The following is a 144179-nucleotide window of genomic DNA, read 5'->3' as shown; positions in this document are numbered from 1 at the left end:
TGGTTAGCCTCCAGGGTTTGCTGTCTGTGTGGGTTTGTGTTTCTCCCTCTTTCTTTCTTCCTCTGCGTGTGTTTTTTTCTGAATGAGGTCTTGGTATTTATAATAGTTTTTGTGACCTAATGGGCTCAGAATGAAGCCCAAAATTTCTGGTATTCGCAAGCTTCGCTAGGCGAGTGGTGTAGCGAAGAGTTCGCTAGGCGAAGGGTTTTGCTCGCCTAGCGAGCAAGCCAGTTTAAGTCATTTTCTGGATTTGGCCACCTGTGTGCTGGGTCTTTGTTCCTTTAAGATCAATGTCTTGAAAAACGAGTTGGAGTGCCTTGAAAAATGTCTTGCAAGATTAACGGGCAAATTTTGGGGTATGACACCCATAAACGCCAAGAATCTGAAGAGCACGGGGATTCTAGAGAAGGTCAACGTTAGACCTACTCTGGACACTTCGTGGGATGCTTTAAAAGATCAGAGGAAAATTCCCAATGGTCTATATCTGTTCTCAAAGGAAGAGCCCCGAGAGGCAATTCTCCATTACCTACAAGGTCTGAAGGATGAAGGAATAGATATCTCTGATTTCCACTTAAAGGATCTACCAAATACAACTCCCAACTTCATGAGGCATAAAAGAGGTCCCTCTAAGAAGACATCACAGGCGAAGAAAGCAAAGCTAGGAGAATCCTCTGGATCAAGACCTCCAGCACCTCTGCATGAGTCTTCTGGTAAGTCTGCCTCTCCTGCTCCATCTGCACAAACACAACAACTTGCTTCTTCTATCCCTTTGCCAACACCTCTATACACCCCATCTGAAACCCCTCCCTCAACGACCAGAACATCTCAACCACTCCCAAAATTTAACTTTACCACTACCTCCTTACCCCTATCTGAAGTTGAACAAATGAATGAAACCACCTCCTTATCTTCAGCCCCAGAATCACCTCCTTACTTTGTCATCTCATCTGACACAGAACTCTCTGACCCCTCTTCTCCCACTCTAGCCCAACTTCAGACTCAAAACCGTGCCTCACAATAACCACAACAACCTCCACCTGAACCTGAAGTAACCTCACCACCCACAGAACAACCAAACATCACTCCATCTGACGTTCAACCCTCTGACCCCAACACCTCTGACATTACCCCTCCAAACACTTCCGCTGAACCTCAAATTCTCAACCTAAGCCCTCCCACTTCTTCACCTCTACCATCTGAACCTGAACACTCCCTACCAACCCTAGAAGAAGCAATTATGTTGTTTGCAGGAGCATCAGTTGAAAAGGTCAAGTCTCTGACCATCACCTCTGGCATCAGTGATGATCCTTCCTCTGTTAGGACACACTAGAATAGAGTCATTGGCTGGATGACATCTGAGGCCTTCAAGCTGAAGAACCTCTCTAAGCAAGTCAGAAACGACTTTATCAGAGACGCTGAGGCAAGACTACAGGAGCGCTTAGCCAGAGAAGCTGAGGAACAGGCCAGAAGGGAAGCAGAAGAAAGAGAAAGACAAGAAGAACTTCAAAGGGTAAAGGAAACTGAAGCCAAAGCTCTAGCTGATGCTGCTGCGGCTGAAGCTGAAGCAAGAGCTGCTTCTGAAGCTGAAGCTAAAGTCGCTGCTGAAGCTGAAGCTCTCCGCGCTGAAGAACAGAATGCTCTAACTTAGGGGGAGTCCTCTATATTTGCCCCTCTGGTTCTCAAGACCCTTGAGGAGCTTCAGAAAGAGCAGAAGGAAGTCCGAGCCAGATTGGATTAACAAGACACAGTCAACGCCAACATCCAGAATCTGCTGACTCAACTGCTTCAGAGAATGCCTCCTCCTCCCAACCCTTAGGCACCTAGGCTTATTTCTTGCTGATTGCCTGTTGTCTCTGCTTGTTTCTTTTGTTTGTCTCTAATGTTTATGCTCTTATCTGGATATATATATATATATATATATATATATATATATATATATATATATATATATATAATTTCTTCCAACTTTTTTTTGGTTACTAAGTCTTTTTGATTCTGACAAAAAGGGGGAGAAATCAAACAGCTCTGATGAAAAATTATCTAATTCCTTCAATACTCTGCAGACATATTATTCAATAAAAATCTATCTAACCCTCGTTGACTCAGACATTTGCAGAAGAATATCTAGAAACATCATTGCAAGGAAGCTCTGGTAAGAATTTCTGAACTCCCAAGCTTATCTCAGGGGGAGCTCACTTCTATCTGATCTGATAAACTCTTATATCTGAATGTTTCATCTATTATTTAAGTTTGTTTTGTCATCATCAAAAAGGGGGAGATTGTAAGAACAAAAATTGTTCTACAACAGATTCCAGGATTTTGATGATAACAAAGGATGAAACCAAAAATGGCACTCTAACGAAATCTCTCTAAGTGTGCAGGACTCTGAACAAGAACAAAGGAATCTGATCGTTTTATCAGATACAGAATCGAATCAGATACAAAGCACCAGAAGATCAGAAGCATCTGAAGAAGAAGCGCGCTCTAGAAGTTCTGACTCTGAGCAAAACAGCATAGCAGAATACCAGAAGCTCTAAACTTCCTTTGGAATCAACGCTGATGATCTAAAAAGACCAGGACTATCAGAAGCTCTGATGTAACGTCAACTCAATCTCAGAGTAACAAAGTCAACACAGATTCAGACGAAGAATATCTTAATCCAGAAAGAGTAACGGAAACTACAACTTCAAATGGAAAGAAAGTATATTTGGAAGGAAGTTACTCAAGGAGACAAATCTGTTATGGCAAGAAACACAGAAGTAATGGCATTAAACTCTCATCAAAGTCATATATTCTGCCATCATTACAACGGTCCTTTCACCACTATATAAAGGACGACGAACCTCATTGAGAGATACACCTGAACGCACAGAAATACTCTACTCTCTCTCTTAGTCTTTCACGAGCTGTTGCTTATACGTGAAATCTCTTGTTTGCTCAAATTGCTGTAATATTTGCTTTATCTTAGAAGCACTTTAGATTACAAATTCTTTTTTGCTTAAATTGATTTTTGTTCCTCAAGTGACTCTGCGTAGTCCGTATACTTGGGAGGACTAAGAGATCTTTCTCTTAGACGTTGGTTGTAATAATCTTTTCAAGATTAGTGGATTAAGTCCTTTTTGAAGGCGAAATCACCTTGGCCGGGTGGACTGGAGTAGCTTTGTGTTATAAGCGAACCAGTATAAAATCCTGTGTGTTCTTATTTTTCAAAAGCGCTTATTTTTCAAAACAATTCAAACCCCCCTTTCTTGTTTTTCTCACCTTCACCGAGGACCCCGGGTAAAGCCGTCAACAACTGGTCTTCTGAGGAGATTGTCCAAGTCACTTTTCTGGAGGAGTAATTTTCTTTGTTTATTCATGCATATCCAAGTCTTACGTTCCGCCCAGGGCGTAATGAGTCATTGTAGGGCTCATCTATGTGGATACTTGCATTTTTTATCATAAATAAAGGACGTCTTTTTGCATTCAAATATTTTGTTCACTGTCTTTCTATTTTTGCAGTTTTCAAAAAATCAAAAATGTTTTGGCAATGTTTTGTTTAGTTGTCACTCCTTTTTTTTTCCACACTCATAAGCACATACCATCACTCATGCAGATACACGTCAACGAATCCTATTGATAACGGTTCTGCTATGGCTCGCTTCGACTTTGAAAATCCAATCTTTCAAGCTGAAGAAGAGGGTGATGAAGACTGTGAACTCCCTGAAGAACTTGCCAGGTTATTAGAACAGGAGGAAAGGGTCATTCAACCGCATCAAGAGTCTACTGAAGTGATTAATCTTGGCACCGAGGACGCCAGGAGAGAAATCAAGATAGGGGCTACTTTGGAAGACCATGTGAAGAAGGGGTTGATTGAATTGCTGCAAGAGTATGTTGACATCTTCGCCTGGTCTTATCAGGACATGCCAGGGCTTGACACAGACATTGTGGTACACCGTTTGCCTCTCAAAGAGGGTTGTCCCCCGGTCAAGCAGAAGCTCAGAAGAATAAGACCAGAGATGGCTGTCAAGATAAAGGAAGAAGTGCAAAAATAGTTGGATGCAGGGTTTCTAGCAGTTACAAATTATCCGCCATGGGTTGCAAATATCGTTCCAGTACCTAAGAAGGATGGAAAGGTATGGATGTGTGTTGACTACCGGGATCTGAACAGTGTTATCCCTAAAGATGATTTCCCATTACCTCACATTGACGTTTTGGTGGACAATACGGCTCAATTCTCGGTATTCTCCTTCATGGATGGCTTTTCTGGCTATAATCAAATTAAGATGGCACCAGAAGACATGGATAAGACAACATTCATAACCCCATGGGGCACCTTCCGCTACAAGGTGATGCCGTTTGGTCTGAAAAATGCCGGAGCAACATATCAACGAGCGATGGTGACTCTTTTCCATGATATGATTCATCATGAAATCGAGGTTTATGTTGATGATATGATTGCCAAATCTCAGACGGAAGAAGAACATTTGGTGAATTTACAGAAATTGTTTGAGCGTTTGAGAAAATTCAAGCTGAGGCTTAATCCGAACAAGTGTACTTTTGGGGTGAGATCTGGAAAACTGTTGGGTTTTATTGTTAGTGAAAAAGGGATCGAGGTGGATCCGACCAAAGTGAAAGCGATACAAGAAATGCCTGAGCCAAGAACAGAGAAACAAGTTCGTGGTTTCTTAGGGAGGTTGAACTACATCGCAAGGTTCATCTCCCACCTAACAGCCACGTGTGAGCCAATATTCAAATTGTTGAGAAAAGATCAGGCCATCAAGTGGAATGACGATTGTCAAAGGGCTTTTGAAAAGATAAAAGAGTATTTGCAGAATCCTCCTATCCTCATGCCTCCAGTCCCAGGGAGACCGCTGATTATGTACTTAACAGTACTAGACAATTCCATGGGTTGTGTTCTCGGTCAACACGACGAGACAGGTAGGAAAGAGCATGCCATCTACTACCTGAGTAAGAAATTCACAGATTGCGAGTCGAGATACTCGATGCTTGAAAAGACATGTTGTGCACTTGCATGGGCTGCTAAGCGTTTGAGACAATACATGCTGACTCACACAACCTTACTGATCTCCAAGATGGATCCAGTCAAATACATATTCGAGAAGCCAGCTCTCACCGGAAGGGTTGCTCGTTGGCAAATGGTACTGACAGAGTATGATATCCAGTATACATCCCAGAAAGCCATCAAAGGGAGTATTCTGTCAGACTATCTTGCTCAACAGCCGATTGATGATTATGAGCCGATGAAGTATGATTTTCCAGATGAAGACATCATGTTCCTCAAGATGAAAGCTTGTGAAGAGCCAGTTGTTGAGGAGGGACCTGATCCATATGAAAAGTGGACTTTAATGTTTGATGGGGCCGTCAATGCCAAAGGAAGTGGAATTGGTGCTGTCATTACTACTCCGAAAGGTGCCTAATGCCTTTCACCGCTCGTCTGACTTTTGAGTGCACCAATAATGAAGCTGAGTATGAAGCCTGTATCTTGGGTATTGAGCAAGCCATTGATTTGAGAATCAAGACTCTGGACATCTTCGGAGATTCATCTCTAGTGATCAATCAAGTGAATGGTGATTGGAACACCCTCCAGTCCAATCTGGTCCCTTACAGAGATTACACGAGAAGACTGTTGACTTTCTTCACAACAGTAAAGCTATATCATATACCTCGTGATGAGAATCAGATGGCATATGCTCTTGCCACTCTATCCTCCATGATCAAGGTGATTCGCTGGAATCATGTTCCCAGGATCGATGTTATGCGCCTCGATAGCGCCGCATATGTGTTTGCTGCTGAAGTGGTAGTTGATGACAAGCCCTGGTATCACGACATCAAGTGCTTTATGAAGAATCAAGAGTACCCTGTGTAGCACCTCAAATTTGCACCTATCATTATGCATACATTTTCATATTAGGTCATAGCATATCATGGTCCATTGCATAGCATTGCATTGCCTCTTTTGCCTCAAGTGCAAGCCAATTAAAAAATTAGGTCAAACTGATCAGGAAATCAGTCAACCAAGCAAGCAAGCACAATTCTCAAGGAGCCAAGGCCCTAGGGTTTGTCCAAAAAGTTCACATGACTTGAAGGTCCATTTGAAGTGTTCAAGTCAAGGGTTGAAGGCTTGGAGATCATCAGTTCATACACAGACAGTCAAAAGTCAAAGAAAGTCAACTGTCAGTCAAAGCAGTGGATGGTGGCCATTCTTGTGGAATTTGGGCACCATGATCAATAATCAAGAGTTCATACAACTTGGGACATCATTTGAAGTCAAGTTCTCAAGGAATTAGGGTTTGGAAGTCATCAGTCAATGAGCAGACAGTCAGAAACCCTAAAAGTCAACTGTTGGTCAACTGTCCATTTAATCAGTGATTTGATGATTGAAATGGTTTGTGAGATCTTACTCATGTCCAAATAGTCATCATATACCATGCCAAACACCATCATGGAAGAATTTGAAGCCAGATCAAAAATTTCCAAAAATGGAAACTGGGCCTGTAACTGAAACTTACCAAAAATGGAAAGTTTTGATCCTCAAACTTACATCATGATAAAAGCTTCAAATGAATTTTTGCCCAACATGAAAGTTGAAGATCTTGTTCTCCCATTTCCAAAAAGTCCAAGAACTCTTAATTCCCATGTGTGGTTGGCAAGTTATGATCGAATCAATTTCAGAAAATCTTGAACTTCAAAGGGCCATATCTCTCAAACCGTTTGGCCAAATTTGGTGGGGTTTTTTCCTACAAGTCACATTTGATCCCCTCTTTCCAAAAATATAAATTTCATAAGCCAAAACTTCACCAATCAAAATGGCATTTTTTGACTTGTCTCATTTAAATTCAAGTTTGACCAAGAGTTGACTTTTTGATTTAATCATCTTTTAACCATTTGGCAATTGGAACAGCTCAGAAATATCATTTAAAACATGTTTGCCAAGTCAAATTATGAAGTACATACAGCCCATGCTAGTTTGCTTGATTTTTGGAAAGAAAGTACAAGTTTCACCAAACCACATCCCATAAGCCATGCTTTTACCACAAGACAGCAGACTTTGACCATGATTTTCTGTCAAACCAATCCTAATAGCAGGCACATAAACCACCTTTGACAGCCAAGAAAACAAAAAAAAACTGCACTCATTCATACTCATCCTTGGCACTTGACCAAAAGCTGTCAAAAACACAAAACCTACTAGCAGCAAAACCAACAGAAATTCATTGATGCTAGAGATCACTTTGGCCATGGCAAACAATACCAAACAGCAGATGATATAATCACTTTGCTGTCATGGAAAAAAACCTGCTAGCAGCAGACCAACCAAAAGCCTAACTCACCTTGCTATTTGCATTTCAAGATTTTCTGTCCAAGCTCAAGAAGAACAAAAGCTGCCTTGCTTAACACAATGTTTCCTCACCATTTTCCATCCTTTTTCTGTCATGAACAAACACCACTTGCAGCCATCACACAACCAATTTCACTCATTCATTCATGCTCACTCTTGGCCATTTTCTAAAAAGGCTTCCAACTTCCTCAAGTAACCTAACCTGGCCCTGCTTGAGACAACAATCAAACAGAATATTTTCATCATTTGGAAAGTAGCAGTAACAGCCATTTGACAGCAAGAACCAACTTCATTCATGCTCAAAAACACATTTGATGCATTTTCCATTTTCTGTCAAGAGTTTCCAAAAGAATGAAACCTGGCCCTGCTTGAGACCACATGTTCCTCACCATTTTGCTGTCAAAAAAAAAGCTCAGAATAGCAGCCATCATAATACAAAGAGAACATCATTCTCCTTCTCATTTTGGCCATTTTCTAAAAAAGCTATCCAAAACTCTCAAAGGACCAAACTTGGCCTTGCCTAAAGCAACATCAAACAGCATATCAAAGATGATTTCCTGCCATTATAAACACAAGTAGCAGCCTATCATACAGAAAAACACTCTCACACTTTCATTTTGGAATTGGCACGATTTGGGATTTTTAACCAACCCTTCAAAGAACCCGAGTATCTCTTCATTACTTCATCATCTAGACATCATTTGGAGACTATTGGAAGCAGCAAATACCAACTGTAACATCTCCATCATATTCTGTTTTCCTCAAGTGTCCTTCCATGGCAGCATGTGTGTATCTTCATATCAAGCATCCATGAGCTGGAATCCTTCACCATCCAACTCAAGGAAGCATAAACTTCATCTGTCTCAAGCACTTACAAGCAAAAAGGTGCTGAATCTTCACTGCTCATCATTTTGGTCAGTTTTTCGATTTACTCTTTTGCTAAACTATGCCATGTTTAATGAAGATCTTGTTATGCTGAAGCCAATGCAACTTGAACCATTGAAAATGATTAATTATGCTAAGAGAAATCTGAGAGTGAAGTTTTGTGTCCATGTGTTTGTTTTGATCGATTCTCTCTCCACAGCCTGTTTCCATGAAAATTGATGATAGACTTGTCTTCACCATGCTTTAATGCTTCCATTGATGTGCTATTTATTCATTTCTGAGAATATGTGTTCATGAGCAAAGTTGGTATTCAGATTTTCTTGTGCTTGATTCGTGTTGTGTATGTTGTTTCAATAAGAATCATTGATGGATCCTTGTTGGCCTTGCCATGATGATTGTGTCTGGGTGCTCAATTTGTATTTCTGGAATTTTTTGTGAAAAATTCGATTGGAAGAGGATGAATGCTCATGATGTTCATAGTTTGAAACCCTAGATTCATAAGGCCATGCCCAGAATCTGTTTGCTACGTTGTGTGCTACTGTTCCATAGGCCAGCCAATAGAAACATTCTATTTTGTAGCCCAAAACGACCGTGTTTCGTTTAATGAGTCTCCAAATTACCAGACTGCCACTCGGACCAAATTAAATCCATGTTATTTCATTTAAATTCAATAATTATTTCATTTGTTCATCAAACTTCCAAAAATCATAAATTGCCCAATTTTGATCCAATTTGAATGGGATTTTTTGTGTTGTGTTCATCATGATCTCTACTTTTTTATCATTATTTTTCCAGAATTTTTGGATGAGTGGTTTTTAAATGGCCTTAGGGTTTGTGACATGTGACCAAATTTTGTACACTTTGCCAAATCAATTGTGAAATGATGAGAATGTATCCAATGACTCCCAAATTTTTTGTGCTTAAAATAGACACACTCATGGTGATTTTGGTGTAGAGTTTGTGCATTTATCATTTGTGGTTTGTGAGTTATGATTTTTTTGAATTAGGGTGTGACAATTTGTGTCACACCATTGATGACCAACTTCATGATTTTCATTACCATGCTTCCTTACATCCAAGTGACCCCAAATTTTGCATGAACCTACTCTTGTATGTCTAGTTGACTTGTGAATTTTCTTGGATTTAATTGAACTATTTTCCATTTGTTTGAGATTTTTCTTCCCTGCCTAGTCAAATGTTGACTTTGTGTGACACATGTTCCCATTTCATTTGTGAAATTCTCATACTTTATTAGATGGACATGAAATTTTGCATGAGATAACTAGACATCCTCATCTTTGCCATGGTTTTGATCCCATTCATTTATCATACACCATCTTTGACTTATGATTTTTCTAAGTTGACACATGTTTGGTTGACTTCATTGAGCATGTTCAAAATTGCTTTGACTTTCTGATTTTCATTGACTGCCTTCCACTTGTCCAAATGGGATGAAATTTGACATGCTTACCATGCTATGTGATAGGTTTGATCATGATTTATTTGGGGATTTTTGGAAAATATTTAGATTGCTTTTGAGTTAAATCTTGCTGTTGACTCCTATGAGCTTCTGTTTGCCATGTTTTGACCTAAATGATTCATGTAATGATGATAGTGATTGATATGAATGTGAACCCAATGGGTTTTGTTTCCTGATTGTTTGAACATGATTTTGGATACTTACCCCTTGCTGTTTGGACTTTCTCATTCACTTTTGACCCTAGGCTTGCCCTAGTGGTCCTGCTACTCACCTTTGAGTTTGTGATTTCAGGTTAACCATCAAATGGCCATTGAGACCAATTCTTTCGACTGAGCTTGATTAAATATCATTGTCTAACCTCTTTGTTTTGTAGGTTGCTTGGCTCACATGCCTTAAGCTTTGTGCCTTGCACATTCACTTGCTTGTGTTGACTGGTTGATGTCTGTTTCATTTTGATTTAATCCTGACTTGTATACTAACATCTGCTTGACTGTTTCAGGTGCTTTAGTTGCTTAGTTCCTTGTGAACTTTTTGCTTTGCTTTGCTTGTATAAGCAATTTGCATTGAGGTATGTCTCTTCATCTTCATGTAGTCTGGAAGACCTGGCCTGTTACTTGGCCAGGCAACTGTCTGAAGTCCTCCTTAAGGGGCAATGTTTGTGACTGTTTACATTTGTCCTTGTATAGAGTCAAAGACCTCCTAAGTGAAGAGGCAATTGGCAGAACCCAAGGGATATGCAATCTATCCCCTGCTATTCTGTGTGTCATCTGCTTTGCTCACACCACTGTGTTGATGCATTGCAGATACAAACCCAAGATCTTGTACAATTGTACAGTTGAGTCAGTTTTAAATGTGTAGAAGGGTTCCCACTTTCTGAACCCACACATTCTTGTCTTAAGCTCTCCCAGGCCAGGGATAAGAGCTGTGAAGTCTTATCTTCATTCACCTTTCATCTGCTTCACCTTAGTCTCTCAATGGCAAGGTTAAGAGCACATTCACCCATTCCAGAGGTTTGTTTGTTGAGGTTGATATGACCCCTCGACTAAAACCTAGCTTTGTTTGAGCCACTTGCTTGTGTATAGAGTGTGCTATCTGTGCTTGTAGGATTGTTTGACTTGCTTCCTGTGCAAGTTAAGATTGTTTGACTTGCTTCCTGTGCAAGTTAGGATTGTTTGACTTGCTTCCTGTGCAAGTTAGGATTGTTTGACTTGCTTCCTGTGCAAGTTAGGATTGTTTGACTTGCTTCCTGTGCAAGTTAGGATTAGTTTAGACTTGCTTCCTGTGCAAGTTAGGTTTCGCTTGGCTTGCTTCCTGTGCAAGTTAAGTGTGTGTGGCTTGCTTCCTGTGTGAGCCATGCTTAGGATAGGTTGGCCCTTGTGCCATTTAGCTAGAAACCTTAACTTAGGGATGATTTGCATGATAACATCTAGGCTCGAGTCGTAGTCTCCCTAGTTGTGTCTCCCTCCGTTATCTGGTTAGGCTAGAACCTTTATCCCTGCGTAGGGGAACTACATCGCCCTGATCTTCATACCAGATGAAGTATGTAGGCAGGAGATTGAGCTGATCTCTCCGGGCGCCTTTTCTTTCTTTTGTGTGTGTTGTCTGACCTTTGCTAGGCTCGAGTCTGTGACTCCTTAGCGTTTGTTGTCTGTTTGTTTGAGTGTGTGCTTGACAGTTATAGGCTCGAGTCCTCGACTCCCTATTAATCTGTTGTGTTGTTGTGTGCTTGGAAGCCGATGTAAGTCCATCGAGTGGTATTTGGGTTCCAGTGTGGGTTTGTAGGTTCGGATGCTGACATAAGTCCAGTGATTGGCAGTCGGGCTCCACGTTTGCCTATTTGTGTTTGTTTGTGCGCGTGTCAGCCGAGCTACGAGTGCTCTGATTCTTCTCTCGTCCGAGAAGATACGTATGCATAGGATGCGATATCCTAGCGAGCATGTGTCGTTTCCCCAGTCCGAACTACTTCGACTCTGATGTCTATGCCTGATAGACTAAGTAGGCCCAGGATGTGACATCCTGCCGAGTCAGTCTCAGTCAGTTTCTTTTGTCTCTTTTCAGCCAGTGTGTGTGAGTGTGAGCAGTGTTTAGCAACCAATTTATCCTTCCTTTTGTGCGTGGATCCCGTAGAATACTACGGATGCGTAGGGGTGCTAATACCTTCCCTTCGCATAACCGACTCCCGAACCCATTCTCTTTGGTCGCGAGACCATGTTCTTTCCTAGGTTTACTCTGAGCGTTTCCTTTCCCTCTTTTGGGATAAATAACGCACGGTGGCGGCTCTGTTGTTCTTCTTTTCCCGCCGGTTTTTCGCGCGAGGCGACAGCTGGCGACTCTGCTAGGGACATAGAGAAGTTGACCTGTGCTGGTCCATCTTCCCTAAGCGAGTCTCTCCTAGCGCTCTCTAGGATTAGGGTTTTGGTTGCTTTCTGCTTGTTGTATTTTATTGCATTCATTGTATATATGCACATTTATTGTTTGCATTGATTGTATGCATTGGTGTTTGCATTCATATTCATTATTCATTACTGGCTGGCTGTCTGTTTTTCTCTGTGTGGGGGGGGAGTCAGTTGAGGTAAAAGGTCCAATACCCAGACCATGAGTGAAAATCTAGGATGATTAGGAATAGAGTGATTCATGGGAAGCGGGTGGTATGGCGCCACTTAGCGGAACATTGATATCACGAGCAGTTCAGACCCTGGTGGGATACTGTCGTTACATACTTCGGGTGTGTATATGATAGTATTTCTGCGAAAGGTTATTTATGCTGCGTTTCTCTCAGCTTTACCCTGGCCTAGACTACACCCGTGAGTGGGGAATGGTTATTTCATTACAGGTACCGTTGGTGACTCGGTTCTGTTGGTGACTTGGTTCTGATGGTGACTTTGTGTTCAGACAGTGTTCAGTTAACCTTAAGTGGGATTTATGTTCTGATCTTGACTGAAGCTTCGACCTAGTATCAGAGTTCGCACAACCAGCCAGTCCAGTCTGCATCATGTGCATTATAGCATATTTATTTTTCAAAAGAAACGCATTAAAAAAAAAATCAAAAAAAAAATCATCAAAAAAAAAAGAGAAAAAAGAAAAAACTAATCTCTGCATGCATATCATTTCTCAGGTACATTCCAGAGTCTGTCTACTGATAGAGATGACAACGGTCCCCGAGCCGAAGCGGAAAACCTGTTCCTACAGTTTCCACCGTGAGCCGTTGACTCCGCTAGTTGAGTTGGGTAGCCTCGTGATAGATGACCGACTGAAGAGTTTTGTTGGGCGGTACGGAGATATCTTGACAGTATTGAAGACAGTAGTTGACCCGGTGCCTCTGCAGACACTACTTCAGTTTTATGACCCAGAGCTCAGGTGCTTCACTTTCCAGGATTATCAGCTTGCACCCACTCTCGAAGAGTATTCTATCCTATTGAGTATCCCTATTCAGCATCAGACTCCCTTCTTGGACGTCCCAAAGGAGGTCGACTTCAGATTGATTGCCAGAGCTCTCCGGTTGAGTGTTGAGGAAGTTGGTGAGAATTGGAAGCCCTGTGGAGAGGTTGTAGGTCTGCCATTGAAGTTCCTGTTGAGAGTAGCCAGAGTTGAAGCAGAAAAGGGGAATTGGGAAGTTTTTCACGCACAACTAGCTGCCATGATCTATGGGGTCATCCTATTTCCCAGTATGCCAAATTTCATTGACTTCACTGCTATCAGCATTTTCATCAGAGGGAATCCAATCCCTACTCTTCTAGCAGATACTTACTATGCCATTCACAGCAGGCATGGTAAGGGAGGAGCCATCAGGTGCTGCCTGCCTCTTCTGTTCAAATGGTTCATGTCTCTTCTGCCAGCCAGTGGACCATTTGTGGATACCCAGAGCACTCTGAAGTGGACTCAGAGGGTCATGTCGCTCACTTCCTATGACATCAGGTGGCAGTCGTACCGGATGGATGTGAAGGATGTCATCATAAGTTGTGGTGAATTCCGGAGCGTGCCACTCATAGGGACCAAAGGTTGCATCAACTACAATCCAGTTCTTTCTCTTCGCCAGCTAGGGTTTGTTATGAGTGAAAGACCGCTCGAAGCTGAGATGGCCGAAAGTTTTTGTTTTGAGAAGAAGGATGACCCTGCTAAGTTGGAGCAGATAGGGAAAGCCTGGAGAGATGTGGGAGTGAAGGATGGATCCGTCTTAGGGAAGAAGTTTGCCATTGCAATGCCCGATTACACCGATTGGGTAAAGAAGAGAGTGGAAACTTTGCTGCTACCCTATGATAGGATGGAGCCGTTGCAAGAGCAACCACCTTTGGTCCTTGCTGATAGTGTGCCTGCAGAGCACTACAAGCAAGCCTTGATGGAGAATCGCCGTTTGAGAGAGAAGGAGCAAGATACCCAGATGGAGCTGTACAAAGCTAAAGCTGATAAGCTGCACTTGGCCCATCAACTCAGGGAAGTGCAAGGAGAGGATGCTAGCAGAGCAAGGAACAAGAAGAGATCCTACGAGGAGATGGAGAGCATGTTAGACGCAGAACATCGGGAGCGCTTGAGGCTGCAGAGGGTTGAGGCCAGCTATCAGAAGAAGATCAGAGACTTGGAGAAGCAACTCAGAGATAAAGACATCCAGTTGAAGAAGGAAGTAGACTTGAGACAGGCATCAGAGAACCACCTTGGAGGAGAAGTGGTAGAGCTTAGACGGCAGTTGAAGGAGAAGATTACCCCTCTACCAGAATGTTCAGAATGCACACTGTTGATAGACCAGTGCCATTACCTGAAGACCCTCATTCCGGAAGACCGTCTGTCTTAGTTTGTGTCTCTGATTGTATTTTGTTGAGAATCACCTCCAGGCTTGTTGGATGGGATTCATTTGCATGTAAGACATCTCTTAGATCTTTTGTTAAGAATCACCTCCAGGCTTGTTGGATGGGATTCTTTTTCTTTGTACGTTGTTTATTCAGATATTCTGTTGGCATTGGTTGTATGCCTTTTTACCCTTATGTATATATAAGGATGTCAGCATTTCCTTGTATCTGTTTGTTCTCTTGTTGCTGCAGGTTGCCATCTTTTCAGGATGGGCCAGGCTCTTTGAATGCCTGAGAAATGAGCATATCATGTGCATCATACGCATCATTAGCATCATACTCATATCATTTTGCATAACAGGTGTTCTTGGTCGTGACTTCTCACTCTGGTTCCTGTTTTAGGCAGGATAGCTGATCAACGTCCGCACCGCTACTCAACAAGACTGAATCAACAGAGAAGTATGGATCAATTTCAAGCAGAGTTGGCTGAGATGAAGGCTAGCATGGCCCAGTTTATGAATATGATGCAAGGGGTTGCGCAAGGTCAAGAAGAACTTCGAGCCATGGTTCAGAGACAAGAGGCTGCAAATCCACCGATCAACCACGCTCCGCCAGAGGGAGGTCCGGTCAATGATAACAATGTTGCTGCTGCTGTACCCGTCAACAACTATGCTGTAGGTGATGAGTTGGGGGGTATTCGAATCAACGGTCAACCTATTGTTCCAGATGCCGCTAATGCCAGAGTAGTCCGTGCTCCGGCCCGTAATCCCGTTCCGATTGTTGACAGACAAGAGGATATGTTCTCTCTGCTCAGTGAAGACGAAGACGCTCTGGGAAGGGTTAATGAGAGAGACCGTAAAGTTGAGGCTCTTGCTGAGAAGATCCGTGCTATGGAAAGTCAAAATTCTCTCGGTTTTGATGTTACTAATATGGGATTGGTTGAAGGTTTGAGAATCCCTCACAAGTTCAAAGCACCGTCCTTCGACAAATACAACGGTACTTCTTGCCCTCGCACCCATGTGCAGGCTTATTATCGAAAGATCTCCGCGTATACCGATGATGAAAAGATGTGGATGTATTTTTTCCAAGATAGTCTATCTGGGGCTTCTTTGGACTGGTACATGGAATTGAAGAGAGATTCGATCCGCTGCTGGAGAGATCTGGGTGAAGCTTTCTTGAGGCAATATAAGCATAACATGGACATGGCGCCTAGCCGGACTCAGCTGCAGAGTCTATGTCAGAAATCCGGAGAGAGCTTCAAGGAGTATGCTCAGAGGTGGCGTGAACTGGCTGCTAGAGTTCAACCCCCTATGCTGGAGAGGGAGTTGACAGACATGTTTATCGGTACTCTTCAAGGTGTGTTTATGGACCGGATGGGGAGCTGCCCATTCGGTAGTTTTTCTGATGTTGTCATTTGTGGAGAGAGGACTGAGAGTTTGATTAAAACTGGGAAGATTCAGGATGCTGGTTCCTCTTCTTCTAAGAAGCCGTTTGTTGGGGCACCTCGTCGAAGAGAGGGTGAAACTAATGCCGTTCAACACCGCAGAGATCAGAACAGAAGTGAATACCGTCAAGCTGCTGCAGTAACCATTCCGACACCTCAACCTCGTCAGCAACAACAACAAAGAGTTCAACAACCGCAACAACAACAACAACAACAGCAACGTCCTTTCCAGCCTAGGCAGAGATTACAGGCTGATAGAAGATTTGATCCTCTGCCCATGTCCTACGCAGAGTTACTACCCGAACTACTCCGGTTAGGGTTTGTAGAGCTGCGTACGATGGCTACTCCGACAGTGCTGCCGCCCGACTATGATGCTAATGTTAGATGTGACTTTCATTCTGGGGCACCAGGCCACCATACTGAGAAGTGTCGAGCTCTCCAGCACAAGGTTCAAGATTTGATCGATGCCAAGGCAATCAACTTCGCTCCAGTGCCTAATGTCGTAAACAACCCTATGCCTCAGCATGGTGGGCATAGAGTGAACAATATTGAAGGGAAAGAAGCTGAAGATCTGGTTGTTAATGTTGATGATGTTCAGACTTCTCTGCTAGTCGTGAAGGGTCGTCTGCTGAATGGGGGTGTCTACCCGGGCTGTGATGAAGATTGTTTGGGCTGTGCAGAATCTGAGAATGGCTGCGACCGGTTAAGGGCCGGTATCCAGGGTATGATGGATGAGGGTTGTTTGCAATTCAGTAGGGCTGTAAAAGATCGTGGAACAGTGTCAACTATCACCATTTACTTTAAACCGTCTGAAGAACGTGGACAAAGGGTCGTTAGTGCACCTGCAACGAATGGTACCCCAGTTACCATTCCCGTTCCAGTAACCATCAGTGCTCCGACTACTATCGTTGCGTCTGGAAGAAGGGTTGTTGAGAATAGTAGGGCCGTGCCGTGGAAGTATGATAATGCTCACCGCAGTTACAGAAGGGCTGAGAGTCAGACAAGACCAGTGAATCAAACTCCAGTGACAATTGGTTTGCCGACTAGAGTTCCTGCAACTGTTGGTCCGGCTGTGGATAATGTAGGGGGTCCAGGAGGTTTTACCAGAAGCGGTCGTCTGTTCGCACCGCAGCCTTTGAGGGACAATAATGCTGAGGCTCTCGCCAGAGCAAAGGGTAAGCAAGCTGTGGTTGAGGAAGAGCCTGTCCAGAAGGAAGCACCCGAGGGGTCATTTGAGAAGGACGTGGAGGAGTTTATGAAAATAATCAAGAAGAGTGACTACAAGATGTTAGATCAGTTGAATCAAACTCCGTCCAAGATTTCTATACTTTCACTGTTGATGTGCTCTGAGGCACACCGTAATGCCTTGCTGAAGATGTTGAATCTGGCTTACGTGCCTCAGGAGATTTCTGTCAATCAACTGGAGGGTGTGATGGCCAATGTGAGCACCAGACATGGTGTAGGTTTCACCAACCTGGACTTACCGCCTGAAGGACGAAACCATAACAAAGCCTTGCACATCACCATGGAGTGCAAGGGGGCAGTGTTGTCTCACGTATTGGTAGACACCGGGTCGTCGCTGAACGTGTTGCCTAAGCAGATTCTGAGGAAGATTGATGCGGAGGGGTTTGTGCTTAATCCCAGTGACCTGATTGTTCGTGCTTTCGACGGCTCCAAACGTTCTGTGTGTGGAGAAGTTACTTTGCCTGTGAAGATAGGTCCTGAGGTATTCGATATCATCTTCTATGTTATGGACATCCAGCCCGCCTATAGCTGTCTATTGGGGCGTCCATGGATTCATGCAGCAGGGGCAGTCTCGTCGACTCTCCATCAAAAGCTCAAGTATGTCTGGAACGGTCAGATTGTGACTGTGTGCGGTGAAGAAGAGATTCTGGTGAGTCATCTATCCTCGTTCAAATATGTTGAGGTGGATGGCGAGATCCACGAAACCTTATGCCAGGCGTTTGAGACTGTGGCTCTTGAGAAAGTGGCGTACGCTGAGCAGAGGAAGCCAGGTGCTTCAATCACTTCTTATAAGCAGGCCAAAGAGGTTGTTGATTCTGGCAAAACTGAAGGCTGGGGCAAGGTGGTGGATTTGCCTGTCAAAGAAGACAAATTTGGTGTTGGTTATGAGCCTCTCCGAGCAGAGCAGAATGGTCAAGCGGGTCCGAGTACTTTTACCAGCGCTGGGCTGATGAATCATGGCGACGTCTCCGCAACCGGTATTGAAGACTGTGACAGCGATTGTGATTTGGACAACTGGGTTCGCCCGTGTGCACCAGGGGGGTCTATCAACAACTGGACGGCTGAAGAAGTGGTTCAAGTTACTCTTCTGACAGAGTAATTTTCTGTTGTTTTGTCATTTTGCATGAAAATCCTACGTTCTGCCCAAGGCGTAGTGATTCATTTTGTAGGGCCTCATCATGTTTTAATGATTATCATTAATGAAGGACATTTTTTGAAATCAAACTTTGTGATCCCTGTCTTTCTATTTTTGTTTTCATTTTTCTTTTTCAAAAACAATAAAAATGGCAATGTTTTTTGTTTTTGTGACTTCTTGAACTCTTTTTCTAAAAACAAAGCATTAAACATGCAGAAGCGATCTTATGGCATTCACTATGAACAGTTCTGTTATGGCTCAGTATGATTTCGACAATCCCATCTACCAGGCTGAAGAGGAAAGTGAGGAAGACTGTGAACTCCCTGCAGAATTGGCCAGGTTGCTGAAGCAGGAGGAAAGGGTCATCCAACCTCATCAGGAGGAGTTGGAAACTATTAATTTGGGTACTGAGGACGCCAAAAGAGAAATCAAGATTAGGGCTGCTTTAGAGGACTCTGTCAAGAGGAGGCTGATTGAGATGCTGAGAGAATATGTGGAGATATTCGCCTGGTCATATCAAGATATGCCTGGTTTGGATACAAACATTGTGGTGCATCGATTACCTCTTAGAGAAGGATGTCCTTCGGTCAAGCAGAAGCTTCGTAGAACGAGTCCTGATATGGCAACTAAGATCAAGGAAGAGGTTCAGAAGCAGTGGGATGCAGGTTTTTTGGCTGTTACAAGCTATCCCCCATGGGTGGCCAACATCGTTCCTGTGCCGAAGAAGGATGGTAAAGTCAGAATGTGTGTCGATTACCGGGATTTGAATAGAGCGAGTCCGAAAGATGATTTCCCATTACCTCACATTGATGTATTGGTTGATAATACGGCTCAATCCTTGGTATTCTCTTTCATGGATGGTTTCTCCGGATATAATCAGATCAAGATGGCACCGGAAGACATGGAAAAGACAACATTCATTACACCCTGGGGCACGTTCTGCTATAAAGTGATGCCATTTGGGCTAAAGAATGCTGGTGCTACCTATCAGAGGGCAATGACGACTCTCTTTCATGACATGATGCACAAAGAAATTGAAGTGTACGTAGATGATATGATTGCGAAGTCGCAGACAGAAGAGGAGCACCTGGTTAATTTGCAGAAGCTGTTTGACCGGTTGAGAAAGTTCAAGCTGAGGTTGAATCCGAACAAGTGTACGTTTGGGGTGAGATCAGGGAAGCTTTTAGGCTTCATTGTCAGTGAGAAAGGGATTGAGGTTGATCCAGCAAAAGTCAAAGCTATTCAAGAGATGCCTGAACCGAAAACAGAGAAGCAAGTCCGTGGGTTTTTAGGGAGATTGAACTACATTGCAAGGTTCATATCTCATCTAACTGCTACATGTGAACCAATCTTCAAACTGCTTAGAAAGAATCAAGCGATCAAGTGGAATGATGATTGTCAGAAAGCTTTTGATAAGATAAAGGAGTATTTACAGAAACCTCCAATCCTGATACCTCCAGTTCCAGGGAGACCTCTGATAATGTACCTGTCAGTGACTGAGAACTCGATGGGGTGTGTATTGGGACAGCATGACGAGTCTGGTCGAAAAGAGCATGCCATATACTACCTTAGCAAAAAGTTTACCGACTGTGAAACAAGATATTCACTGCTCGAGAAAACTTGCTGTGCTTTGGCCTGGGCTGCTCGCCGACTAAGGCAGTATATGTTGAACCATACTACCTTATTGATTTCTAAGATGGATCCAGTAAAGTACATCTTTGAGAAGCCGGCTCTTACCGGACGCGTCGCCCGTTGGCAGATGATTCTAACAGAATATGACATTCAGTACACGTCACAGAAGGCCATCAAAGGTAGTATTCTGTCAGACTACCTCGCTGAGCAACCGATTGAAGATTATCAGCCTATGATGTTTGAATTCCCTGATGAAGACATCATGTATCTTAAGATGAAGGATTGCGAAGAGCCTCTTGTTGAGGAGGGACCGGATCCAGATGACAAATGGACACTGATGTTTGATGGGGCTGTGAATATGAACGGTAACGGTGTTGGGGCAGTATTGATCAATCCTAAAGGTGCTCATATACCTTTTTCTGCCAGATTGACGTTTGACGTCACCAACAATGAAGCTGAGTATGAGGCTTGTATCATGGGGATAGAAGAAGCCATTGATCTGAGGATCAAAACTCTTGATATATTTGGAGATTCAGCTCTAGTGGTCAATCAAGTCAATGGAGATTGGAATACGAATCAGCCGCATTTGATTCCGTATAGAGATTACACCAGAAGAATACTGACGTTCTTCAAGAAGGTGAAGTTGTATCATGTCCCTCGGGATGAGAATCAAATGGCTGATGCCTTGGCTACTTTGTCATCTATGATCAAAGTTCATTGGTGGAATCATGTGCCACATGTTGCGGTGAATCGACTCGAGAGGCCTGCGTATGTGTTTGCAGCCGAGTCTGTTGTGATTGATGAGAAGCCGTGGTATTACGACATCAAGAACTTCCTCAAGACTCAGGAGTATCCTGAAGGTGCGTCGAAGAATGACAAGAAAACCCTGAGGAGGCTAGCTGGAAGCTTCTATTTGAATCAGGATGATGTGTTGTATAAGAGAAACTTTGACATGGTCTTGCTCAGATGCGTGGACAGACCCGAGGCAGACATGTTAATGCAGGAAGTTCATGAAGGTTCCTTCGGTACTCATGCCGGCGGACATGCAATGGCTAAGAAACTGTTGAGAGCGGGTTATTACTGGATGACCATGGAATCCGATTGTTTCAAGTATGCTCGGAAGTGCCATAAGTGTCAAATTTATGCTGATAAGGTGCATGTACCACCAAGCCCTCTGAATATCATGAATTCGCCTTGGCCGTTTGCCATGTGGGGCATTGATATGATTGGGAAGATTGAGCCTACTGCTTCTAATGGACATCGCTTCATCTTGGTTGCGATCGACTATTTCACCAAGTGGGTAGAAGCAGCTTCCTATGCTAACGTTACCAAACAAGTGGTTACCCGGTTCATCAAAAAGGAAATCATCTGTCGTTATGGAGTTCCTGAGAGAATCATCACTGACAATGGTTCGAATCTCAACAACAAGATGATGAAAGAGCTTTGTAAAGATTTCAAGATTGAACATCACAATTCTTCTCCTTACAGACCGAAGATGAATGGTGCCGTAGAAGCGGCAAACAAGAATATCAAGAAGATTGTGCAGAAGATGGTCGTTACGTACAAGGATTGGCATGAGATGCTGCCTTTCGCTTTGCACGGGTACCGTACCTCAGTACGTACGTCGACCGGGGCAACCCCTTACTCCCTTGTGTATGGTATGGAGGCTGTCCTACCTGTTGAAGTGGAGATTCCTTCTCTAAGAGTTTTATTGGATGTCAAGCTGGACGAAGCCGAGTGGATTCGAACAAGGTTTAATAAGTTGAGCCTTATCGAGGAGAGACGACTAGCAGCTGTATGTCATGGACAGTTGTATCAGCGAAGGATGAAGAGAGCCTTTGATCAGAAAGTGCGTCCTCGAAGCTATCAGATCGGTGATCTAGTTTTGAAGAGGATCCTCCCTCCCGGTGCAGATAACAGGGGCAAGTGGACTCCTAATTATGAAGGTCCATATGTTGTGAAGAAGGTCTTCTCCGGTGGAGCCTTGATGCTTACAACTATGGATGGTGAAGATTTTCCGTCTCCTGTCAACTCAGATGTAGTCAAAAAATACTTCGCATAAATTGACCCGCTGGACAAAAAGAAGAAGAGTCCAGGCAAAAAATGGGCATCCCGACGAACCAAAAAACAGAAAGAAAAGGTTCGGGCAAAAATTAGGGATAAAATGAAAAGAATTTGTACACCCGGTAAGTCGAAAACCCGCAAGGGCGGCTTAGGCAAAAATGGGTATCCCGGTGGATTGAAAACCCGAAAGGGCGATCCAGGCAAAAGTTAGGGATTAAAGCGAAGACTACAGTCTGAGTTATCTGTACTTCATCAAGCTTTGTCGTCTACCATCTCGAAAGATGTGATCCGTCCAGTCATTCTTCTCAGAAAGCAAAGAGTTGGGAGGAAAACTGATGATCTGTGAGTTATAACAGAATTGGGAAATAGTGGATGCCGTGTTCACGTTGCCATTAGGATAGATTTTTCCTTTTGTGCGCAATTACCTCTTTCTAGGAATTGCTTCCCGATGTATTTGCCTCTTCAGGCACATTTCCAATCAATAAAAGTCGTTATTCAGATAAATGGCTCGTCTGTTTTTATTTTTACTGTTTTGTTTGCAAAAATGTCCGAATTTTTGATAAGTATTGCATATAAGAACATGAAGGCTACACAATAACTTGCAGAAAGATGAAACATTTGAAAATCATTTTGAATGTCGAGGACACTTGAGCGTATCTTGTCCATGTATCCCCTGGGGGCATTTTGTTGTGCTGTTTTTTCAGATTGGCATCTGTGAGGACGTTTCCTCAGCAGATATTTTCCCCAAGCAAGTTTGGAAGCTATCAAAGCTATGTTCCCCTGCGAAGACGTCTGTGGATAGTGCTTTCCATTCCCCAACAGATCTAAGGATTGCCTATTCCCAGCAGGCCTGTATTTGTCGATTTCCTCCCCGAGTGAGGCAGGTTCATTGAATCTATCTCCAACATTTATCCCATCTGTGGACTGAAGGATATCCCCAGCGGAGTTTACCTTTTCCCAGCAGCAGTGCTATGCTTCAACATGAGTGCGAAGTCTCTTTACCATTCCCCCAAGAGGAGTCTCCCCACAGAGTTGGAGTACCTGATCATTTCGGCTCCCTAGCCGGGGTTCATTTGCATTTTGCATGTAGTAATCATTGCATCCTCAAAATAGCGTAGCATTTCCATTCATAAATGGAGCATTACGCCGTGGAAAAATCAAACATATGCATTCATGTGTTAACTTCACCAGACCGTATCCCCGGCAGAGGCGGATCATTTCATTCAACATCAGCACAGCAAGTCTGCTACAGTTGCTCTTGACAGCATTCAGGATTGATATCCCCACAAAGGTTTATTACCTCACCCGTTGGTGACAGAAAGTTTGTTTCTCTCCAGAGAGACCCCCAGCAAGTGGTCAACCTTGCCTTGACATATCGGAGAGGTCGTTCTTGTGATACCAGTAAGTGTCATGTCAGCACCCGCGTGTGTTTCTTTGTTTGGTGTCGGTAAACACCATTGTTTCGGTGTCTGTAAACATCGGGTATTCTCCCCAGTCATCAGTAAATGTCTGGTCATCATTGTTTGGTGTCGGTAAACACCATTGTTTCGGTGTCGGTAAACATCGAATATTCACCCCAGTCATCAGTAAATGTCTGGTCATTTTTGGTGTCGGTAAACACCATTGTTTCGGTGTCTGTAAACATCGGGTTTTCTCTCCAGTCATCGGTAAATGTCTGGTCATTTTTTGATGTCGGTAAACATCATCTTTCGATGTCGGTAAACCTCATTTTTTGATGTCGGTAAACATCATCTTTCGATGTCGGTAAACCTCATCTTTCGATGTCGGTAAACATCGAGTCTTTTCTGCAGTCGTCGGTAAACGTTTGATAATCCTCAGCTAGAAATCCCCAGTAGAGTCATCTGTAAATGTCCTATCTGGTTTCCAGTTGCAAATATCTGTATCTCCCCAATAAAATTCTCATTCCCAGTCATCGGTAAATGTCTGGTCATTTCTTTGGATGTCGGTAAACATCATCTTTCGATGTCGGTAAACATCGAGTCTCATCCCAGTCATCGGTAAATGTCTGGTCATGTTTGTTGATAAAATTAAAATCCCTAGAAGTCGTCGGTAAACGTCTTGTCTGGTTCCGCCACAGAGATTTTGTTCCTCTCCAAGCAGAGATGCCATCGGTAAATGGCCCGGTTTTCTTCGATATCGGTAAATATCGAATTCCCAGTTGCAGCAGCCGTCGGTAAATGGTCTTGCTAAGCTGACATCGGTAAATGTCAGAATTCTTTGAAGCCACCATCGAAGTTTGTTTTCCCCAGCAGCCATCGGTAAATGGTCTGGCTGAAGTTGATATCGGTAAATATCAAGTTCTAACCATCGGTAAATGGTTTTGCTTTTTCAGAAGTTTGTTTTCCCCAGCAGCCATCGGTAAATGGTCTGGCTGAAGTTGATATCGGTAAATATCAAGTTCTAACCATCGGTAAATGGTTTTGCTTTTTCAGAAGTTTGTTTTCCCCAACCGCCATCGGTAAATGGTCGTGCTGAAGTTGATATCGGTAAATATCAAGGTTCCAATTCTTCAACCATCGGTAAATGGTTTCGCCTTCCTGAAGCTGTTATGCAGTTGTCATCGGTAAATGACGTGGTTCTTCTTGTATCATATCCAGCAAAGTGCAAATTCTACGGTTCTTGGTATTCAATCCCTGTTTACCCTGAAAGTCTGACAGCCGTTGCTCTCATCCATTCGGGTTCCCAGTTGATTGAATAGGGGCAGCTGTAGCACCTCAAATTTGCACCTATCATTATGCATACATTTTCATATTAGGTCATAGCATATCATGGTCCATTGCATAGCATTGCATTGCCTCTTTTGCCTCAAGTGCAAGCCAATTAAAAAATTAGGTCAAACTGATCAGGAAATCAGTCAACCAAGCAAGCAAGCACAATTCTCAAGGAGCCAAGGCCCTAGGGTTTGTCCAAAAAGTTCACATGACTTGAAGGTCCATTTGAAGTGTTCAAGTCAAGGGTTGAAGGCTTGGAGATCATCAGTTCATACACAGACAGTCAAAAGTCAAAGAAAGTCAACTGTCAGTCAAAGCAGTGGATGGTGGCCATTCTTGTGGAATTTGGGCACCATGATCAATAATCAAGAGTTCATACAACTTGGGACATCATTTGAAGTCAAGTTCTCAAGGAATTAGGGTTTGGAAGTCATCAGTCAATGAGCAGACAGTCAGAAACCCTAAAAGTCAACTGTTGGTCAACTGTCCATTTAATCAGTGATTTGATGATTGAAATGGTTTGTGAGATCTTACTCATGTCCAAATAGTCATCATATACCATGCCAAACACCATCATGGAAGAATTTGAAGCCAGATCAAAAATTTCCAAAAATGGAAACTGGGCCTGTAACTGAAACTTACCAAAAATGGAAAGTTTTGATCCTCAAACTTACATCATGATACAAGCTTCAAATGAATTTTTGCCCAACATGAAAGTTGAAGATCTTGTTCTCCCATTTCCAAAAAGTCCAAGAACTCTTAATTCCCATGTGTGGTTGGCAAGTTATGATCGAATCGATTTCAGAAAATCTTGAACTTCAAAGGGCCATATCTCTCAAACCGTTTGGCCAAATTTGGTGGGGTTTTTTCCTACAAGTCACATTTGATCCCCTCTTTCCAAAAATATAAATTTCATAAGCCAAAACTTCACCAATCAAAATGGCATTTTTTGACTTGTCTCATTTAAATTCAAGTTTGACCAAGAGTTGACTTTTTGATTTAATCATCTTTTAACCATTTGGCAATTGGAACAGCTCAGAAATATCATTTAAAACATGTTTGCCAAGTCAAATTATGAAGTACATACAGCCCATGCTAGTTTGCTTGATTTTTGGAAAGAAAGTACAAGTTTCACCAAACCACATCCCATAAGCCATGCTTTTACCACAAGACAGTAGACTTTGACCATGATTTTCTGTCAAACCAATCCTAATAGCAGGCACATAAACCACCTTTGACAGCCAAGAAAACAAAAAAAAACTGCACTCATTCATACTCATCCTTGGCACTTGACCAAAAGCTGTCAAAAACACAAAACCTACTAGCAGCAAAACCAACAGAAATTCATTGATGCTAGAGATCACTTTGGCCATGGCAAACAATACCAAACAGCAGATGATATAATCACTTTGCTGTCATGGAAAAAAACCTGCTAGCAGCAGACCAACCAAAAGCCTAACTCACCTTGCTATTTGCATTTCAAGATTTTCTGTCCAAGCTCAAGAAGAACAAAAGCTGCCTTGCTTAACACAATGTTTCCTCACCATTTTCCATCCTTTTTCTGTCATGAACAAACACCACTTGCAGCCATCACACAACCAATTTCACTTCATTCATTCATGCTCACTCTTGGCCATTTTCTAAAAAGGCTTCCAACTTCCTCAAGTAACCTAACCTGGCCCTGCTTGAGACAACAATCAAACAGAATATTTTCATCATTTGGAAAGTAGCAGTAACAGCCATTTGACAGCAAGAACCAACTTCATTCATGCTCAAAAACACATTTGATGCATTTTCCATTTTCTGTCAAGAGTTTCCAAAAGAATGAAACCTGGCCCTGCTTGAGACCACATGTTCCTCACCATTTTGCTGTCAAAAAAAAAAGCTCAGAATAGCAGCCATCATAATACAAAGAGAACATCATTCTCCTTCTCATTTTGGCCATTTTCTAAAAAAGCTATCCAAAACTCTCAAAGGACCAAACTTGGCCTTGCCTAAAGCAACATCAAACAGCATATCAAAGATGATTTCCTGCCATTATAAACACAAGTAGCAGCCTATCATACAGAAAAACACTCTCACACTTTCATTTTGGAATTGGCACGATTTGGGATTTTTGACCAACCCTTCAAAGAACCCGAGTATCTCTTCATTACTTCATCATCTAGACATCATTTGGAGACTATTGGAAGCAGCAAATACCAACTGTAACATCTCCATCATATTCTGTTTTCCTCAAGTGTCCTTCCATGGCAGCATGTGTGTATCTTCATATCAAGCATCCATGAGCTGGAATCCTTCACCATCCAACTCAAGGAAGCATAAACTTCATCTGTCTCAAGCACTTACAAGCAAAAAGGTGCTGAATCTTCACTGCTCATCATTTTGGTCAGTTTTTCGATTTACTCTTTTGCTAAACTATGCCATGTTTAATGAAGATCTTGTTATGCTGAAGCCAATGCAACTTGAACCATTGAAAATGATTAATTATGCTAAGAGAAATCTGAGAGTGAAGTTTTGTGTCCATGTGTTTGTTTTGATCGATTCTCTCTCCACAGCCTGTTTCCATGAAAATTGATGATAGACTTGTCTTCACCATGCTTTAATGCTTCCATTGATGTGCTATTTATTCATTTCTGAGAATATGTGTTCATGAGCAAAGTTGGTATTCAGATTTTCTTGTGCTTGATTCGTGTTGTGTATGTTGTTTCAATAAGAATCATTGATGGATCCTTGTTGGCCTTGCCATGATGATTGTGTCTGGGTGCTCAATTTGTATTTCTGGAATTTTTTGTGAAAAATTCGATTGGAAGAGGATGAATGCTCATGATGTTCATAGTTTGAAACCCTAGATTCATAAGGCCATGCCCAGAATCTGTTTGCTACGTTGTGTGCTACTGTTCCATAGGCCAGCCAATAGAAACATTCTATTTTGTAGCCCAAAACGACCGTGTTTCGTTTAATGAGTCTCCAAATTACCAGACTGCCACTCGGACCAAATTAAATCCATGTCATTTCATTTAAATTCAATAATTATTTCATTTGTTCATCAAACTTCCAAAAATCATAAATTGCCCAATTTTGATCCAATTTGAATGGGATTTTTTGTGTTGTGTTCATCATGATCTCTACTTTTTTATCATTATTTTTCCAGAATTTTTGGATGAGTGGTTTTTAAATGGCCTTAGGGTTTGTGACATGTGACCAAATTTTGTACACTTTGCCAAATCAATTGTGAAATGATGAGAATGTATCCAATGACTCCCAAATTTTTTGTGCTTAAAATAGACACACTCATGGTGATTTTGGTGTAGAGTTTGTGCATTTATCATTTGTGGTTTGTGAGTTATGATTTTTTTGAATTAGGGTGTGACAATTTGTGTCACACCATTGATGACCAACTTCATGATTTTCATTACCATGCTTCCTTACATCCAAGTGACCCCAAATTTTGCATGAACCTACTCTTGTATGTCTAGTTGACTTGTGAATTTTCTTGGATTTAATTGAACTATTTTCCATTTGTTTGAGATTTTTCTTCCCTGCCTAGTCAAATGTTGACTTTGTGTGACACATGTTCCCATTTCATTTGTGAAATTCTCATACTTTATTAGATGGACATGAAATTTTGCATGAGATAACTAGACATCCTCATCTTTGCCATGGTTTTGATCCCATTCATTTATCATACACCATCTTTGACTTATGATTTTTCTAAGTTGACACATGTTTGGTTGACTTCATTGAGCATGTTCAAAATTGCTTTGACTTTCTGATTTTCATTGACTGCCTTCCACTTGTCCAAATGGGATGAAATTTGACATGCTTACCATGCTATGTGATAGGTTTGATCATGATTTATTTGGGGATTTTTGGAAAATATTTAGATTGCTTTTGAGTTAAATCTTGCTGTTGACTCCTATGAGCTTCTGTTTGCCATGTTTTGACCTAAATGATTCATGTAATGATGATAGTGATTGATATGAATGTGAACCCAATGGGTTTTGTTTCCTGATTGTTTGAACATGATTTTGGATACTTACCCCTTGCTGTTTGGACTTTCTCATTCACTTTTGACCCTAGGCTTGCCCTAGTGGTCCTGCTACTCACCTTTGAGTTTGTGATTTCAGGTTAACCATCAAATGGCCATTGAGACCAATTCTTTCGACTGAGCTTGATTAAATATCATTGTCTAACCTCTTTGTTTTGTAGGTTGCTTGGCTCACATGCCTTAAGCTTTGTGCCTTGCACATTCACTTGCTTGTGTTGACTGGTTGATGTCTGTTTCATTTTGATTTAATCCTGACTTGTATACTAACATCTGCTTGACTGTTTCAGGTGCTTTAGTTGCTTAGTTCCTTGTGAACTTTTTGCTTTGCTTTGCTTGTATAAGCAATTTGCATTGAGGTATGTCTCTTCATCTTCATGTAGTCTGGAAGACCTGGCCTGTTACTTGGCCAGGCAACTGTCTGAAGTCCTCCTTAAGGGGCAATGTTTGTGACTGTTTACATTTGTCCTTGTATAGAGTCAAAGACCTCCTAAGTGAAGAGGCAATTGGCAGAACCCAAGGGATATGCAATCTATCCCCTGCTATTCTGTGTGTCATCTGCTTTGCTCACACCACTGTGTTGATGCATTGCAGATACAAACCCAAGATCTTGTACAATTGTACAGTTGAGTCAGTTTTAAATGTGTAGAAGGGTTCCCACTTTCTGAACCCACACATTCTTGTCTTAAGCTCTCCCAGGCCAGGGATAAGAGCTGTGAAGTCTTATCTTCATTCACCTTTCATCTGCTTCACCTTAGTCTCTCAATGGCAAGGTTAAGAGCACATTCACCCATTCCAGAGGTTTGTTTGTTGAGGTTGATATGACCCCTCGACTAAAACCTAGCTTTGTTTGAGCCACTTGCTTGTGTATAGAGTGTGCTATCTGTGCTTGTAGGATTGTTTGACTTGCTTCCTGTGCAAGTTAAGATTGTTTGACTTGCTTCCTGTGCAAGTTAGGATTGTTTGACTTGCTTCCTGTGCAAGTTAGGATTGTTTGACTTGCTTCCTGTGCAAGTTAGGATTGTTTGACTTGCTTCCTGTGCAAGTTAGGATTAGTTTAGACTTGCTTCCTGTGCAAGTTAGGTTTCGCTTGGCTTGCTTCCTGTGCAAGTTAAGTGTGTGTGGCTTGCTTCCTGTGTGAGCCATGCTTAGGATAGGTTGGCCCTTGTGCCATTTAGCTAGAAACCTTAACTTAGGGATGATTTGCATGATAACATCTAGGCTCGAGTCGTAGTCTCCCTAGTTGTGTCTCCCTCCGTTATCTGGTTAGGCTAGAACCTTTATCCCTGCGTAGGGGAACTACATCGCCCTGATCTTCATACCAGATGAAGTATGTAGGCAGGAGATTGAGCTGATCTCTCCGGGCGCCTTTTCTTTCTTTTGTGTGTGTTGTCTGACCTTTGCTAGGCTCGAGTCTGTGACTCCTTAGCGTTTGTTGTCTGTTTGTTTGAGTGTGTGCTTGACAGTTATAGGCTCGAGTCCTCGACTCCCTATTAATCTGTTGTGTTGTTGTGTGCTTGGAAGCCGATGTAAGTCCATCGAGTGGTATTTGGGTTCCAGTGTGGGTTTGTAGGTTCGGATGCTGACATAAGTCCAGTGATTGGCAGTCGGGCTCCACGTTTGCCTATTTGTGTTTGTTTGTGCGCGTGTCAGCCGAGCTACGAGTGCTCTGATTCTTCTCTCGTCCGAGAAGATACGTATGCATAGGATGCGATATCCTAGCGAGCATGTGTCGTTTCCCCAGTCCGAACTACTTCGACTCTGATGTCTATGCCTGATAGACTAAGTAGGCCCAGGATGTGACATCCTGCCGAGTCAGTCTCAGTCAGTTTCTTTTGTCTCTTTTCAGCCAGTGTGTGTGAGTGTGAGCAGTGTTTAGCAACCAATTTATCCTTCCTTTTGTGCGTGGATCCCGTAGAATACTACGGATGCGTAGGGGTGCTAATACCTTCCCTTCGCATAACCGACTCCCGAACCCATTCTCTTTGGTCGCGAGACCATGTTCTTTCCTAGGTTTACTCTGAGCGTTTCCTTTCCCTCTTTTGGGATAAATAACGCACGGTGGCGGCTCTGTTGTTCTTCTTTTCCCGCCGGTTTTTCGCGCGAGGCGACACCCTGCAGGGGCATCCAACAATGATAGAAAGACTTTGAGAAGATTGGCAGGCAGTTTCTTCTTGAACAAAGACGATGTTCTGTATAAGAGGAACTTCGACATGGTTTTGCTCAGATGCGTGGATAGACACGAAGCAGACATGTTAATGCAGGAAGTTCATGAAGGCTCCTTCGGTACTCATGCCGGCGGACATGCAATGGCTAAGAAATTGTTGAGAGTAGGTTATTACTGGATGACCATGGAATCTGATTGTTTCAAATATGCTCGGAAGTGCCATAAATGCCAGATTTATGCTGATAAGGTGCATGTGCCGCCAAATCCTTTGAATGTGATGTCTTCGCCGTGGCCCTTTGCTATGTGGGGCATTGATATGATTGGAAAGATTGAGCCGACTGCCTCCAATGGGCATCGCTTCATCCTTGTGGCCATCGACTATTTCACCAAGTGGGTCGAAGCAGCATCATTTCTGAATGTCACCAGACATGTGGTTGCCCGATTCATTAAGAAAGAAATCATTTGTCGTTATGGGATTCCCGAAAGAATCATTACTGATAATGGTTCTAATCTCAATAACAAAATGATGAAGAAGTTGTGCCAGAACTTCAACATTTAGCATCACAACTCTTCCCCTTATCGCCCTAAGATGAACGGCGTTGTTGAGGCAACAAATAAGAATATAAAGAAGATTGTGTAGAAGATGGTCGTCACGTACAAAGATTGGCATGAGATGCTACCCTTCGCCTTGCATGGGTATCGTACTTCAGTGCATACATCGACCGGGGCAACCCCTTACTCCCTTGTGTATGGTATGGAAGCAGTCCTACCTGTTGAAGTGGAGACTCCTTCTCTAAGAGTCCTGTTGGATGTCAAGTTAGACGAAGCTGAATGGATTCGGACAAGGTTCAATGAGTTGAGTCTTATCGAAGAGAAGCGAATGGCAGCCATTTGTCATGGGCAGTTGTATCAGAGTCGGATGAAGAGAGCTTTTGATCAGAAAGTGCATCCTCGATGCTTCCAGGTCGGAGATTTGGTGTTGAAAAGGATCCTTCCTCCTCAGACAGATCACAGGGGCAAGTGGACTCCTAACTATGATGGACCGTATATTGTCACCAAGGTTTTTGATGGTGGGGCCTTAATGCTTGCAACTATGGATGGTGAAAACTTCACTTCCCCTGTGAACTCAGACGCAGTTAAAAAATACTTCGCATAAAATAGACCCGCTGGACAATAAAAAGGATAGTCCAGGCAAAAAATGGGCATCCCGGCAAACCAAGAAAATAAAAAGGTTCGGGCAAAAATTAGGGATTAAAAATGAAAAGGTCGTACACCCGGTAAGTTGAAAACCTGAAAAGGCAACTTAGGCAAAAATGGGTATCCCGGTGGATTGAAAACCCGAAAAGGGTGATCCAGGCAAAAGTTAGGGATTAAGCGAATGACTGCGTCCTGAGTGGTTCTGAATCTCATCTCGTGTCGATAACTGGAAACTTTCGAAAGGTAGGAAACATTCCAATCACTCTTTTCAGAAAGCTGATCATCTAGAGGATCTTGAAGACGAGCAAGTCATAGCAGAATTGGAACCCAATAGAAATCCATTTCACATTTCCATTAGATTAATTTCTGTTTTTATCTTTTGTGCGATTACCTCTTTCCAGGGATTGCTTCCTGATGTAAATGCCTATTCAGAGGCCACTCAATCAATAAAATCATGTTATTCAATACATCTCTATGTTCATTTTCGTTTTACTGTTTTGTGTGCAAAAAACGTCCGAATTTTTGATAAATATTGCATCATGAAACATAAGAGCTTTACAGGTACATGCTTAATAAACATTTAAAATTGCTGTAAATTTTAAGTGCTTTGGATCGTCTATTCAGAACAGGTACACTTAGGGCATTTCCTTAAGGTTCCCAGCCGATGATCGTGAATGTTTTCCCCCAACAGTCGAAGTTGGTATCTTATCCCTACAGAGCTGATAAGAGCATTGGATTCTTCGATCCCCAGCAGGCTCTCACTGCTGTACCTCCCCCAAGCGTTTGTTTCAGATTATACACTCCCCAGTAGAGTTGACAGTGCCAGACTGTATATCCCCAGTGGAGTTGACAATGCCAGACTGTATCTTCCCAGCAGAAGCGGCTGCTCCTTAGAGTTCGATGCCAGATCGATAATCCCAATGCCAGATCCATGGTCTCTTTCCTTGAAGCAGAATCTCGGTACCGTATCGGTGTTAGCTTCCCCTGCTGAGTCGTCTCTCTCACAGATTATGGTTGCCAGAACCACCGTCGCTTCCCCAACATCAGGTTTTCAGTGCCGTTCTCTCCCTAGTCAGAGTCTCGGTATTTCGTCATTGCTAGAACACCGTGTGGCGGGTCATTTCCCCACAGAGTTCTTTGCGCTGTGCATCTCCAACAGCCTTGCCAGGGTCCAGAAGATGGTGATCATTTCCCCAGCAGATTCCCTTGCCTCGGCTTGGCATTCTACCCAGCATTTCGCATCCCTGCATGTAGAATCATATTGCATTGCATCCTCCCAAATCGCGTAGCATTTCCATTTTCATGGAGCATTACGCCATTAAAAAAATTCAAACATACGCATGTAAGCATAAAACATTCTCGGTATCCCAAGTGATAAGCCAGAAGTTGTTTCCAGTACTCAGACTGAAGATTGTTCATGACTTACCTTTATTATCCCCAGCAAGTGTCATTGGCCCATGCGCCGCCTCTGTTATCTTTCCCTATTTCTGCCGATGCTGACAGGCATGAAGTTTTTTCGGTATTCACACCGAAGTGGCGTTTAGGCCAATTTTCCGATGTTCAGATCGAAGAAGTTTTCGACGTTCAGGTCGATGCAACTTGTGGCATTCAGGCCAATTTTCCGATGTTCAGATCGAAGTGGCATTCAGGCCAGTTTCTGGTATTCATACCGAAGTGGCGTCCAGGCTAGTTTTCCGATGTTCAGATCGAAGAAGTTTCCGACGTTCAGGTCGATGCAACTTGTGGCATTCAGGCCAATTTTTCGATATTCAGATCGAAGTGGCATTCATGCCAGTTTCCGGTATTTAGACCGAAGTGGCGTTCAGGCCAGTTTTCCGATGTTCAGATCGAAGAAGTTTCCGACGTTCAGGTCGATGCAACTTGTGGCATTCAGGCCAATTTTCCGATATTCAGACCGAAGTGGCATTCAGGCCAGTCTCCCGGTATTCAGACCGAAGTGGCATTCGGGCCAGTTTTCCGATGTTCAGATCGAAGAAGTTTCCGACATTCAGGTCGACGTAACTTGTGGCATTCAGGCCAACCTCTCGGTGTTCAGACCGATATTAATAATCTCATATCTTCCGATGTTCAGATCAAAGTCATTTCCAGTATTCAGACTGATGAGCGGCATTCAGGCCATGGTTATTTCTGTGTTACCATTTATTTTGGTATCCAGGTTAACATTCTTTTTCGGTATTCAGACTGACTCTCACCGTACCAGATAGATTCTTCTTTCAAGACCACCTCTTTGCCGATTCTGACAGACATTGTTACTTCACTTCACTTCAGTGAAAATTTTCGGGCTTTTATTGTATTCAATCCCTCGATACCCCGAAAGTGAGAAAGCTGCTGCTATCTTCTTTTCGGGTCTCCAGTTGATTGATTAGGGGCAGCTGTAATACCCCAAAATTTGCCCCCCTCATTCATGCATTCATTTTTAGGTCATTTAACATTTCATATTGCATTTCATCATGTCAATCAGGATCAAATCCAAGAAGCATGAATATCACCCAAAGCACTAATCTTGAAGGAGCAAAAAGCAGAGCCTGAACTGTCATGTTCGCTAGGCGAGCAGCAGGGTTCGCCTAGCGAAGAGACCTGTCATGCTCGCTAGGTGAAGCGCGCGCATTTTGAAAATAAAACAGAAAGTCATGGACTTGGGCCTCCCTCACTTGAGCCCACAAAGCCACGAAAATTAGGCTATAAATTTTGAGTTTTCATTAGAAACAAAACCCTGGAGACTAACCGAGAAAAAGAGAGCAGAGACAGAGAGTGAGAACTAATCCAGAGCAGCCGCCGGACACTGAAGGGAACCCATCTGCAAAGAACCAATCCCCTCTCACATAAACCCTAAGATTGTTCTGCAAACCCAAGGGTGCAATTCAATTTCATTCGATCTCTCCAATCAAGTTTGCCCTATTCCCATTACTTTACGCCTTCAATTTGAAATTTCTAAATGTATGAGGCATGTGGGTTTAGATGTGTATGAATGTATAAAACAATGCCTTGAATGTTTAATCCTGTCGTTTTCTGAGTTGGATACCACAGGGTTTGGGGTTTCCGAGATCGGACTATTATCAATGAAGAACCCAGAACCCGCAGGCGCTCGCTAGCACCTTCGCTAGGCGAGCCTGCAGCGAGGCTTCGCTAAGCCTTCGCTAAGCGATGCAGTAGCGATCGCGACAATAGCTGCTTTTTTTTGCTCTAATTTGTTTTGTCATGACATGCTTTCTCCTGCCCCCGTGCACTGCTTACCTGACGCTTTGTCGCCATGTTTCTTTTGTTTGATGCAACTCTTAATTGTACCCCGTCTTGTTACTCTAACCTGTTTGTTGAGTTTTTTCTAGCCTTCGTACATCCTCCCGTTCACATGTCAATTAAGGTAGCACTGTTCCTTCGTCAAGGACTTCCTTTTTGCATGAGCATTCCTAAAACACAAACCAACTCATTGATTTTTCTTCTCCTAAGAACACGTTAACTCCTTCTACTACAGGCGAGTAAGTCTCCAAAGGTAGAGCATCCGGTAGATTGCGTAGTAACGTCGTTCATCTAAAAACACAACCCTTAACCCGTAGGTAGCCGAACTACGTTTTGCTCTGATTCTCATTCCAGATGAGATACATAGGCATAAGACGCAATGTCTTACCGAGCACACATCCCTCTAGCCCATAGGTAGCCGAGCTACGAAGACTCTGATTCTCATATTCAGATGAGATACGTATGCAGTGGATGCGACATCCGTGCGAGTCATTTTCTTTTGACCCCTTTTAGGTAAATGACACATTAGATAAACCTACACCCTTTAGACTAGAACAACAAACGTGGATCCCGTAGAGTACTACGGATGCGTAGGGGTGCTAATACCTTCCCTTCGCATAATCGGCTCCGAACCCAAGATTTGGTTGCGAGACCTTGTCTTTTCCTTTCTTTCTCCAGGTTTACTTAGAGCGTTTCCTTTCCCTCCTTTGGGATAAATAACGCACGGTGGCGACTCTTCTGTCATTTTATTTTTCGCCGGTTGTTTTTTTCGCAGGTTGCGACACCAGGTGCCAACAAGCTTAATGTTCAGACAACATAAAACTAAACTTCATACAAATAATACTTGAGACATAACGAGAGCCCAAACTCCCTCAAAGTAGTACCCCTTCTTTAAACCAAAAATAATAAGATATTAACATCAGTTTTAACAAGACACCTAGCATATTCAAAACAATTTTTAGCATGATATATTCTTTACAGATCAACAAAATTAAGGAAGTAATCTCAAAATTATCAGTATCAAACTCAAATGGTTATCACTAATTGCTTACTTCAGAGAGAAAACATGATTCGGAATGCTATCGAAACTTCGTGTAGCCGACGCGAATCAAACACAACAACAACCGATTGACCAAACCGATACATCGCGCCATGTTACCCTTGTACACGAAGCTTCACAAACGGTTCTGATGAACTCCAAATGGTGCTCCTTCAACCCTCCTTACAAGATAATATCGAAACAAACACAGATAGAATGTGGTGCTTCTAACTTATATATATAAAAAATAGGAAGAATCAAGGCTTCGTTGCATTGTCATGGAGGCGACGATTACATGAGTTGAACTATTTAATGGTGGATGGGACAAATCGGAGAAGGGTGTATGAACGAAAATCGCGACGAAGTTCTTTTGTTGTTGATGGCGGTGATGTGTGAAGGGTAGCCGGAAGAGTTGGTGTTTATGTGTCTGTGTCTCGGTAAAACGTTGTTGCGGTTTTGGTTTTAAGATTTGGTGGTTTGTGTTTGTGGCTTGCAAATTGGAAGTTTGGAGGAAGAAATAACGGTTTTGGGTTATTGGTGGAGTGAACGGAGGTTTGTGATGAACGGTTTGTGGGGTTTTAACGGTGGTGTGAAGTTTGTGATGGCGATGGCGGAGGAAGGTGTTCGAAGGAAGACGGTGTGGGTCACCGAGTCGTGATGGAGAAGAAGACGAGTCTTCTCTTCTATTTTTTTCGTTTTCTTTTCTTTATTCAGAAAGATGTTAAGAGAGTTATGTTTTGGGTTGTTTGGAGGGATGGGGGTGAAGCCTTGGAGGAAGAAAAGAGAACATTGTTCTTCTTAGAAAAGTGAAGAGGATTCTTTTTCTTTTTTTCGACTGAACTGTCCCTCTTTTTCACGGTCTTCCATGGCATTTTTTTCTCTCCCCGAAAAAGAAGGATACGTTGGGATTTATTGGGTGAGTGGATTTTGGTGGATATTTAATGTGAGAATTTGAACGTGAAGATGAGCAAGAGAATTTGAACGTGACATATGCTAATTGGAGGAAGGAGATATTTTTTCCATTTTTTATGATTTTCTTAATTTATTTATTTAAATAACTATTTTTTTGATTGGATTAATAGGAAAAAATATGGATAATGCATGTGGGCCTTTGATTAAATTCGAATCGATGATCCAAATTAAATCAAAGAAGCACACTTAATTTAAAATGGCAAAGTTGCCTCTTCTAGATGATTTAATTGATTTAAATGGGATTAAATCAATTAACTCCAATAAAATTCACAACTTTCTAAATAAATATGATAGAAATAAAATGAAGACATGGAAATTCCTATTTAAATATCCTGATTATTTTGACAAAAGAACAAAATTAAAACGTCTAAAAATGAATAAAATTCAGGCGAAAATTTGCTCAAAAAATTAAACTGAATGCATTAAAATGATCAATGCGAAATAAACTTATTGGAAAGATACAACGTTTCTTTTAATTCTAAAATAATTTTTGACCGGTAAAAGGCTCAGACGGATCAAAATGCAACTGAAAAACATTTCGAAAATATAACGAGCACACCAGATTAAACTACATGAACCGTAGATTAATAATACTGACGTCTGCAAGCTTGATTTCGAAACGTTTTACCCGCTGATTTTGCACGTACTTGAGGAATGATTTAACCAATTTATCTGCATATTCGAGAATTTATTCCGACTGATATTTTAAGTATTATTCATAATGAAATGCATGTTATGTTATACAACTTATGCAAATTGAAAATAAAATCAAACTTATGAAAATTTTGAAATGGCCCGGACAATTCGAACCCAGGACATCCTTGAAACTGTACATGCCTTACCACTAGGCAAGAGAGGTTGTTGTTGAATGCTTATGCAATGAATAAATATTAATCTAAATCTTGATTAAGATAGATTAATGAATTAATTGAGTGGTATGTCTCCGTTTTGGATACGGACGGATGCGTTAGAAAGATAACGTAAAGGGCTATTATTATTGTTCCATGTTATAAAATATTATGTGATTTATAAATGCCATGGATTTTATTATGATGAAAATTAAATATTGTTATTATGTGGAAGGTGAAATAACATGATTAAAAACCTTACAAAGATGAGTGAGGAAACCTAGGAGAATAACTTGATTAATAACTTAGAAAGATAATCTAGGTTATGGAACATGTGAGATACATGTATGAGAATACGATATTCACTCGTACGACGCTTATGTGAGGTTGTGGACGAATTGTTGCCATGATTGAGAATGAGACGCATTGTATAGACCATGCCATGTTATTATTTGTGTATTATGGTGAATGAAGTCACCTGGGATTTATGAATTTGTTATGGTTCGTGGAACCAATGATTTGTGAAACCGATCATGTATTCAGAATGTGTTTTTTTCTGTGATGGTACACATCTCTATTGGTATGCTTAGATGAGTAAGCATTGGGATCTGGGACCAATGATTCGAGCCTCAATTAGGTTTGAGCCCCAACCATGGCGGACATGGGGGAAAGGTGGACACCTATGTGGGTTAGAGTCCCATACGGTGAAAGATACCCTAGGTGGGTTAGAGTCCCATACGGGTGACGGTCACTTGAACTGGGGATTAAGCCTCATAGAGGACCCGATATCCACCGCGAAAGTCAAATCATACGAGCATGCATGAACCGGGCATGGCTTAGACGTAAGTCCGTCCGAGAATTGATGCGTCGTGATCTGAATAATGATCGTGGTTGAGTTATGAGAACTCAGGTGCATGTTGCCATACAATTGCGAGATAGTTTCCCCATCGCTCAGGTCTTTGTTCCCTTGTTGACTTGAGTTGGATATGAGTTGAATATTGATTAGAAAACCATGTAGAGCCGAGTGGACCCATGGGATAAGAGAACTCACTAAGATTATTATCTCATCCCATTATTGTTGTTATTTTTCAGGTATCCTTACAGGTTGAATCTTGAGAAACCGTTATGGATGTTTCAAGGGTTGCTGTTCATTATGATCTTCCGCTGTGGAGTGGTGTGCAATGAAGATATTGCATATAGTTCTTAGATTTTATTGTTTAGGCATTATTGTATAACATGTTCCATTGATGTTTTTAGTTTGGACATGTATATATATTAATGCCATTAGGAACTTATGTTGTGACAGTACCAAAATTTAACACTTGTATGATATTATTCTAGATATATATTATACGGGTTGTTACAGTTGGTATCAGAGCAGGTCGATTCTCGACCTAGCCTTGAAACATCATAAGTAAATCTATTCCTGCCTCATATGTGTGTTTAACCAACATGATTCTTAATATCACTGTATATAGTATTGGGCCTGATCAACCTAATGCTATGTGCATGGTAGGTAGGATCATGGTTGAGCGACCACCAGGACTCCGAAGTGTGGGTTGAACTTGTGCTTTGAGAGTAGGCTCAAGCCAAGAGTTAGAAAGTAAGGAGAACTAGATGGCCCAGTTGAAGTTTCAGAGGCGTTGTGATTTGGGTATTATGGAATTGAAGAGTAGTGTATCGTTCAAGCGATTCTGCAGTGTTAATGGAGTTGAGAAATTGGGGAATTCTATCGGATGAGTTTGTCAGAATTTTGAGGGATGAGTGAATTTGCTAGTGGAATAAGATACACTGACTAATATGGAATAGTATGGTGAGTAATTCCGTATGGTAAAGGAGAAAGGATGGTTATGTTACACATAAGTCATAAGGTCTGGAAGTGAGGTAGTGTATTAGTGTTTCAGTTTCTAAGGCCACTAAAATATTTTGGAAGAATGAGAAAACTTCATGGAGTATATATATATTTGGAATTGTATTTTGCAAGTGGTTAAAGACTTGAGGGATAAGGACGTTCAGTTTTGTTGGGAGCCTAAGGTAGTGGTGAAGTCTAAGGAGAGAATCGAGGACATGGTTGCCTATTCCAAGTGAAACATGTATGAACCAATGGAGGATAGAAGATAAACCAAGTATGTTCAGTTTTAGAAGGGAGATTGGATTTGAGATAGCTCGTCAGCGGTTCAGTGTTAGTAAGAGACCATTATGGAATGATGAGTTACCTAAAGATCAATTATAAGAGTTTGTGTTGGAGACAGATAACGCACATTATATAGTAATGGAAGCTTCAGTGGGTTTTGGTTGTATGAGAACCGGTTGAGGACAAGAGCAATTAAGTTGGATTTAAGGACTTCTAGTAGAATGGTTTTGTACTTGGAACTAGGAGAATTACCATGGGAAGACAAGTGAACACCGAGTGTGGAAGTAGTGTGGATGTTGCAATACAACTGTTGTAATGGGGTACATTTTAGATAAAGGCACAATGGGACCATTAAGATTCATTAAGATGAAGTTATGGCCGTGTAGTTGATGATTGTTCACATCGAGGATTTCTAGAGTATGTAGTGGAGTAGAGGAAGTTAAACCTTGGTATCAAGAGAAGTATGTGATAGTGGCATTATGGTCACAAGTAAGTGTAATGGATTCCTTGACTTGAGATGGATGTAAAGTAACATACATTTTGTTGAGCAGTGAGTCTTGTATTCTAAGAAGTTGAGTTGATGATAGCCAACAAAAGATAAGCTAAGCTGGAGCATGTGGACTAAGTGTAGAATGTGGAATATTTTATGTTGTAAGAGCTTATTGGGAGACAATGAGGATTATTTGTGGAAAGTCATCTAGACAAGTAACCCCGGTATGATGAAGGATGCAGTAGGTATTGGTTTAGAAGAAAATTCCAGTCATAAGTGTGCGGCAATGATAAGGTTCATCTTAAGTGCATTTTATTTGGATTGCAAGAGTAATATTGGCTTATTGGAAGTCTGGTTGTTATTTATCTTCTTGAGAAGTATTTGGTTGGTTGGTTAGTCGCGGAGTATAAACATTCACACCGTGTTGGAGCTAAGGATGTCTTAAATGTCATAAGTGTACCGTTGTGGATGTACAAATCGAGGATGGGGTTAAAAGTTACCACAAGTCAGATTTGTAGTTTAGAAATTGGGATTTCTGAAGGTGTAGTGCGTAGTCGGTCATCTGTAGAGATATTATGGAAGTTAGACGTGTGGAAAACCAACCGAGTAGACCATGCTCAGTTTAAGTAAGTCTGGGAAGTACCACTATTATGATTATGAATAACTATACAGAATAGACTTGGAAGAGACCTACTAAGCGGTGATCTAGAAGCGATTAGCTAGGTATGTGGTATAGATTGATAAGGTGTGAAGTGGTTGGTCATGGTATGAAATTGATTGATTCATTTGGATTCATAGCCTTAGATGTGGACTCCCTGAGAGTGGTAATGGATGTGTACGATGATACTCTACCTTATTGGAAGGATTCATGAGTTATACTTCCCAGGAGGAATGAGAATCAGTTATTCCTGAAGTTAAACATGTAACTCGGACTGTATATGAGTAAAAGCATGAACTAGGATTATGGAAGATGGGACAGGATGATTGGGATGAATGATTTTGGGATACGAAGTGAGATGTTGTCGCTAGATGTGTGTGAACTATTGTGTGTGACTCCATGAGGTGTATGGACACTCATAGTTATGTTCTAGATTGCTTAAGTTCCTTAGAAGTGGTGTTTTGTTGATGATTTAAAGTTCCTTGATGGTGTTATGTCGTTTTGGTCGAGATCATGTGTCGGGAGAAATCTTGAATGAATTAAAACCCTATGAGAGGATTTGATATGGAATATAGTAACCAGGACTGGATATTGTCAAACTAATTTGGTTTAGCTACATCGAACACATGATGAATTTGGATGTTATATGTTTTATGGTTGTATCAATGTAACTTCTGGATACCTATCTCCTGAAGAGTGTTGGTTTTATTCTACACTTTTGTGAGTCATCAAGGAAGTTATTCTACTAATGGAAGTCGGTAAGGTTCTAGTACCATTTTGGACAGTAGGCACTCTGAGGGTAAGTGTGTTTCTTTGAAGATTGTTAGCTAAACAGTAGTGCCTAGGAACCCCAAGTGTTCCACTATTGGAATCAGAGTATCACAATCAGAGTATCCACTATGGGGATCAGGGAGATAGTTACATGTAAGAATGGAGGTAAGGATGAGAGTAAGACAATCTCGTGCTAATGGTTCTATCTTATTGGAGTAGTACGAGAGAAGGGAAGCAGTAGGAGTAAGGGCTTGTAGCATACCGTAATAGATCAAGTGAAGTTTATGAGATTATCAATAAATGGATTACAAAGTTGTTGCATTTGTTGAAGGAATAACAAGAGCAGAGTAGTCAATATTGTGTGTGGTTAAGGAATCAATAAATTTTCTTATGAAGGATTAATGAGTATTGATTAACCAAGTCAAGATAAGATGTCGTAATTATGTTTTGTGTAACTTAGTGCAAGGAAGGGAAGTCGTGGTTTCCAGGAAGAAAGTGACCCGCTGAGGTTGAGCGGTATATAAGAAGAATTAAGTGAGAGCAAGTTTAAATGTTAATCTAATATCAGAATGAGGTTATGATGGAAATCTAGAAGTTTCAAGAGTTCATGAAAGAAGGAAATTTGTCAGCAAAGACAAGTTAGAAGAATGAGTATGTCAGAGACTTGGAATTGAAGAGAAGTCAAGTGTTGGTCTAAAGATGTTGATTCAAGGTTTGTTTGTTTGTCGAGTGGAGGAAATTCGGGGGTGAATTTCAATTTAAGGGGGGGAGAATGTAATATCCCATATTACCTTAAATGCTCAATTAGTTGTCAGTTGAGATTAATTGAGTTCCTATGTAAATTATCTATTATCATTTGTAACAATTGGAGCTCCTATGTGCTCTAAATGTTGTCAATTGGGACCAATAGAGTAACCAGTGAACTCTAAAGAGATTAATTATTAACAAAAGAGACAGACCAATATTAATAAGTACAAGAGAGGACATTTTTGGTAACATTAATAATTGGTCAATTGGTACTGGAAGATAAAATATCAATTGAGATATTTTATTACTACTTGATATTATATATCATAAATATTATATATGTATTTTGTGTGGATACCTATCTCCTGAAGAGTGTTGGTTTTATTCTACACTTTTGTGAGTCATCAAGGAAGTTATTCTACTAATGGAAGTCGGTAAGGTTCTAGTACCATTTTGGACAGTAGGCACTCTGAGGGTAAGTGTGTTTCTTTGAAGATTGTTAGCTAAACAGTAGTGCCTAGGAACCCCAAGTGTTCCACTATTGGAATCAGAGTATCACAATGGAGGGTGATGGATGAAAGAGCTCAATCAAGTCTATGGGGATCAGGGAGATAGTTACTTGTAAGAATGGAGGTAAGGATGAGAGTAAGACAATCTCGTGCTAATGGTTCTATCTTATTGGAGTAGTACGAGAGAAGGGAAGCAGTAGGAGTAAGGGCTTGTAGCATACCGTAATAGATCAAGTGAAGTTTATGAGATTATCAATAAATGGATTACAAAGTTGTTGCATTTGTTGAAGGGATAACAAGAGCAGAGTAGTCAATATTGTGTGTGGTTAAGGAATCAATAAATTTTCTTATGAAGGATTAATGAGTATTGATTAACCAAGTCAAGATAAGATGTCGTAATTATGTTTTGTGTAACTTAGTGTAAGGAAGGGAAGTCGTGGTTTCCGGGAAGAAAGTGACCCGCTGAGGTTGAGCGGTATATAAGAAGAATTAAGTGAGAGCAAGTTTAAATGTTAATCTAATATCAGAATGAGGTTATGATGGAAATCTAGAAGTTTCAAGAGTTCATGAAAGAAGGAAATTTGTCAGCAAAGACAAGTTAGAAGAATGAGTATGTCAGAGACTTGGAATTGAAGAGAAGTCAAGTGTTGGTCTAAAGATGTTGATTCAAGGTTTGTTTGTTTGTCGAGTGGAGGAAATTCGGGGGTGAATTTCAATTTAAGGGGGGGAGAATGTAATATCCCATATTACCTTAAATGCTCAATTAGTTGTCAGTTGAGATTAATTGAGTTCCTATGTAAATTATCTATTATCATTTGTAACAATTGGAGCTCCTATGTGCTCTAAATGTTGTCAATTGGGACCAATAGAGTAACCAGTGAACTCTAAAGAGATTAATTATTAACAAAAGAGACAGACCAATATTAATAAGTACAAGAGAGGACATTTTTGGTAACATTAATAATTGGTCAATTGGTACTGGAAGATAAAATATCAATTGAGATATTTTATTACTACTTGATATTATATATCATAAATATTATATATGTATTTTGTGTGGTGTAGAAAGAAGAAGAAGAAAAGGATAAGAAGTAGTAAAAAGAGGATAAGAATAAAAGAAGAGAGAAAGAGTTATCAGAAAGAAAGAAAAGAAGAAAGGGAAGAGTAGAGAAGAGGAAAAGAGGAAGGAAACCACCACCACCATCATCTTCATCATCACCAACTTCATCTTCTTCTACTAGGTGAGTTCTTAGATAGTTTTAGCATTTCGGGGAAAATAATCTATATTTGTGGGGTTAGGGTTTGTGTAAATTGTGATGAACTTGTTGTGTTCATACTCCCTATCCATGCTATGTGCTGATATCATGTTGGTTGTTGTTGAAAAATCATGTTATGTGAAAATGGTAGGTAAAAGTGGTAGATGGAAAGGAAAATAAAAGAGGAGTTATTTAAGGAAAGAAGTTACTGAGAATTAATGGAAATTAACACGTAGCAAAATCCACTTTCTGGGCAGTTTCCCTTTTTTTTCAGTGTTAACCGGTTAACACGTAGCAAAATCCACTTCTGGGCAGTTTCGTGAGAAGTTAACGTTTTAGGTTAGGTTAACGTGGAAACAGAATTTAATTTTTGTACAGAATTTGTCACCAGGGGGGGTTCGAACCTAGGACCTCCTTGAAACTGTACATGCCTTACCACTAGGCTAGAGAGGTTGTTGTTGAATGCTTATGCAATGAATAAATATTAATCTAAATCTTGATTAAGATAGATTAATGAATTAATTGAGTGGTATGTCTCTGTTTTCGATACGAATAGATGCGTTAGAAAGATAACGTAAAGGGCTATTATTATTGTTCCATGTTATAAAATATTATGTGATTTATAAATGCCATGAATTTTATTATGATGAAAATTAAATATTGTTATTATGTGGAAGGTGAAATAACATGATTAAAAACCTTACAAAGATGAGTGAGGAAACCTAGGAGAATAACTTGATTAATAACTTAGAAAGATAATCTAGGTTATGGAACATGTGAGATACATGTATGAGAATACGGTATTCATTCGTACGACACTTATGTGAGGTCGTGGACGAATTGTTGCCATGATTGAGAATGAGACGCATTGTATGGAACATGCCATGTTATTATTTGTGTATTATGGTGAATGAAGTCACTTGTGATTTATGAATTTGTTATGGTTCGTGGAACCAATGATTTGTGAAACCGATCATGTATTCAGAATGTGTGTTTTTCTGTGATGGTACACATCTCTATTGGTATGCTTAGATGAGTAAGCATTGGGATGTGGGACCAATGATTCGAGCCTCAATTGGGTTTGAGCCCCAACCATGGCGGACATGGGGGAAAGGTGGACACCTATGTGGGTTAGAGTCCCATACGGTGAAAGATACCCTAGGTGGGTTAGAGTCCCATACGGGTGACGATCGCTTGAACTGGGGATTAAGCCTCATAGAGGACCCGATATCCACCGCGAAAGTCGAATCATACGAGCATGCATGAACCGGGCCTGGCTTAGACGTAAGTCCGTCCGGGAATTGATGCGTCGTGATCTGAATAATGATCGTGGTTGAGTTATGAGAACTCAGGTGCATGTTGCCATACAATTGCGAGATAGTTCCCCCATCGCTCAGGTCTTCGTTCCCTTGTTGACTTGAGTTGGATATGAGTTGAATATTGATTAGAAAACCATGTAGAGCTGAGTGGACCCATAGGATAGGAGAACTCACTGAGATTATTATCTCATCCCATTATTGTTGTTATTTTCTAGGTATCCTTACAGGTTGAATCTTGAGAAACCGTTATGGATGTTTCAAGGGTTGCTGTTCATTATGATCTTCCGCTGTGGAGTGGTGTGCAATGAAGATATTGCACATAGTTCTTAGATTTTATTGTTTAGGCATTATTGTATAACATGTTCCATTGATGTTTTTAGTTTGGACATGTATATATATTGATGCCATTAGGCACTTATGTTGTGACAGTACCAAAATTTAACACTTGTATGATATTATTCTAGATATATATTATACTGGTTTTTACATGCGATGCATGTGGGAATGCAACGGGGTAATTGGAATTTTTATAGGGTTTGATTCTTGATTTCTAATGAGGTTAGACTTTAAATGGGAACTTCCAGATGAGAATTGGTGAAGAAAATTGAATTGCCAGATGAGAACAGAACTTAAGGGATATGTTACCAGATGAGAACTGGTGAAAATAATTGTAATGTTAGACGGGACTGACTTTGTTTTTGTTTATCAGACGGGAACTGACTTTTAAAGTAGGCTACCAGACGATAACTAGTTACAAAAATTAGACTACCAGGCGGGAACTGGTATTGAAATAGGTGACCTACCAGACGAGAACTGGTATTAAGAGATAATTTACCAGACGAGAACTAGTGTTTGGTAAATGATTTGTTGTACAAGAACTGATTTTTGAAATAGTTCGCCAGACGGGAACTAGACTTTGAAATAAGTTGTCAGACGAGAACTAGACTTTGAAATAATTTTCCAGACGGGAACTGGACTTTGAAATAAATGTCCAGACAGGAACTGGGCTTTGAAATAAATTTCCAGACGGGAACTGGGCTTTGAAATAAATTGCCACACGAGAACTAGACTTTGGAATAAATTTCCATACGAGAACTGGGATTTGAAATGAATTGCCAGACGAGAACTGGATTTTGTCATAAATTTCCAGACGAGAACTGGACTTTGAAAAGGTTTGCCATACGGGAACTGAGCTTTGAAATAAAATTCCAAACGAGAATTGGAATTTGAAAAGGTTTGCCAGACGGGAATTGGGCTTTAAAATAAAATGCCAAACGAGAATTGGACATTGAAATAAATTGCCATACGAGAACTGGACTTTGAAATAAATTGCCAAACGAGAACTGGACTTTAAAATAAATTGCCAGACGAGAATTGGACTTTGAAATAAGTTTTTCAGACGAGAACTGGACTTCGAAATAAACTGCCAGACGAGAATTGAACTTTGAAAAGGTTTTCCAAACGGGAACTAGGCTTTGAAATAAAATGCCAAATGAGAATTGGACTTTGAATTGCCAAGCAATGTTGGGCTTTGGTGTCAAATTTTGTGTTTCAAGGCTTTTTGATGTCAAGTTCATGTTATGGGGTTAGACCCGATGAATGATATGATATACGTGACTTCATGATAGAGCAAAGCAACATGACTAATGCATGAGGATTATTTATGCAATGAAGGTTTCAAAAATGCCCCTGTATGGGTATTGGAAGAGAAGGTTCTTGGTAGAAAGGCTTCTTGTCTATCAAAAGGTTATTTTATGGGGTGATAGCATGATTCCCCGACACCTATCTTGAACTCTGTAGTTGATGACGTGTGAAAAAGCTTTTGCTTGAACAACTTGAAATCATGGAGAAGACTTTCTCCTATGTGTCCCATCTTGCTCCAGTTTGTTGGGTCTTTGCAGAATGTTTACCTCTAAAGGATTTTGAAAGCAATTGTACCATAATTTGGAGATGGCTTGCCCCATAATTTTAAGTCATGAAAGGATTTATCCTTGGTTAACCGACTCTTTGAATGGTTGACTTTACTGTGCTCTTGAGGTAGCTTGCCCCAGTATGAGCATTGAAACGACTTAACTCACATTGAATGGACATTGAAAGAGGGTTTCCCTTGGTCAAAGAACCTCAAGGTGATCTGCCCCTGGTTGATAAAGTCCCAAGATGCTCTGCTCTGGATCAACAAATTCTTTAAACAATTTTCCCTTTGATGAACAAATGTTTGGAGACGGTTTCAGAATGACTGATTTCTGGAGTAATCTTCCCCCGATCAACTGATGTTTTTGGGTAACATGCCCCTGATTCATGGGTTATGAGGTAGTCTTGTTTCTGGTAAATGACCAAGTTTCTTTGATTGCTCTTTGTTGAAATTTCCATGACGTCAAATGCTGAATTGCAATTAAAGTTGTTCGTTCAGAAATGGTAATTTTAATGCGATACTCATGCAGGTTTTGAAAAATCATTTATTTGAATGATGTGATAGTGTGTGGCGAATGGACCATGAGTCCAAGCGCAATGCTAATTTATCTATGCGAAGGATACAACAAGAAGATTATACCAAAGTAAAAGATTAGCAAATCTTTGGGAGTCAGTTTATGCAACTTTACTGTAATATGCTTTCAGAAATAACCCTGCTTCAATTAGGTCTTTTAAGGGTTGTAACGTGGCTTGGTTCATGATTTTTGAAACAAAGGATATAAGGCTTTAAATTGTTTTTGTACCCACCCTTCTTTTTGAGAAACTCCAATCCTGTGCTCAGTTAATTCAACATACACATTCTTCTTTTAAGAGAGTTTTGAAGGTGTAAGGATAAAGATGAAGATTCAAGACTTTCTTGAAATAGTAGCCACCTTATTTCATTTTTTGGATGTCGGTAACCCTTTGATTTTTGTATGGTGGTCACTGAATCTTGTTTTGTTTTGTTGAGGGTTTCCATGACCTCTTTGGATTTTTTGTCTTGATCCCTAACTTTTGCCTGGACCACTTTTTGAAGCTTTAGTCCATCGGGATTGCCCCAGTTTTTTTGCCTAAGTCGCCTTTTGGGGGTATCGACTTAGCGGGCTTTTTTATTGATTCTTTTTTTGAGAGGTTGTGACTGCCAAGTCATTGGTCATTGAAGAACAACCGACATAAATTTTGGATTTTGTATGGTTCCTTTGACACTTTAGGATGTGTGTGAAGAACATCATGTGGTTGATCTCCATATGGGATGTATTCTCTTGTAATTCAAATGTGGAGTTAGATTAACTGAACACTACTCTGCCCCAGGTTAAACATCAGCATTGGTCAACGACATCAACCGGTGTTGAGTAGGAATGTTCACTTGTGGAGGATCATAGGCAGGCAAAGGGGCATGCATTGGGTTGGTAGTTACAATAAAGCCTGATGAGGAACCAACATTCTCTCAGACGACATGTTGAAGATTATCCTTCATCTGAGCTAGTGTAGCTTCCAACATTCGTTCTATCTTGCCTTTCATGTTGTTCATATCCTTTCTCAGCTCAACTTTATTATGTTCCAAGTTCTCCCTTGTATTTTAGTAGCTCTCAAGGGTTCAATACAAGTGTCGGGAAATCAGCCTGCTGGTAATGGGAAAAAGGAGGGATGAGTTTTTTTGGTTTATGAAAATGATACGCAATCCATGATGATGATATGCGAATGCATGAAATTTTTCCATGTTTTTTTATATGCAAGGGAATACAATGCAATACTCATGAGCACATGTATGTTGTGTAAGTCAGGGTAATAGGAGGAAGTATATGTGTCTCTGATTACTGAAATTCCCAAGGGTAGGCTTTAAGGTTGCGTTTTCAAGGAAAAAACTTAGGGTCACAGATCATGTTCAAAACTTCCTCGCAATAGTGGGCTGGACACATCATGATGAAAGTTTTGAATCAATCTAATCTAAGTGGGATCTTCGCATTGTTCGAACAAGGTGTAGACCCCTCAGTTTAATACTACACAATTGCCAACCATGAAAACAAACTTTGGGTTAAGGTGAGGTTCCTAGAGTCACGGACCATGTTCAAAGTTTCCTCGCAATAGTGGGCTGGACACATCATGATGAAAGTTTTGAATCGATCTAATCTAAGTGGGATCTTCGCATTGTTCGAACAAGGTGTAGACCCCTCAGTTCAATACTACACAATTGCCAACCATGAAAACAGACTTTGGGTTAAGGTGAGGTTCCTAGAGTCACGGACCATGTTCAAAGTTTCCTCGCAATAGTGTGCTAGCCATATTGTGATGGAAATTCTGAACAGATCTACTCTAGGTGGAGTCTTCATATTTTTCCAACGAGGTGTATACCCCTTGGTTCAATACTATACAACTCCCGGTTCTAAGTTCTTCTCTAAGCTCGGGTACCGGGCTTATCTCACAACATGCATCAAGCACCATAGACCACCCATCACAGTATCAGACTAAATCACATATATCATAAATAATACAATAAGATACAGAGAAGAAACACGGAAGAAAGAAACAACATTTTAACATTCATTGCAAATTAAACTAAATTAGGCTTGACTCTGTTTTGCTTGGAGCCTATTTCCCCAACAGAGTCGCCATCTGTCGTATCTCGAAAAATACGATTCCTCGTGATGGTCGCGGAAAAAATTAGTTCGAACAGAGTCGCCACCGAACTTTATTTATCCCAATGAAGGAATAGGAAAATATAGATAAAACCTTTAAAAAATATAGAATAATGATCGTCGCAACCATATTCGGGTTCGGGAGTCGATTATGCAAGGGGAAGGTATTAGCACCCCTCATGTCCGTTGTACTCAACGGGAACCTTTTAGTCTAATTTGCGATTTAAATGTTAGCTGAATGTTATTTGTTTTCTTCAAGAGATAAAAAGATTTAAAAGAGAGATGATGGAAACCTGAGAAAGGGGGAAAAGGGAGGGTTTTTAGTAGTGTGCTCGCCAAGATCTCGCAATCTCGTGCCTATGTATCCTTATAGTGCAATAAGGAAATCAGAGCATTCGTAGTTCGAGGAACTACGGTTGGTTGGTGTCTTTTAGTGAACGACTGTTTAGATCATGTTCTAAAGGCTAAACACTGGCTTGTCTACTCTCGGCGGAGGCTTAAACACTAGTTTGTTCTGTGCGTTAGAAAGGATTGAACAATGTTCTTTTTGAAAAGAGCTTCGATCGCACGGGGGCGATGAAAGAGGTTTTATAAGTTGAGTGTGTTTTAATGAACAAATGCTTAGATCGCATTCTAGCGGTTAAACATTGGCTTGCATGCTCGAGGTGGAGACGTAAGCACTAGTTTGTGTATGCACTAAAAAGGGTTAAATAATGATCTTTCTAAAAAGAATTAAGTTGTTGGTCGCACGGGGGCGAGAAATTTATTTGGTATTTTGAAGAAGAACGACAAAAGATTGAGCAATATGGTGCACACCAATCGTTCAATTATTTGAGGAATAATAAGGCGACCGCCTCTTATTCCCTTTTCGTTCAAATTATTATTGAAAGCTGTTTGCGGAAATCGAATATGCGCGGTAGTGAGGCGAGGGCCTCCCACTTGCTTGTTCAAGGAATAGTGAGGCGTGCGCCAACTATTCCTTTATCCAAGTTTGCTTAGAGTGTTTTTAATCGGAGGATGAAAATTTGAGCAATATGGCGAGCGCCAATTATTCAAATAGTCAAGAGATAGTGAAGTGAATGCCTCATATACTCCTTTTCATCCAAAGTTTGTTTAAAGTGTTTTAATCGAACGACAAGAATTCGAGCAATATGGCGAGCGCCAATCATTCGAGTACTCGAGAGATAGTGAAGCGAACGCCTTCTATACTCTTTTTCAACCAAAGTTTAGAATTTAAAAGGAAATCTTTAAAAGTTATATTGATTTGAAAGATGATTTGAATTTGCACGGTTAATCGGATTTAGGTAGAAATACTTGGTGTATCAATCATCTAATCGATTTAATTATAATCGAGTAGGTATCATTGTAAGAACGTACAAGAGTAAGCTATGTGAGGTTGATGGCGATGCTAAAAGCAATCGTCTTACCAAGGTATACGAAACTGGACTCGACATTGAATCGAAAATTGTGTGATTTTTAAATGATTTTATCATGGTTTTGTATTGTTGATGAAATTGAGTGGAATCGAATTTGTATTTTGAAATGATAGTGGAGGAAAATAGATCAACCTTTAATCCTTAAAATTAATTTATTAACATATGGTTAAGTCGATTAATTGAACTAATTAAGATTAATTATCAAAATTATTGAATTAAATCAAATAACTAAGTTAATTAAAATTAATTAATCCAAATTAACTAACTAATCAAAATTTAATTAATTAATTATAATTGTAATTAAAAGATATATGTGATGATGTCGATTATTTAATGGAATTTGAATCGGTGTGCTCAAAACCGATTTGTACGAAATGACAACACAATTAATATCATTCGTAAGATCATAACACGGTGAAATATTATGTTAATGTATTGAAATTTGGACGGCATAACGGTATAAAATTGCCGAATCCATGAATTTAATCCAATTAAAATGGAATGAAATAGAAACCAACAACAAACTTATATTTACAACACAATGTTTATACCATTTATAATCTATAATGATCAAAATTAATGATCCAAACTAATCAACAAAATCCAATCATAATTGAAACTAATGGGTAGTAATAATCATTTAGAAATGACATATTATATAATCAATTCCAATACCTTATATTGTAAACACATGATTCACATAACTAAACAACCAGAAGAAAGTAAATGGTAATGCACGTATTTCATTTTTGCTAATTTCTGTTCAGTATGACCAATATACATCCAACCAAAAAGTCTAGAATATATTACGTTTCTACAATACCCAGGTGCCAACAAGCTTAATATTCAGACAACATAAAACTAAACTTCATCCAAATAATACTTGAGACATAACAAAAGCCAAAACTCCCTCAAAGTAGTACACCTTCTTTAAACCAAAAATAATAAGATATTAACATCAGTTTTAACAAGACACCTAGCATATTCAAAACAATTTTTAGCATGATATATTCTCTACAGATCAACAAAATTAAGGAAGTAATCTCAAAATTATTAGTATCAAATTCAAATGGTTATCACTAATTTCTTACTTCAGAGAGAAAACATGATCCGTAATACTATCGAAACTTCGTGTAGCCGACGCGAATCAAACACAACAACAATCGATTGACCAAACCAACACATCCCGCCATGTTACCCTTGTACACGAAGCTTAACAAACGATTATGATGAACTTCAAATGGTGTTCCTTCAACCCTCCTTACAAGATAATATCGAACCAAAAGCAGATGGAATGTGCTGCTTCTGACTTATATATATAAAAAACAGGAACAAACAAGGCTTCGTTGCATTGTCATGGAGGCGGCGATTACACGAGTTGAACAATTTGATGGTGTCTGGGACAGATCGGAGAAGGGTGTGTGAACGAAAATCGCGACGAAGGGGATTAAATATCCTGATTATTTTGACAAAAGAACAAAATTAAAACGACTAAAAATGAATAAAAGTCGGCCGAAAATTTTCTCAAAAAATTAAATTGAATGCATTAAAATGATCAGTGCGAAATAAACTTATTGGAAAAATACAGCGTTTCTTTTAATTCTAAAATAATTTTTGATCGGTAAAAGGCTCAAACGGATCAAAATGCAATCGAAAAAATTCGTCGAAAATATAACGAGCACACCAGATTAAACTACACGAACCGTAGATTAATAATACTGACGTCTGCAAGCTTGATTTCGAAGCTTTTTACCCGCTGATTTTGCACGTACTTGAGGAATGATTTAACCAATTTGTCTATATATTCGAGAATTTATTCCGACTGATATTTTAGGTATTATTCCCAATGAAATGCATGTTATGCTATACAACTTATGCAAATTGAAAATAAAATCAAACTTATGATAATTTTGAAATGGCCCAGACAAAATTGGGGTATGACAGCTGCCCCTATTTAATTACCTTGAACTAGAAGGTAAGAATGACAACAGTCTTCGTACATTCGTGATGGAAGATAATTAAATACGAAAAGACCCAAATTTTGTCCTTTGAAATTCAAGGAAGAAATTCATAAAAGAAAATGTAGTGAGAAATACAGTATGAGAAGTTATAAGAAGGTAAAATGAAACAAGCAAGACTCTCCGAGAATCATTAGAACAGTATCTTGGATGCTAGGATCGAGACATTCCAATAATGGAATGATACCTCGACTGAATCTAAGACTTTCTGAAAATTAGCAGAACATTGTCTTGAATCAAACATATGAGATTTCCTGAGGATCAACGAAGTAGTATCTTACATGATATAATCGAGATATTCAACAAAGGAATGATACCTCAATCGCATCTAAGATTCTCCGAGGATACTTAGAGCAATATCTAAAAACAAATGAGATTCTTCATATCAATGAAGCAACATCTTAAACAGGTAAATGAGATTCTTTAGATAAATGAAGCAGTATCCCAAACATAGAAATGAGATTCTCTGAATCAACGAAGCAGCTTCTTATATGATATAACCAACAAAGCATCATCTTATACGAAGCACCATCTCAAATATTTTTTTATATAATTACCTCTAAGACTCAGTTGAGAAGTGCTTTTGATTGGAAACTTTTAACATAAAAGGGGTTTCGACATATGCTCGGCCAACCGGATCCTAAACCTATAAATGTGTTCGAAAATAGTTTTAAAATCACTTTCTAATAATATTAAAATCACCTAATTAATTTAACAAAGCGCTTTTGCTATTTTTATCAATTAAAAACTAACCAAGTTTTATCTTAAATGTCGGACGACTTCCGATCTTGCCCGACTTAATCAAGGATCTACTTTCGTAGTAACTGATCAAATTAAACACAGAAAACATGTATTAAAATCAAAACGGCCCCTAATGTATTCCTACAGATACAACATGCGGAGTACCCGTCGAAACGAGGGTCCTCACATTCCAACACTAAGGATTTAGCTGGACATGGTTACGTTAAACAACATAGCATATAATTGATTCATGGAATACGTCATTTAGGTAAATAAAGTGTTAAGTGTACAAATGGTTTTAAAAGTGAACCACAAGAATGATACATTGAAAGTATGGTTTAAAAACGAATATTTTGTGATAATAAAATAAATCTGACAAGTAAACGTGCAAGGAAAATAAACAAATTAAAGGCAGTGCGAGAAATAAACAATTTAAAGGCGAAGCAAGAAATAAACAAATTAAAGGAGAAGTGAGTAATAAACAAATTAAAGGTGAAGCGAGAAATAAAATAATAGTAATGCGAATTGAATTAAAAACCTTCTCCAAATCGATACTTGAATCTAGTACAAACTTGAAATAAATTTGACTTGAAAGTAAAATGATGGCAAGATTAACTTCTACTCTATGGTGCTCCATACCTGATTACAACAATGGTACAATAATCCTCCGATGTGAAGAATTATTGCTTTAACAGTGTGATTCTATGGTCTATGCTGTAACTAGACTTGAATGCCTACAACTAAAGACCTAAGTCCTATTTATAGTGTAATAATGCCTCAGAGGCTACATAACACTTTCAAAATTCGTGTGAAGAAAAAATCTCTAGTCATGGCCTCTTCCTAACAACCGCTCTTGACTGGGCGTGGAATAGGAAGATGACGCCCGCCATCTAGGCATGGCGTCCACCATGTGTACCAAGTGTGGAAGACGTGGTCTTGTGACCGTTGAAACCTGGGTGGGAGCTTACACATCATGGCTTCCCACATGGCCAACGCCATGTGGAATGCCATGTGTTTATTTTCAGTGAAAATCTTTGATTCTTGCTCTTTTCGCTTCCTTTTTAAGCGAAAGGCTTTATTTAGGCAATGTACCTAAAAACAAGACAAAATACAAGCATAACGCAAGAAAGTAGCAATAAAACTATAATAATCATGTGCAATGCGAGCCAAATACGCAGTGTGTTTCAGTGTTATCAGATTGCGAAGGTGAAATTTTAATTAGTGGGGATGTAATATCCCCCATCCGAAACCATAATTAATAGAGATTAGAGAAAAATTATAGCAAAGCAATTAGGATTTTGTGAACCTAATTGAATGAATGGAATGGTTAGTGAATTTAAATATTATGCAACGGCCTTTGGTGTAGAAAACTCACCATTTATCATTAATTCTTTCATTTCCATTCAAAAGAAAGCCAGATTTTCAATTAGAGAGAGAGAGAGAGTGTGTGTGTGTGTGTGTGTGAGAGAGAGAGAGAGAGAGAGAGAGAGAGAGAGAGAGAGAGAGAGTATGAAAGAGCCTATTGATGGGCTCCTTTCAAGCTTGCATGTGGAGTTAATGTCTCGAATATTGGAAAGGAGAAGAAGAAGAGAAAAAAGCCATTCTCATTTCCATTTCACTCTCAAACTTTCCTTGACTCAAAGAATTTCATCAAGGATCATTCAACCATCATCTTCATCCTCCTCATTTCAGAAAGCTCCTACTCAAAGGTGGTTCCTTTAAGCTTTGAATTAGGTAGATCCAACTAAGCTCCTTGCATGTGATGTTAGGGTTGGTTTAATGAAATTTATGCTTGTTCTTACTTTATTATTGTGTTACATGTGAATTTATTGTTAATATATGTGTTCCATGTGTTTCTTCATGATTGTATATGTATTGTATTGGGTTATAGATGGAAATACATGACTAAAACAAGTGAAATTGAAATATTTAAGGGTGTCTAAGCCTTTTACGGTTGTAAGCCATGCTTACAGATTCCTTATGGTTGTAATAAAGCATACGGCTCAACTATAAAGCTGGCTGCCTCAAAATGGTGAAAAATATTGGGTCGCTTATGCCCGTAAGCCAAACTGTTGCTGACCCATAATCCCCATTGTTTGGAAATTAGAGTCAAATCGTAATAGACGTATCTTGAGTTCGATAACTTTGATTGAGACGCAATCATTTATGTTGGAAATCTAATTCAAAAGTATATCCTATAGTAAAGTATTATAGTGTTTCTATTTATGTTTGTTGTTTGTGAAAGTAACTAATTATGAGGTAACCTAAGGATCATAGGTAAACAAAGCCATAAATCAAAATAATTTAATAGGGAGTTTTTGATACTTAGGTGTATCTTGAGATTGGTTCCAAAAGGGATATATTGAAATACATGTGAGGAATGTCGAGAATTTATGCGTGTTCCTGAATTGTTTCATGTATCTAGGAGGGTAATTTGATCCGAAAGGTAGGTCACACTGTAAAATGATAGTAAGGATAAAAAATCCTGTCACAAAGATAGTAGAACTAGGCTTTAGAATTGTTAGTAGGTAGTTGACATTTTACGAGGCTGGCCGTCTCTTGATGGCATACATGGATGTGAGAGGGAGTATGTTAGCATTCCTACATTGCATGAGATTAATTATGCCTCGAACCCCTTGGTTTAATTTTATGTCGCACGAGTGTTGAAATCTAGTAGAAACTTGAGTAGTTCTAGATGACTTAATATCCTAGTGGAATGGTGATTTTAGAAGGACTCCACTGAGATGGTATTATCTCACCCCACATTGTTGAATATATTTTCATATGAGCAGGTTTTTGGTAAAGGAAATGGCAAGATGGCTTGAGGATCACGTGAAGACTTTCCTTATGTTTTTTTTGTTGCTATTTTTTGTTATTAGAATTTTATATTTAGACATGTTGTATATGCATTCACAATGTTGTAGGCTATGTGTTTCCATGTACTTATGCTAGTTATGTACTATTGGAAGTATCAATACCAATGTTTAATATTCTGAATTTGATGATTTTAGACACTATCGTATATGGGGTGTTACAATTACATTTATTTAATAAGCGATATTGAATTCTAAAATATAAGGAGAATAAAATTTAGGCTAAAATTAAGTAGTTTTACTAAAAATTTATTATGAACTTTTAAAATGTCTCTTTTTTTCATTAAAAGGTTTCAAATTTAAGTTTACCTTTGGCCTCATAATATATATGGCCAGACCTGACTATTACCTAATGCACATAATTAAATAAAAATATGGGAAGATGATAGAAATATAGAAGAGTGAGGGTTAGAAGGATAAAAAAATGGCTTAAGTAGTCTATTAATCCCTGTAAGTTGGGGTGTTTTTGGTTTTAATCCCTAAACTTTTTTTGGGAAATAATCCTTAAATGCTAAATCTTTTTGTTTTTAGACCTTAAAATTAAAATCCGCAGGAAAATTTGCAGGATTCTTGCGGATTTTTTACTTTAGGGACTAAAATCAAAAATATTTTAATATTCAGGGATTATTTTCAATAAAAAACAGTTTAGGGTCAAAAACCAAAAACACGCTAACTTATAGAGACGAAAAGACTATTTAAACATAAAAAAATGACTCAACATTTTCCCTTTTTTTTTCTCTCAATTGTGTTATGCATTGTCTGTGTGTGTTGTGTATAAGATGATGGATATGGGGATGATTGTTTGAATTTCACGCTTATAGTAGGTGAATTTTACGTGTAAATTTTTAAAAACAACTTATGAATATATTATAAACTATTTGCACAAATGTTTTTTTAAAAACAAATATAATATAGATAAATAGGAAGAAAAATAAAGGAACAAATTACAAAATGTATCCACCAAAATATGAAAAAACAAAAAGAAAGTAAAAAGGACTAGAGGTGCACTACAATCCTAAAAAACCACCAACCAAAAGGAACCTCCTAAACAATTGATAAAATTATTGGAGAAAAGACCCCGACCCCTAAGAAAAAGCATATGAAAAAGGAATATGGAAATACTAAAAGAATATCATAAGCATAAATCAACAAAAACTTACAAAACACCTCTTAAAGCAAAAATTGACCAACCATCTCGACTCTACTGATTTAGGAAGAGAATAGATTATGACATCTAGTTTTAAAAAGTGCAAGAATAAAATAAGGTCTTCCTTAAAAATCATTTTCCAAAAGATAAAATGATCAAACCCATAATTTCCTCCAAGGTCATTGTCGTGCATCAAGAAATAGAATCATTTTAGAATTTCCAATTAGAACACACCATAGAGTGCCAAATTAGAATCAAATCAACGTAGTCCTTACGAATGTACATGATCAATGATATAATGGTTACCTCTTGTGGAAATTAACCATTGATACAGAACCAGAGAATGGCTGCGACTTTTGAACAAAATAAAACACATATACTCAATCCACAAAACATAGTGCCTCCAATCTCAATGCTATTTGTTATTAATGAATAATTCGAGAGAGATAAGTACAAATAGGGTTTCCCAAACCAATTTTGGTTACGAAACTAATACTTTAGGACAAGGGTTCTATTCATATAATTGCTTGTATGGGCTACAAGTTGAACAAGCCCAATAAGAATATTATACCTTATAGTGTATTGTATTTCACTTAAGTGCATCATACATTACAGTGTTGTGAATTCCACTATCGTACCTTACAGTTTTCCATATTTTACTTAAGTATACCTTTCGCTGATCCTTAGTGGTTTCAGATCGAAGGACAATATACACCACTATCACAATGAGAATAACTTATGAAACTTGCATAACAATTTATGTAGTATTCTCATGGAGGACGAATCCAATATCAGTATTACTCATAGTATTTATACCTATATGAAGACTTGGTAACTCTCTATCCATGATTCGTTAGATGTAATCATTAGTTTATCCATATAATAGTCTCAATGCTTTAATGTTATCTATAACACCCATGATGTCTTTATACCTTACCTTGACTTAAGAAAATTTGGCTTTATCATTTAGACTTAAGATTTATCAACTTATATGAATGAATGATAAACATAAAGGAAATTAGGTCTTTTCACCAAGGGAGTATTTATTGAAATTCTGGTATCAGATATGAGATGTCGAAGGTAATGTCACAACACTAATATCTGAACAATAAACACAGGATAAAAGATAAAGAACAGTAATGCAAGAGACACAAGCAATTGTTAACCCAGTTCGGTGCAAACTCACCTACGTTTGGGGGCTACCAAGCCAGGAAGGAAATCCACTAAACAGAATCAGTTCAAAGACTCTCAGTAAACAACTTCAAGTTACAGTCTTTTCACCTAATTTCTACCCGTGTGACTTCTACCTAAGAACTCTTAGATATGAGATCCTACTCACTCCCCCTCAATCACAGCAGTGATATAAAACAAGAATTACAATGAAAAGAAAACACTCTTCAAAGACACATACTTGATCTTGCTTAAAAGCTTCAATCAAGTAAACATACACTCATGCTTCAAAGCTTAGAATGGACAAATTACAACTCAAAAATCAGTCCAATTCAATCATCTATGGATAAATGAATGGCTTACAATACACATGACCACACAAGACTAAAACCCTTATTCTCTCTCAATATTTCGTTTGTTATTTATTGTGTATAAAACCAGGTTTTCCATGTCTATTATATAGAAGCATTTGGCTGGGCTTGGACATCATAAAACCCTAAAACTATTTTCCATTCATATCTTCTCATGACAGCTGATTATGTCTTGTTGGAAAATAAGTCAATCCGGTTGTAATTACTGATTGAGGGAGCGTTCAATCATTACATCAATCACACATATATTAACATTAAAAACGCAATCACATAATACATAACATTCAGACTGAATGTTCTATATACAGATGTCATGACATCGGGTCTGACATCTCAGTAAAATCATGCAGATTCACATTTTAAACATCCTGCAGGTACATGTTATCTTATGTCAAGACAACACTTGTGACAACTTGTGAACACTCTAGGTTTTACCAAAATTGCTGCCAACACATAGAACCAACAAACTCCCCCTTTGGCAAATTTTGGCTAAAACATACATCAGACCATTTGTTTACAAGAGTAAAAAAAACATATTAGCAGTTTAGCAGCAGAAGTAGTAAAACACACATTTACTAGCTATAATAGCAACTAGTAAACACATTAAACACATATGTGCTTCTTCTCCCCCTAAGTCTGTTCAACACAGACATCTCCTTCAACAACACATGTAACACATCGATCACCCCATCTGACATCACCTTTAACATCACCTGTGCTACACAGATTATCTCCAACATGCATCATCTTCAATATCATCTGTCATCTGCTTATAACATAGCTACTTTAGCTGCAACTCCTTTAGCTACTTCTCCCCCTTTTTAGCCAAAAGAGACCAAAGAGACCAATGAGACAAAATAAATGTCTATTAGTCCAACAGAATGTCACATAGAATGTCATAACATATAGTTAGGTGTTACAGAACCACAAACAAACACAACTATATAAGTTGTGATAAAATCCAGAGAAATAAAAAAGAACCCAAAAATTACATGAAGGCATCAAAACAAGACTGCAAAAAAAACACCATAAGAATATCCAGACCATCCAGAACAACACATCATCATAAAAGGGGAACAATCTTCACCAAAACTCAGTTAGAGGAGCTTGCATCTTCATCAGCTTCAGACCCATAACTGCCACTTGATTTATCTTGAGATTCAGACCTCTCACTAGAGGTGTGGGCTTCTGTTTCCTTGGCTTGACCAACATTTTCTCTATCACCTTGCTCCAAGCTATTAATCAGAACCTCCAAAGCTTCTTTCCTGGCTTTAGCTACCCTTATCCCAATCTCCAATTCCTTACAAGTTTCTTTCAATTCAACAATCAGACCACCCTAAGAGGCTGGCTTCTTCACAACAGATGTCATGACAATGTCATTGACATGACTGCCTTCAAATAATTTTTAATGAACTGATAAGGGAGGTTTTCTTCTACTAGGGATATCACTTGTGCTCAGAATTCTAGGTTGCTGGCTCAGGATTATCCCACAAATTAATGAGGGAAAAGCTATTTGCAGCTTCACTGCATTTGTAGAAGCATGTTTGACAATTTGTTCAAACATGAATCTACCATAATCAAAATTAAGCTTGGTTCATATAGCAAATATGAGCCTTCCAAGAGCATTTGAGATTGTAGATATGTGATTTGTTGGTACCCAATTTGCTGGCCCTATCTTGTGCAAGATAGCATATTTCACAGTTAGTTTTCCAGCAGAGAGATGCTTCTTGCTTGACCACTCCTTGACCTGTCCAACAGTTATTTCCCTACAGACCTCATTGTCTGTGGCCTCTAGTTCACCAGCACCTTCTGTTCCTCTTCCTAGGAACTTATTAATCACAGTTGGAGAAAACTTCACACACTTTCCTCTAACTAACACCTTACAAAACTCTTTGTCGTTCTTATCAGCAATGTCCTCAGGGATGTTCACCATAAACTCTTTAACAAGACCTTCAAAACACTGAGATGACCCACTAACAGTTTTCATTAATCCAACACACTTAATTAGGTCCATGACCTCCTTAACCTCCACAACATCCTTTCCCAGTTCTCTTTCCACAGCCACTCTCCTTTGGATTACAAATTTCCACTTTGCTGAACCATCTTCAAGATGGAAGGAAATGTTATCCAAGTGTACAACAACAACCTTTGTAGGGGATTTTCTGACAGTTGACCTTTTGACAGGAGAGATGTCAGGGACATCGTCTTCAACATCTTCCTCTGAATCAAAACTTTCTCTTACTTTTCTCTTCTTTACCTCCACTTTACTCCAAGACTTTGAAGGGCCTACAGCAGTAGCCTTCTTACCAGTTTTGGCTGTCATCATCTCAGCCACAGACCTACCCTTTCTGGTCTTCATCCTCTTTGCAACACTTGGCTTCAAGTGACGAAGCAAGCTGTCATCTTCATCATCTGAGCTCTCTTTTTCCAAGTCAATCACCTTCTTAGTAGAGTCATGCTTCTTAGACTGAGAAGCATCTACAGATTTCTTACAAGGTAAGTTTTTCCCTAGAGAGCATAGTCCCTCATCAGCTATATCTTTTTCAGACTTAGATGACTCATCATTTTTCTCATTGAGAGGTCCAACCTCAGGAGAGGGGTCCCTTCTCGATAGAGGAGTAGAAACTCCCTTTACTAAGTGTCCTTCATTAAGGATCCTCGTGACAAGATTTCTAATGACACGATCAGTATGATGCATGTCATCCTTAGAGCTAGGGTTATCAGAACTGTTACCTTGAGTATGTCCTACAGTGGAGGATGGACCAGGAGCGTCACCTGGGATGACTGGTAGGGGAATCACTTCTAAAATGTCTTCATTAAGAAAATCCATAGAGGGCGTTCTAGCTTTGTGCGTAGATTTGGTGTTTTTAGAACCAGGAGGTGAAGGATGTTGTGACATATTGTTGAGCTTGTGAAAGGATTTCTATTGCCCTAGCAGAGAAGGTTGATGAAGTTTGAGGAAGTTGGAAATGTTTGAGTTGTGGTTGCGTGTGAAAATGCTATAGATGGAAGTTCCAATACTAGGTAATGATTTACCATAAATGGGGCACTTTCTTTTAAGTGGGCAGACAATATTTTTATTACCTTTTCCACTCCAAATTAATTGCTATAAATTCTCATGGATACAAATCCCTAATTTCCCTCTTAGACATTCAAATTGATTAGCATCCAAAGCCTTTGTAAATATATCCGCTAATTGAATTTCAGTAGTAACATGCTCCAGGGCTATGATTTTCTCTTCCACTAGTTCTCTAATAAAATGATGACGTATATCAATATGTTTTGTCCTACTGTGCTGAATAGGATTCTTAGAAATATTTATAGCACTCAGGTTGTCACAGTACAATGTCATGACATCTTGCGTGACATTGTATTCAATCAGCATCTGTTTCATCTAAACCAGTTGAGAACAACTACTTCCAGCTGCTATGTATTCAGCTTCAGCAGTGGACAGGGACACACAATTTTGTTTCTTACTAAACCATGATATTAATTTATTCCCCAAGAAGAAACATCCTCCTGATGCGCTTTTCTTATCATCAGCACTTCCAGCCCAGTCAACATCACAGTATCCAATCAGCATAGATCCTGATCCATGAGTATACAACATCCCATAGTCATTGGTGCCATTGACATATTTCAGTATCCTTTTCACTTGGTTTATGTGACTGACTTTTGGTTCAGCTTGATATCTAGCACAAACACCTACAACAAAAGCAATGTCAGGTCTGCTTGCTGTGAGATATAACAGACTTCCTATCATGCTTCTGTAGAGACTTTGATCTACACTAAACCATTTTCATCTTTGGAGACTTTCAGATGTGTAGGAGCAGGTGTCCTTTTATGACTTGCATTCTCCATGTCAAACTTCTTAACAATGTTTTTGGCATATTTGCTTTGAGATAGAAAGATAGAATCTTCCATCTGCTGGACTTGTAGCCCAAGAAAATAGGTCAGCTCTCCAACAAGGCTCATTTCAAATTCAGACTGCATTTGTTTAACAAAATGTTCGACCATCTGATCTGACATCCCACCAAACACAATATCATCCACATATATTTGAGCCACCATGAGTTTTCCTCCTTTATTCTTAACAAATAAGGTCTTGTCAATGCCTTCCTTCCTGTATCCATTGTTAGTGAGGAACACTGTGAGTCTATCATACCAAGCCCTAGGAGCTTGCTTCAAACCATAGAGGGCTTTCCTCAACTTGTACACATGCTTTGGAAGATTTGGATCTGTAAATCCTTTAGGTTGTTCAACATAAACTTCCTCATTTAAGTAGCCATTCAAGAAGGCACTTTTTACATCCATTTGGAATAGTTTAAACTTCAGAATACATGCCACTCCAAGCAACAGTCTAATGGACTCAAGGCGAGCTACAGGGGCAAATGTTTCATCAAAATCAACTCCTTCAACTTGAGTGTATCCTTGTGCTACTAATCTTGCTTTATTTTTAGTAACTGTCATACCCCGATTTTGGTCCTGATTGTTTTTCATTTTTTATTTTTATTTTGGCACTTGGCCTAAAGTTCATTTGCATACATTCATGACCAAAGGCAACCATCCATTTCCAAATCCTTAATCATGTATCCATAATCATTTCATCATTTTCGAATTAATTCTAGGAGTAGCAAACTAAGTTCAATTTGATTTTGATCCAAAATTGACTTTAGAGATTCAAATTGATTTTGAGGATTAGATTAATTTTGGAAATTATTTCAATACCTTTTGTCGATTTAATTTTAGAAGTTTCAATTAATTAGCCATGGTTGTATTATTTGTTGGTAGGCCATTTAACCACTTTTTTTTATCATAAAAAATTCTGCATGAGTTTACAAATTTCAGCCCATATCCAAATTCCTTAAACCCACAATTAAATCCATTTTTTCCAATCCAATAACCCAACTCTATTTTTTAAATCCATTTTTTTCAAACTATATCCAAAATCCATATCCATTTTCATTATCCATTTGGAACCAATTTAAACCATTTCATATCCAAAATCCATTCAATCATAACAATTAACCAATTAACCCAAAGTTCATTAACCCAAAACAATTATCCAACAAAAACAAATCCCAATTCCAATCCCATAAGAATTCCATAACAACAACATCATGTCTAAACCAATAGCATCCACAGTCATCAAACATGCATGTTGTACATAGCATAACAGCAGCAAACAAACCAAGCAAAGTTATGCTAATGTCTACACTAAACTGATAATCTAAGCTATGCCTCTGAATTGGTGGTCCAAGGAACCTACAAGCAGTCAACAACAAAGTTCAAGCACTACTAAATTTTCTTTTGTTCAAGACGAAGAAGAAACAATGTATTTCAAGGGTTTGTTGGCCAAGTTTCCTGTCAAATGCAATGCCGCTGCAAGCATCAGTGGCATTTTCCCTCACTTGTGCTTTATATGTCTACTCCATTTGGCAAATGAGAATGGATTGAAACTTCAGCGCTTTCCCGACTTGGATAATCTTTCAATATTTCCTTCCACATGATGCTGAGCCTGAACTCTTAAGTGGAACTGTCTAGGCTTGGTCACTACAACAGACACCACGGTGACCCTGCAAAAAAATACCTAAAACAATCAACACCATAACAGAATAAAACAGAAGAATTGAAGTCCATTAAGACTATCACTGTACGGCTTCCAACAAAAAGCCAATAGCCTCATTTGAACCAAAACCAGACACCCTAATCATGATCAAACATGGCACATACATGGTGAATTTGACAAAGTAATGCACATGAATTTTGGTTTTCGCACTCACTTCGACACATGTTCCTGCAGTAAAACAAGACATGTTTAAAATGCTACCAACTGCACCAACATCATAAGAGTGTGCTCTTGGAAACTACAACCAATTTCTTTGTTCCCGGTCCATCATGTCACCTGGCCAAAGCCTCTAACCTGCCATCAAATAGAACCAATGTTAAGCAATGCAAAGGATCCAAGAAAGTGGAGCCAAAGCAAGTGAAACTAGATAGTTTGACCAAGGAATTTCGTACGCTGACTTATCAACCCTTGCAATGAGACTTTGAAAAGTAGTGATGGATAGATAAGCAGGAGAAACCAAAAGGATAGAAATGAAAACAAGTGCTAAGGGTTGAAGTGCATATATACTCCATTGATGAGACTTGTACACATCCACGACAAATTCAGTAGATTCGGTTTCATCTTCTAGAGCATAGGATGGATTGTTCATATGGTGAGGTTGAGACTTCAACAGAAGATTCTCTGAGAAGTTGGCCAATTCTTGAATGCAGGATGCACTGAAAACGTCTATAGTTGCAACTGGAACTCCGAGGAAACCTGAGAGTTTTTGAGTTGCTTTCACCACACCAATTGATTCAATTCCATAGGTTGACATGTTGTCTGTGACAGAGATTTTGCTTACCGAGATTCCAGCCTGCTCAGAAATAAGCTTTTTCAAGAATTCCAGAATTTCCTTGGTACTGATTCTTGGACTGGTTAAAGGTGTACTATCAGCAGCCACGCCACCATGAGATGCAATTCAGATCCGACGTCAACAAAACCGTGGTTGAGCTCCTCACGTTTTCACCATTTCACTGCAGTAACACAAAATTAGTCAAAGCTGTTAAAATTTCAAAAAAAGAATCCCAAATGGGCATTGAGACAAAGTTAGGGCGAAAAGTGCATAGGTAAAATTACCGTTTCCGGATTGTAGCATAAAACAGGACAATCCGATTCTGAGCACAAAAAGCACTTCTGAAAATTTTCTCTATTGAATCTCTAGACCAAATCCCAAACCCTAAAATGCGTGGAGGATAAATAGAGAGAAAGAAATCAGTGAGAGGCACGAAAAAAATTGAGGAGGCAAGGAGAAAACTCAAAAAACGAAACCCTAAAAATTCAGAGGCAGACGAAAAATTGGAGGCGGACAACAATTCCACCAAGAACCCTAATCCCCAAATCAGAAAAGAAACCGATTGAAAGAGGCGAAAGGAGAGGATTGAATCGTTACCTGAACCGCCGAATCACCGTCAAGGGTGAGCACCAGTTTGGTTTCCTTTAAATCTCTGTTCTATTTCGCTTTTGGGTTGAGGTCGTGAGAGAGGATGAATGATAGAGGATGATAGAAACGTGCGGTTGAGAGTGTGAGAGAGATTCGTGAGAGCAAGAGAGAGGTTCGTTCTGAGAAATGTGATGTTGAGAGCGTGAGACAGAAGTGAGGTTGAGGGCGATTCTGTTACACTATTCCCATTTTCTTCTTTTAATTTATTTTAAACAGAATAAATCTTTGGAACACGTTTAAAATTCCTAGGTTTTAGTTAATAAATGTTTTTACATTTTCAATTCATATTCCATTGAAAAACCCAACAGCCAAGCGGCTGGGTTTAATTTTCTGTTTTTCTTGGTAGTTCAACAGACTGTTTTTTATATTAGTTTTTATTTTAATTCTAATTTTTAATCTATCTTGGTTTATTTATCCAAATTAGCATTAAGATGACAACTAATCATAAATGGCCTGGTGGAGAGGGGGTGGTTTTCGTGGTCTTTAGTGGAGTGGGTTTGATACCTATATGAAGCATTTTATTTCTTTTAGCATTCATTTTGTTCTTTATGTTTATGCTTTATTATACTCATAGTTTCATTATTGTTTAATAGCACAAATTCGATTTCTTTTAATTTCATCATCCTTTCAAAACCATTTTGAACTATTAAAAATCACATTTTTCTCGATTCAATGTCGAGCCCATTTTCATACCCTTGTAAGTCGATTGCTTTTAAGCATCGCCATCAACCTCACATAGCTTACACTTGGGCTTTCTTACAATGAGCCGGTTCTCTTGCCCTTACACTCGTACTTTGCATCATTTGTTGTTTGGGCCCGATTTAATTATTTCATGATTTTGAATCCCCATTTGACAAAATGTACCCCACTCCCCCGATGTGTAATAATCTTGTACTGTTTTATTTCTTTATTTGTTTGACTGTTTAGTTAGATACTAACACAAGAATAAAATCAACCATTTCCAAAAATGCAAAAATAATGACTCGATCCAACGTTGAGTATTTTCTCAATAAACAAATCAATTCATTTCCCTCTCCTATTCTATTCCATTTCTTTCAAACTTTCATCAAACGCTTGATTTCAACGTCAAGCCATTTTTCATAATCAAAAAATCAAAAAACTTAATTCATAATTGAGACCTTTTTCAATAAAGATGGAAATGGAACGTGGTGTATACCGCGCACTCCTGAGACTAGGATTCGAGATGTATATCTCGCCAATCCTAGTTCTCGCCATCATCCAAATTTATCCACTTTGTTTTCTCTCAAACACTCATTCAAATTTCTTATAAACGTCCATCAATACTTGATCTAGGGTCAAGTCATTTTCACAATAAAACTCAAAATACCTAATTCTTATTTAACACTTTTTCAATAAAGATGGAAATGGAACATGGTGTATACCGTGCACTCCTGAGGCTAGGATTCGAGATGTATATCTCGCTCATCCAAGTTCTCGCCATCATCTAAAATTGTCAATGCGGTTTCTTCAAAACCCTTTCTCAATCAAATTCCAAAATACTTAATTCCTATCTTAACCTCTTTCAATAAAGATGGAAATGGAACATGGTGTATACCGCCCACTCCTGAGGCTAGGATTCGAGATGTATATCTCGCTCATCCAAGTTCTCGCCATCATCTAAAATTGTCAATGCGGTTTCTTCAAACCCTTTCTCAATCAAATTCCAAAATACTTAATTCCCATCTTAACCTCTTTCAATAAAGATGGAAATGGAACATGGTGTATACCGTGCACTCCTGAGGCTAGGATTCGAAATGTATATCTCGCTCATCCAAGTCCTCGCCATCACTCAAAATACATCCAACCGATCAAACTCTTTTCTCGCCGCCGTGCGACTAATCAAAAACCTTTTCATAAATGAAAGATATATTGTCTTAAGTGATACAAAACAATGTTTCGGCCACAATTGTTGAGTCGAGATAAGTGACGCTTTTCCGAATGTAGATTTATAAATCCGTTCGATGTGTGGTATGCGTCCACTCCTCATCTGTTTTGGGTAAAACAATGTTTTCTTCGATTAATACAATATAGCTTTCGCTAAAATCGACCAACAAACAAACATTTTTCTACCCAGAACTACGTAAGCCTTGATTTCTCTTTTGAGATATGTAGGAGCAGGATTTTTAAATCTTGTCAGGCCCACTAATAAAAAACTTAGGTTTAGTCCTTCGTTAAAAAAATCCAAAAACATTCTTTCTTTCTTTCCCACCCAATAATTTGAAAAGCCTAATATTTCAACTAACGCACACAACTAACCTAATGGTTCCCGTTGAGTACAACGGACGTGAGGGGTGCTAATATCTTCCCCTTGCGTAATCGACTCCCGAACCCTGATATTGGTTGCAATGACCATATCTTATCCTTTCTTTTGTCTTGGGTTTTATAGATATTTCCCCTTTCCTTTTTAGGAATAAATAAAGTTCGGTGGCGACTCTGTTCAATCCATCATTGCGAGCGTGCGATCGCGTTTCGCTAGGTCGTATCCCCATTTTTTCGAGGTGCGACAGATGGCGACTCTGCTGGGGATATAAGATTTCCTAAGCGAGTCAGGCCTAGTTAGGACGTTTGTGTGCCTTTGTTTGTTTAATTGTGTGGCTTTTCCTTATTTATTGTTTTTATTATCTTTATTATTATATTGATATATCTGTTGAATATTGGTTCTATTGTGATTGTTGGTACTTGGGTATTTGATTGCAAACCATGTGGGAAAGAGTCTACACCTGAGTCTAGAGTGAAAAAACATAAGATAGGACGATGGTTGAGTAGTACGGACTCCCGAGGTGAATACTTCGTAAGAGTCGGTACGAGAACCTCACTTAGAGTAGATTCTTTTGCAAATATTGTCGCCCGAGGTGTATACCTCGTAAGCGTCGATGTTTCAAAGGGGTCCATGACTCTAAGAACCGTTTAGAACATTGAACCTTTGGCCAACTAGAAATGATGGTTGCGTAGTATGGATTCCCGAGGTGAATACTTCGTAAGAATCAATACGAGAACCTCGCTCAGATTAAATTCCCTAGATGGAGTTGATGATCGGAAAGTATTTTCCGTAAGCGTCAAACAGTCTTTTGAATCCATGACTCTGAGTACCCTGTCTAGAATCTAGTCGATGGTTGCGTAGTGCGGACTCCCAAGGTGAATACTTCGTAAGAGTTGGTACGAGAACCTCACCCAGAATAGATTCCCTTGATGGAGTTGACGACCGGAAAGTATTTCCCGTAAGCGTCAAACATTCTTGTGAATCAATGACTTTGGGGATCCTTTGTAACAAAGCCCTAGATCATACCCGGTGAGAACCCCGTTTTGGAAAGAAATCAAATTTATCCATACCTCGGACCTTTGAACCTATCCAAAAAAAAACATTGCATCCATCCATTCATTGCATATGCATAAAAAGCAAAACTCTTGGTTTTTATCAAACAAAATGCATCCATACATGCATTCATACATTTTCAAAAAAAAAGAGTCTCACTCCGCCCTTTCTTCCTCTAGTTTCAAGCTGAATTTTCAACACCGGTATAATACTCGCGCCAGAGTAAGACAGAGAATGGCTGAACAAGAACAAGAGAGCGCCCGAGTTAGAGCCGAGTTGGACGAGATCAAGGGAGGCATGTCCCAGATGCGAGAGATGCTGCAAGCTTTAACCTTCAGGTTTGAGATTCCACAAGCGACCGTGATTTCAGAGACCACGGGCCCAGCAGTAGAAGTCCCGCCTCAGAGGACGTTACCCTCAACCCTTCCTCCGTATGGGCTACCTTATGACTTCGTCCCCCGAGCGGAGGTGGTGCACGAAATGGGGCAATTTGTCCAACAAGCTGTGCCATTACCAGTTTACACCGACGCACGTCCAGTCATCCATACTGTGGTTCCACCAGCCGCCTATGCTAGGCATGTTCCTCATTATGAAGATCAAAACCACATGTATCAGACTGTCGATTCAACAGTTGCCGGTGACGAAGTAAGGCTTGAGGATTTCAGAGAGGTAAAGGAGAACATGCAGCTCCTTGAGAAGAAGTTCCGAGATCTAGAAGGAGACCACGTCTTTGGATTGGCTGCCAAAGAAATGTGCCTGGTGTCCGGGTTGGTGATTCCAGCCAAATTCAAAACTCCAGACTTCGACAAATACAAGGGGCATACTTGTCCAAAGAGCCATCTCATCATGTATTATCGAAAAATGGCTGCACACGTGGAAGACGACAAGCTGATGATCCATTGCTTTCAAGACAGTTTGAGTGGGGCTCCTTCCAAATGGTATCTAAGTCTGGATCAGAACAGGATCAGGTGTTTCCAAGACCTGTTAGACGCGTTCATAAAACATTACAAATATAATATGGACATGGCGCCTGACAGAAGACAGTTGTAGAGCATGTTCCAACATGACAAGGAGTCCTTCAAGAAGTATGCTCAAAGATGGAGGGAACTAGCTTCTCAGGTTGAACCACCTCTTGCTGAGAAAGAATTGGCCGAACTATTTATCGACACTGTCCAGCCTCAATTCTATGAGAAGATGGTTGGAAGTGCTTCTTTGGGATTCTCCGAGCTTGTTGCTATAGGAGCTCGGGTGGAATATGGTGTAAGGAATGGCAAACTGGCGGCTGTAGCTGGAACTTCAAATGCTAATCCAAAGAAGTTCTCTGGAGGGTTTCCTAGAAAGAAGGAAGGGGAAACAAATGCCGTGACTGCTGGTCAAGGAAGAGCTCCTCCAAGAAGGAGACCACAACAATATCCACCTCAGCAATATATTCAACAACCAATTCCCTATCAATAACCCATGTATCCCGTCCAGTATGCTCCGCAACCATACGTGGCTGCCGTGACGCTCGCATTCAATCAACAACCTGCTCAGGCTTATCAAGCGCCTCCAGCTTATCGACCAGCTCCAGTTCAACAACGTGCTGCGGCTCTGCCAGCTTATCAACAAGCACCAGCAGCTCCTGTTTATCAACAACCGAGAGCTCAAGCGCCGAGGCAAAATGCTCAAAACCAGAACAGAAGGCAAGCGGAGAGGGCGACCTTCAATCCAATCCCAATGTCATACACTGAGTTGTATCCCTCCCTATTGCAAAAGGGGTTGGTGGTTCCCAGACCTTTGGGACCTCCACCTGGTCGTCTTCCTCCATGGTACAACCCTAATGCACACTGTCCTTTTCATGAAGGTTCCCCCGGGCATGACTTAGAGGGTTGTTACGCTCTGAAGCATAGGGTTCGTGAGCTAATTGAAAGCAAGATCTTGTCTTTTAAGGACATGGGACCAAATGTGAAGAACAATCCTCTTCCTCCCCATGGAGATCCTGCGGTGAACGCCATTGAAGATGCATCTACTGTTGTTATGATTGAGAAGGTGGAGGATGTTAAGACTCCTTTGGCAGCATTCCATGCCCGATTGGTGGAAGCTGGCCTGATTAATGTTGATCACGACAATTGTGAAGAGTGTGCCACACACCCAAAGGGATGTCAGGTGGTACGAGACAACATTCAAAATTTAATGGATAAGGGAGTGCTTCAAATATCCAGTGCTGTGAAGAACGAGGATGTGTTGGTGATTGAACCTTGTTTCAATTTACCTGAACCAATTGAAATCCCATATTATAGTGGTGGAGTGGTCCCGGTGAACAGTAAGTCGTCGCCTGTCGAAATATGTATGCCCACGCCTTTTCCCTACGAGAGCACCAAGGCTGTGCCTTGGAAATATGAGATTACTGCTGTGGATAAGGTTGTTGAAGGAAGTGCAGACGCTGAAGTGACAGAAGCTGTAAGTGAAGACGTCACCAATATTGCAGGAATGAGCAGAAGGACCCGTAGTGGTCGAATCTATACGCCTGAATTCAATGTGACTCCTCAAGGGCCGACCAAGGAATCAATAGTTGTAGCTCCCACTAAAGAACCCAAAGTGTTTCAATCCGAAGATGCTGTTGAATTCTTGAAGTTGATCAAGAAAGGTGACTACAAGGTTGTGGACCAGTTGCATCAAACACCATCTAAGATCTCTATTCTGTCCTTGTTACTGAACTCCCAAGCCCATAGGGAGGCTTTGTTGAAGGTGCTTGCTCAAGCTCATGTAACACAAAGCATAACAGTTGACCAATTTGATGGAGTTGTGGCAAATATCACAGCTTGCAATACTTTGAGCTTCAGTGGAGAGGAATTACCTGAGGATGGACAAAATCATAATCGTGCCCTCCATATCTCGGTAAAATGCAAAGATGATGCTTTGGCAAGAGTGTTGGTTGATACTGGATCTTCTTTGAATGTTATGCCAAAGAGAACACTCGCCAAATTATCTTATCAAGGACCAGCTATGAAGCCTAGTGCCTTGGTAGTGAAAGCTTTTGATGGTTCCAGGAGAACAGTGATTGGAGAGGTTGAATTGCCCATTTTGATTGGACCTCATATATTCCTGATTAATTTCCAAGTCATGGATATTAATCCAGCATATAGCTGCTTATTGGGGTGTCCCTGGATTCATGCTGCAGGGGTAGTCACCTCCACTTTGCATCAAAAAATGAAGTTTGTAGTGGACAATCAATTAATCATCATTTCTGGAGAGGAGGACTTTGTGGTCAGTCACCTTTCATCCTTCAGATATATCGAGGCTGATGAGGATGCTTTGGAAACTTCTTTCCAAGCTCTTGAAATAGCCAATGCCACTTTGGTGGAGATGAAGGACCCTATTGGGAAAGCTTGTTCATCTTTCGCTTCTCTGAAAAGCGCAAAGTCTAGTATTGAAGGAGGAAACCCTGAAGGTTGGGGTCAACTTATTGATATTCGTGAGAAGCATGATCGCTTTGGTCTGGGATATGTGCCTTCCGCTACGAAAGGAGCCCGAGTCCCTGTAAAGGATAACACCCGAAGCATCCAGGAAGTGTTCCTTAGCACAGGATTCATCCATGGAGATCAGGTCAATGCCATTGAAGACAGCACCGAAAATGAAGATGAGCCATGTTTGGTTTACCGGTGTGAGACAGCTTTGAACAACTGGAAGGCGGTTGAGATCCCCGAAATTTTTCCTTTGTCAAAGTAATAATTGTTGTCTTTTTCCTTTCAAATCCTTAGCTCTACCCAAGGCTAATGGATCATGTTGTAGGGCCCTTTTTCATATTCAAATAATCATTATCAATGAATGAAAGGCATTTTGTTAAATTCTTATTATTCATTTACTTGACTTTCTCTTAAGAAAATGGCAATCTTTTCAAAAACAAAAAAAAATCATTTATGCATCTTTTATTTTTACTTTTCTAAAAGAAATCAATCATTCAAACATGCAGAATAAACGATAACCCCGTTGAATCCAATGACTTTACTACCTCTCATAACTTTGACTCCCCTATCTACCAAGCGGAAGAAGAGGGTGAAGAAGATTGTTACATCCCCGACGAATTGGCAAGACTGCTCGAGCACGAGTCCAAAGCTCTTCAGCCACATGAAGAACCGGTGGAAACAATCAACCTTGGCACAGAGGAAGAGAAGAAAGAAGTCAAAATCGACACCACGCTTGAAGCAAGAATCAAAGAGAGATTAGTTAAGCTGCTACAAGAATATGTGGATGTGTTTGCGTGGTCATACCAGGATATGCCAGGTCTAGACACCGACATCGTTGAGCACAAGCTTCCGCTTCAGCCGGACTGCCCGCCAGTAAAACAGAAACTCCGAAGAACAAGACCAAATATGGCTCTAAAGATTCGTGAAGAAGTCAAACGAAAATTTGACGCCGGTTTTCTCGCAGTGGTGAAGTACCCACAATGGGTAGCTAATATTGTACCTGTGCCCAAAAAGGATGGAAAGGTGAGGATGTGTGTTGACTATAGGGATCTAAACAGAGCTAGTCCAAAAGACGATTTCCCTTTACCACACATTGATACTTTGGTAAACAACACCGCAAGATTTGCTGTCTTCTCCTTTATGGATGGTTTTTCTGGATACAATCAAATCAAGATGGCTCCAGATGACATGGAGAAGACCACTTTTATCACCCCTTGGGGCACTTTTTGCTACAAGGTAATGCCTTTCGGTCTCAAAAATGCTGGGGAAACTTACCAAAGAGCTATGGTCACTCTTTTCCATGATATGATGCACAAGGAGACAGAGGTCTATGTTGACGACATGATCGCTAAATCTCATAATGAAGAAGATCATATGAGCCATCTAAAGAAGCTGTTTGAACGCCTCAGAAAGTTTAGATTACGATTAAACCCTGCAAAATGCACATTTGGTGTCCATTCAGGGAAGTTGCTTGGTTTCATCGTTAGTCAACGAGGAATTGAAGTGGACCCTGACAAGGTCCGAGCTATACAAGAAATGCCTGCTCCACGCACCGAGCGAGAAGTCAGAGGTTTCCTTGGACGTTTGAATTACATCTCAAGGTTTATCTCACACATGACGGCCACGTGTGAGCCTATCTTCAAATTGCTTCGAAAAGACCAAGATGTTGAATGGAATTCTGATTGTCAAAATGCTTTTGAGAAGATCCGTCAATACTTGCAAGAGCCTCCTATTTTGATTCCACCTGTCCCAGGAAAGCCATTAATCATGTATATGACTGTGCTTGAAGGATCAATGGGATGCGTGCTGGGGCAACATGACGAAACTGGTCGGAAAGAACATGCTATTTACTATCTGAGTAAAAAGTTTACCGATTGTGAAAGTCGATATTCGCTTTTGGAGAAAACTTATTGTGCGCTAGCATGGGCCGCTCGTCGTTTGAGGCAGTACCTGATTTGCCATACTACTTTGTTGATCTCGAAAATGGATCCAATAAAGTACATCTTTGAGAAACCTGCCTTGACTGGAAGACTTGCCCGTTGGCAGATGCTTTTGTCAGAGTACGACATCCAGTACGTAACCCAGAAGGCGATTAAGGGAAGTGTGTTAGCAGAGTATCTTGCTCATCAACCAGTTGAAGACTACCAGCCATTGAAGTTTGATTTCCCCGATGAGGATATCATGGTGATAAAAGATTGTGAGACCCCAGGCCCAGATGAAGGACCAGAACCAGGATTTCGATGGAAGCTCACGTTCGATGGTTCTTCCAATTACGGTGGTCATGGTGTGGGAGCTGTTTTGATGAATCCAAATGGTGGCTTTACCCCTTTTACAGCAAGGTTATGCTTTGATTGTACGAATAATGTCGCAGAGTATGAAGCTTGTATCCTTGGTCTGGAAGCCGCAATTGATCTCCGAATCAAGATCCTTGAGGTGTATGGAGATTCAGCCTTGGTGATCTATCAAGTCAAAGGTGAATGGGAGACCCGTGATGCGAAGTTGATTCCGTATCGCGCTCATGTTGTGAAGATGATAGAATACTTCGACGATATCACTTTCCATCACATCCCAAGAGTAGAAAATCAAGTGGCTAACGCTTTGGCAACATTAGCATCAATGTACCAAGTCAGATTCCATAATGAAGCTCCACTTATTCGAATCGAACGAAGAGATGAGCCTGCCTACTGTCAGCTGATCGAAGAAGAAACTGATGATAAACCATGGTTTCATGACATCAAGCGATATATTTTAAGTCAAGAGTATCCAGAAGATGCTACGTTGTTGGATAAGAAAACTCTGAGGAGGTTATCATCCAAATTCTTTTTGAGCAATGACATGGTTCTGCTCAGATGCGTGGATAGACACGAAGCAGACATGTTAATCAAGGAGATTCATGAAGGATCCTTTGGGGCCCATGCCAATGGACATGCCATGGCCAAAAAGATTTTGAGAGTTGGCTATTACTGGTTGACCATGGAGTCTGATTGTTTCAGCTATGCAAGAAAATGTCATAAATGCCAAATTTATGCTGATAAGGTGCATGTACCGCCAACACTATTGAATGTTTTGACATTACCTTGGCCTTTGTCAATGTGGGGCATCGACATGATTGGTGCTATAGAGCCTAAAGCTTCCAATGGTCACCGCTTCATCCTGGTTGCCATCGATTACTTTACTAAATGGGTAGAGGCTGCTTCCTACACCAATGTGACGAGACATGTGGTTGCTCGCTTCATCAAGAAGGAGATTATTTGCCGCTATGGAATCCCAAGCAAGATCATCACCGACAACGGTTCAAACTTGAACAACAAGACAATGACAGAATTATGTGAGAGTTTCAAGATTAACCACCATAATTCCTCTCCATACCGTCCAAAGATGAATGGTGCTGTTGAAGCTGCCAACAAAAATATCAAGAAGATCCTGCAAAAGATGGTGAAAAATTATAAGGATTGGCACGAGATGCTACCCTTTGCTTTGCATGGATACCGGACCTCAGTCCGCACTTCAACAGGGGCAACCCCATTCTCCTTAGTGTATGGGATGGACGCAGTTCTCCCAGTCGAAGTAAAGATACCTTCAACGAGAATATTGATGGAAGCCAAGTTGGACGAAGCTGAATGGATCCAAAACAACTATGATCAACTTAATCTCATTGATGAGAAACGTATGACCGCTCTGTGCCATGGACAATTGTACCAGCAACGAATCAAGAAGGCATTTGACAAAAAGGTCCGTCCTCGAGAGTTCAAGGAAGGAGATCTCGTGCTCAAGAAGATCTTGCCAGTACATAAAGATTCACGTGGGAAGTGGACTCCTAACTATGAAGGCTCATACGTTGTAAAGAGAGCGTACTCTGGAGGTGCTCTATTTCTCACAACTATGGATGGCGAAGAGCTCGTTCACCCTGTGAACTCTGATGCAGTCAAAAGATACTATGCCTAACAAATCCCGGTGGACTGAAAACCCGAAAGGGCGGTCTAGGCAAAAGTTAGGGATATAAAAAAAATGGTAGCTCGCTAAGTCGAAAACCTGAAAGGGCGACTTAGGCAAAAAAGAGTGTCCCGGTGGATTGAAAACCCGAAAGGGCAATCAAGGCAAAAATTAGGGACAAAAGGCATAGACTGCATCGGTTCGTCACTGATCAACACAGAAGAGCTAAAAACAGAAGATCAATCCAGTTACTCCCCTTCAGAAGCGAGGTCTCGTGGAGTCATTGTTATTAGGGATAGTAGTAGTCATTGCGATTCAATGTAAACCTTTCCCTATTGCCATTTTCAAATTTGTAACATTCCATGGAGCTACACCATTTGTGTGCTACCATTCTTGAATAAATACAAGTTTGCCTATCAAATTCTATCATTTTCTGTTTTTCTCTGATTATCTTTGTTATGCAAAATGTCATTTATTTGTTAATAATGAATTTTGAAATCAAAAAGAATTTTTCAACATATTGAGAAACACAATTTTGCTTTGACATGTGGAAATATTAAAAGGAAATCTTTCGTCTTTCCCCACAAGTGTCAAGTTGCAAGACTCCCCTTGGATGATCAATATCTATCTCCAGAGAGCACAAATTTATCATTCTCTGGAAGGATTATTGGGCCAGTTGTAACTGTTCAGCTTTATAGATCCTCCTTTGATGCATTTACTCACTCCTTTGGTTAAGTTATTGGTGTTGAGGATTCAGTACCTCCGTAAAGCTTTCCCTAATTTCCAGTCTGTATATTGTCAGCATTTGCATTTCATGATCATTCATACATCATGCAGATAAGCAAAATCCAAATCATGCATAGCCCGAAGTGCTTCGCGCTCATTTGCATAATCTCAGGTCTCGTTGTTGATTGTATCCCTTGACCTCTGAGACCAGTTGTTACTGACATCGTCTGTTAAGTCTGGTTGTCACCAGTGTCTTTGACCAAATCCAGTTGTAACTGATATCCTTTAAGGTCGGGTTGTAACCAGCATTTATTTTAAACCCAATTATCGTTGGCATCACTGTCAGTCTGTTTGTAAATACATTTGTGATTGATATCGGAAGTTTGGTTGTCGCCAATATCATTTCAAGTCCAGTTGTTGCTGGCAAACTCCGTTGTAGCCGGTAATTGTTTACTAATGACTTTCATCAAGTCCAATTGTTGTTGGCAAAATCCGTTAAAGAATCTGGTTGTAATCCATTGCTTACGGTCAAAGTCCAATTGTTGTTGGCACGTACAGAGAGTTTGAATACCTTGTCTTTCCTGATGGTTCCGTGAAAGTCATGTATGACTCACCATCTTGAGGAGTTCCTAGAAGCTTGTTGGTTTTGTTTGATTTTCTCTGTAAAGAATCATCGTAGCCTTTTGCGTGGATGATCTACTTCTAAGAAGACTCCCGTTTATCTTTGTTTTGCATAAATTCCCTGTTAGGAATCTCCAAAATCTGTGATTGGATGAATTTCTTGTGAGAAATCTCCAGAGCTATCAGATGCATTCTAAAGTGTCAGGTCATGTATGAACCTATTATTGAAACTTGCTTTGTGTGTTTTCCAATATTCTCAGGTCATGTATGAACCTATTGGTAAAACTCCCTTTGATTTTTTCCAAGTGATGTCAGGTCATGTATGAACCTGTTAATTGAAATTCTTTGAATAGTCAAGTGTTGTCAGGTCATGTATGAACCTGTTGTTGAAAATTCTTTAAACGTTCCTGTTTTATCAGGTCATGTATGAACATGTTGTTGAAAATTCTTTGGATGGTCCAGCATTGTTAGGTCATGTATGAACCTGTTGCTGTTGAGCTTTTATCCCAATATTCCCAGGTCATGTCTGAACCTGTTTTTGAAGAATCTTTCCAATGTTGTCAAGTCATGTATGAACTTGTTGTGGAAATTTTCTCAAAATGTTCAAGTTTGTCATCAGGTCATGTATGAACTTGTTGGTACACTCTCTTTGATTTTTCTGAGTTTGTTAGGTCATGTATGAACCTGCTATCAGAACTTCTTGATATTCTCCAGCATTGTCAGGTCATGTATGAACCCGTTGCTGTTGAGCCTTTATTCCAGTATTATCAGGTCATGTATGAACCTGTTGCTGAACTTTTTGTTCCAATATTATCAAGTCATGTATGAACTTGTTGTGGAAATTTTCTCAAAATGTTCAAGTTTGTTATCAGGTCATGTATGAACCTGTTGATATACTCTTTTTGAATTTTTTCTGATGTTGTTAGGTCATGTCTGAACCTGCTGTCAGAACTTCTTGATATTCCAGCATTGTTAGGTCATGTATGAACCCGTTGCTGTTGAGCTTTTATTCCAATATTCCCAGGTCATGTCTGAACCTGTTTTTGAAGAACCTTTCCAATGTTGTCAAGTCATGTATGAACTTGTTCTGGAAATTTTCTCAAAGTATTCAAGTTTGTCATCAGGTCATGTATGAACCTGTTGATATCATCTTTTTGAATTTTTCTGAGTTTGTTAGGTCATGTCTGAACCTGCTGTCAGAACTTCTTGATATTCTCCAGCATTGTCAGGTCATGTATGAACCCGTTGCTGTTGAGCCTTGATTCCAGTATTATCAGGTCATGTATGAACCTGTGGCTGAACCTTTTATTCCAGTGTCGGCAAGTCATGTATGAACTTGTTGTGGAAATTTTCTCAAAGTATTCAAGTTTGTTATCAGGTCATGTATGAACCTGTTAATATACTCTTTTTGAATTTTTCTGAGTTTGTTAGGTCATGTCTGAACCTACTGTCAGAAATTCTTGATATTCCCCAGCATTATCAGGTCATGTATGAACCTGTGGTTGAGTTTTCATTCCAGTATTACCAGGTCATGTATGAACCTGTTTTGAAGTATCTTTCTCTATGTTTATTTCAGTGTTGTCAGGTCATGTATGAACTTGTTGATACACTCTTTTTGATTTTTCTGTTTGTTGTCAAGTCATGTTTGAACTTGCTGTCTGAACCTATTTTGAAGAATCTTTTTCTTTGATTATTCCAGTATTGTTAGGTCATGTATGAACCTGTTGCTGAACCTTTTGTTCCAATGTTGTCAAGTCATGTATGGACCTGTTGTAGGAATTTTTCTTATTCGGTTTTAGTAAGTCATGTGTGAACTTACTACCGAAATCCCTTGTATTCTAAGCATCGTTTATCAAATTTCACTTTGAGTACTCCCCAGTGTGCGTCTGATTCTCCAGCAGTTTTGTTTTCCCCAGCAAATTTGTTTTTTTACCATTTGTCTGTCTCCCTGTGGACCATCAGCATTCCCCACAGGTTGGTCTGTCTAATAGCATCTCCTGTCAAGGGTTCACTATATCCCTAACAGATAAAAAAAAAAGAATCATGCATCCATGCATATCATATTATATCATATCATATCATATCACATCATGTCATAGGGATTCAGGATCAAAATCCGGGCCTTCTTAGTATTTAACCATCTCCCACTATGATCATATGAAGAGTGTCCTGCTTCATACTCTCTAGTTGAAGACGCTTAAATAGGGGCAACTGTCATACCCCGATTTTGGTCCTGATTGTTTTTCATTTTTTATTTTTATTTTGGCACTTGGCCTAAAGTTCATTTGCATACATTCATGACCAAAGGCAACCATCCATTTCCAAATCCTTAATCATGTATCCATAATCATTTTATCATTTTCGAATTAATTCTAGGAGTAGCAAACTAAGTTCAATTTGATTTTGATCCAAAATTAACTTTAGAGATTCAAATTGATTTTGAGGATTAGATTAATTTTGGAAATTATTTCAATACCTTTTGTCGATTTAATTTTAGAAGTTTCAATTAATTAGCCATGGTTGTATTATTTGTTGGTAGGCCATTTAACCACTTTTTTTTATCATAAAAAATTCTGCATGAGTTTACAAATTTCAGCCCATATCCAAATTCCTTAAACCCACAATTAAATCCATTTTTTCCAATCCAATAACCCAACTCTATTTTTTAAATCCATTTTTTTCAAACTATATCCAAAATCCATATCCATTTTCATTATCCATTTGGAACCAATTTAAACCATTTCATATCCAAAATCCATTCAATCATAACAATTAACCAATTAACCCAAAGTTCATTAACCCAAAACAATTATCCAACAAAAACAAATCCCAATTCCAATCCCATAAGAATTCCATAACAACAACATCATGTCTAAACCAATAGCATCCACAGTCATCAAACATGCATGTTGTACATAGCATAACAGCAGCAAACAAACCAAGCAAAGTTATGCTAATGTCTACACTAAACTGATAATCTAAGCTATGCCTCTGAATTGGTGGTCCAAGGAACCTACAAGCAGTCAACAACAAAGTTCAAGCACTACTAAATTTTCTTTTGTTCAAGACGAAGAAGAAACAATGTATTTCAAGGGTTTGTTGGCCAAGTTTCCTGCCAAATGCAATGCCGCTGCAAGCATCAGTGGCATTTTCCCTCACTTGTGCTTTATATGTCTACTCCATTTGGAAAATGAGAGTGGATTGAAACTTCAGCGCTTTCCCGACTTGGATAATCTTTCAATATTTCCTTCCACATGATGCTGAGCCTGAACTCTTAAGTGGAACTGTCTAGGCTTGGTCACTACAACAGAAACCACGGTGACCCTGCAAAAAAATACCTAAAACAATCAACACCATAACAGAATAAAACAGAAGAATTGAAGTCCATTAAGACTATCACGGTACGGCTGCCAACAAAAAGCCAATAGCCTCATTTGAACCAAAACCAGACACCCTAATCATGATCAAACATGGCACATACATGGTGAATTCGACAAAGTAATGCACATGAATTTTGGTTTTCGCACTCACTTCGACACATGTTCCTGCAGTAAAACAAGACATGTTTAAAATGCTACCAACTGCACCAACACTATAAGAGTGTGCTCTTGGAAACTACAACCAATTTCTTTGTTCCCGGTCCATCATGTCACCTGGCCAAAGCCTCCAACCTGCCATCAAATAGAACCAATGTCAAGCAATGCAAAGGATCCAAGAAAGTGGAGCCAAAGCAAGTGAAACTAGATAGTTTGACCAAGGAATTTCGTACGCTGACTTATCAACACTTGCAATGAGACTTTGAAAAGTAGTGATGGATAGATAAGCAGGAGAAACCAAAAGGATAGAAATGAAAACAAGTGCTAAGGGTTGAAGTGCATATATACTCCATTGATGAGACTTGGACACATCCACGACAAATTCAGTAGATTCGGTTTCATCTTCTAGAGCATAGGATGGATTGTTCATATGGTGAGGTTGAGACTTCAACAGAAGATTCTCTGAGAAGTTGGCCAATTCTTGAATGCAAGATGCACTGAAAACGTCTATAGCTGCAACTGGAACTCCGAGGAAACCTGAGAGTTTTTGAGTTGCTTTCACCACCCCAATTGATTCAATTCCATAGGTTGACATGTTGTCTGTGACAGAGATTTTGCTTACCGAGATTCCAGCCTGCTCAGAAATAAGCTTTTTCAAGAATTCCAGAATTTCCTTAGTACTGATTCTTGGACTGGTTAAAGGTGTACTATCAGTAGCCACGCCACCATGAGATGCAATTCAGATCCGACGTCAACAAAACCGTGATTGAGCTCCTCACGTTTTCACCATTTCACTGCAGTAACACAAAATTAGTCAAAGCTGTTAAAATTTCAAAAAAAGAATCCCAAATGGGCATTGAGACAAAGTTAGGGCGAAAAGTGCATAGGTAAAATTACCGTTTCCGGATTGTAGCATAAAACAGGACAACCCGATTCTGAGCACAAAAAGCACTTCTGGAAATTTTCTCTATTGAATCTCTAGACCAAATCCCAAACCCTAAAATGCGTGGAGGATAAATAGAGAGAAAGAAATCAGTGAGAGGCACGAAAAAAATTGAGGAGGCAAGGAGAAAACTCAAAAAACGAAACCCTAAAAATTCAGAGGCAGACGAAAAATTGGAGGCGGACAACAATTCCACCAAGAACCCTAATCCCCAAATCAGAAAAGAAACCGATTGAAAGAGGCGAAAGGAGAGGATTGAATCGTTACCTGAACCGCCGAATCACCGTCAAGGGTGAGCACCAGTTTGGTTTCCTTTAAATCTTTGTTCTATTTCGTTTTTGGGTTGAGGTCGTGAGAGAGGATGAATGATAGAGGATGATAGAAACGTGCGGTTGAGAGTGTGAGAGAGATTCGTGAGAGCAAGAGAGAGGTTCGTTCTGAGAAATGTGATGTTGAGAGCGTGAGACAGAAGTGAGGTTGAGGGCGATTCTGTTACACTATTCCCATTTTCTTCTTTTAATTTATTTTAAACAGAATAAATCTTTGGAACACGTTTAAAATTCCTAGGTTTTAGTTAATAAATGTTTTTACATTTTCAATTCATATTCCATTGAAAAACCCAACAGCCAAGCGGCTGGGTTTAATTTTCTGTTTTTATTGGTAGTTCAACAGACTGTTTTTTATATTAGTTTTTATTTTAATTCTAATTTTTAATCTATCTTGGTTTATTTATCCAAATTAGCATTAAGATGACAACTAATCATAAATGGCCTGGTGGAGAGGGGGTGGTTTTCGTGGTCTTTAGTGGAGTGGGTTCGATACCTATATGAAGCATTTTATTTCTTTTAGCATTCATTTTGTTCTTTATGTTTATGCTTTATTATACTCATAGTTTCATTATTGTTTAATAGCACAAATTCGATTTCTTTTAATTTCATCATCCATTCAAAACCATTTTGAACTATTAAAAATCACATTTTTCTCGATTCAATGTCGAGCCCATTTTCATACCCTTGTAAGTCGATTGCTTTTAAGCATCGCCATCAATCTCACATAGCTTACTCTTGGGCTTTCTTACAATGAGCTGGTTCTCTTGCACTTACACTCATACTTTGCATCATTTGTTGTTTGGGCCCGATTTAATTATTTCATGATTTTGAATCCCCATTTGACAAAATGTACCCCACTCCCCCGATGTGTAATAATCTTGTACTGTTTTATTTCTTTATTTGTTTGACTGTTTAGTTAGATACTAACACAAGAATAAAATCAACCATTTCCAAAAATGCAAAAATAATGACTCGATCCAACGTCGAGTATTTTCTCAATAAACAAATCAATTCATTTCCCTCTCCTATTCTATTCCATTTCTTTCAAACTTTCATCAAACGCTTGATTTCAACGTCAAGCCATTTTTCATAATCAAAAAATCAAAAAACTTAATTCATAATTGAGACCTTTTTCAATAAAGATGGAAATGGAACGTGGTGTATACCGCGCACTTCTGAGACTAGGATTCGAGATGTATATCTCGCCAATCCTAGTTCTCGCCATCATCCAAATTTATCCACTTTGTTTTCTCTCAAACACTCATTCAAATTTCTTATAAACGTCCATCAATTCTTGATCTAGGGTCAAGTCATTTTCACAATAAAACTCAAAATACCTAATTCTTATTTAACACTTTTTCAATAAAGATGGAAATGGAACATGGTGTATACCGTGCACTCCTGAGGCTAGGATTCGAGATGTATATCTCGCTCATCCAAGTTCTCGCCATCATCTAAAATTGTCAATGCGGTTTCTTCAAAACCCTTTCTCAATCAAATTCCAAAATACTTAATTCCTATCTTAACCTCTTTCAATAAAGATGGAAATGGAACATGGTGTATACCGTGCACTCCCGAGGCTAGGATTCGAGATGTATATCTCGCTCATCCAAGTTCTCGCCATCATCTAAAATTGTCAATGCGGTTTCTTCAAACCCTTTCTCAATCAAATTCTAAAATACTTAATTCCCATCTTAACCTCTTTCAATAAAGATGGAAATGGAACATGGTGTATACCGTGCACTCCTGAGGCTAGGATTCGAGATGTATATCTCGCTCATCCAAGTCCTCGCCATCACTCAAAATACATCCAACCGATCAAACTCTTTTCTCTCCGCCGTGCGACTAATCAAAAACCTTTTCATAAATGAAAGATATATTGTCTTAAGTGATACAAAACAATGTTTTGGCCACAATTGATGAGTCGAGATAAGTGACGCTTTTCCGAATGTAGATTTATAAATCCGTTCGATGTGTGGTATGCGTCGACTCCTCATCTGTTTTGGGTAAAACAATGTTTTCGTCGATTAATATAATATAGCTTTCGCTAAAATCGACCAACAAACAAACATTTTTCTACCCAGAACTACGTAAGCCTTGATTTCTCTTTTGAGATACGTAGGAGCAGGATTTTTAAATCTTGTCAGGCCCACTAATAAAAAACTTAGGTTTAGTCCTTTGTTAAAAAAATCCAAAAACATTCTTTCTTTCTTTCCCACCCAATAATTCGAAAAGCCTAATATTTCAACTAACGCACACAACTAACCTAATGGTTCCCGTTGAGTACAACGGACGTGAGGGGTGCTAATACCTTCCCCTTGCGTAATCGACTCCCGAACCCTGATATTGGTTGCGATGACCATATCTTATCCTTTCTTTTGTCTTGGGTTTTATCGATATTTCCCCTTTCCTTTTTAGGAATAAATAAAGTTCGGTGGCGACTCTGTTCAGTCCATCATTGCGAGCGTGCGATTGCGCTTCGCTTTGAGGCGTATCCCCATTTTTTCGAGGTGCGACAGTAACCACCCCTTGTTCATCAGATTTATTTTTGTAAACCCACTTTGTTCCAATAACATTTATTCCTTCAGGTCTTGGAACCAGTTCCCATACTTCATTTCTCTTGAATTGGCCTAACTCTTCCTGCATGGCATTGATCCAGAATTCATCAGTTAAGGCTTCCTTGACATTCCTAGGCTCAATCTTGGACATAAAACAGCTATGTGAGATAACTTCCCTTGATCTAGTTGTGACCCCTTTATTTGGGTCTCCTATAATGAGATCTTTGGGATGATCCTTCTGAATTCTAATGGAGGGTCCCTTGTTGATTTTGTCAGCTTCAGGTTCAGCTTGAGGAAGTTCACTCTCATTATTTTTGTCTGGGAAATCAGCTGGGGCATCATTTAGAGATGTCTCAACATCGTATGTGACATCAGTCTGTTGATCATCAACCACAACATTGATAGATTCCATCATTACTTTTGTTCTGGAATTAAAGACTCTATATGCTCTGTTGTTTGTTGAGTAGCTCAGAAATATTCCTTCATCACTCTTGGGATCCATCTTCCTTCTTTGTTCACGATCAGTCAAGATATAACATTTACTACCAAACACATGGAAGTATTTGACTGTAGGTCTTCTCCCTTTTCAGACTTCATATAAGGTAGTAGGAGTCCCTTTCTTCAAGGTTACTCTGTTGTGAACATAGCAGGCTGTGTTCATAGCTTCAGCCCAGAAGTGGTAGGGCAATTTCTTAGCATGAATCATAGCTCTGGCTGATTCTTGAAGAGTTCTATTTTTCCTTTCTACCACACCATTTTGTTGAGGAGTAATGGGAGATGAGAACTCATGACTAATTCCTTCTAATGCACAGAATTCAGCAAATTTGCTGTTCTCAAATTCCTTCCCATGATCACTTCTGATTTTGATAACCTGACTTTCTTTTTCTCTTTGAAGTCTTAGACAAAGATCTTTGAAGAATTCAAATACATCAGATTTTTCTCTTATAAAATTGACCCAGGTGTATATGGAGAAGTCATCCACCACTACATAAGCATACTTCTTCCCACCAAGACTTTCCACCTGCATGGGTCCCATCAGGTCCATATGGAAAAGTTCCAGCACTCTGGAAGTGGTGTCATGTGTGAGCTTTTGATGTGACATCTTTGTCTGTTTTCCAATCTGACACTCCCCACAAACTCTTCCTTCATCAATCTTCAAGTTTGGAATTCCTCTAACAGCTTCAACTGATATAATCCTCTTCATTCCTTTAAGATGCAGATGGCCCAATCTTTGATGCCATATCTTCACTTCTTCTTCTTTAGCTAGAGTACACATTGATGAATAACCAGTTTCTTGAGAACTCTACATATAGCAGTTGTCCTTAGACCTGACTCCTTTCATGATCACTTCATTTTCTTTATTAGTAATCAGACATTCAGTTTTTGTGAAGTTTACAATTAGACCTTGGTGACTGATGCTTATTAGGTTTGCAGTCAGTCCATTAACAAGTAGGACATTGTCAAGATTAGGGACTCCAGGGCAGTTAAGCTTACCAATCCCCTTGATTTAACCCTTTGCTCCATCACCAAAGGTTACATAGCTGGTGGCATGAGGATGAAGGCCAGTTAGCAGGTTTTTGTTTCCAGTCATGTGTCTGGAGCACCCACTATCAAAATACCAATCTTCTTTGGCTGAAACTCTGAAGGAAGTGTGAGCTATCAGGTTTGTAACACCAGTCCTAGGAACCCATTGTTTTCTGTTAACAGGTATGTGATGTTTGGGTCTAGGTTGATGATGAGAAGGACTAGGATATCCATACAACTTATAGCAGAATGGTTTTATGTGGCCAAATTTTCCACAGTAATGACATCTCCATCTTTGATGTTCCCCTTTCTGCTGTCTTCCTTTATGATGTTGTGACACATGATGTGACATCTTTGGTTTGCTACCAGTGTGACTGCACTCAGGTTTGGATTTTGGTTTGGTACCAGTGTGACTGCACTCAGGTTTGGATTCATTTAACCCAATGCCAGACTTGTTTCCTGCCATTTGTCCAGTCTGGAGAATTTTGTCTAAGGTGTCAGATCCATTGTTTAGCATTCTGACATACTTTGACATCTCATCCAGTTTGGAATTCAAGAACACTGCTTCAGTCTTTAACTTAGAGATGGTTTCCAAGTGTTCTACCTTCTCATTCTCCAGTTGTCTAATCACTTTCTTTTGACTTTCAACTTGTTGACACACTTCTTCACTTCCGTGACATAACTTTCTATAGGTAGTGGCTAACTCATCAAAGGTTACTTCATCATCACTTGAGTCTTCATCAGAACCCCATCTTCCAGTCAAGGCAGTCACAAGATTTGTAGACTCTTCTGTTTCACTTTCATCAGACCAAGTAGCAGCAAGACTCTTCTTCTGCTTATTGAGGTAGGTTCCACATTCAGCTCTAATGTGTCCATACCCATCACATTCATGGCACTGAACTCCTTTTCCTTTTTTGGACTTTTCATCAAATCTTGTTCTTCTTCCAGCATTATTGGACTTACTGATGTCAGATGAGATGTTCTTGACATTAGACTTAGACCTTACATCTATTTTTTTCAGAAGTTTGTTGATCTGTCTTCCCAGTAATGCTACATCATTTGCCAGATCTTCATCAGTATCTTGACCACTTTCTTCCTCTTTCTCTTTAGTGTTTGACATGAAGGCTATGCTTTTGACTTTCTTTTCAGATCCATCACACACTCCCATCTCAAATGTTTGGAGGGATCCAATTAGCTCATCAACTCTCATATTGGAAATGTCTTGAGACTCTTCTATGGCTGTCACTTTCATGGAAAATCTCTTAGGAAGTAACCTGAGTATTTTCCTCACTAGTTTTTCATCTGACATCTTCTCACCCAGGGCTCTTGAGGCTTTAGCAATTTCAAGGATATTCATATGAAATTCATGAATATTTTCATCTTCTTTCATCCTTAAATTTTCAAACTTGGTAGTGAGCAGCTGCAGTCTAGACATCTTCACTCTAGAGGTGCCTTCATGAGTGGTTTTGAGAATGTTCCAAGCATCTTTAGCCACCTCATAGTTGTTTACCAATCTGAAGATGTTCTTATCTACTCCATTGAATATAGCATTCAATGCTTTAGAGTTCCCAAGGGCTAGATCATCCTCCTCCTTGGTCCATTGTTCCTCGACCTTCTTATCAGTTGTAACTTCTCCTTCCTTTGTAATAACTGGATGTTCCCAGCCTGTTAAAACAACCTTCCACGCCTTATTATCCAAAGATTTTAGGAAGGCTACCATTCGAGGTTTCCAGTAGTCATAGTTGAATCCATCCAGAATAGGTGGTCTATGAACAGATCCTTCGTCTCTATCCATAGTACCAGAAAGTAACATCCCTAGATCTCACCCAGAACCAGAGCAGGATGCCTGCTCTGATACCAATTGAAATTCTGGTATCAGATATGAGATGTCGAAGGTAATGTCACGACACTAATAACTGAACAATACACACAGGATAAAAGATAAAGAACAATAATGCAAGAGACACAAGCAATTGTTAACCCAGTTCGGTGCAAACTCACCTACGTCTAGGGGCTACCAAGCCAGGAAGGAAATCCACTAAACAGAATCAGTTCAAAGACTCTCAGTAAACAACTCCAAGTTACAATCTTTTCACCTAATCTCTACCCGTGTGACTTCTACCTAAGAACTCTTAGATATGAGATCCTACTCACTCCCCCTCAATCACAGCAGTGATATAAAACAAGAATTACAATGAAAAGAAGACACTCTTCAAAGACACATACTTGATCTTGCTTAAAAGCTTCAATCAAGTAAACACACACTCATGCTTCAAAGCTTAGAGTGGAAAAATTACAATTAAAAATTAGTCCAATTCAATCATCTATGGATGAATGAATGGCTTACAATACACACGACCACACAAGACTAAAACCCTTATTCTCTCTCAATATTTCGTTCGTTATTTCTTGTGTATAAAACCAGGTTTTCCCTGTCCTTTATATAGAAGCATTTGGTTGGGCCTGGACATCATAAAACCCTAAAACTATTTTCCATTCATATCTTCTCACGACAGCTGATTATATCTTGTTGGAAAATAAGTTAATCTGGTTGTAATTACTGATTGAGGGCGCGTTCAATCATTACATTAATCACACATAGATTAGCATTAAAAATGCAATCACATAATACATAACATTCAGACTGAATGTTCTGTATACAGATGTCATGACATCGGGTCTAACATCTCAGTAAAATCCTGCATATTCACATTTTAAACATCCTACAGGTACATGTTATCTTATGTCAAGATAACACTTGTGACAACTTGTGAACACTATAGGTTTTACCAAAATTGTTGCCAACACATAGAACTAACATTTATAAAAAGACCAAGACCAATTCTCTCATTCTTCATGTTTCCAAAATCAAAGAAATTCTTGATCAAATCTCAAAGTCCCAATCAACTTGCATGTAAGAAGCTCCGCTTTTCTTCTCATTTTCACTTCTTCAAATCGGAATTTGAGAGAGAGAGAGAGAGAGAGAGAGAGAGAGAGAGAGAGAGAGAGAAAGGAGAGCGTGTAGGTATGGGAGAAGAAAGATAATGGGACTCCAAGTTCATCTTAGCCATCCATGCATATAGAAGAAATAGTCAATTCTTGCAATTATTGTCAAAGAATGAGTCATCCAACCAAGTAGAATGAAGAATATCAAAATACATCATCAAGGCTCTTCATAAATCATCTTCATCCTCCTTCTAATTTAAGGTTTTTGATCACTTAAAGGTGAGGTTCTTTAGGTGATGATTGGGATAGTTCAACCTAGGGTTTCATGTGGGAAAACGGGTATCTTAGGTTATGAAATTACTTGTTTGCATGTTTGAAAAACTGATTTGATTGTGTTTTGATAGCTTGATTATGAGTTCATACTTGTTTCCTACCCCTAAAAGTTTGGATTATGCCTTAAAATAATGTATGTAGCAAAGAGGAACCTTAGGGATTGTTTGGATACAAGTTTATGTAGTAAAAAGTTGTCTTTTTAGTTCTTGTACGAGTGGTAGTCGAGTATCACTAATTAGTATTTGATTACTAGTGTTAAATTTGAAAATTTTGAAGTAGAATTGAGAATAACATAATTTGAGTTTGGTAACTCCAATTGAGCACAGTCAGATGCCTTAGAAAGTTAATTCAAGGATCTATCTTACGGTTAAGAGTTATAATTCTTATATATATATATATATATATATATATATATATATATATATATATATATATATATATATATATATATATATATATATATATATATATATTATATATATATATATATATATATATATATATATATATGTGTGTGTGTGTGTGTGTGTGTGTGTGTGTGTGTTTTCTGTTTGTGATTAATAAATGATTTTGAGATATTTTTTTTGGGATTTTAGGTAACCTAGGACATGAATCAAGGTAAACTAATAGTGAATCTTGAGAACTTAGAAGTATCATGAGATAGTGAGTATACAATGACATCTATTCTAAAAGGAATCAATTGAGATACATAAGAGGAATATTGAAACATGTTGTGTATATTGGAGTGCAACTAATAATCAGGAGGATAATCCAGGCAAATGTGGTAGGTCGCACCATAGGATCAACCTTAGTGGAAAGGATTAGTAGAAAGTCCCCAATTCTATCAAACTAGGATTGATATGAGAAATGATAGTAGGAAGTGGATGTTCCACGATGCTAACGGTCTCCTGAAGTGTACATGGATGTTAGAGCGAGTGTATCGACATTCTTACATTGTATGAGGATGATTATACCTAGATCCTTTTTGTTTTATTTTATGATACATGAGTGTTAAAATATGTAGAATCTCTTGTAGTTCTAGATGACCCCGACCTTGAGTGGACTTGTGGCGTTGGTAGAACTCCACTGAGATGGTATTATCCCACCCCATGTTGTTGATTATCTTTTCATATAGACAGGTTGCTAATAAAGGGAAAGGCAAGATGATTTGATGGATGCAATAAGACTTTTCTTATATTTTGATTTGTGCTGGGTTTTATTAGTATTTTTATATTTTAGAAATGGTTTATATATATGCACATTTGGTGTAACATATGTAATTCCATATACTTATGTCAATTCTATGCTCTTTGATGTATCAGTGCCACCTATTACAGTATCTCAGTTACGATATTTTAGATCTTATCTGGTTGGGGTATTACATTATTCCACATCACAATAAAACCTGACTACGTATACTTTAAGAATAATTTCTTTATGTTTAACAAGGTTTCATGATTAAATCACACTCAATGCTTCATCAAACAGACTAGTTATTTTATGGACTTTATTACTTTGAAAAAATAAACGTGGTAAAAAAACCTTATTATTATTAATAGATAATTTAATACAAGTATCGAGTTCTAATAAAAATATTGGCCTCTAGAGTTTGACAAAACACATGAGAAATTTTAAGTGATGGGATGAAGTAGAATTAAATAACATGAAGAAAATGTTTCTCATCCGAATATATCTACCTCAGTTACGAAGGTGAATACTTGTAATGTTATATAACTTCTATAATATACTAACATTGTAAGTATTATTAATCTTTGTGTAACCAAGTAATATAATTTAAATATAATAAGTGAAGTTAACTATAAATAATTAAAGAAATGATGATGATGTTGATGATGATGGGAAAGTGGAGATCATAGTTATTTATGACATACTTTAAATAAATTTATCATTTACTCAATTTTTTTATATATTTATTTTAGAAATAAAGTAATATATGCAAATGTATTTTTAACGTGATGTTGTACAATTGTAACACACAAACTATAGTTTATATAAAAGAACAAACTAAATATGTTATTTTGTTGGAAAGTCTAAATATAGTAATATTGGTATTCATCATGATCAAATAAATGTGTGGTCAAAAAAGGTCAAAGTAATTTCAGACAGCGCAATAATATATTTTTGTTAAAATATTTTAAAAGACTAGTCTGATCATTTTTAAACTAGAAAGTGGTCTAACAGGTTGTCATTGGGTAAAAAGCTATTTTTATTTATTTTCTCAAACTATAAATAAAGTAAAATTTTAAATTTTATATCAAATTTTGGCATTCTCTTCATTGCATAAAATGGAGATTTTGTCAGCTTTGAGAATTTATAAAACTATTATTACAATCTTGTCTCTTGTTTTGATATTCAACATTCCTTCTCAAGCATATGGGTGTATGTATTTTTATTTTTATGATAATAATTCTCTTAATTTAAGCCATTAAGACTTTAGGAAAATTAAAATTACACATATGTAAAACAAAATTCAATTCAATCTTTTATCTTCACCAAACCATGTTAATATTTGTTCCTTCTATATCTACTTATTCATCTCTCATAATTTTAAATATTTATTTGTTCCTAAATATAAGATGCTTTTCAAATTGTTAGATAAATTTATTTGTTTATTTTGAAATATCACTTATTAATATTATAATTTCATCATAAAAAAATTAAATTAAGGTCAACATAATATACACAAATGATAATTTAGTAATAGTCATATACATGTTATACATAATAATTATTCAAAATGTTATATAATTATAAATATATAGAGAAAATACTACTTTTGAGATACAAATAATTTCTTTAAAATTTCAATGATATTTGTGCTCTTCATTTTCTAATATGAATTATTTAACTATTTACATTGTCATAATTGGTTATATTATTTTACGATTGCAGATCTATTTCACAGGCATATGACAACCAAATATGACTTATCTATTTCACAGGTGCTTCTGATTAAATTAATTAGTTTATCCATATATACAATAATATTGATTGAGTCATAATTACTTAATTTTAGTTTTTTTGTGTTAACATATTTTGTTGTTGTTGTTGAGATTTGTAGATTGGAGAAGGAAATACATATAATCCATATGCCTCTATTTTAAAATTTCTAAATTCTTCAAAATTTCCAAATCGAGAATCATTTCCGCATGGATTTTTGTTTGGTACGGGATCTTCTGCCGTTCAGGTGCATTCTAAAAAGTCATATACACTTAGACATATAGTACCAACTCTGATTAAAAAGATATTTAATAGCTTGAAATTACAAAAGCTACCGTATTACTAAAAAAACTTTGGTAACATCAGATTGAAGGAGGGTCTCATGAAGGAGGAAGAGGACTTGGAATCTGGGATGATATAGTTGAACAAAACAAAGGTTTGAAACATATACTTATAGTAAGAATACAAATGTAAATACTTTGGTACTTTAATATATTACTAGGTATGTTATCTGATGTTCAATAATTTAATGTTATTTTATCTTTTTCATAGTACTAGTATTCAACAAAACTTCAATTGACCAAAAATTTTTCAAAATTAAATTATCAAATAAAGTTGATAGATGTAATGGAAAACAAATTTTAACAAATTAAAGAAATGACTATAATGAAAGGTGACACTGTCATTTTACATCAATCTCTTATAAAAATTGAATTTCGTTCGGTGGTTAACTTTTATTTTTCTATTTTTCTTGAAATATGTAGTATTGTCATTTGGTTATTTCTATTCATCTTTGAATATAATACTTTGTTATAATGATTAACAATAACAATTTTTTCTTTCTTCTTAACAAATAGGTCAATATTTAGATGCTGATAAATTTTCATCAAAAATTGAACATTATAAACGATATAAGGTGAGTTCACTAAATCTGAATTGAATTTTTTTCTCTTTGGATAGACATTAGATTTTTATTTTCAAATATTATAAGTTAATTATTATTTTGATGAAAGTAAGCATACATCCATCTTTTGTTGGAATTCTTGACCCCAAGTCTCCAAACACCGACTTTACATTATTGCTCTATTTACTATATAGTATTAATTAGAAACAACACCAGTTTTATTGTTAATTAAACATAATAGATTGACAATGTAGAAATAAATTTTTTAAAAATTGTACACCTTAGAATAATTATTTTTTTGAACTTATTTTCATTATTTTAATTTTTATGATCTTGTAGGAGGACGTGCAACATTTAAAGAAGCTTGGAGTAAATTCTTATCGAATGTCCATCTCTTGGAGTAGAATATTGCCAAGTAATTTTTAAAACTAAAATAATATATTTTAACATCTAAAATAAAATAAAAAATATCTAATACACTCTCATATTTCTCAGAAGAAGAATATTAAGTAACGAAACATTTGAGTTATGTTTTGTGCTTTGGTTCTTCCTTTTATTTATATCTTTTAGTCTAAAATAAGTTGTGTTTGAGTATAAATTATTTTTTCCTAACATATTTTTGTAATTGTCTTTACTTTAGTTCGATCTTTATATTTATTTTGCATCACATCATTAATTAATATCTGAAGCGGAGAATATTAAACAAAGTTTGAATTTGGAAATTAAGCAAGGAATCTCATTTTTTTATGATTTTTTAAAATTATAAATTATAATTTTGCTCATTAAAATTGTTTTTAGGTTTTACTTTTGTCTTTTAAGCTTGTGTTCTATTTTTTTCCTCTTAAGATACAAAATTTAGATACTTTAATCTATAAATACAAAGAGAATTTCATATATTTAAGTTGGCTAGATTATACTTTTATTCCACTGACTTATTTATAGATTTTAAATTTATTCTTTAATTTTTTTTTTCATTTTAAATGTTAGATATTTTAGCTCTTTTTCTTCGATACTCGATTTAAATGAATATAATATGTTATACTACCTTTGTTCCTGTATATAAGAGACAACTCATTTTTTAGATTCATTGAATAATCAATGTATCTAGTCTATAAACCGACCAAATACATTGGTTATTCTATAATATGTTACCTTTATGCTAATTTTGTAAATGATTCTCCATAGTGTTGTCTTTCTTCCCGAAATTAAGGTTTGATGTTTGTTGTTATTGGTACTAAAGATATGAGAAAAATAATAATTTTCAAATGCCTAACAATTAGGGATATAATATATTATATTCCTGAAATACTTAATAATACTAATACATTTATCTTTTTCTTTATTTTTAATGATCGATTATGTAGATGGAACTTTGGAAGGAGGTATAAACCAAGAAGGTGTCAACTTCTACAACAACTTGATTAATGAATTACTCAAAAATGGTATGGTTCGAAGTATCTAAAATTCATTGTAATAATCAGATTTAACGAGTATTTTATTAAAAATAAAATGCATACACTTTTTTTGCGCTTTTACATTATCCATTTTTTTTACTATATGTGTAGGTATTGAACCTTTTGTGGGTATCATGCACTTTGACTACCCGTTAGCTCTTAAAGAAAAACATGGTGGCTTCTTAAATCGTTCCATTGTGTAAATTTTCTTAATATCATATCCTCTTGATATTTTATTTTCGATTAAGTTATTTAACCTTAAAGTTAGTGTACACCAGATAATGGAATTTAAACATTTATGCTAATATTATTTATGTAAAAAATAAATTTCAGAAAATATTACAAGGATTATAGTAAGCTCTTATTCAAAACATATGGAGATCGAGTAAAACATTGGACTACAATCAATGAGGCAGAATTCACTGCTATAGTTCAATACATGTTCAATATTGATAATTTATCTACTGATCAAGCGTGCACAAGTACTAAAATATGTACACAAGTATATACTCTACTTCATAACTTTCTTCTTGCCCATGCTACAACATCAAAGTTATACACAACAAAATTTCAAGTAAGACATATTTTAGGTATTCTATTTTACATATATATAGTATGAATGTTAGCTTAAAATATATGTAGATTAACAATTGAGATTCACAACATAGTGAATGAAATACAACTCATTGATAAAAATAATAATAATTATAATAGTTACATTTGATTTAGTTAAATTTAAAAAAATACATTGGCAATTAATAACATTAATTAAAGGTCTATAAAATAAGGAGAATGATATATAAGAAATAAATTATTGTTATTTTTTATTGAATATTTGATATAGGCAATACAAGGGGGAGAAATTGGACTTGCTCTTTCATCGGGAAGGTATGTTCCCTACAGTTCTAACCCAGAAGATGTGGTTGCTGCTCAAAGACTAATGGATTTCTATTGGGGATGGTTAGTCTATTTTGCTTACCTTACTAACAGCACACCATGTGTGCATTATCACAAGTTCAATGTTATGTTTATTTAAATTTTATATATCTTCTTTAAATTGGTAATTACATATACATATAAAAAAAAATATTTAGCTACATTATATTTCAATGTGTAGGGTTTTAGATCCCGTGTTCCATGGAGATTATCCAAAAATAATGAAAGAGTTGGTGGGGAATAGGCTACCAGAATTTACTAAAAAGGAGAAACGTATGTTAAAAGGAAGCACAAATTTTATAGGGATAAATTATTATACTTCTCACTTTGCTAGACACGAACCAAATATAACCAAGATTATGGCGGACAATTATGATGCTTTAGCAGTTTCAGAAGGTAAGTTTTTTCTTAAATTAAATTCTACTTTTAAGCAGGAAAAAATGGTACACAAAATATATCGTTGTAAAAAAAAGTCAATTAAGGTGACATCACAAATTCTGCACCAATCAAATTATTCTTATCTTACATGTAAGTTTACAATAAATTGTACTGATTAATTATGAACTAGTTTTTTTTGTCATTACTTCATAATTGCAGCTTCTGATGCAGAAGGAAAAATCCTTGGTTTCAAGGTGAGAAAATAATAAAAAAAACTTAAAATAATGACATATGTTAGGAGAATAGCATAATTATGATATTTTTAATTTTTGTTCAATGTTAATAACTTATAGGATCAATATGGTTGGAACAATGTTTATCCCGAAGGATTATATAATTTCTTAATCTATATTAAGGAAAAGTACAAAAATCCTAAAGTCTACATCACTGAAAATGGTTGGTGGTACTTTTTTTAATCATATTTATAATATTATGACTAATATCTATAATTTATGGTACTAAAAGATTAATCAGTAAAAATTTTATGAAATCATATTTATGTAGGTATTGCTTCTTCAAAAATCTCAAATCCATTAAAGGACGAACACCGAATTGCTTATGTTGCCGCACATTTAAATGCTACTAAGACGGCAATAAAGTAAGTCACTTTTACTTATCCATAAAATTATATGGATAGTAAATAAATGTATCATGATACATTTGATTATTCTTAGAATTGAATGTATTCCTCTTAGTTATTAATCATGCACATATATTTTATTTATGTATGATCTGATTTTGCTTTTGTGAGGACCTTTTATTTATATTTATTATATAGTGTTTATATATCACATACATTATTAACATTCTTACTTGTGTAAAGAGAGTAATAAAAAATTCAAAAATATTTCTTAACTATATTGTATTGTTTTTACTATGAATTGATTTAAGAATATTTTGAAATAAAAAGAATGAAATTTTAACTTGTTTAATTATAATAAAGGTCAATGATTTTGAATTGATAGAAAAAAGTGGTTTTACATAGTTGCTCAGTCATGTTCATATTTGGATATTGTGTTGAGATAGTTTAAAATATGATCAAATAAATTGGCATTGTATTAAAATATAATTGAATGACTATGTAATCATTTAAATTGTCTGAAAATAAATTTTATGCAATTTCTTAAAGTTTTTTAATTTTTTCAAAAGTATATTGTTGACTATAAGTACTTATTGTTTTTGGTTCTAATATAAAAACTCAATCAAATTTAAAGTAATGAAACTTGAAAAATATCGGTATGACTCATCTTAAATATTTTTTTATGTTTAAATTGATAGTGATGGCGTAAACGTTCAAGGTTACTTTTTATGGGCAGCATTTGATACATTTGAATTTCAAGCGGGTTATTCTGGAAATTGGGGTCTTTATCATATTGACTTTAATGATAGTCTCAAGCGTATACCGACTAATACAGCAAAATGGTACAAAGAATATCTTACACGTGATTTGACACACTAAAGTATACCTTTGATTGAAATCATCATGGAAGGAAAGTAGAACATTATAAATGGAGAAGTGAGACACGAATCTCACTTCAAATGTTATTGTATGTAATATTATTTATTTCTTTTATTGTGATTTAGAGTTTTTTAATGCATTTATATATGTCGTTGAAATTTATACTAGTGCATATACTCATGTGATGCATGTGACGCTATACCCCAAAATCATTTAGTTGTTGATATTTATCTAAAAAAATTATTTTAAATAAATGAAAATTGAAAAGGATAAAATCTTTAAATAATCAACTTCAAATAAAGAGTAATACAATATTAATTATAACAACATGCAATAGTTTTCATCATTTAATAAAAAAAAAATCATAAAATCTCACGTGCCATGGATACAACTTGAATTAACAATGAGCATTAGGATAAGTTTCCCAAATTTTAAGAATATTTTTAAAATTAAAATTCTTGTGAAGGCATGCGCTCTATTTTATAGACCACGGTTACATGTAGATATTTCATAAATGAGAATTCAAGTTCAAACCATATAAGAAAATAAATAACAATAGAGTCAAATGTTCAATATCTTGCATTTGTCATATCAAATAACTATTAACAACATCACACAAATATAATCATTACTATCATTTAATAATGAAGACTTTTACTTCAACAAATCAACGATTAAAGGATGGTCAATGTCACTTAATTAAATTATTGACAATTATCCACTTTGAGCCTGTTATCGTAGTATTTGCAATAAAAGTATAGGTATTTGTTTTTATTGTTTTCACCTGGACTGATGCGATATTCAAAATTCGTTCAATCATTTTTACAATTTTAAGAAAAGTATTTGAATATTTTGTTTAATAACTAGGTTAACGTATCAGAAATGAATGAAAATAAGTTTTAACATCGTGGTGTTCTTTACTTTCCGCACTTTACCACTTTTTATCACATAAGCAACTCAAGAAAGTAAAAGTCATAAACCGTCAAAAATTCGGAAAATAGTCTAAGTGCCTCATTCACCCCCCCTCTAAGGCACTCCTTAAACTTACAATCTCTTTCCACCCCATGTTGTTGATTATCTTTTCATATAGACAGGTTGCTAATAAAGGGAAAGGCAAGATGATTTGATGGATGCAATAAGACTTTTCTTATATTTTGATTTGTGCTGGGTTTTATTAGTATTTTTATATTTTAGAAATGGTTTATATATATGCACATTTGGTGTAACATATGTAATTCCATATACTTATGTCAATTCTATGCTCTTTGATGTATCAGTGCCACCTATTACAGTATCTCAGTTACGATATTTTAGATCTTATCTGGTTGGGGTATTACATTATTCCACTTCACAATAAAACCTGACTACGTATACTTTAAGAATAATTTCTTTATGATTAACAAGGTTTCATGATTAAATCACACTCAATGCTTCATCAAACAGACTAGTTATTTTATGGACTTTATTACTTTGAAAAAATAAACATGGTAAAAAAACCTTATTATTATTAATAGATAATTTAATACAAGTATCGAGTTCTAATAAAAATATTGGCCTCTAGAGTTTGACAAAACACATGAGAAATTTTAAGTGATGGGATGAAGTAGAATTAAATAACATGAAGAAAATGTTTCTCATCCGAATATATCTACCTCAGTTACGAAGGTGAATACTTGTAATGTTATATAACTTCTATAATATACTAACAACGTAAGTATTATTAATCTTTGTGTAACCAAGTAATATAATTTAAATATAATAAGTGAAGTTAACTATAAATAATTAAAGAAATGATGATGATGTTGATGATGGGAAAGTGGAGATCATAGTTATTTATGACATACTTTAAATAAATTTATCATTTACTCAATTTTTTTATATATTTATTTTAGAAATAAAGTAATATATGCAAATGTATTTTTAACGTGATGTTGTACAATTGTAACACACAAACTATAGTTTATATAAAAGAACAAAACTAAATATGTTATTTTGTTGGAAAGTCTAAATATAGTAATATTGGTATTCATCATGATCAAATAAATGTGTGGTCAAAAAAAGGTCAAAGTAATTTCAGACAGCGCAATAATATATTTTTGTTAAAATATTTTAAAAGACTAGTCTGATCATTTTTAAACTAGAAAGTGGTCTAACAGGTTGTCATTGGGTAAAAAGCTATTTTTATTTATTTTCTCAAACTATAAATAAAGTAAAATTTTAAATTTTATATCAAATTTTGGCATTCTCTTCATTGCACAAAATGGAGATTTTGTCAGCTTTGAGAATTTATAAAACTATTATTACAATCTTGTCTCTTGTTTTGATATTCAACATTCCTTCTCAAGCATATGGGTGTATGTATTTTTATTTTTATGATAATAATTCTCTTAATTTAAGCCATTAAGACTTTAGGAAAATTAAAATTACACATATGTAAAACAAAATTCAATTCAATCTTTTATCTTCATCAAACCATGTTAATATTTGTTCCTTCTATATCTACTTATTCATCTCTCATAATTTTAAATATTTATTTGTTCCTAAATATAAGATGCTTTTCAAATTGTTAGATAAATTTATTTGTTTATTTTGAAATATCACTTATTAATATTATAATTTCATCATAAAAAAATTAAATTAAGGTCAACATAATATACACAAATGATAATTTAGTAATAGTCATATACATGTTATACATAATAATTATTCAAAATGTTATATAATTATAAATATATAGAGAAAATACTACTTTTTGAGATACAAATAATTTCTTTAAAATTTCAATGATATTTGTGCTCTTCATTTTCTAATATGAATTATTTAACTATTTACATTGTCATAATTGGTTATATTATTTTACGATTGCAGATCTATTTCACAGGCATATGACAACCAAATATGACTTATCTATTTCACAGGTGCTTCTGATTAAATTAATTAGTTTATCCATATATACAATAATATTGATTGAGTCATAATTACTTAATTTTAGTTTTTTTTGTGTTAACATATTTTGTTGTTGTTGTTGTTGTTGAGATTTGTAGATTGGAGAAGGAAATACATATAATCCATATGCCTCTATTTTAAAATTTCTAAATTCTTCAAAATTTCCAAATCGAGAATCATTTCCGCATGGATTTTTGTTTGGTACGGGATCTTCTGCCGTTCAGGTGCATTCTAAAAAGTCATATACACTTAGACATATAGTACCAACTCTGATTAAAAAGATATTTAATAGCTTGAAATTACAAAAGCTACCGTATTACTAAAAAAAACTTTGGTAACATCAGATTGAAGGAGGGTCTCATGAAGGAGGAAGAGGACTTGGAATCTGGGATGATATAGTTGAACAAAACAAAGGTTTGAAACATATACTTATAGTAAGAATACAAATGTAAATACTTTGGTACTTTAATATATTACTAGGTATGTTATCTGATGTTCAATAATTTAATGCTATTTTATCTTTTTCATAGTACTAGTATTCAACAAAACTTCAATTGACCAAAATTTTTTCAAAATTAAATTATCAAATAAAGTTGATAGATGTAATGGAAAACAAATTTTAACAAATTAAAGAAATGACTATAATGAAAGGTGACACTGTCATTTTACATCAATCTCTTATAAAAATTGAATTTCGTTCGGTGGTTAACTTTTATTTTTCTATTTTTCTTAAAATATGTAGTATTGTCATTTGGTTATTTCTATTCATCTTGGAATATAATACTTTGTTATAATGATTAACAATAACAATTTTTCTTTCTTCTTAACAAATAGGTCGATATTTAGATGCTGATAAATTTTCATCAAAAATTCAACATTATAAACGATATAAGGTGAGTTCACTAAATCTGAATTGAATTTTTTTCTCTTTGGATAGACATTAGATTTTTATTTTCAAATATTATAAGTTAATTATTATTTTGATGAAAGTAAGCATACATCCATCTTTTGTTGGAATTCTTGACCCCAAGTCTCCAAACACCGACTTTACATTATTGCTCTATTTACTATATAGTATTAATTAGAAACAACACCAGTTTTATTGTTAATTAAACATAATAGATTGACAATGTAGAAATAAATTTTTTAAAAATTGTACACCTTAGAATAATTATTTTTTTGAACTGATTTTCATTATTTTAATTTTTATGATCTTGTAGGAGGACGTGCAACATTTAAAGAAGCTTGGAGTAAATTCTTATCGAATGTCCATCTCTTGGAGTAGAATATTGCCAAGTAATTTTTAAAACTAAAATAATATATTTTAACATCTAAAATAAAATAAAAAATATCTAATACACTCTCATATTTCTCAGAAGAAGAATATTAAGTAACGAAACATTTGAGTTATGTTTTGTGCTTTGGTTCTTCCTTTTATTTATATCTTTTAGTCTAAAATAAGTTGTGTTTGAGTATAAATTATTTTTTCCTAACATATTTTTGTAATTGTCTTTACTTTAGTTCGATCTTTATATTTATTTTGCATCACATCATTAATTAATATCTAAAGCGGAGAATATTAAACAAAGTTTGAATTTGGAAATTAAGCAAGGAATCTCATTTTTTTATGATTTTTTAAAATTATAAATTATAATTTTTCTCATTAAAATTGTTTTTAGGTTTTACTTTTGTCTTTTAAGCTTGTGTTCTATTTTTTTCCTCTTAAGATACAAAATTTAGATACTTTAATCTATAAATACAAAGAGAATTTCATATATTTAAGTTGGCTAGATTATACTTTTATTCCACTGACTTATTTATAGATTTTAAATTTATTCTTTAATTTTTTTTTTCATTTTAAATGTTAGATATTTTAGCTCTTTTTCTTCGATACTCGATTTAAATGAATATAATATGTTATACTACCTTTGTTCCTGTATATAAGAGACAACTCATTTTTTAGATTCATTGAATAATCAATGTATCTAGTCTATAAATCGACCAAATACATTGGTTATTCTATAATATGTTACCTTTATGCTAATTTTGTAAATGATTCTCCATAGTGTTGTCTTTCTTCCCGAAATTAAGGTTTGATGTTTGTTGTTATTGGTACTAAAGATATGAGAAAAATAATAATTTTCAAATGCCCAACAATTAGGGATATAATATATTATTTTCCTGAAATACTTAATAATACTAATACATTTATCTTTTTCTTTATTTTTAATGATCGATTATGTAGATGGAACTTTGGAAGGAGGTATAAACCAAGAAGGTGTCAACTTCTACAACAACTTGATTAATGAATTACTCAAAAATGGTATGGTTCGAAGTATCTAAAATTCATTGTAATAATCAGATTTAACGAGTATTTTATTAAAAATAAAATGCATACACTTTTTTTGCGCTTTTACATTATCCATTTTTTTTACTATATGTGTAGGTATTGAACCTTTTGTGGGTATCATGCACTTTGACTACCCGTTAGCTCTTAAAGAAAAACATGGTGGCTTCTTAAATCGTTCCATTGTGTAAATTTTCTTAATATCATATCCTCTTGATATTTTATTTTCGATTAATTTATTTAACCTTAAAGTTAGTGTACACCAGATAATGGAATTTAAACATTTATGCTAATATTATTTATGTAAAAAATAAATTTCAGAAAATATTACAAGGATTATAGTAAGCTCTTATTCAAAACATATGGAGATCGAGTAAAACATTGGACTACAATCAATGAGGCAGAATTCACTGCTATAGTTCAATACATGTTCAATATTGATAATTTATCTACTGATCAAGCGTGCACAAGTACTAAAATATGTACACAAGTATATACTCTACTTCATAACTTTCTTCTTGCCCATGCTACAACATCAAAGTTATACACAACAAAATTTCAAGTAAGACATATTTTAGGTATTCTATTTTACATATATATAGTATGAATGTTAGCTTAAAATATATGTAGATTAACAATTGAGATTCACAACATAGTGAATGAAATACAACTCATTGATAAAAATAATAATAATTATAATAGTTACATTTGATTTAGTTAAATTTAAAATAATACATTGGCAATTAATAACATTAATTAAAGGTCTATAAAATAAGGAGAATGATATATAAGAAATAAATTATTGTTATTTTTTATTGAATATTTGATATAGGCAATACAAGGGGGAGAAATTGGACTTGCTCTTTCATCAGGAAGGTATGTTCCCTACAGTTCTAACCCAGAAGATGTGGTTGCTGCTCAAAGACTAATGGATTTCTATTGGGGATGGTTAGTCTGTTTTGCTTACCTTACTAACAGCACACCATGTGTGCATTATCACAAGTTCAATGTTATGTTTATTTAAATTTTATATATCTTCTTTAAATTGGTAATTACATATACATATAAAAAAAATATTTAGCTACATTATATTTCAATGTGTAGGGTTTTAGATCCCGTGTTCCATGGAGATTATCCAAAAATAATGAAAGAGTTGGTGGGGAATAGGCTACCAGAATTTACTAAAAAGGAGAAACGTATGTTAAAAGGAAGCACAAATTTTATAGGGATAAATTATTATACTTCTCACTTTGCTAGACACGAACCAAATATAACCAAGATTATGGCGGACAATTATGATGCTTTAGCAGTTTCAGAAGGTAAGTTTTTTCTTAAATTAAATTCTACTTTTAAGCAGGAAAAAATGGTACACAAAATATATCGTTGTAAAAAAAAGTCAATTAAGGTGACATCACAAATTCTGCACCAATCAAATTATTCTTATCTTACATGTAAGTTTACAATAAATTGTACTGATTAATTATGAACTATTTTTTTTTGTCATTACTTCATAATTGCAGCTTCTGATGCAGAAGGAAAAATCCTTGGTTTCAAGGTGAGAAAATAAAAAAAAAACTTAAAATAATGACATATGTTAGGAGAATAGCATAATTATGATATTTTTAATTTTTGTTCAATGTTAATAACTTATAGGATCAATATGGTTGGAACAATGTTTATCCCGAAGGATTATATAATTTCTTAATCTATATTAAGGAAAAGTACAAAAATCCTAAAGTCTACATCACTGAAAATGGTTGGTGGTACTTTTTTTTAATCATATTTATAATATTATGACTAATATCTATAATTTATGGTACTAAAAGATTAATCAGTAAAAATTTTATGAAATCATATTTATGTAGGTATTGCTTCTTCAAAAATCTCAAATCCATTAAAGGACGAACACCGAATTGCTTATGTTGCCGCACATTTAAATGCTACTAAGACGGCAATAAAGTAAGTCACTTTTACTTATCCATAAAATAATATGGATAGTAAATAAATGTATCATGATACATTTGATTATTCTTAGAATTGAATGTATTCCTCTTAGTTATTAATCATGCACATATATTTTATTTATGTATGATCTGATTTTGCTTTTGTGAGGACCTTTTATTTATATTTATTATATAGTGTTTATATATCACATACATTATTAACATTCTTACTTGTGTAAAGAGAGTAATAAAAAATTCAAAAATATTTCTTAACTATATTGTATTGTTTTTACTATGAATTGATTTAAGAATATTTTGAAATAAAAAGAATGAAATTTTAACTTGTTTAATTATAATAAAGGTCAATGATTTTGAATTGATAGAAAAAAGTGGTTTTACATAGTTGCTCAGTCATGTTCATATTTGGATATTGTGTTGAGATAGTTTAAAATATGATCAAATAAATTGGCATTGTATTAAAATATAATTGAATGACTATGTAATCATTTAAATTGTCTGAAAATAAATTTTATGCAATTTCTTAAAGTTTTTTAATTTTTTCAAAAGTATATTGTTGACTATAAGTACTTATTGTTTTTGGTTCTAATATAAAAACTCAATCAAATTTAAAGTAATGAAACTTGAAAAATATCGGTATGACTCATCTTAAATATTTTTTTATGTTTAAATTGATAGTGATGGCGTAAACGTTCAAGGTTACTTTTTATGGGCAGCATTTGATACATTTGAATTTCAAGCGGGTTATTCTGGAAATTGGGGTCTTTATCATATTGACTTTAATGATAGTCTCAAGCGTATACCGACTAATACAGCAAAATGGTACAAAGAATATCTTACACGTGATTTGAGACACTAAAGTATACCTTTGATTGAAATCATCATGGAAGGAAAGTAGAACATTATAAATGGAGAAGTGAGACACGAATCTCACTTCAAATGTTATTGTATGTAATATTATTTATTTCTTTTATTGTGATTTAGAGTTTTTTAATGCATTTATATATGTCGTTGAAATTTATACTAGTGCATATACTCATGTGATGCATGTGACGCTATACCCCAAAATCATTTAGTTGTTGATATTTATCTAAAAAAATTATTTTAAATAAATGAAAATTGAAAAGGATAAAATCTTTAAATTAATCAACTTCAAATAAAGAGTAATACAATATTAATTATAACAACACGCAATAGTTTTCATCATTTAATAATAAAAAAATCATAAAATCTCACGTGCCATGGATACAACTTGAATTAACAATGAGCATTAGGATAAGTTTCCCAAATTTTAAGAATATTTTTAAAATTAAAATTCTTGTGAAGGCATGCGCTCTATTTTATAGACCACGGTTACATGTAGATATTTCATAAGTGAGAATTCAAGTTCAAACCATATAAGAAAATAAATAACAATAGAGTCAAATGTTCAATATCTTGCATTTGTCATATCAAATAACTATTAACAACATCACACAAATATAATCATTACTATCATTTAATAATGAAGACTTTTACTTCAACAAATCAACGATTAAAGGATGGTCAATGTCACTTAATTAAATTATTGACAATTATCCACTTTGAGCCTGTTATCGTAGTATTTGCAATAAAAGTATAGGTATTTGTTTTTATTGTTTTCACCTGGACTGATGCGATATTCAAAATTCGTTCAATCATTTTTACAATTTTAAGAAAAGTATTTGAATATTTTGTTTAATAACTAGGTTAACGTATCAATGAATGAAAATAAGTTTTAACATCGTGGTGTTCTTTACTTTCCGCACTTTACCACTTTTTATCACATAAGCAACTCAAGAAAGTAAAAGTCATAAACCGTCAAAAATTCGGAAAATAGTCTAAGTGCCTCATTCACCCCCCCTCTAAGGCACTCCTTAAACTTACAATCTCTTTCGAATATAACCATACCAACAATATTTAATTTCTATTTAATTGTTACGAATTATTCTTTGGTTTAATTTCCTTCCTTCTATTTTAAAATGTTTTTGTGGTTTAGCTATATGGAATAGTTGATGTTTTTATTATTTATAAAAAATATTTTATTCCTTTAGACAAACTATTTCTAACAATACCATAATTAGTGCATATAGATAATATTTAATTTTTATTTCTAACAATACTATAATTAGTGTATATAGATAATATTTAATTTTTATTTCAATTGTTATGAAGTTTTATTTTTTATTTCTTTCTAATTGTGGCCAATAATAATATATGATTCTACATTCATATTTAATAATTAATGACTTATTAAAAAATTAAAATTTATTTCTCACTATTTTAATTATTTATCAATCCAAATTCTGACTCTAAATAAAACGGAAGCTCCATTTTACAATATTAGTGACATTATCACCAATCAGGATTTTAATTTTGTAGTTAGTATCAGATTTAAAAAAATCAAATTGAATCTCAATTTCTTACTATTTACTAATTATCTATCAATCTAAATCTTCAACCTATAATTAAGGACTATTAGAAATTTTGAAATTATATTTCTTACTTATTATTGATGATAATTATCTACAATTCCAATTTCTAACTGAACAATTAATGTAATATTAAAAATTTTGAAAGTGTTTTTTTCATTATATTTTAGTACAATTATTATTGCGTTATAATTGCCAATAAATCAATTATTCTCTTTGAATAAAAATAAATATAAATTTAACCATGAAATTATTCTATTATCTATTATTCAATCATTAAATTTTTAACACACAAACTAATTGATAAATTTTAGTATAATTCTTATATTATATACAATTACATCGATCTTTTTTATTACTCCTTAAAATTTAAGTTATTCTCAAATGTCCTAATAAACTCATATAATAGTTATTCAAATAAATTCACTCAAAAATAAAATTCTATCAAAATAATCAATTAATTTTCTCTATTACTCTTAAAATTTAACCTTTTTTCAAATATGTGTTTATAAAACTACATATAATAATTATTCAAATATAATTATTTAAAAATTACTCAATACAAAAAATCTAAAATTTTGATAAAGTTTAAAATTTCATATACAGTGACATTAATATATTATAGATGATCTGCGCAACGCGCGGGTTATATTCTAGTATAGATAAATAGGAAGAAAAATAAAGGAACAAATTACAAAATGTATCCACCAAAATATGAAAAAAGAAAAGGAAAGTAAAAAGGACTAGAGGTGCACTACATTCCTAAAAAACCACCAACCAAAAGGAACCTCCTAAACAATTGATAACATTATTGGAGAAAAGACCCCGACCCCTAAGAAAAAGCATATGAAAAAGGAATATGGAAATACTAAAAGAATATCATAAGCATAAATCAACAAAAACTTACAAAACATCTCTTAAAGCAAAAAATGACCTACCATCTCGACTATACTGATTTAGGAAGAGAATAGATTATGACATTTAGTTTTAAAAAGTGCAAGAGTAAAATAAGGTCTTCCTTAAAAATAATTTTCCAAAAGATAAAATGATCAAACCCACAATTTCCTCCAAGGTCATTGTCGCACCTCAAGAAATAGAATCATTTTAGAATTTTCAATTAGAACACACCATAGAGTGCCAAATTAGAATCAAATCAACTTAGTCATATACCTAAACCATAAGGACCTAATCAGCTCAAACACCACACATTTCTCTCTTGAGATCATTCATTACACAACCCCACCACCTAACAACTTTAAACCACAATCTATCTCCCACATCATAAGTAACAAAAGGATAGAAAAAAACTCCAAAAATCTCTGGCAAAGAGATTACGTCTAAGATGTTATTCTCTTAAAGAAATTAAAATTTTCCTCTTTGAATGAAGATGAAAATAGAGTATGATACACAATTTTAAAGACAAATATAAATAGTTTTAATGTTTGGATGATTTGATATTTTCAAAATTCTAGAATGATATAAAACCCATTAGAAATATTTTTATTGATGAAAAAAAGGTCAGAATCTTAAAGATTTCAAGGAGTTACATGCTTATATATAATGAGAATTACGAATAATAATGAAATGTTTGTGATCACTTTAGATCTTTACTTGAAGGGAAATCACAATTAAAATGCGGAGAAGAAAATAAAAATGACCCTTAACTTAATCCTTATGAATGTACATGATCAACGATATAATGGTTACCTCTTATGGAAATTAACCATTGATACAGAACAAGAGAATGGCTGCGATTTTTGAACAAAATAAAACATCTATACTCAATCCACACGAACATAGTGCCTCCAATCTCAATAATATTTGTTATTAATGAATAATTCGAGAGAGATAAGTACGAGTAGGGTTTCCCAAACCAATTTTGGTTAGGAAACTAATACTTTAGGACAAGGGTTCGATTTATATAACTGCTTGTATGGGCTACAAGTTGAACAAGCCCAATAAGAATATTATACGTTATAGTGTATTGTATTTCACTTAAGTACATCATACATTACGGTGTTGTGAATTCCACTATCATACCTTACAGTTTTCCGTATTTTACTTAAGTACATTATACCTTACGCTGATCCTTAGTGGTTTCAGATCGAAGGGCAGTATACACCACTATCACCATGAGAATAACTTATGCAACTTGCATAACAATTTATGTAGTATTCTCATGAAGGAAGAATCCAATATCAATATTACTCATAGTATTTATACCTATATAAAGACTTGGTAACTCTCTATCCAGGATTCGTTAGATGTAATCATTAGCTTATCCATATAATAGTCTCAATGCTTTAATGTTATCTGTAACATCCATGATGTCTTTATACCTTACCTTGACTTAAGAAAATGTGGCTTTATCATTTAGACTCAAGATTTATTAACTTATATGAATGAATGATAAACATAAAGGAAATTAGGTCTTTAGGTGATGATTGGGATAGTTCAACCTAGGGTTTCATGTGGGAAAATGGGTATCTTAGGTTATGAAATTGCTTGTTTGCATGTTTGAAAAATTGATTTGATTGTGTTTTGATAGTTTGATTATGAGTTCATATTTATTTCCTACCCCTGAAAGTTTGGATTATGCCTTAAAATAATGTATGTAGCAAAGAGGAACCTTAGGGATTGTTTGGATACAAGTTTATGTAGTAAAAAATTGTCTTTTTAGTTCTTGTAGGAGTGGTAGTCGAGTATCACTAATTAGTATTTGATTACTAGTGTTAAATTTGAAAATCTAACATCTGGATGAGTGCTAGTCGATTACCACTATTTTATATTCGACTAACAATGTTACAAATTTTGAAGTAGAATTGAGAATAACATAATTTGAGTTTGGTAACTCCAATTGAGACACAGTCAGATGCCTTAGAAAGTTAATTCAAGGATCTATTTTACGATAAAGAGTTATAATTATTATATATATATGTTTTCTGTTTGTGATTAATAAATGATTTTGAGATTTTTTTTTGGGATTTTAGGTAACCTAGGACATGAATCAAGGTAAACTAATAGTGAATCTTGGAAACTTAGAAGTATCGTGGGATAGTGCGTATACAATGACGTCTGTTCTAAAAGGAATCAATTGAGATACATAAGAGGAATATTGAAACATGTTGTGTATATTGGAGTGCAACTAATAATCAGGAGGATAATCCAGGCAAATGTGGTAGGTCGCACCATAGGACCAACCTTAGTGGAAAGGATTAGTAGAAAGTCCCCAATTCTATCAAACTAGGATTGATATGAGAAATGATAGTAGGAAGTGGATGTTCCACGATGCTAACGGTCTCCTGAAGTGTACATGGATGTTAGAGCGAGTGTATCGACATTCTTACATTGTATGAGGATGATTATACCTCGATCTGTTTTGTTTTATTTTATGATACATGAGTGTTAAAATATGTAGAATCTCTTGTAGTTCTAGATGACCCCAACCTTTATTGGACTTGTGGCGTTGGTAGAACTCCACTAAGATGGTATTATCCCACCCCATGTTGTTGATTATCTTTTCATATAGACAGGTTGCTAATAAAGGGAAAGGCAAGATGATTTGATGGATGCAATAAGACTTTTCTTATATTTTGATTTGTGCTGGGTTTTATTAGTATTTTTATATTTTAGAAATGGTTTATATATATGCACATTTGGTGTAACATATGTAATTCCATATACTTATGTCAATTCTATGCTCTTTGATGTATCAGTGCCACCTATTACAGTATCTCAGTTACGATATTTTAGATCTTATCTGGTTGGGGTATTACATTATTCCACTTCACAATAAAACCTGACTACGTATACTTTAAGAATAATTTCTTTATGATTAACAAGGTTTCATGATTAAATCACACTCAATGCTTCATCAAACAGACTAGTTATTTTATGGACTTTATTACTTTGAAAAAATAAACATGGTAAAAAAACCTTATTATTATTAATAGATAATTTAATACAAGTATCGAGTTCTAATAAAAATATTGGCCTCTAGAGTTTGACAAAACACATGAGAAATTTTAAGTGATGGGATGAAGTAGAATTAAATAACATGAAGAAAATGTTTCTCATCCGAATATATCTACCTCAGTTACGAAGGTGAATACTTGTAATGTTATATAACTTCTATAATATACTAACAACGTAAGTATTATTAATCTTTGTGTAACCAAGTAATATAATTTAAATATAATAAGTGAAGTTAACTATAAATAATTAAAGAAATGATGATGATGTTGATGATGGGAAAGTGGAGATCATAGTTATTTATGACATACTTTAAATAAATTTATCATTTACTCAATTTTTTTATATATTTATTTTAGAAATAAAGTAATATATGCAAATGTATTTTTAACGTGATGTTGTACAATTGTAACACACAAACTATAGTTTATATAAAAGAACAAACTAAATATGTTATTTTGTTGGAAAGTCTAAATATAGTAATATTGGTATTCATCATGATCAAATAAATGTGTGGTCAAAAAAAGGTCAAAGTAATTTCAGACAGCGCAATAATATATTTTTGTTAAAATATTTTAAAAGACTAGTCTGATCATTTTTAAACTAGAAAGTGGTCTAACAGGTTGTCATTGGGTAAAAAGCTATTTTTATTTATTTTCTCAAACTATAAATAAAGTAAAATTTTAAATTTTATATCAAATTTTGGCATTCTCTTCATTGCACAAAATGGAGATTTTGTCAGCTTTGAGAATTTATAAAACTATTATTACAATCTTGTCTCTTGTTTTGATATTCAACATTCCTTCTCAAGCATATGGGTGTATGTATTTTTATTTTTATGATAATAATTCTCTTAATTTAAGCCATTAAGACTTTAGGAAAATTAAAATTACACATATGTAAAACAAAATTCAATTCAATCTTTTATCTTCATCAAACCATGTTAATATTTGTTCCTTCTATATCTACTTATTCATCTCTCATAATTTTAAATATTTATTTGTTCCTAAATATAAGATGCTTTTCAAATTGTTAGATAAATTTATTTGTTTATTTTGAAATATCACTTATTAATATTATAATTTCATCATAAAAAAATTAAATTAAGGTCAACATAATATACACAAATGATAATTTAGTAATAGTCATATACATGTTATACATAATAATTATTCAAAATGTTATATAATTATAAATATATAGAGAAAATACTACTTTTTGAGATACAAATAATTTCTTTAAAATTTCAATGATATTTGTGCTCTTCATTTTCTAATATGAATTATTTAACTATTTACATTGTCATAATTGGTTATATTATTTTACGATTGCAGATCTATTTCACAGGCATATGACAACCAAATATGACTTATCTATTTCACAGGTGCTTCTGATTAAATTAATTAGTTTATCCATATATACAATAATATTGATTGAGTCATAATTACTTAATTTTAGTTTTTTTTGTGTTAACATATTTTGTTGTTGTTGTTGTTGAGATTTGTAGATTGGAGAAGGAAATACATATAATCCATATGCCTCTATTTTAAAATTTCTAAATTCTTCAAAATTTCCAAATCGAGAATCATTTCCGCATGGATTTTTGTTTGGTACGGGATCTTCTGCCGTTCAGGTGCATTCTAAAAAGTCATATACACTTAGACATATAGTACCAACTCTGATTAAAAAGATATTTAATAGCTTGAAATTACAAAAGCTACCGTATTACTAAAAAAAACTTTGGTAACATCAGATTGAAGGAGGGTCTCATGAAGGAGGAAGAGGACTTGGAATCTGGGATGATATAGTTGAACAAAACAAAGGTTTGAAACATATACTTATAGTAAGAATACAAATGTAAATACTTTGGTACTTTAATATATTACTAGGTATGTTATCTGATGTTCAATAATTTAATGCTATTTTATCTTTTTCATAGTACTAGTATTCAACAAAACTTCAATTGACCAAAATTTTTTCAAAATTAAATTATCAAATAAAGTTGATAGATGTAATGGAAAACAAATTTTAACAAATTAAAGAAATGACTATAATGAAAGGTGACACTGTCATTTTACATCAATCTCTTATAAAAATTGAATTTCGTTCGGTGGTTAACTTTTATTTTTCTATTTTTCTTAAAATATGTAGTATTGTCATTTGGTTATTTCTATTCATCTTGGAATATAATACTTTGTTATAATGATTAACAATAACAATTTTTTCTTTCTTCTTAACAAATAGGTCGATATTTAGATGCTGATAAATTTTCATCAAAAATTCAACATTATAAACGATATAAGGTGAGTTCACTAAATCTGAATTGAATTTTTTTCTCTTTGGATAGACATTAGATTTTTATTTTCAAATATTATAAGTTAATTATTATTTTGATGAAAGTAAGCATACATCCATCTTTTGTTGGAATTCTTGACCCCAAGTCTCCAAACACCGACTTTACATTATTGCTCTATTTACTATATAGTATTAATTAGAAACAACACCAGTTTTATTGTTAATTAAACATAATAGATTGACAATGTAGAAATAAATTTTTTAAAAATTGTACACCTTAGAATAATTATTTTTTTGAACTGATTTTCATTATTTTAATTTTTATGATCTTGTAGGAGGACGTGCAACATTTAAAGAAGCTTGGAGTAAATTCTTATCGAATGTCCATCTCTTGGAGTAGAATATTGCCAAGTAATTTTTAAAACTAAAATAATATATTTTAACATCTAAAATAAAATAAAAAATATCTAATACACTCTCATATTTCTCAGAAGAAGAATATTAAGTAACGAAACATTTGAGTTATGTTTTGTGCTTTGGTTCTTCCTTTTATTTATATCTTTTAGTCTAAAATAAGTTGTGTTTGAGTATAAATTATTTTTTCCTAACATATTTTTGTAATTGTCTTTACTTTAGTTCGATCTTTATATTTATTTTGCATCACATCATTAATTAATATCTGAAGCGGAGAATATTAAACAAAGTTTGAATTTGGAAATTAAGCAAGGAATCTCATTTTTTTATGATTTTTTAAAATTATAAATTATAATTTTTCTCATTAAAATTCTTTTTAGGTTTTACTTTTGTCTTTTAAGCTTGTGTTCTATTTTTTCCCTCTTAAGATACAAAATTTAGATACTTTAATCTATAAATACAAAGAGAATTTCATATATTTAAGTTGGCTAGATTATACTTTTATTCCACTGACTTATTTATAGATTTTAAATTTATTCTTTAATTTTTTTTTCATTTTAAATGTTAGATATTTTAGCTCTTTTTCTTCGATACTCGATTTAAATGAATATAATATGTTATACTATCTTTGTTCCTGTATATAAGAGACAACTCATTTTTTAGATTCATTGAATAATCAATGTATCTAGTCTATAAATCGACCAAATACATTGGTTATTCTATAATATGTTACCTTTATGCTAATTTTGTAAATGATTCTCCATAGTGTTGTCTTTCTTCCCGAAATTAAGGTTTGATGTTTGTTGTTATTGGTACTAAAGATATGAGAAAAATAATAATTTTCAAATGCCCAACAATTAGGGATATAATATATTATTTTCCTGAAATACTTAATAATACTAATACATTTATCTTTTTCTTTATTTTTAATGATCGATTATGTAGATGGAACTTTGGAAGGAGGTATAAACCAAGAAGGTGTCAACTTCTACAACAACTTGATTAATGAATTACTCAAAAATGGTATGGTTCGAAGTATCTAAAATTCATTGTAATAATCAGATTTAACGAGTATTTTATTAAAAATAAAATGCATACACTTTTTTTGCGCTTTTACATTATCCATTTTTTTTTACTATATGTGTAGGTATTGAACCTTTTGTGGGTATCATGCACTTTGACTACCCGTTAGCTCTTAAAGAAAAACATGGTGGCTTCTTAAATCGTTCCATTGTGTAAATTTTCTTAATATCATATCCTCTTGATATTTTATTTTCGATTAATTTATTTAACCTTAAAGTTAGTGTACACCAGATAATGGAATTTAAACATTTATGCTAATATTATTTATGTAAAAAATAAATTTCAGAAAATATTACAAGGATTATAGTAAGCTCTTATTCAAAACATATGGAGATCGAGTAAAACATTGGACTACAATCAATGAGGCAGAATTCACTGCTATAGTTCAATACATGTTCAATATTGATAATTTATCTACTGATCAAGCGTGCACAAGTACTAAAATATGTACACAAGTATATACTCTACTTCATAACTTTCTTCTTGCCCATGCTACAACATCAAAGTTATACACAACAAAATTTCAAGTAAGACATATTTTAGGTATTCTATTTTACATATATATAGTATGAATGTTAGCTTAAAATATATGTAGATTAACAATTGAGATTCACAACATAGTGAATGAAATACAACTCATTGATAAAAATAATAATAATTATAATAGTTACATTTGATTTAGTTAAATTTAAAATAATACATTGGCAATTAATAACATTAATTAAAGGTCTATAAAATAAGGAGAATGATATATAAGAAATAAATTATTGTTATTTTTTATTGAATATTTGATATAGGCAATACAAGGGGGAGAAATTGGACTTGCTCTTTCATCAGGAAGGTATGTTCCCTACAGTTCTAACCCAGAAGATGTGGTTGCTGCTCAAAGACTAATGGATTTCTATTGGGGATGGTTAGTCTGTTTTGCTTACCTTACTAACAGCACACCATGTGTGCATTATCACAAGTTCAATGTTATGTTTATTTAAATTTTATATATCTTCTTTAAATTGGTAATTACATATACATATAAAAAAAATATTTAGCTACATTATATTTCAATGTGTAGGGTTTTAGATCCCGTGTTCCATGGAGATTATCCAAAAATAATGAAAGAGTTGGTGGGGAATAGGCTACCAGAATTTACTAAAAAGGAGAAACGTATGTTAAAAGGAAGCACAAATTTTATAGGGATAAATTATTATACTTCTCACTTTGCTAGACACGAACCAAATATAACCAAGATTATGGCGGACAATTATGATGCTTTAGCAGTTTCAGAAGGTAAGTTTTTTCTTAAATTAAATTCTACTTTTAAGCAGGAAAAAATGGTACACAAAATATATCGTTGTAAAAAAAAGTCAATTAAGGTAACATCACAAATTCTGCACCAATCAAATTATTCTTATCTTACATGTAAGTTTACAATAAATTGTACTGATTAATTATGAACTATTTTTTTTTGTCATTACTTCATAATTGCAGCTTCTGATGCAGAAGGAAAAATCCTTGGTTTCAAGGTGAGAAAATAATAAAAAAAACTTAAAATAATGACATATGTTAGGAGAATAGCATAATTATGATATTTTTAATTTTTGTTCAATGTTAATAACTTATAGGATCAATATGGTTGGAACAATGTTTATCCCGAAGGATTATATAATTTCTTAATCTATATTAAGGAAAAGTACAAAAATCCTAAAGTCTACATCACTGAAAATGGTTGGTGGTACTTTTTTTTAATCATATTTATAATATTATGACTAATATCTATAATTTATGGTACTAAAAGATTAATCAGTAAAAATTTTATGAAATCATATTTATGTAGGTATTGCTTCTTCAAAAATCTCAAATCCATTAAAGGACGAACACCGAATTGCTTATGTTGCCGCACATTTAAATGCTACTAAGACGGCAATAAAGTAAGTCACTTTTACTTATCCATAAAATTATATGGATAGTAAATAAATGTATCATGATACATTTGATTATTCTTAGAATTGAATGTATTCCTCTTAGTTATTAATCATGCACATATATTTTATTTATGTATGATCTGATTTTGCTTTTGTGAGGACCTTTTATTTATATTTATTATATAGTGTTTATATATCACATACATTATTAACATTCTTACTTGTGTAAAGAGAGTAATAAAAAATTCAAAAATATTTCTTAACTATATTGTATTGTTTTTACTATGAATTGATTTAAGAATATTTTGAAATAAAAAGAATGAAATTTTAACTTGTTTAATTATAATAAAGGTCAATGATTTTGAATTGATAGAAAAAAGTGGTTTTACATAGTTGCTCAGTCATGTTCATATTTGGATATTGTGTTGAGATAGTTTAAAATATGATCAAATAAATTGGCATTGTATTAAAATATAATTGAATGACTATGTAATCATTTAAATTGTCTGAAAATAAATTTTATGCAATTTCTTAAAGTTTTTTAATTTTTTCAAAAGTATATTGTTGACTATAAGTACTTATTGTTTTTGGTTCTAATATAAAAGCTCAATCAAATTTAAAGTAATGAAACTTGAAAAATATCGGTATGACTCATCTTAAATATTTTTTTATGTTTAAATTGATAGTGATGGCGTAAACGTTCAAGGTTACTTTTTATGGGCAGCATTTGATACATTTGAATTTCAAGCGGGTTATTCTGGAAATTGGGGTCTTTATCATATTGACTTTAATGATAGTCTCAAGCGTATACCGACTAATACAGCAAAATGGTACAAAGAATATCTTACACGTGATTTGAGACACTAAAGTATACCTTTGATTGAAATCATCATGGAAGGAAAGTAGAACATTATAAATGGAGAAGTGAGACACGAATCTCACTTCATATGTTATTGTATGTAATATTATTTATTTCTTTTATTGTGATTTAGAGTTTTTTAATGCATTTATATATGTCGTTGAAATTTATACTAGTGCATATACTCATGTGATGCATGTGACGCTATACCCCAAAATCATTTAGTTGTTGATATTTATCTAAAAAAATTATTTTAAATAAATGAAAATTGAAAAGGATAAAATCTTTTAATTAATCAACTTCAAATAAAGAGTAATACAATATTAATTATAACAACACGCAATAGTTTTCATCATTTAATAATAAAAAAATCATAAAATCTCACGTGCCATGGATACAACTTGAATTAACAATGAGCATTAGGATAAGTTTCCCAAATTTTAAGAATATTTTAAAAATTAAAATTCTTGTGAAGGCATGCGCTCTATTTTATAGACCACGGTTACATGTAGATATTTCATAAGTGAGAATTCAAGTTCAAACCATATAAGAAAATAAATAACAATAGAGTCAAATGTTCAATATCTTGCATTTGTCATATCAAATAACTATTAACAACATCACACAAATATAATCATTACTATCATTTAATAATGAAGACTTTTACTTCAACAAATCAACGATTAAAGGATGGTCAATGTCACTTAATTAAATTATTGACAATTATCCACTTTGAGCCTGTTATCGTAGTATTTGCAATAAAAGTATAGGTATTTGTTTTTATTGTTTTCACCTGGACTGATGCGATATTCAAAATTCGTTCAATCATTTTTACAATTTTAAGAAAAGTATTTGAATATTTTGTTTAATAACTAGGTTAACGTATCAATGAATGAAAATAAGTTTTAACATCGTGGTGTTCTTTACTTTCCGCACTTTACCACTTTTTATCACATAAGCAACTCAAGAAAGTAAAAGTCATAAACCGTCAAAAATTCGGAAAATAGTCTAAGTGCCTCATTCACCCCCCCTCTAAGGCACTCCTTAAACTTACAATCTCTTTCGAATATAACCATACCAACAATATTTAATTTCTATTTAATTGTTACGAATTATTCTTTGGTTTAATTTCCTTCCTTCTATTTTAAAATGTTTTTGTGGTTTAGCTATATGGAATAGTTGATGTTTTTATTATTTATAAAAAATATTTTATTCCTTTAAACAAACTATTTCTAACAATACCATAATTAGTGCATATAGATAATATTTAATTTTTATTTCTAACAATACTATAATTAGTGTATATAGATAATATTTAATTTTTATTTCAATTGTTATGAAGTTTTATTTTTTATTTCTTTCTAATTGTGGCCAATAATAATATATGATTCTACATTCATATTTAATAATTAATGACTTATTAAAAAATTAAAATTTATTTCTCACTATTTTAATTATTTATCAATCCAAATTCTGACTCTAAATAAAACGGAAGCTCCATTTTACAATATTAGTGACATTATCACCAATCAGGATTTTAATTTTGTAGTTAGTATCAGATTTAAAAAAATCAAATTGAATCTCAATTTCTTACTATTTACTAATTATCTATCAATCTAAATCTTCAACCTATAATTAAGGACTATTAGAAATTTTGAAATTATATTTCTTACTTATTATTGATGATAATTATCTACAATTCCAATTTCTAACTGAACAATTAATGTAATATTAAAAATTTTGAAAGTGTTTTTTTCATTATATTTTAGTACAATTATTATTGCGTTATAATTGCCAATAAATCAATTATTCTCTTTGAATAAAAATAAATTATAAATTTAACCATGAAATTATTCTATTATCTATTATTCATTCATTAAATTTTTAACACACAAACTAATTGATAAATTTTAGTATAATTCTTATATTATATACAATTACATCGATCTTTTTTATTACTCCTTAAAATTTAAGTTATTCTCAAATGTCCTAATAAACTCATATAATAGTTATTCAAATAAATTCACTCAAAAATAAAATTCTATCAAAATAATCAATTAATTTTCTCTATTACTCTTAAAATTTAACCTTTTTTCAAATATGTGTTTATAAAACTACATATAATAATTATTCAAATATAATTATTTAAAAATTACTCAATACAAAAAATCTAAAATTTTGATAAAGTTTAAAATTTCATATACAGTGACATTAATATATTATAGATGATCTGCGCAACGCGCGGGTTATATTCTAGTATAGATAAATAGGAAGAAAAATAAAGGAACAAATTACAAAATGTATCCACCAAAATATGAAAAAACAAAAGGAAAGTAAAAAGGACTAGAGGTGCACTACAATCCTAAAAAACCACCAACCAAAAGGAATCTCCTAAACAATTGATAACATTATTGGAGAAAAGACCCCGACCCCTAAGAAAAAGCATATGAAAAAGGAATATGGAAATACTAAAAGAATATCATAAGCATAAATCAACAAAAACTTACAAAACATCTCTTAAAGCAAAAAATGACCTACCATCTCGACTATACTGATTTAGGAAGAGAATAGATTATGACATTTAGTTTTAAAAAGTGCAAGAGTAAAATAAGGTCTTCCTTAAAAATAATTTTCCAAAAGATAAAATGATCAAACCCACAATTTCCTCCAAGGTCATTGTCGCACCTCAAGAAATAGAATCATTTTAGAATTTTCAATTAGAACACACCATAGAGTGCCAAATTAGAATCAAATCAACTTAGTCATATACCTAAACCATAAGGACCTAATTAGCTCAAACACCACACATTTCTCTCTTGAGATCATTCATTACACAACCCCACCACCTAACAACTTTAAACCACAATCTATCTCCCACATCATAAGTAACAAAAGGATAGAAAAAAACTCCAAAAATCTCTGGCAAAGAGATTACGTCTAAGATGTTATTCTCTTAAAGAAATTAAAATTTTCCTCTTTGAATGAAGATGAAAATAGAGTATGATACACAATTTTAAAGACAAATATAAATAGTTTTAATGTTTGGATGATTTGATATTTTCAAAATTCTAGAATGATATAAAACCCATTAGAAATATTTTTATTGATGAAAAAAAGGTCAGAATCTTAAAGATTTCAAGGAGTTACATGCTTATTGTAGCACCTCAAATTTGCACTCTACCATTTTGTACATTCATTTCATATTAGGTCATAACATAACATAGGCCACTGCATAGCATTGCATTGTCCATCTGCCCAAGTGCAAGCTCAGCTGACCAATTGGGTCAAACTGATCAGGAGAATCAGTCAATCAAGCAAGCAAGTGCTATTTTCATTGAGACAAAGCCCTAGGGTTGATTTATCAAGCTCATATGGTCTAAGGATCATTTTGAAGTGATTTGGCCAAAGATTGGATGCTCAGAAGTCATCAGTCAAGATGAATTTCAGCTGGAACCATAGAAAGTCAACTGTGGTCAACTGTGCCTGATTTTATGGATTGGAAGGTGTGAGATGGTTTGAAAGGACTCATTCATGTCCATATAAGTCTCATTTGACATATCAAAGACCAAGGTTGAAGATTTGGAGGTCAGACAAGAAGTTTCCTAAAATGGCAAGTGACCTGTAATTTCAGCTGCCCAAAATGGAAACTTTTTCTCCCCAAAATAACTTCATCATACAAGCTTCAAATGGAATTTTGTCCAACATGAAAGTTGAAGATCTTGTTCTCACCATTCCAAAAAGTCCAAGAACTTGAAATTCCCATGTGTGGTTAGCAAGATATGGTCCAGTCATTTTTCAAAAATGCCCGAAATCAAAGTGGCATAACTCTTGATTCACAAGGCCAATTCATGTGGTTCTTTTTTGAGCAAACCATATTTGACATGTACTTTCATAATGCATCATCACATTTCATCAAAATTCATCACATAAAAAGTCCATTTTTCAAGTGAATTAATTTTAAAAAGTGGAGGGAAAAAGTGATTTTGCAAAATAAGCGGGGCATACACATAATTTCACTTGCATCAGCTCACAAACATGTTTTAAAACTTGCTCCAAAACAGATTTTTGAGTGAATTTGAAGGGAAATTCATGCACTATTCACCATGCATTTTCATGCATAGGGTGAAAACTCAATTTGCTAAAACACTCCCTAATTCATTCATTTCATTAACATTTGGCTTAAGTGTGATTAGAGAGTGATTAGTAGAGCATATATATACTCTAATCATAACAGAACTTTAGAGGTTAATCACTTTTTTTCACCATTTTTGGATCTTGAAACTTTTTCCCTCCAAAATTTTCTCTCAATCAAAACTTGAAAATTCTCCACATAGCATAGCATTTTTCTTCCATATTCTGGTTTATTGAGTGTAGTGGATGAAGAATCAAGCATTGGATCATCAAATTCGAGCAAAATTTGTGTACATTTCAAGCAAACTCATGAAGATGGAAGTGGAAAATTAATCAAGACCTAGTTCGTTTCGAGCTTCAATTCACACATAAAGCTTCAAGTTATCATCTCAGGAGTTGATTTGGATCATTTAAAGTCTTGGATCGTGCACATTTAGGGACTGCTCTTCAAGAGGTTCAGTTTTCGAATCTCTCAATTCTTAATTCCATTAACATGTTTAGATAGAGTTTTTCATGCTGATTAATCTGATATAAAATTCGTGTGAAATGGATAAAAAATGAATGAGTTATGCTTGCTTAAAGTTTGACATGTCAAAATGTTTTTGCTCGGATCTCTTAATCCATGGATTGTTAGGTTTAGATATTGATTGATCTGTAATCTACATTGAAAGAGCTTTCTGTTGATGTATGCATCTCAAAATTCTGGAAAATTTTCTGAACACAGCTCCGCCGTCTTCGCGAAGAAGATGGTGGAAACCACCGCTGGCCATACGCGTATCACTATGCGCCATACGCGTATCACTATGCGCCATACGCGTATCACTATACGCCATACGTGTATCACTGAGCCACCACTGGCCATACGCGTATCACGGTGCGCCATACGCGTATCACCTGCAGCATATTTTCAAACTTAAATCCATTTAATCTTTCCCTCCAATTTCCATATGCATTGTTTTCCAAACTTCAAAAATTCATATCAAATCAAAAAATGATCCAAATGACATGGGGATTTTTGCTATGGTTTTCTATTTTCCTCTAGTTTTTTATCAGCATGATAATCAAAGTTGTGTCTGGTGATTTGTTGGATTGGCCTAGTGATTTTGTTCATGTATGCATTATGTGTATGTTTTACCATATTGATCATGAAATGATGATGCCTTAGCCAAAATGCATGAAATTTTATAGGCTTGTTCTTGACTCTTTTCTGGTGATTTTGATGTATAGTTTGTTAATTTTGGATTTATGGTTTGAAAGATATGATGTGTTCAAATTGAGTGTGACAATGTGTGTCACACTATGTTATGCTGTGTTCATGAATTTTGTTTCCATGCCTATGCTTTGCCAATGGATCTCAAATTTTGCATGTGATATTTTGTATATGTCTAGTTTTGCCATGATTTTTTGTAGGATTTGTTGAGCCATTTCCTATTTTATTGGGATTTTTGTTTGCTGTTTACCATTTTGTGAACCTTGTTTGAGTGATTAACTTCCATGCTTTGTGAAATGCTCATACCTTATCATATGAAGATGAAATTTGATGGAGTGATTCCTAACATGTTCCATGTCATTTTGGTTTTGGTCCCATTCATTTCTCATGCTTTGGCACTGTTTTACATTTGCTTGAAGTTGATGCTTATTTTGCTACCATGTATGAGCTTGCTTGGATTTCTGTTGACTTTATGATTTTCATTGACCTACTTCCTTTTGTCCAAATGATCTGAAATTTGATATGATATTCATTGAATGTGTTCTGTTTAGACTAGAATTTTTGTGGAATTTATTGAGCTGTTTTGATATGGATTTGATGACGATCATTCTGTTTGGTCCTTTGAGTTTCCAATTTGCATGTCTTGTGCTATTTTGTGCATGAAATGATAATGATGAATGATATGAACATGAGACCAATTGGATTCTCTTCTTGATTGAGTTATCTTGGTTTTGGTCATTTCTCACTTGCTGTTTTGGATTTTTCATCTCCTTTTGGCCCTAGTCTTGGACTAGTGGTTTGTGATCTCACTTTTGAGTTGTGTTTCAGGTTAATAGCACAAATGGCCTATGCTTGATGATGTGCCTCTCTTGGAGTTGACTTGTGACTTGTATATAGCTAATTTTGACTTTGTTTTGCAGGGTTTGATATTTGAGTTTGAGCCTTAATGGCTTGCACCTTTGTGCATTGGCTTGTGTTTGTTTGTGTATAGCTAATTGTGAACCATTTGCTGTTTAATTCTGTGATTGGTATACTGATTGTATTTGATTGATTTCAGGTACATTAGTTGCTAATATTGCTTTGCTTTGCTTGATAAGCAATTTACACTGAGGTATAACATTCTTGTCTCCATGTAGTCTGGAAGACCTGGCCTGTTACTTGGCCAGGCAACTGTCTGAAGTCCTCCTTAAGAGGCGATGTTTGTGCTTGTTTACATTTGTGCCAAGCAGGTAAAGACCTCAATGAGGCAATTGGCGGAACCCAAGGGATATGCAATCTATCCCCCGCTATTCTGTTGAGTCGTCCCTCTGCTCACACCACTGTGTAGATGCATTGGGACACAAACCCAAGATCTTGTACTTTGTACAGTTGTGTCAGAGTCTTGAGTGTAGAAGGGTTCCATCTTTCTGAACCCACACTCCTTTGTCTGAAGCTCTCCCTGACCAGGGATAAGAGCTGTGAAGTCTTATCTTCACTCACCTTTCATCTGCTTCACCTTAGCCCCTCAATGGCAAGGTTAAGAGCAAAACCTCGCCCGTACAGATGGCTTGCCTTTGCAGCCTTACCCCTTGTTTGAGCCTCACTTGTGTGCATATAGTGTGTGCTGTTTGTGATTGATTGTGTGTTATTGCTTGTGCTTTAGGATAGGCTGGCTCCCTGTGCTAGTTAGCTAGAAACCTTAACTTAGGGATGATTTTGCATGATAACACTAGGCTCGAGTCGTAGTCTCCCTAGTTGTGTCTCCCTCTGTTATCTGGTTAAGCTAGCCTGGTGTCCCTTCGTAGGGGAACTACGTCGCCCTGATCCTCATACCAGATGAGGTACGTAGGCAGGAGATGAGCAGATCTCTCCGGGCGCCTGTGTCTTTGTTTTGTTCTTATTTGTTTGGTTTGGAAGTCGGTGTAAGTCCATCGAGTGGCATCTGGGTTCCTGTGTGTCTGTTTTGGTTCGGATGCTGATGTAAGCCCAGTGATTGGCATTCAGGCTCCATGTTTGCCTTCTTGTGTGTGTTTTGGTTTGGATGCTGATGTAAGCCCAGTGATTGGCATTCAGGCTCCATGTTTGCCTTCTTGTGTGTGTTTTGGTTCGGATGTTGATGTAAGTCCAGTGATTGGCATTCAGGCTCCACGTTTGCCTTTGCCTGTGTTTGTTTGTGTGCGTGTTAGCCGAGCTACGGATGCTCTGATTCTCCTTCGTCCAGAGGAGATACGTATGCATAGGATGCGACATCCTAGCGAGCATGTGTTGTTTTCCCGGTCCGAACTACTTTGACTCTGATGTCTATGCCCGATAGACTAAGTAGGCCCAGGATGCGATATCCTGCCGAGTCAGTCTTGTTTGTTTTCCTGTGTCTCTTTCAGTCAGTTTGTGTGTTTATGAGCAGTGTTTTAGCAACCATTTTCCTTCCTATTGTGCGTGGATCCCGTCGAGTACGACGGATGCGTAGGGGTGCTAATACCTTCCCTTCGCATAACCGACTCCCGATCCCATTCTCTTTGGTCGCGAGACCATGTTCTTTCCAGGTTTACTCTGAGCGTTTCCTTTCCCTCTTTTGGGATAAATAACGCACGGTGGCGGCTCTGTTGTTCTTGTTTCCCGCCGGTTTTTCGCGTAATGCGACAGCTGGCGACTCTGCTGGGGATAACCAGGAAGTTGACCTGTGCTGGTCCTTCTTCCCTAAGCGAGTCTCTCCTAGCGCTCTCTAGGTTAGGGCTTTGGTTGTTATTTGCTGCTTTATTTATTGCATTCATTATTCATTGTTTGCATTCAATGTGTGCATTAATGTTTGCATTCATTCATTTCATCTGCTGTGCTGGCTGTGTGTTCTCTGATTGGGGGTGGGTGTTACTCGAGGTAAAAGGCCCAATACCCAGGCTATGAGTGCAATCTAGGAAACCTAGGAATAGAGTGAGTCATGGGAAGCGGGTGGTATGCGCCACTTAGCGGAACATCGACGTCACGAGCAGTTCAGACCCTGGTGGGGTACCATCGTTGCATACTTCAGGTGTGTATATGATGGTATTCTGCGAAAGGTTATTTATGCTGCGTTTCTTTCGACCTTACCCTGGCCTAGATGACACCCGTGAGTGGGGAGGGAATGATCATTTTAACAGGTACAGATGGTGACTGTTGGTGACCGGTTGGTGACTGTTGGTGACTCAGTGTGTCCCTGTTGGTGACTCAGTTTCTCAGATTGGGTTCAGATGACAGTTGACCAGTTGATTTTGGGTTTCAGATGATTGTGATCAGAATTCGAGCCGAAGTTTCAATCCTGTGTTCAGAGATGCACAGCTTGCCAGTCGTGTCTGCATCATGTGCATCATAGCATGTTTATTTTTCAAAAGAAATGCAATGAAAAAAAAAACAGAGAAAAAAGAAAGACTAATCCCTGCATGCATATCATTCTCAGGTACATTCCAGAGCTTGATTCATTGATAGAGATGGCAACAGTTCCCGAGCCGAAGCGGAAGACCTGTTCCTATAGCTTTCATCGTGAGCCTCTGACGCCCCTGATTGAGTTGAGTAGTTTGGTGACCAGTGATCATCTGAAGGGGTTCATTGACCAGTATGGGGATCTGTTGACTCTGTTGAGGATGGTAGTCGACCCAATGCCGTTGCAGACTCTTCTTCAGTTTTACGACCCAGAGCTTAGATGTTTCACTTTCCAGGACTATCAGTTGGCGCCTACTCTCGAGGAGTACTCCATCCTGCTGGATGTCCCGATTCAGCGTCAGATTCCGTTCATGGACGTCCCGAAGGAGGTCGATTTCAGGGCTGTTGCTAAGGCTTTGCATCTGAGTATACGAGAGATCAGTGACAGTTGGAAGGCCAGTGGAGATGTTGTGGGTCTACCTTTGAAGTTTCTGCTGAGAGTTGCTAGAGGAGAAGCAGAGAAGGGGAATTGGGAAGCTTTTCGTGCCCAGCTTGCTGTTATGATTTATGGGATCGTTCTGTTTCCGAGTATGCCCAACTTTGTGGATTATGCTGCAGTCTGCATTTTCATTGGAGGGAATCCAGTCCCTACTCTGTTAGCTGACACTTACTATGCTATCCACAGTAGGCATGGTAAGGGTGGGGCCATCAGGTGTTGTCTCCCACTTTTGCTCAGATGGTTCATGTCTCTCCTACCAGTCAGTGGGCCGTTTGTCGATGCTCAGAGCACTTATAGGTGGACTCAGAGGGTGATGTCTCTTACTTCGTATGATATCAGATGGCAGTCATACCGGATGGATGTGCGAGATGTTATTATGAGTTGTGGAGAATTCCGGAACGTGCCACTTGTGGGGACCAAAGGTTGCATCAATTACAACCCGGTTCTTTCTCTTCGCCAGTTGGGGTTCGTTATGAGTAGAAGACCACTTGAAGCTGAGATAGCTGAGAGTGTGTATTTTGAGAAGCGTACTGACCCTGTTAGATTGGAGCAGATCGGGAGAGCTTGGAAGTCTATTGGTGTCAGAGATGGATCTGTCTTAGGGAGGAAGTTTGCCATTGCTATGCCTGATTACACTGATTGGGTGAAGAAGAGAGTGGAAACTTTGTTGTTGCCCTATGATAGGATGAGCCCGTTGCAAGTGCAACCGCCCTCGATTCTTGCTGATACTGTGCCTGCTGAGCAATATAAGCAAGCTCTGATGGAGAATCGTCGCTTGAAGGAGAAAGAGCAAGATGCCCAGATGGAATTGTATCAAGCCAAAGCTGATAGGTTGAACCTGTCTCATCAACTCAGAGATGCCCATAGTGCAGGTGTTGGTGGTGTGAGGAGCAAAAAGAGATCTTATTCAGAGATGGAGAATTTGCTAGATGCGGAGCACAGAGAGTGTTTGAGGTTACAGAGATCTGAAGCCAGTTATCTGAAGAAGATCAGAGACTTGGAGAAGCAACTCAGAGACAAAGATATCCAGTTGAAGAAGGAAGTCGACCAGAGACTTGCATCAGAGACCCAGCTTGGGGCAGAAGTTGTCGAGCTTATAAGACAGTTGAAGGAGAAGATCACTCCCTTGCCAGAATGTTCAGAGTGTGAACTGTTGATAGACCAGTGTCACTACTTGAAGACGCTCATTCTTGGAAGTAACTTATCTTAGCTTGTATTTCCTGATGTTTATGTTGAGAATCACCCCAAGGCTTGTTGGATGGGATTCACTTGTTGTACCTTGTTGGATATTTGGATCTTTGTTGTATGATCCAGTTGCTCATTTATAGATGAGATTTTCTCTGTATTCCTTGCTCTGTTGTATGCTATTTCTGTATCTCTCTGTTGCTTTGTGTGTTGCAGGTTGTCACTTCTTGAGATGAATCAGGCTCTTTGAATGCCTGAGAGATGATCATCATCATGTGCATCATATGCATTAGCATCATAATCATAACATTTGCATAACAGGTGTTCTTGTGCCGACTTCTCACTCTGGTCCCTGTGTCAGGGAGGATAGCTGATCAGCGACCTCACCGGTATTCTACAAGACTAAATCAGCAAAGAAGTATGGATCAGGTTCAGACTGAGCTGGCTGAGATGAGGGCGAACATGGCCCAGTTTTTGACAATGATGCAAGGGGTTGCTCAAGGTCAGGAGGAGCTCCGTGCTTTGGTTCAGAGACAGGAAACGGTTATTCAGGCGTCTAACCGCGGTTCACCTGTTGCTCCACCTGGATATGAGAATGTCAACGTTGCTGCTGCTCCCGTTCATGGTTATGCCACTGGAGATGAACTTAGGGGAATACGAGTTGATGGTCAGCCTCTTGCTGCAGAGGTTAATGTCAGAGCCACCCGGGCTTCGGCGCGTCATCCAGCTCCTCTTGTTGACAGACAAGAGGACATGTTCACAATGCTGAGTGAAGATGATGGAGATGTTGGTAGGATGGAAGACAGGGATCGGAAGGTTGATGCCCTGGCTGAGAAAATTAGGGCGATGGAATGCCAGAACTCTCTTGGGTTCGATGTCACAAATATGGGGCTGGTCGAGGGTCTGAGAATTCCCCACAAATTCAAAGCGCCTACCTTCGACAAGTACAACGGTACTTCTTGCCCTCGCACCCACGTGCAGGCCTATTATCGGAAGATCTCGGCATATACAGATGACGAGAAAATGTGGATGTACTTCTTTCAAGATAGCCTATCTGGGGCATCTCTGGATTGGTACATGGAATTGAAACGAGATTCTATCCGGTGTTGGAGGGATCTGGGAGAAGCTTTTCTCAGACAATATAAACACAACATGGATATGGCACCGAGCCGGACTCAGCTGCAGAGTCTGTGCCAGAAAAATAATGAGAGTTTCAAAGAGTACGCCCAGAGGTGGCGGGAACTTGCTGCTAGAGTTCAACCCCCTATGCTGGAGAGGGAGTTGACTGACATGTTCATCGGCACACTGCAGGGTGTCTTCATGGACCGAATGGGGAGTTGCCCATTTGGAAGCTTCTCTGATGTCGTGATCTGCGGTGAGAGGACCGAGAGTTTGATTAAAGCTGGGAAGATCAACGATGTGGGTTCCTCTTCATCTAAGAAACCTTTCTCTGGGGCACCTCGCCGTAGAGAAGGTGAAGCTAATGCTGTTCAGCACCGCCGGGGGCAGAACAGAAATCAATACAGACAGGTTGCTGCAGTGACCATTCCTGCACCGCAACAACGTCAACCTCCGCAACAACCAAGACAACAACAACAACAACAGCGTCCTTATCAACCAAGGCAGAGGCTGCAACCTGATAGAAGGTTTGACCCGTTGCCCATGACATATGCTGAGCTTCTGCCTGAGTTGCTCAGATTGGGTTTCGTGGAATTGAGAACGATGGCTCCGCCAACTGTCCTACCACCTGGGTATGATGCAAATGTCCGGTGCGATTTCCACTCTGGCGCACCCGGGCATAATATTGAGAAATGTCGGGCTTTTCAGCATAAGGTCCAAGACCTGATCGACGCCAAGACGATCAACTTTGCTCCCGTGCCCAATATTGTTAATAATCCCATGCCCGCGCATGGTGCTCACCGGGTGAACTGTATTGAAGGGGGCGAATCTGAAGATCTGGTGGTCAGAGTTGAAGAGATTCAGACTTCATTACTGGTGGTTAAGGGTCGTCTGCTGAGTGGTGGTGTTCATCCGGGTTGTGATGAAAATTGTTTGGGCTGTGCAGAGTCAGCTAATGGGTGTGATCTGTTAAGGGCTGGTATTCAGGGTTTGATGGATCAGGGTCGTGTTCAGTTTGGTAGGGCCGATAACGGAGATCATGGGGCAGTGTCTACTGTCACTATCTTCTTCAAACCATCTGAAGGGCGTGCGCCTACAAAGAGTGGTACTCCAATTACCATCTCCCCACCAGTTCCTACCAACACTCCGAAAACAATCATCACTCCGGTTAGAAGGGCCGAGAACAATAATGTCGTGCCTTGGAGGTACGACAATGCCTACCGAAGCAACAGAAGGGCTGAGAACAGGGTCAAGCCTTCAAATCAAGCGCCCGTGACAATTTTTGCATCTGCTAGTAAAGCTCCGGTCGTTGTGAGTCCTGCCGTGGACAACGTGGGTGGACCAGGAGGCTTTACCAGTAGTGGACGGCTGTTTGCGCCTCAACAGTTGAGAGACGCCAATGCTGAGGCATCTGCTAAAGCTAAGGGCGAACAGGCCGTAGTTGATGAAGCTCCCGCTTAAACGAATGTGCCTGGTGGCCCGTTTGAAAAGGATGTGGAGGAATTCATGAGGATAATCAAGAAGAGTGACTACAAGATTGTAGATCAGCTCAATCGAACTCCCTCCAAAATCTCCATTCTTTCTCTGCTGTTGTGCTCTGAGGCACATAGAGACGCATTGCTGAAGATGTTAAATATGGCGTATGTACCTCAGGAGATTTCGGTCAATCAACTGGAAGGTGTAATTGCTAATGTGAGTACCCGACATGGCGTGGGGTTCACAGATCTTGATTTGACACCTGAGGGGCGGAATCACAACAAGGTCTTGCACATCACTATGGAGTGCAAGGGGGCTGTGCTGTCACATGTCTTGGTGGACACCGGGTCTTCGTTGAACGTGCTGCCTAAGCAAATCTTGAAGAAGATACCGATTGAAGGGGTTGTGCTGACACCAAGTGACCTTATCGTTCGTGCTTTTGATGGATCCAAGCGTTCAGTCTTTGGGGAAGTCACTTTGCCTATGAAGGTAGGTCCTGAGGAGTTTGACATCGTCTTCTACGTCATGGACATCCAGCCAGCTTACAGTTGTCTTCTGGGACGTCCATGGATCCATGCAGCAGGAGCGGTCTCGTCGACTCTCCACCAAAAGCTCAAATATGTCTGGAACGGTCAGATTGTGACTGTGTGCGGCGAGGAGGATATCTTGGTGAGTCATCTGTCCTCGTTCAAATATGTCGAGGTGGATGGCGAGATCCACGAGACGTTGTGTCAAGCGTTTGAGACTGTGGCGCTTGAGAAGGTAGCCTATGCTGAGCAGAGGAAGCCAGGTGCTTCAATTACTTCTTACAAGCAGGCTAAGGAGGTAGTTGATTCCGGCAAGGCCGAGGGCTGGGTCAAAGAAGATAAGTTTGGCCTCGGTTATGAGCCTCTCCGAGCAGAACAGGGGGCAGCAGGTCCTAGTACCTTTACCAGCGCTGGGCTGATGAATCATGGTGATGTCTTTGCTACTGAGGGTGAAGATGTTGATAGTGATTGTGATCTCGACTGCTGGGTCCGCCCGAGTGCGCCAGGGGAAGTGATCAACAACTGGATTGCAGAGGATATAGTCCAAGTTACTCTTCAGACAGAGTAATTTTCTTTTGTTTTTCATTCTGCACAAAACCCTACGTTCTGGCCAAGGCGTAGTGGTTCATTGTAGGGCCTCATGTTTTCAATGATTATCATTAATAAAGGACGTTTTGCAAACAATTTTGTGATCCCTGTCTTTCTATTTTTGTTTTTCATTTTTAAAAAAATAAAAAATGGCAATGTTTTTGTTTTTGTGACTTTCTTGAACTCCTTTTCTAAAATAAAGCATTAAACATGCAGAATTGATCTTATGGCATCCACTATGAACAAGTCTGTTATGGCTCAGTATGATTTCGACAATCCCATCTACCAAGCTGAAGAGGAGAGTGATGAAGACAGTGAACTCCCGAAAGAATTGGCTAGATTGTTGAAGCGGGAGGAAAGGGTCATCCAACCTCATCAGGAGGAATTGGAGATTGTCAATCTTGGTACTGAGGACGTCAGAAGGGACATCAAGATTGGGGCTGCTTTGAGACCCGAGGTCAAGAGCAGGTTGATTGAAATGCTGAGGGAGTATGTGGAGATATTCGCCTGGTCTTATCAAGATATGCCTGGGCTGAATACTGATATTGTGGTTCATAGACTACCTCTCAAAGATGATTGTCCTTCGGTTAAGCAGAAGCTTCGTAGAACGAGTCCTGATATGGCAGTGAAAATCAAGGAAGAGGTTCAGAAGCAGTTCGATGCCGGTTTCTTGTCAGTAACAACTTACCCACCGTGGGTAGCCAACATCGTTCCTGTGCCGAAGAAGGATGGCAAAGTCAGAATGTGTGTCGACTACCGGGATTTGAATAGAGCGAGTCCGAAAGATGATTTCCCATTACCTCACATTGATGTATTGGTTGATAATACGGCTCAATCCTCGGTATTCTCTTTCATGGATGGTTTCTCGGGCTATAATCAGATCAAGATGGCGCCAGAGGACATGGAAAAGACGACATTCATTACACCTTGGGGCACATTCTGCTACAAAGTGATGCCATTTGGGCTGAAGAATGCCGGTGCTACCTATCAGAGGGCAATGACGACTCTCTTTCATGACATGATGCACAAAGAGATTGAAGTGTACGTGGATGATATGATTGCGAAGTCGCAGACAGAAGAGGAGCACCTGGTAAATTTACAGAAGTTGTTTGACAGGTTGGTCAAGTTCAAACTGAGGCTGAATCCAAACAAGTGTACGTTTGGGGTGAGATCAGGGAAGCTGTTAGGCTTCATTGTCAGTGAGAAAGGGATTGAGGTTGACCCAGCTAAAGTCAAAGCTATTCAGGAGATGCCTGAACCGAGAACAGAAAAGCAGGTTCGTGGGTTTTTAGGGAGATTGAATTACATTGCAAGATTTGTATCTCACCTAACTGCCACGTGTGAACCAATTTTCAAATTGCTTAGAAAAAATCAGGCAATCAAGTGGAATGATGACTGTCAGAAAGCTTTTGACAAAATTAAAGAGTATTTGCAGAAACCTCCAATCCTAATTCCTCCAGTTCTTGGGAGACCATTGATAATGTACCTATCAGTCACCGAGAACTCGATGGGGTGTGTATTGGGACAGCATGACGAGTCTGGTCGAAAAGAGCATGCCATATACTACCTTAGCAAAAAGTTTACCGACTGTGAAATCAGATATTCACTGCTTGAGAAAACTTGCTGTGCTTTGGCCTGGGCTGCTCGCCGACTGAGGCAGTATATGTTGAACCATACCACTTTGTTGATTTCTAAGATGGATCCAGTGAAATACATCTTTGAGAAGCCGGCTCTCACCGGACGTGTTGCCCGTTGGCAGATGATCTTAACTGAGTATGATATCCAGTACACGTCTCAGAAGGCTATCAAAGGTAGTGTTTTGTCAGACTATCTCGCTGAACAACCAATTGATGACTATCAGCCTATGATGTTTGAATTCCCTGATGAAGACATCATGTATCTTAAGATGAAAGACTGTGAAGAGCCTCTTGTCGAGGAAGGACCGGATCCTGATGACAAGTGGACATTGATGTTTGATGGGGCTGTTAATGTAAATGGTAATGGTGTTGGTGCAGTGTTGATCAATCCTAAAGGTGCTCATATACCTTTTTCTGCCAGATTGACTTTTGATGTCACCAACAATGAAGCTGAGTATGAGGCTTGTATCATGGGGATAGAAGAAGCCATTGATCTGAGGATCAAAACTCTTGACATATTTGGGGATTCAGCCCTAGTGATCAATCAGGTCAATGGAGATTGGAATACGAACCAGCCACATTTGATTCCGTATAGAGATTACACTAGAAGAATACTGATGTTCTTCAAGAAGGTGAAGTTGTATCATGTCCCCCGGGATGAGAATCAGATGGCTGATGCTTTGGCTACTTTATCTTCCATGATAAAAGTTCATTGGTGGAATCATGTGCCACACGTTGCGGTGAATCGACTCGAGAGGCCTGCGTATGTGTTTGCAGCCGAGTCTGTTGCGATTGATGAGAAGCCGTGGTATTATGACATCAAGAACTTCCTCAAGACTCAGGAGTATCCTGAAGGTGCATCAAAGAATGATAAGAAGACCCTGAGAAGGCTAGCTGGAAGCTTTTATTTGAATCAGGATGATGTGCTGTATAAGAGGAACTTTGACATGGTCTTGCTCAGATGCGTGGATAGACACGAAGCAGACATGTTGATGCAAGAAGTACACGAGGGTTCGTTTGGTACCCATGTTGGTGGTCATGCAATGTCAAAGAAACTGTTGAGAGCCGGATATTACTGGATGACTATGGAATCCGATTGCTTCAAGTATGCTCGGAAGTGCCATAAGTGCCAGATCTATGCTGATAAGGTGCATGTACCACCAAGCCCGTTGAATGTCATGAACTCGCCTTGGCCGTTCGCCATGTGGGGCATTGACATGATTGGGAAGATTGAGCCTACTGCTTCGAATGGACATCGCTTCATCCTGGTTGCGATTGACTACTTCACCAAGTGGGTGGAAGCAGCTTCCTATGCTAATGTTACCAGACAAGTGGTTGCCCGGTTCATCAAAAAAGAGATCATCTGTCGTTATGGAGTTCCTGAGAGAATCATCACTGACAATGGTTCGAATCTCAATAACAAGATGATGAAAGAGCTTTGCAAATATTTCAAGATTGAACATCACAATTCTTCTCCTTACAGACCAAAGATGAATGGTGCTGTAGAGGCGGCTAACAAGAATATCAAGAAGATTGTGCAGAAGATGGTCGTAACGTACAAGGATTGGCATGAGATGTTGCCTTTCGCTTTGCATGGGTACCATACTTCAGTGCGTACGTCGACCGGGGCAACCCCGTATTCCCTTGTATATGGTATGGAAGCAGTCCTGCCTGTTGAAGTGGAGATTCCTTCTCTGAGGGTATTATTGGATGTCAAGCTGGACGAAGCCGAGTGGATTCGTACAAGGTTTAATGAGTTAAGCCTTATCGAAGAAAGACGGCTAGCAGCCGTGTGCCATGGGCAGTTGTATCAGAGAAGGATGAAGCGAGCCTTTGATCAGAAAGTGCGTCCTCGGACATTTCAAACTGGTGATCTAGTTTTGAAGAGGATCCTTCCTCCCGGTACAGATAACAGAGGCAAGTGGACTCCTAATTACGAAGGTCCATATGTTGTTAAGAAGGTCTTCTCCGGTGGAGCCTTGATGCTTACAATAATGGATGGTGAAGATTTTCCGTCCCCTGTTAACTCAGATGTAGTCAAAAAATACTTCGCATAAATTGACCCGCTGGACGAAAAGAATAAAAGAGTCCAGGCAAAAAAGGGCATCCCGGCGAACCAAAAAACAGAAAGAAAAGGTTCGGGCAAAAGTTAGGGATACAAAATGAAAAGAATTGGTACACCCGGTAAGTCGAAAACCTGCAAGGGCGGCTTAGGCAAAAATGGGTATCCCGGTGGATTGAAAACCCGAAAGGGCGATCCAGCCAAAAGAGGGATTAAAGCGAAGACTACAGTCCGAGTTATCTGTACTTCATCGCGCTTCGTCAGCTGCCATCTCGAAAGATGTGATCAGTCCAGTCGTTCTTCTCAGAAAGCAAGGAATTGGGAGGAAAACTGAAGATCTGTGAGTTATAACAGAATTGGGAAATAGTGGATGCCGTATTCACATTGCCATTAGGATAGTTTATTTTCCTTTTGTGCGCAATTACCTCTTTCTAGGAATTGCTTCCCATTGTATTTGCCTTTTCAGGCACATTTTCAATCAATAAAAGTCGTTATTCAGATAGATAGCTCTCTTGTTTTTATTTTTACTGTTTTGTTTGCAAAAACGTCCGAATTTTTGATAAACATTGCATGTAATAAAACATGAAGGCTAAACAATAACTTGCAGAAGGACGAAACATTTGAAAATCATTTTGAATGTTGAGGACACTGGAGCGTATCTTGTCCATGTATCCCCCGGGGCATTGTGTTTTGCTGTATTGCAGGTCGACACCTGTGAGCTTTCCCCCAGCAGATCCTTCTCAGAGCAAGTTTGATATCCGTCAGAGTTGTGTTCCTCTGCAGAGGTGTCTGTGGATGGTACTTTCTTTCCTCAGCAGGTTTAAAGATTGCCTATCCTCGGCAGGCCGGTGTTTGCAGATTTCCTCAGCCAAGATCCCCGCTGAGTACCTGGCAGGTGTTGTCCCCAGGAGGGCTTCCCCAACGGAGTTTGTCATGAAGATGTTGTTTCCCAGCAGTCGGGTTTGTGATGTTGGTGTCCCTAGCATGGCCGTGAGTGCTTCGCCCCAGCAGGGTTGTGGAAATTGACCTCCAGCATGACATGATGTGTTGTCGTTCCCCAACGGAGTTGGTATTCTCCCCACCAGAGTTGTTCTCCTTAGCAGACAGGTGTGGGTTTTCCCTCAGCAGGTTCCCCGAGTGGAGCGGGTTTTAACGAAATATTTCTCCAGCAGAGTTATCCCATCAGTGGATTGGGCAAGTTCCCGTAGCAGAGTTGCATCCCCAGCTGAGTTTATCCCCATTTGTGGATTGGATGGGTCGTTCCCAGTGGAGTAGTGGTTATTCCCCGAAGCAGAGCTATTCTACCTAAGGTTTGGTGGAATCTTCCCCAGTGAAGTCGCTTTATCAATCTCTAGTAAAGATGTCTTGTTACTCCCTGGCGAGTACTATCCCTGAAGAGTTGCCTGGTCTACTTCCCCAGCGGAGTATTGTTTATTTGCTTCCCGAGCAGAGTCCCCGAGTGGATTTGGATTGTGAAGGATGTTCCCCAGCAGAGTTTATCCTGTCCCGGTATCAGTTTTGTTTTCTCCAGCATGAGTGAGAAGTCGGTGCTTTCTCCGCAAAGCATTTCCCCAATAAGGCTCTCCCCGCAGAGTATACTTCACGCAGAGTCTCCCGGGGAGTATCTGATCGGTTTGGCTCCTTAGCCAATGTTGCATTGCATGTGGTATTCATTGCACCCTCAAAAATGCGTAGCATTTCCATTCAATATGGAGCATTACGCCATAGAAGAATTCAAACATATGCATTCATGTGTTCGAAACCTATCAGACCGTATCCCCGGCGGAGGCGGATTTTTGTTCAACCTGCACGACACGTTTGCTACGGTTGCTCCTGATGGCGTTCAGGATTGATACCCCCACAGAGGTTTATTTCCTCATCCGTTGGTGAAAGGAAAGCATGTTTCTCCCAAGTGAGACCCCCTGCAAGTATGTGGCCTTGCCCTGACTCTTGTAGATGTCAGTATCCTGTCAGCACCCGCGTGTGTTGTTTCTTTGGTGTCGGTAAACACCATCTTTCGGTGATTTCCCAGTCATGCGTAGTGTCTGGTCTCCTTTTGATGTCGGTAAACATCATCTTTCGATGTTCGTAACATCGTCCTCCTTCCCTAGTGAAGTAGCTTTCCTCCTCTCCGTTGGTGTCGATAAACGTCGAGTTTTTCCTATTCGTCCTATGACGTATAGTTGTTGTTCCCCACAGATTGGTAATGCCAGATGATTCCCTCAGAGTTTACTCCTCTCCGTTGGTGTCGATAAACGCCGAGTTTTTCCTATGTGTCCGTTGGCGTATAGTTGATATCTTTCCCCACAGGGTCGTCCCTAGAAGATTCCTCTTCTCCGTTGGTGTCGATAAACGTCGAGTGTTTCCTATTCGTCCTATGACGTCTAGTTGTACCTTTCCCCATGCGGATTTACCTCTCCGTTGGTTTCGATAAACGTTGAGTTTTTCTCATTCGTCCGATGACGCTTGATTGTACACCCCCCTTCCCAGTCATTCATTAATGTCTGGTTGATTTCCCAGCCAGAATCCCCAGTAGACGTCCTATTCGGTTTCTGATTGTGGTGCCTTTCACTCGTGAAGTGGCTTTCTCCTTCTCCGTTGGTGTCGATAAACGTTGAGTCTCCCTTTCGTCCGTTGACGTCTGGTCGAGTTTTCCTGGTCGTCCCGGTTGATCCTCCTTCTCCGTTGGTGTCGATAAACGTCGAGCTTCTCCCTTTCGTCTGTTGGCGTCTGGTTGAGTTTTCTCCTTCTCCGTTGGTGTCGATAAACGTCGAGTCTTCCCATTCATCCGATGATGTCTGGTTACCTCTCCGTTGGTTTTGGTAAACGTTGAGTTTTTCCCATTACGTCCGCTGACGTATGGTTGTATCCTTTCCTGGTCGTCCCAGTTGATCCACCTCTCCGTTGGTCTCGGTAAACGTTGAGTTTTTCCTAGTTGTCCGTTGGCATCTAGTTGTGATTCCGATTCCCATTCATCGTGTTGAGATGTCTGGATGTGGTTGTGCCTCCGAAAAAACACTAACGAAAACAAGAAAATACCCAGCAGTGTGCAAATTCTACGGTTCTTGGTATTCAATCCCTGTTTACCCTGAAAGTCTGACAGCCGTTGCTCTCATCCATTCGGGTTCCCAGTTGATTGAATAGGGGCAGCTGTAGCACCTCAAATTTGCACTCTACCATTTTGTACATTCATTTCATATTAGGTCATAACATAACATAGGCCACTGCATAGCATTGCATTGTCCATCTGCCCAAGTGCAAGCTCAGCTGACCAATTGGGTCAAACTGATCAGGAGAATCAGTCAATCAAGCAAGCAAGTGCTATTTTCATTGAGACAAAGCCCTAGGGTTGGTTTATCAAGCTCATATGGTCTAAGGATCATTTTGAAGTGATTTGGCCAAAGATTGGATGCTCAGAAGTCATCAGTCAAGATGAATTTCAGCTAGAACCATAGAAAGTCAACTGTGGTCAACTGTGGTCAACTGTGCCTGATTTTATGGATTGGAAGGTGTGAGATGGTTTGAAAGGACTCATTCATGTCCATATAAGTCTCATTTGACATATCAAAGACCAAGGTTGAAGATTTGGAGGTCAGACAAGAAGTTTCCTAAAATGGCAGGTGACCTGTAATTTCAGCTGCCCAAAATGGAAACTTTTTCTCCCCAAAATAACTTCATCATACAAGCTTCAAATGGAATTTTGTCCAACATGAAAGTTGAAGATCTTGTTCTCACCATTCCAAAAAGTCCAAGAACTTGAAATTCCCATGTGTGGTTAGCAAGATATGGTCCAGTCATTTTTCAAAAATGCCCGAAATCAAAGTGGCATAACTCTTGATTCACAAGGCCAATTCATGTGGTTCTTTTTTGAGAAAACCATATTTGACATGTACTTTCATAATGCATCATCACATTTCATCAAAATTCATCACATAAAAAGTCCATTTTTCAAGTGAATTAATTTTAAAAAGTGGAGGGAAAAAGTGATTTTGCAAAATAAGCGGGGCATACACATAATTTCACTTGCATCAGCTCACAAACATGTTTTAAAACTTGCTCCAAAACAGATTTTTGAGTGAATTTGAAGGGAAATTCATGCACTATTCACCATGCATTTTCATGCATAGGGTGAAAACTCAATTTGCCAAAACACTCCCTAATTCATTCATTTCATTAACATTTGGCTTAAGTGTGATTAGAGAGTGATTAGTAGAGCATATATATACTCTAATCATAATAGAACTTTAGAGGTTAATCACTTTTTTTCACCATTTTTGGATCTTGAAACTTTTTCCCTCCAAAATTTTCTCTCAATCAAAACTTGAAAATTCTCCACATAGCATAGCATTTTTCTTCCATATTCTGGTTTATTGAGTGTAGTGGATGAAGAATCAAGCATTGGATCATCAAATTCGAGCAAAATTTGTGTACATTTCAAGCAAACTCATGAAGATGGAAGTGGAAAATTAATCAAGACCTAGTTCGTTTCGAGCTTCAATTCACACATAAAGCTTCAAGTTATCATCTCAGAAGTTGATTTGGATCATTTAAAGTCTTGGATCGTGCACATTTAGGGACTGCTCTTCAAGAGGTTCAGTTTTCGAATCTCTCAATTCTTAATTCCATTAACATGTTTAGATAGAGTTTTTCATGCTGATTAATCTGATATAAAATTCGTGTGAAATGGATAAAAAATGAATGAGTTATGCTTGCTTAAAGTTTGACATGTCAAAATGTTTTTGCTCGGATCTCTTAAACCATGGATTGTTAGGTTTAGATATTGATTGATCTGTAATCTACATTGAAAGAGCTTTCTGTTGATGTATGCATCTCAAAATTCTGGAAAATTTTCTGAACACAGCTCCGCCGTCTTCGCGAAGAAGATGGTGGAAACCACCGCTGGCCATACGCGTATCACTATGCGCCATACGCGTATCACTATGCGCCATACGCGTATCACTATACGCCATACGCGTATCACTGAGCCACCACTGGCCATACGCGTATCACGGTGCGCCATACGCGTATCACCTGCAGCATATTTTCAAACTTAAATCCATTTAATCTTTCCCTCCAATTTCCATATGCATTGTTTTCCAAACTTCAAAAATTCATATCAAATCAAAAAATGATCCAAATGACATGGGGATTTTTGCTATGGTTTTCTATTTTCCTCTAGTTTTTTATCAGCATGATAATCAAAGTTGTGTCTGGTGATTTGTTGGATTGGCCTAGTGATTTTGTTCATGTATGCATTATGTGTATGTTTTACCATATTGATCATGAAATGATGATGCCTTAGCCAAAATGCATGAAATTTTATAGGCTTGTTCTTGACTCTTTTCTGGTGATTTTGATGTATAGTTTGTTAATTTTGGATTTATGGTTTGAAAGATATGATGTGTTCAAATTGAGTGTGACAATGTGTGTCACACTATGTTATGCTGTGTTCATGAATTTTGTTTCCATGCCTATGCTTTGCCAATGGATCTCAAATTTTGCATGTGATATCTTGTATATGTCTAGTTTTGCCATGATTTTTTGTAGGATTTGTTGAGCCATTTCCTATTTGATTGGGATTTTTGTTTGCTGTTTACCATTTTGTGAACCTTGTTTGAGTGATTAACTTCCATGCTTTGTGAAATGCTCATACCTTATCATATGAAGATGAAATTTGATGGAGTGATTCCTAACATGTTCCATGTCATTTTGGTTTTGGTCCCATTCATTTCTCATGCTTTGGCACTGTTTTACATTTGCTTGAAGTTGATGCTTATTTTGCTACCATGTATGAGCTTGCTTGGATTTCTGTTGACTTTATGATTTTCATTGACCTACTTCCTTTTGTCCAAATGAGCTGAAATTTGATATGATATTCATTGAACGTGTTCTGTTTAGACTAGAATTTTTGTGGAATTTATTGAGCTGTTTTGATATGGATTTGATGACGATCATTCTGTTTGGTCCTTTGAGTTTCCAATTTGCATGTCTTGTGCTATTTTGTGCATGAAATGATAATGATGAATGATATGAACATGAGACCAATTGGATTCTCTTCTTGATTGAGTTATCTTGGTTTTGGTCATTTCTCACTTGCTGTTTTGGATTTTTCATCTCCTTTTGGCCCTAGTCTTGGACTAGTGGTTTGTGATCTCACTTTTGAGTTGTGTTTCAGGTTAATAGCACAAATGGCCTATGCTTG

At 37.1% G+C, this 144179-nt stretch overlaps 5 protein-coding genes across 5 annotated transcripts; all 5 read left to right on the top strand.

Moving 5' to 3' along the window:
* The first annotated feature begins 71112 nt into the window (after positions 1–71112).
* LOC127130874 (uncharacterized) lies at positions 71113–71928 on the top strand. Its single transcript, XM_051059834.1, has one exon. The coding sequence runs from the start codon at positions 71113–71115 to the stop codon at positions 71926–71928; it is 816 nt and encodes a 271-aa protein (XP_050915791.1).
* Positions 71929–72336: 408 nt separating this feature from the next.
* LOC127130873 (uncharacterized) lies at positions 72337–74044 on the top strand. Its single transcript, XM_051059833.1, has 2 exons — positions 72337–73755; positions 74039–74044. Exons 1-2 carry the CDS (start codon positions 72337–72339, stop codon positions 74042–74044), a joined length of 1425 nt encoding a protein of 474 aa, XP_050915790.1.
* Positions 74045–74067: 23 nt separating this feature from the next.
* Positions 74068–99925, top strand: LOC127130872 (beta-glucosidase 13-like). Its single transcript, XM_051059832.1, has 17 exons — positions 74068–74463; positions 75132–75308; positions 94077–94173; positions 94687–94736; positions 94856–94981; positions 95101–95170; positions 95592–95650; positions 95978–96053; positions 97003–97080; positions 97204–97291; positions 97426–97666; positions 97937–98052; positions 98210–98424; positions 98626–98660; positions 98760–98862; positions 98971–99064; positions 99745–99925. The coding sequence occupies exons 1-17, from the start codon at positions 74068–74070 to the stop codon at positions 99923–99925; spliced, it is 2202 nt and encodes a 733-aa protein (XP_050915789.1).
* A 2257-nt stretch (positions 99926–102182) lies between these two features.
* LOC127130871 (beta-glucosidase 13-like) lies at positions 102183–108038 on the top strand. Its single transcript, XM_051059831.1, has 15 exons — positions 102183–102279; positions 102794–102843; positions 102970–103095; positions 103216–103285; positions 103706–103764; positions 104092–104167; positions 105117–105194; positions 105318–105405; positions 105540–105780; positions 106051–106166; positions 106323–106537; positions 106739–106773; positions 106872–106974; positions 107084–107177; positions 107858–108038. The coding sequence occupies exons 1-15, from the start codon at positions 102186–102188 to the stop codon at positions 108036–108038; spliced, it is 1626 nt and encodes a 541-aa protein (XP_050915788.1). The 5' UTR covers positions 102183–102185.
* A 6286-nt stretch (positions 108039–114324) lies between these two features.
* On the top strand, positions 114325–120179 carry LOC127130870 (beta-glucosidase 13-like). Its single transcript, XM_051059830.1, has 15 exons — positions 114325–114421; positions 114936–114985; positions 115109–115234; positions 115355–115424; positions 115846–115904; positions 116232–116307; positions 117256–117333; positions 117458–117545; positions 117680–117920; positions 118191–118306; positions 118463–118677; positions 118879–118913; positions 119013–119115; positions 119225–119318; positions 119999–120179. Exons 1-15 carry the CDS (start codon positions 114328–114330, stop codon positions 120177–120179), a joined length of 1626 nt encoding a protein of 541 aa, XP_050915787.1. The 5' UTR covers positions 114325–114327.
* The last annotated feature ends 24000 nt before the right edge of the window (positions 120180–144179 follow it).

The sequence above is a fragment of the Lathyrus oleraceus genome, chromosome 3, assembly GCF_024323335.1.
Source record: "Lathyrus oleraceus cultivar Zhongwan6 chromosome 3, CAAS_Psat_ZW6_1.0, whole genome shotgun sequence".
NCBI classification, from domain to species: Eukaryota; Viridiplantae; Streptophyta; class Magnoliopsida; order Fabales; family Fabaceae; genus Lathyrus; species Lathyrus oleraceus.
The sequence above is the reverse complement of the archived record's forward strand: the minus strand, read 5'-3'. Positions and strand labels throughout refer to the sequence as shown.

Bases quoted from the DNA above. Each gene is read 5' to 3' on its own strand.
- LOC127130870 (XM_051059830.1), top strand. From the start codon at position 114,328: ATGGAGATTTTGTCAGCTTTGAGAATTTATAAAACTATTATTACAATC. The intron at 115,425-115,845 runs GTTTGAAACATA...CTTAACAAATAG, and splicing joins TATAGTTGAACAAAACAAAG to GTCGATATTTAGATGCTGAT. The intron at 117,921-118,190 runs GTAAGACATATT...TATTTGATATAG, and splicing joins TATACACAACAAAATTTCAA to GCAATACAAGGGGGAGAAAT.
- LOC127130872 (XM_051059832.1), top strand. From the start codon at position 74,068: ATGAAGTTTGTAGTGGACAATCAATTAATCATCATTTCTGGAGAGGAG. The intron at 97,081-97,203 runs GTATGGTTCGAA...CTATATGTGTAG, and splicing joins TAATGAATTACTCAAAAATG to GTATTGAACCTTTTGTGGGT. The intron at 98,425-98,625 runs GTAAGTTTTTTC...TCATAATTGCAG, and splicing joins TGCTTTAGCAGTTTCAGAAG to CTTCTGATGCAGAAGGAAAA.
- LOC127130874 (XM_051059834.1), top strand. From the start codon at position 71,113: ATGGCTGAACAAGAACAAGAGAGCGCCCGAGTTAGAGCCGAGTTGGAC.
- LOC127130871 (XM_051059831.1), top strand. From the start codon at position 102,186: ATGGAGATTTTGTCAGCTTTGAGAATTTATAAAACTATTATTACAATC. The intron at 103,096-103,215 runs GTGCATTCTAAA...TGGTAACATCAG, and splicing joins CGGGATCTTCTGCCGTTCAG to ATTGAAGGAGGGTCTCATGA. The intron at 103,765-104,091 runs GTGAGTTCACTA...ATGATCTTGTAG, and splicing joins AACATTATAAACGATATAAG to GAGGACGTGCAACATTTAAA.
- LOC127130873 (XM_051059833.1), top strand. From the start codon at position 72,337: ATGTATCCCGTCCAGTATGCTCCGCAACCATACGTGGCTGCCGTGACG.